The following is a 121,403-nucleotide window of genomic DNA, read 5'->3' on the forward strand; positions in this document are numbered from 1 at the left end:
TCTTATATGTTTGTTAGGGTTTTAATTGTACAGCCGTCATTCACTTTCTTTTCTTCTCCCCTCTCTCTCCTTCACTCATAGAGAGTTAGAGACCCACCTCTTCTCTCTCTCCTTCATACACCCACCTTCTCTCTTTCTCTGTAAGCCTTCATCAACGCATTGAAATGAACCACGCAAGAGGTATTTGGTCCAAAGAACGAACCACGCAGAGGTCGGGTATTCGGTCCAAAGAAGAAACACTCGCCACAAAAACGCAACTCCACGCCGAAGATAAGTTTAACGCCGCCGGAAGCCGCCGCAGGCTGTGTTCAGATTTGAATTTAAAACATGTGCTGTTCATTTGTAATGTAAAATTGATAATGGTGTTTTGTCTAATTTTTTTTCAACTTTAATGCTTTGTATACATCGTATTATACTATTATTTGGGGTTGCTATTTGTTGCAACTTGCAAGTTTGCAACCGATTATTCTCATTTTCTTTTAATACCTTGGTTCAATTTTAATTATCTTCAATTTGTATTTGAGAAGTATTTTTTTTTTATGCTTTTAGATACAAGAATTAAACTTTATTTATTTACATTTTTTTCCCGGGTACCCTCTGACCCGACCCGGGAATTTCGGGTACCCGATAACCGGGTACCCGGATTTCGCGGGTCGGGTCACGGGCCGAGTAACTGACTACCCGAAATCCCGGGTACCCGCATTTCCGGGTACCCGAAATCCCGGGTACCCGGATCTGAACACCCCTAACGAGAGAGGCATCAAAAACATGACCAGACTGACTCAATTCGAAACCAACTCAAAATTCAATAATTTATCTTGACTCAAGTTTGAAATAGACATGATCTAACCCGACCTCACAGTTGCCAGCCCGAACACCCTAATGAACACCTCTAAATACGAGTACCTAACAAGTAACAACACTTTTGACTTTTCCTAGCCCCAAACTATATCACCTTACTTAAAACGATACTGACATTGTTTTGACATTTGGATCAATGCCTACAAAGGCTACAGCACATAGCCCGGCCCAAAGCGCTTATACCAGTACCAAAGTGCAATTTGCTCTGCAAAAGGACTTTTGCATAATTTTATTAACAAAATTGATAATTACATGATCCCATAGATCTTAATATATGATCAATCCACTATACTAGTGTCCTTTGCATTTTTGGTTCTTGACACTATTTCAAACTGTAATTTATACAAGTTATTATTTTGAGTACAATAATATCTTACTTCTAGAAAGAACAAGTGCAAGCTAATGAGAATTGTGCCTTTCACCATGACTACCACTCGGTTAGCCCAAGGCTTGAGAACACATTATGTAATTTTGCAAGAAAATTCTATGGTCATTACTCATTACCATGTCAACAAATTACCTACATACATAAGTCTTCGAGACTACACAATACTGCTTCTAAAATGGTAATGGATGGTAATGAAAATTTACGAAAAAAAATAAAGTATTTGAGAACAAAGAATTAGCATTACTATAAACATTGACATAAAATCTTCTCTACAATGTTACTTACGAGTATAAATTTTTTACCATTACATCCGTTTATTAAATACCAACGTCCATATCTCATTTGACCTTTCATTTATTAGTTATCACAATTACCAGCACCTAGTCCAAGATAACCGAAAACAGAATTTCAAATCAATTTTTTAACACACAAAAAATGAAAAAGTCACTAACAATATCCACCTTCAAACCTAACCTTCCTCCACCACCACAACCACCTTCACTGACTCCAGCAATCTCAACCGCCGTCATCTCCTCACCTCACTTTCTCTCTCTATCACCCCTTCTTTCTCTCTCCTCACCTCCCAATTTCCCATTTTACCCCCGCCCGCCGATGCCTGAGGACTCTTCCAAATGCCCCCATTCCGCCTTAACAACAGGTAAATTACCAGATACCATTAATCTTGTTGACAAATTAATAAAGAAGAGTGAATAGAATAGAATGGCTTGATTATTATTCATCAATAGGTAGAGTATTTATACAAAACCTAAGAACATAAGATAGGAAACAATCTTCCTGAAAGATATACTTAAATAATATCTTAATATATAATAAACCTAAATATATTATTCTCCTAATAAGATCAATACGGAAAATATATCACACATATATTTTCCGATATTATCTCTAACACCCTCCCGCAATCGTAACGGCAGTAACACGTACGTTGCGATTGGAAATTCTTCAAGTTGTTGAAGCCGAGATGCACACTCTTGTGATGTCGCCTTCAAATTTTGTTTTTTTTTCCTTCAATGATGAGAACGTTCATCTTTTCGAACTCATCTGTCATCAATGAAACAGGAACGTCATTCTTTTCGAACCTGCAAATATAACAATTTTTGGTTTTTCCAGAGCAAAACCGAGCTCCAATCAAATATTGGTTTTTCAGAGTAAACCACACTCAAATTTCTTATTGGTCTTTCAGAGTAAACCACACTCAAATTTCTTATTGGTCTTTCAGAGTGAACCACACTCAAATTTCTTATTGGTCTTTCAGAGTGAACCACACTCAAATCTTTTATTGGTTTTTCAGAGTAAATCAAACTCATATCCAAAGGAGCAAAATCATGCTCGAATCAACTCACAAAAAAGAAAAAAAAATTGCACACGGAATTTTTAGGTAAAATTTATGAATCCCGCCGGTGAGTTTAATTTTCTAACCCACCGGCAGGGGGAAATTTTTGTGAAGTATCCCAAGATCTAACCTTGATACCATGACAAATTAATAAACAAGAGTGAATAGAATAGAATGGCTTGATTATTATTCATCAATAGGTAGAGTATTTATACAAAACCTAAGAACATAAGATAGGAAACAATCTTCCTGAAAGATATACTTAAATAATATCTTAATATATAATAAACCTAAATATATTATTCTCCTAATAAGATCAATACGGAAAATATATCACACATATATTTTCCGATATTATCTCTAACACTTGTTTCAATCCTACGTACATTTCTAGTAATTTTAGTTGAATTTGATTGAAATTTTAAGTTCTTTAAAAATTTGAATTTTGGGGTTTGTGGAATTGATGAAGGTATTTTCTGGTGAGGGCAGGGGAGTCACAATATGAATGCTTGGGGGTGATTAATACAAACCTGGTTGCGAAAACATCAGTCGATAATGGGTTGTCGGAAAATGGGAAGAGACAGACAGTGAGGGCTGCTTTGGAATTAAAGAAAATGGGAGCATGTGATGGGAGTTGCTGGATTTGGCCTTCTATTACCCAAAGAGCTTATCAGGCTGCTGAGGTCATTGCTTCTGTTAATAAAATTGATCGTAGGTAATAGTCTATCTAAAAGTTAAATTCTAATGGGGTTTTCTATACAGTGCCCCTAAGATATTGACTTTTCCAAGCTGTGCCCACCCATTTTCAAAATTCTACGCTGTATCCCTAAGGTGCCTTTAGTGTTTACGCTGTAACCCTACCCTAATCCCTCCGTTAACTTAAGTTAACTTTTCGTTAACTTCAAAATAAAATAATTTTTTTTAAAAAAAAAAAACAAAAATTCCCAAAAACACCCAAACACCACTCTCTCCTCCATCACAAGTACCCACCACCGCATCTCCCCGCACCACCGCCGCACCTCCAGCTGCACCGCCGCACCATAGTGGCTCGCCCCTCTCTCCTCGACCCACCACCGCATCATCCTCCTCCCTCCTTCCTTCTCTTTCCAGATTTTCGTCCATTTTTCAAAAAAATTTGGGCGAAATTCGAACAATCTTGACCAATTAAACTATATTCTTGCAAATTTTCATTGGAAAAATCAATTACAACAAGTTTTGTGTATTTAATCTCGATCAAATTGAACCAAAATTGATGATTTAACAATTAAAATCAAATTGGGGGAAAAATTAGGGTTTGGTGTCGTTTGATTGTTGCGGTGGTGCGGGACTGCTGCGGTGGTGCGGGAGGGGATTGGGGTCGCTGGTATTTTGAGGTGAGAGGAGAAGCTGGTCGGTGGCGTTTGCTGGTTCATGCGGCTGGTCAGTTTGGTGCGGTGGAGTGCAGGGAGCAGTTGGGAGTAGGGTTGTGGGTTTTCCGGTGCGGGAGGGGTTTGGGGTGGCTGGTATTCCAGTAGGCAGTGGGCGGTCGAGGAGAGAGGGGCGAGCCACTGGTGCGGCGGTGCGGTTGGATTATTGAAAGTGCGGCGGTGCGGCTGGAGGTGTAGTGATGGCTGGTGGGTAGTTGTGACTGGTGAGAGAGGAGAGAAAGGTGGTTGGTGTTTTTTTTTTGTTTTTTTTTTAATTATTTATTTTGAAGTTAACGGAAAGTTAACTTAAGATAACGGAGGGATTAGGGTAGGGTTACATCTTAGACACTAAAGGTACCTTAGGGGTACAGCGTAGAATTTTGAAAATGGGTGGGTACAACTTAGAAAAGTCAATACCTCAAGGGCACCGTATAGAAAAACCCAATTCTAATTCTATTTGACAAAGTTGATTGGTGTATTTAATTGAGCAAATTTGTTATTATAAATGTGTGATCAAAGATGAATTTAGCATAGTTTCACTATTCAGTTCATGAAATTAAGACTTGTGTAGAATTATTGACGACTTTGACAGTTGAATTCTATCAAAGTAGCAAAATTTATGGAATAATAGTCTGATTGATTTGCTTATTTGTCGAATATGTAAATATACTAGGGAAATATTGCTTCATTATAACTTGGTCGATAAATAAATTTCTAGTCAACCATTTTAGATGAAATGACATGAATAATCTTTTTTTGCTTCTGGTGTAGCCACATTGTGCCTGAGTATAGCTTTCTGGATGCTCGCGGGCTAGGGGCTTACAGGAGATGTTACTTACACAGTTACACTTCTTGAGTTGAAGACTTCAAGCCATAACAAAGGTTGGATTGGGGGACCATAAGTCCATTAAAACAAGCATAATTATTTGTTTGAGAGTAAAATCTCCAAACTTTTGGAAGGAAACGTATGAATTCATGCAATAGTTTTTATCATATAGGTATATTTGGGAAACTTCATAGTCCGAGTAATCTTTTTTTTTTTTTTTTTTTTTTTTTTTTTGTGTGTGTGTGTGTGTCTTTTCCACCCAATCCACCTTTTGGGCTAATTCGAATTCGAGGATCAGTTTTGGGTAGTTAGGTTTCAGTTCCATCTCGAACATGCGGTCCTCTATACCAAGTGTAACCCCAATCACCATTACACCATTAAGGCATCAATCAATTGGTATAGTCCAAGTCATCTATGCAGGAGCTTGACTAATGATAATTGTGAGAAGTAGGAAAGTAATTTAGGGACATGGGAAATACATACTCATTTTTATAGAGTTTGTTTTGTATACGTGGGTGTACGGTACACTCGAATGTATATAACAAATTCTATATACTATAAGGAAAGGGCTTAAAAAAATAAATAAAAAAAAATAAAAAAAAATGAAAGCTTAAATATAAAAAAGAAATGGAGGGAGCGAGTAGCCACATATTTTTCAATGATAGTGTCGTAGACCTCATCGTCAATGTCCGATCAATTATGTGACACCATAGTTTGAAATTCATGTCAAATGTCACACTGCTTGTTCCTACTTCAACGATTGAAGAGACGCCCCGTAATTAAGTTGAGTTTTTCGCATTATTTTGAATTTCATGTCAAATGTCACATTGTGTTACTGCTTCGGGCCTGTTCACATCTACTTAATTTCAGTTCAGTTAAGCTCCAATCATTTTAGTTCAGTTCAGTTTATCCTTTTAATTTTTGTTCCAAGATTAGCTCAATAAGTTTGATGAGAGTGCATATGCATATACTCAACAGTCAACACCTTAATGAGTGCATAGTATTATACTCGCTCAAAATTCTTATTGAGCTAACGCTTGAACAAAATCCCTACCGCATAAAAAGTAGAAGATTGCGCTTATGAATAGTGCACGGACATATATGCCCTTCAAAATGTTTGTCTACGTTCTTACCCCCATATGTAATTTCTTACATTTATGTCCTTTCACATGTACAAATATGATAATTAGTGTTGAGCTTTCTATCTACTTATATTTATGCACTTTTATATTATTTATTTGTATTATATGTAAATTTAAAGTTCACCTCTCATGATTGAAATTAAAAAGATGATTCTGTAAGATGGATGAGTTTGAAAGATCTTTCTACTTAATTAATTAAAATAAAAGGAAAATGAAATTATAAATTTTATATGTTGATATTTAATGGAGGTTATAATTTAATTGCATGATAATTTTATCAACCGGACAAGCAAAAGGTTGTTTCTTCTTTGTGAAGGTCAACATCTTCTTTGTGAAGGTTAACATTAACGTCTTACCCATAATTGTGTATAAATGACATTGAGAACGATGAAATGAATCTGATTATTTTGCCGAATAAGGAAGTCAAGGGAATTATCAAGGGTTTAAAGGCTACAATTGGGGCTGCATAAAACTTTTTCTACTGCATAATCAAACACGTTTTTGAAGAAAGTTGCAAATGAAAGTTGATACTGTATTTTCTCTGATTGCCTGAATGTTAATGTTTTTGCGAGTTGGGTGTAATTGTTTCTCTTTTTTAGTTTCATTAAGTTAAACGTATATAATTTATTTCGAGTAATACTTAGGTTGGGTGAGAGTATATACTAGCAAATAGTAAATGCTCCGAAAAACTTTACCATTATTATATGCATATGCAATGTTAAATTACTTCTGTTTGTATAAAATATGTGCTCTATGATTTTTTAATTATATTTAATCTATTCCTAAATAAGTTTGTTGATGTTTTTGCATTATTGAACCGTTGAATAATTGCATAAATATGTTTCTAAGGAAAAGTTGTAAACAAGTGGAAAAGTTGTGCTGGAAAAATGAAAAGTTTAAACACAGTCCAATATACACATTCCATTAATTTATCAAATTATTTTCTCTAAAAACCCAATGTCGTGGAGAGAATAAACACAACCTAATATTAACATTAAGAAAGGACAAGCCACTCCGCGCGTATCGCGCGCGTCAGCTGCCCTAGTAAAAATTAAAAATATATATATATAATGAGCAAAGTTTTGAACAAAAATTCACATTCATATCTACAATGCTTTATTTAATTTTAGAAAAGCAACACAACGGATTGATTAATTTGACTATGTTTTTCAGCAAATTTGATTAATTTTCTCTCTCTCTCTCTCTCTCTCTCTCTCTCTCTTTTTTTTTTTTTTTTTTTTCATTTTCCAATTTTTGGCTTGTGAAGAGTGGCATGCAAACAATTTTCACAATGGTGAAAACTTGCATTCTTAATGATGGAGAGTATTTTCCTTTACAAAACAAGAAAGTGTTTGTAGTAACGGTGCATATATAACGTGTCTATATTTAGAAGCCAATTGAAACCCCAAAAAATAAAATAAAAAAAAAATTCAAAAACTGAGTTCGTTGCAGTTTAGTGTTAGCCTGTTAGCTATTATTCACTCTTACAAGTATTTCAATAATTTAGCAGTAAATGAAAGAGTTCTTTCAAAGGGAGGTTTATGAGGTATGAGTAAATTAAATAATAATGAGAGGCATAAGACGCTCTTCAATGGTGAAAGTCAAGTGAGTATTTTTAGGAGAGAGAGAGTATTTTTTGTAATGTATACCAATAAGTTGGTACTTAAACTTAACAAGTCCAAAAAAAAAGTTACTAAATTTGGATACTCAACTTTGAGTTTCATTTGACAAAAAATGTGGGGCCCTTGTTAACATACTACTACTTCCGGTCCAAGTTAGTTGCAACTTTGGGGTATTATTTGTGAGATATAAAATATTCCAAAGTTGCAACTAACTTGGACCGGAGGTAGTAATATATTTTGTAATTTATTTACGGAGTAATTTTTACCTTTTTAATTTTATTATTTTTTAATCTTATAATATTTAATATTAAAAAATAAATGGATTTGGTGGGCCATAAATTGAAAGTGACATTTGTATACTTTTATAGAGTCTCACCATTGGGAAATTAGATTTCACATGAGTTGCTAAATTGAGAAGTGAGTATGATATCACTATTAGAGGTAAAAAACAACTCATTTTGTATTTCAATACTCAAACTTGAGTCTCACCATTGAAGATGGTCTAAGGGTCATTCCACGTATATGATATTCTGAATTTATAGTAGTACCGTTGGATAATCCATAGTATTACTGGATGATCGATCAAATAGTATCATCGTTGAACATTCAACGGTACCATATATGTTTGTAGTGTACTAAATACATGTACAAATAGTATCACTATATAATCAATGATATTATATAATCTTTCAGTGGCACATTTAAAAGTGATCTCAATCACTCATCTCTCTCCTCCTTTCTCTCACTCCCATGTGTTTTTCGATATTTTAGTATTTGCAAATACATAACAAACCTACATTACTACTTCCTTATAAATGAAACGTGATGAAAATATTACAATCATTATTTTATCAATAATTCCAGCTTTGCAAAGTATCTATAGCGTTACACGTCAAATCAACAACCTAGATAAGGTTACAATGCATGGTCCACGTTGAGAAATTATGATAATGATCGACCATTAATTTGTTGTTATTTGTCTGTCATTATTACTCCCCCATGTTCCAATTTTTTGCTACACATGGTTTTTAAGACGGTCTTAAAATGTCTATATCTTTATTTTCTTTTATGTAAAAATTATAAAAATATGATTATTAAAGAATATAATAAGATGAATCTAACAAGACTACTTATAACTAGATTTTCTTTTATAAAATGACGGTAATTATGGTCAAAGTTTTTAAAATTTGACTCAAAAAATGACAATGGGGTAAAAATAAAAGGATCGAGGGAGTACTATTTTAATACTGACTTGTGAAATGATAAAAAAAGTAATAAGAATTCAAAATAAATAATGTCTTAAAATAAAATGAATCAAACAAGGTTTTACTACAACCTCCACTTTACTTTTTTTTTTTTTTTTTTTTTTCCCCTTTAGGTTAGGTTTCAAATTATATCAAGTACAAATACAAATATGTATGGACAAATAAATAAAGTAAGTACTAAGAAAAAATGGTACAATAATTCAAGTCCAGTAGGAACAAATAAATATGGACAAATCAAAGTGAAAACGAAATGAAATAACAAAAAATCAAGTGGAGCTAATACAACCGTATACTATGCTACTGAAGTGATAGTGATACACCACAAGCTAAAGCTAAGGTTGTGTACTTGTGTAGTATACTAGATCGATCATGCACAATAATAATGTACGTACTTCATTCGAAATTAAGCCTGTTTAATTACCGTTCAAATTGTGTAATTTTTTCTTTCTAATTATTTGCTTATTATTCTTGGTATTGTATTTCCTATTTGTCAACCATATTAGGAAATATTTTCCTTGAGTTTCTGAGTCCATGAAGAGTAGTCTTGCTAGCAAAATTCTAATTAAATCAGAATACTAGCTTTGAGTAAAAGTGTGAATCCATGCATTATATACTTCTTCCGTTTCATTACATTTGCAATACTTCCCTAATATGGTAATATCACAATAATTGCAACATACTATAAAAGAAAGGTTTTTATAGTGAAATTTGTACTATTATCTTCATTTAAAACTCAAAGTCCATTTGATTATACTCTTAACTGCAATCTCTTAATCCCATTTAAAGTGTATTATATCATATAAGGTACATTTTTATAAACATTGTTATAGGAAACGGAGAAACTATATACTACGTAAATTTTGAAAAAAGGCCGAAAATGAGTTACGTACACAGAAAATCAAGAAAATATCTCTAATCAATGATCTGTTTTTCTAAATTGAAGACAACAACGAACTAACCTAACAGCCATGAAAACTAACCTTACAACCATGAAAACTAACCAATAATCCATATATAGTTTACCCGAGCACGATGAACTTTTTTTTTAAAAAAAAAAAAAAAAAAAAAAAAAAAAAAAAAAAAAAAAAACCGGACATTCATCAAACTAGTAACTAATTAAACCGACTTAAAATAGCAAAGAGAATTGGAATCAAATTAAAGACACTTACAGTCAAACTTGGAATCGAACTTCATTCGACCTTAACATGTATGAAGCAATTGAAATTCTTGAATTCGGCTACTCTACATCCAAATGCAGAAACCCTATTAATCATCGAGTTAGTCGAATTCTAAAAAGTAAGTACATTGTTGAAGTTGCTCAATTTTTTTTTTTATTTTTTTTTGAGGACCCTACTTCATTAATTAGCAATAGATTAAGTTTCCAAATTAGTTTGGGGTCGGTTTTGAGTTTTTTGAGCCTAAGATAATTGTAATTATAGAAGAAAAAAATGAAATAACTTAGGGCCTGTTCATATTTACTGAATTGAGCTGAACTGAACTGAACTGAACTGATTGGAACTGAACTGAACTGAACTGAACTGAATTGAGCTGAAATGAATATTTTATGTGAGAGGGAAATTAAGAGCTGAACTGAATTGAACTGAACTGAACTGATTGGAACTGAACTGAACTGAACTGATTGGAGCTGAACTGAACTGAACTGAACTGAAATTAAGTAAATGTGAACAAGCCCTTAATTCAATATTAAAATTAAATTAAAATGTCTTACGCATATTTAGTGGATATCTTTTATATTTGTTGTCAATTATGGAAAAGAGACATAAGTATAATTTATATAACTTCATTTACACCGATTTATGTTACTTAATCGATTACAAACACCGAGTACTAGTGGGTTTTCAAAAAAAAAAAAAAAAAAACCGAGTACTAGTAATAACACAAAAATCAACTGTAATAAAACTAGTTGTACACTTGTACTTTAACTGCAAGATACATCTGGACGTTTCTTATTTAGTTGCCAACAATAGATTTGTTTCAATCAATTCCATTCAAGTAGGAACAGACATATGAAATCTGGCATGGATTCAGTCCCAAAATAATTAATGTGATAGAAACTCTCATTATAATGAAAAACACAAATGTGGATACAATTCACTTCATACCAACCTCAGGTTGATTTTCCCAGATACTCCAATTAATTAAATACTCCCTCCATTTGAAATGGAACAAGTATTTAAAAACGTAGGGAGTACGTCTTACTTCACAATAAGACTCATCTACGAGTATCAAATTTAATTGTACTCGTATATATATAGAGTTTAAATCAACATAGTATATAATCATGAAACACTTTAACTGGTTGCGGTTTGTCCAAGTCAAATCACAACTTAAATATTTTTTTTTGAATATTTGGTAATGTAATAGTGGCCTGGTGGAGGTAGTGCACTGTTTAGTTATGGAGGTACAAGTTGAATAAACATTTATGATCGAGTGAGTAGTGAAATACACAGTATTACCTCCGTTTTTATTTAGTTCACAATATTTTATTATCACACTTGTCAACACACTATTTTATCGATTATTATCTCTAATTCTCGACATTGTAAAATTATGAAAAAGTAGATATTAATAAAATATACATTGAGATGATCCAAACAAGATCCCACTTGACTATATTTTATTGTAGTTATAAATCACAAATGCTAGTCAAAGTGTAGTTTATGAATACTGTAAAAGTCAAATGGTATCAACTAAAACAAATGGAGGAAGTACGGAGTATAAACTTTAGGATTTGAAAATTTATGGATGACTTTTTAATGGCCACACCACATAAAATATGTAGCCATTGTAACTATTTTTAATCTTAACCGTTAAAATATTAAAGATTAATCTTGTGTCCATTCTTACATTTTACTTTGAAAGTATAATTAAAAATAATTTCAAAAACTATTTGCCAAAAAAAAAAAAAAAAAAAAAAAAAAAAAAACTGCTTTAACGCTGTCATAGGTATTCTACTTTCAACCTTCAACTTAAATCTCCATTAAATATGTATGGAGAAAAAATTAACATAGATTAATCGACAAAATTTAATCATCATCCCTCCAAATGAAAAACAATTATTTACCAATCTAATATTTTTCTTCACTCAAACCATAATTTAATCGACAAAATTGGATTTCAATTATATTGAATTCTTTAAGAAAAATAGAATGTTAAGAACTGTCAATAATTGAAGGACATTGATGAATAGGAGGAAGAAAACTTAAAACTAATTGTAATTCTTTTTTTTTAAAAAAATATTTATCTAGTCAACCAAACAAATGGCTTGATTTACCTAATCTTAAATATTAACATTGCACATTCAAAAATTACCGTGGCTACAAAATTATTATGGCTATTCTGAAACAATCCAAAAATTTATAGCTATGTGATTGAAAAAAAAATAATACAAAAAAAATTGTTTAAAAATAAAGATAAATAATGACAACATAGCCTTATTTTTTTATGAGAAAAAACAAGGATTTTCTATCTAGATTTTCTTTTAAAATGTCAAGTTGGTGAGTAACTATCTTTTTTTAAAAAAAAAAAAAGAAAAAAAAAAGTTGTGAAAAATTACCCAAAAATACAAAATGTTTGGGTAGGACCACCTTTTAACAAAATCAACCATTTGTGAAGCTCACCTTTTCATTTCACCTTGAACTGCCCTTTTATTCTGGAATACCATATTCAATCATTATCCCGATAATATTTACAATTTCTCCCTCATTGCTTATGCTACTCGTCTTTTTCTTACACTTAGGGTCTGTTCTCTTACGTTGAAATTTAGTTCAGTTCAGTTCAGCTGAGTTCAGTTCAATTCAGTTCAGTTCAGTTCAGCTCAGCTCCTAATTTCCTTCTCTTATAAAATATTCATTTCAGTTCAGCTAAGTTCTATTCTGTTCAGTTCAGCTGAGTTCAGTCAATGAGAATAGGCCCTTAATTGGAATTTTATTAATTCTCCGATTTCTCCCTATAGTTTACTTTAACCATTTTTTTTCCTTAGATCCACTCAATCACTCTTTTTCACTCTCTTCTTTCACTTTGCCTTAATTCAATCTTGTGCAGACAATAAAAGTTAAGAGCATCTATAAATATAACTAAAGTAATAACCGTTGATATCAGTACTGTCCAAGTGTCAACACTTCTCATACAAAAATTTCTCGACATCCTTTTTTTTTTTTACAAGATAATTAAAGGATTGAAATTGGTAGATTAATTGCGTATTTTCTAAAACATTTATGATTGAATTGATTAACTATACGTTTTTGTGGATTAAAAGTAATATAAAAATTGGTGGCTGGACTATTTCATTTTTTAGAAGCTTTGTATCTCCTCTATAGCTACTTTATACATCTATATATAGCAATTGTATGTTTTTGGAATTTAATAGTTCCTTTATATTTTTTTAATGAAAGATAAACCAGTAAAATAATGCTAATAACATCTTAGGGTTCGTTTGGCATCGTTGTGGTTTTCTGTTTTTTGGTTTTTTGTTTTTTAAAAGTATATTATATATGCCACATAATGAATCAAAAAATATTTAGATTTATTAAAATTATGATAATTTTGAAAACTGACAATAGAAAAGTGGAAACACCTTTTTCTTGTTTCCTGTTTTTGGTTTTTAGTTTTCAAAAAAACAGAAAACTAAAAACCTAAAATGATGCCAAACGAGCCCTTAGAAATAAGTTTAAATTTTATTTCAACTATGAAGTACATAGTATAATATATGATTATAATACTCCGTATTTAAGATAACATATTTTGTTGTAGCTTGATTATCTAATAAGATCATACAATTTATAATATCGTTCTTAATTACGTATCACATACAAATAAGCCAAAAATAAATAAATTATTATTTAATCGTGCATCGCACGAGACTAACCTAGTTTTAAAACGAATGTATTACCTTCACAACTTAATTCCAATCTTACAAGAAATTTAATTAAGTTCAAAGACAATAAGGTCACTCTTGTCAGTACACCCATGCTGGGACACAAAATAACAAGGTCGGCTAATTGAGAAGATCGATATGATATTTCTTAAATTTTCATCTGCCGTTTTTTATTTCACAGCACCTTTATATGGGTCAATTTCTATGACAACCATTACAAATTAAAACTAATTCTCAAACACATAAATACGAATCTAGGAAAATCAGTAGTAATCCAATGACAAATTGACAATCAAAAAGCTAAATAAATTTCACATCGATGATTGAGATTGGCACATCAAAACTCTTTTTCCAGAGACATAATTGAGATTAATTACAGTAGTATAGTATGAAATAATAATGAATTTATAATTTCCACATTTAAACAAGAAATATTTTCATTTATCATTATTTACTGTTAATTCATTGAAATGCTTGTAATATACACAGTGCCACGTTCTAACTCTAAATTCCACCTCATTTTGACATTTTAATTAATTAATTAATTTTTCAAGTGGCCTATAAATATAGATACGCTATAGCCCGTTACTACAATAATTTGCCCTCACTTTTCTTTTTCTAGGGTTCTATATATTATATCTCTACATATAGAAAAACTATTATTTTCTTAAAAGTTTTCTTCTAGGGCAAAAAATGAAGGGTGAAGCAATGAAGTTTCATCTTTTGATCTTCATGGTATTCTTAGTTAATCTTGCTTCTGCCTCTTCATCCCCTTCGGTCATTATTGTTGGAGCTGGAATGTCCGGTGAGACACGTGTTTTTCATTTCTTTTAACAGAACGAACTAACCTTTTTAAAAATATTACACCTCACATTATGCATAGTTGTTAATGCATATTTGATTTATATCAATATCTATCCCATCTTTATTACATGTTGTATGGAGAATTATAAATTGTTTAATTTATGTAAAGAAACATATTGATATCTTTGTCGATCCACATATATATAAGAAAATAATTATGTACTTGTATATCTTAGCTGATCTGAATCCGTACCTAAATATTACAATAATCAATAGTCTAATTATAATCTAAAATTAAAATTGATTCCAGATGAACATAAAAGGGACTCAATCTTAGTAGTTAGTTAGTACTATCCCTAAGACTATAACCAATAACTAACCTAGCTCTATGTTACTTTATTTATTTGGATGTCGATTAGGGTTGTGCACTTGTGCTTACATACTTGCAATTATTTGCCTTTATTGATCTTGTTCCTTTTCTTTTATATATCCTATTTTAAGCTTTGCTCTCCTCATTATATATTTGCTGAACTTTACTTACTTTATTTAAATTTTTTTATCTAATTATTATTACTTCATGTGTTTTTTATATGTTACCATATATATATCAGCATTATTCATACAAGTTTATGGGTGCACAAATGCACAATAGTTATGATTTTAAAGTAAAATTTGAGCTTTAAAAAAATTCTCAGTAAGGGCTTATTTCGATTTACTGAAAACAACTAACTGAACTGAACTGAGCTGAAATGAATTGTTTATGAGAGAAGAAATTTAGAAACAGGGCTGAATTGAACTGATTGGAGCCGAGCGGAATTGAAATTAAGCTGAACAGAACATGCCCTAAATTTGGAGTAATAATTATAGTGTAAAATTATAATTTTTTTTCTATAAATCAATACAGTTCAATGATTAAAAATATCTAGCTAGAGAAATAAAACCTATGCATTTAAATACGTATATATATTAGGGAAGTAAAACCTATACATGCTCTATTATACTCTGTTTAATATAATAACTAGTGTGTATCCCGGGCAATGCCCCGGGTTGCTAATTTGTGTACTTTTTGCTTTAATTTTATAATTATGTTGGACTATTTGTATAGTTAGTGTGTGTAGTGGTTCGGCCATTGCCTTGGATGTCACTTTTTTTTTTTTTTTTTTTACTTCATATGTATTTATATTTTAATCTTGTGAAAAATAAATGACTTATATTACCTCTAATTTACTTTATAAATGAATGGAATATTATAATATTATGTGAAACTTGAAACATTAATAATAGTTGGTTGAGATGGTAAAAGTATTACCTATATATATTGGAGGTTATGGGTTCAAATCTTGTTAAAAGCATATTTTATTTTGTTAAATGAAGTGGCTAGCTTACGTCGGATGATGACATGACATTGTGATATAGGCACACATGCTTTGAAGAGTGTCACGTGGCACCGTTCCTTTAAAAGGAACGCCTTTTAATATATAGTATAGATAGTAGTATAGTACAATTATTAAACATGATAGCACCACTTGAGGAGTTGAGGTGAAGTTAGTTAAGTTTTAAATAATTTTATTAATTATATTTCATCTTTTAATTGAGCCACTAATTACAAAGTGAAAATCCTTACACAAATTCATGAATAAAGTAGAGTTTCATTAACTTATATCGGAAGCTAGACGGGTTAAAGTTACCCGAAAAGTACTTAATAATGTTTATTACGTATTATTCCTTATATCTATTATATAAGTTAAAATTGTTTATTGTAAACTTTACTCTTAAAATAACTCATAATGTATTAGGCTAATCATATTAGCCTTTATAAGATGTTTCATTAGAAAATAAACATTAAAAACAATCAAACTCATTACAAAGTAAAAGTTAGCATTAAATGGGTTAAAGCTATTATAAAAATTATTGTTAAAGTTATCGTCAGATTAACCGCCTTCCAAAAATAAATTTAACAAAAGTCCAATTTATACAAGACTTAAATTAATTTTACTAAACAAAAATTAATATTAACTAACTTAAATTGTATTATTAAACAATCTATTATGTATATTTTTTTTTTTGTAAAAAAAAAAAAAAAAACATACGAGTTTCAAATTTATTAATGCGCCTTATTTTGTACTACAAATCTCAGGAATTTCAGAAGCTAAGAAACTACATGATGAAGGGATCAAGGACTTTATCATTTTGGAAGCAACAACTTGGATTGGTGGTAGGATTCACAAGACTGAATTTGGAGGGCATGTTGTTGAGAAAGGAGCCAATTGGCTTCACGGCGCCGAAGGTCCTCTTAAGAATCCCATGTATGAGATCGCCAAGCAAATCAAGCTCAAGTCCTTTTACTCGGACTTCAGCAATGTCTCATATAACACCTACAAGCAAGAGTAAGTAGATCAAGTCGTCGTAAATAAATTTCTATACCAGTTGTTATTATATACTCGTCATTTTGAGACTAAGGCTTTGTTGTTGTTGTTGTTGTTGTTGTTACTATAGTCATCATTTTTATTAGGTAGTTTCTCATTTAACGTTAGATTGATTGGAAAATATATACGAAGTATGTACTAACTTCATTGTTTTATACTGTTATATTATTGTTGTCTTAAAGTGGTGGACTGTATTCGAAAGAAGAAGTGGATGCGGCATTAGACATGGCGGAGAGTAATGAAGATTATGCAGAAAAGATATCAGAAAAGTTTAATGCTGAGAAAGGGAAAGATGACGATATGTCCCTTTTGGCTGCTGAACGTCTTAATAAAAGGTAAATGAATAAAATTATGAAAATTACATAATAAAAAAAATATATATACACATTAATATAAATCTAATAAGACGTTATTTTATATGTTTTTTTTATATATATAATTATTAATATTGGACGTACAGGGAGCCGAAAACACCCCTAGAGAAGATGATTGACTTCTACTCTTTCGACGGCGAGCAAGCTGAGGCACCAAGGGTAACAAGTCTTAAGCATATTATTCCAAGGCCAGAGTTTAGTCTTTTTGGTGAGGGTGAGTACTTCGTAGCTGACTCTAGAGGATTCGAGAGCATTGTTCACGAAATTGCCAAAACTTACCTCACCTACACCAATGATACTCTCAATGACCCTAGGGTCATTTTTAATCAGGTATATATACCTAGATATTAATTAAATTACTACGTACTTCTATGTTTTTGAAGAATCTTAGCATCTTAGGGTATGTTTTGATTTACTGAACTGAGCTAAACTAAACTGAACTGTACTGAAATGAATTAATTATAAGAGAAGAAGGAAATTAGGAACTGAATTGAACTGATTGGAGCTAAACTGAACTGAATTTAAGCTGAAGAGAATAGACCCTTAATTACTCCATTCGTCTTCAAATAAAACTTTCGTTAATATGTCGTGAATTCAATTTAACAGGTTGTGACAGAGGTTGATTACTCAAAGAGAGGAGAAGTGACAATTAAAACAGAAGACGGCAAAGTATACACAGGCCAAGCTGTCATTTTATCTCCAAGTATCGGTGTTCTTCAAAGTGATCTCATTACTTTTAAACCACAGTTACCCGTAAGTAGTTCATACCTTAGCTAAGTAAAACTACGTGTGTGTTTTCGGTTATACTAAATCAACTTGAATGAAATGCAGTTTTGGAAAAGGCGCGCCATTAGTGAATTTAGCATAGGTGTATACACAAAGATCTTCCTCAAGTTCCCTAAGAAATTCTGGCCTACTGGCAAAGGAACCGAGTTTTTCTTTTATGTCCATGAAAGGCGTGGATATTATGCAATTTGGCAGGTACATACATTTTGTGAAATATTAATACCTAATGTACTATTACCTCCGTTACAGGTTATGTGCAACGATTTGACATAAAGAAGAGAGGGAAAATGTGTAATCGTTACATAACCTGTAACGGAGGTAGTATAATTATTTGAACTTTCAGTTCAACTGCCTGAAAAATAAATAATATATGTATGATTTCGTATAATTTCAGCAACTAGAAATGGAGCATCCAGGAGCCAACATTATGTTCGTTACAGTAACAGACGACGAGTCAAAAAGGATAGAGGCACAGCCAGATGAGAAAACAAAAGCCGAAGCAATGGAAGTTCTGCGTAAAATATTTGGAGATGACATTCCTGATGCTACCGATATAATGATCCCTAGATGGTATTCTGATAGGTTATACAGGGGCACTTTCACTAATTGGCCTGTTGGATACTCAATTGAAAAGCATAACAACCTTAAGGTAACTTTTGTGTACATATACCTCGCTTTAAAGGGTTTTGGCCGTTTTGCTATATGTAGTCTTGAAATAATCAGTGTTGTTTTCCGAAATAAATATTGAAAAACTATATGTACTGTACTTAAGTGATCTTGTACGTACACATGTATTAGGCTCCGGTTGAAAATGTCTTCTTCACCGGAGAGCATACACATGCGGAACTTTTTGGATATGCAGATGGTGCCTATTATGCAGGTATATTATTTCTTCCCCCTTTTTTCTTTTTTTTTGTTTGTTTGTTTTGTGTGTGTGTGTTCCTCAATAATTAATTTGGTCGTATTTGATTAAAGGCATTTCTCAATTTTTGATTTATTTTTTATTTGGTAAGTAAGCAAAATTTTATTTACATCAAAACGAAAAATAAAAATACAACACTATAAGCACAAACAAGCCATCAAGGATGGCTCCTATCAACATCAAGTTTTGAAAATGTCCAATAGAACAAATCAACTCAATCAAAATATAAATGAAGCTCAACAACTAAGCAAAAACAAAAATATAGGACAATTATAAACTTCTGTACCAATCTATATCACTAGTATGATGATTTCTATAAGTCATTAAACTTTCTATTTTTTTGTATTTTTACAAGTATTATCTGAATATTTTTTACCGCTGTATCTAAGATACATGCATGGAACCTTCAAGCCTTAATAAAATGATAAGCCTCATTCTTATGCAAGTATTTCTTCCCCTTCTTTTACGTCTTTGAATAATTAATTAGCTCATTTTATAAGATGTCATTTTTAAAACAAATAAGGATCACATAATTAATACGATGGACTACAAGATTATTATGATATGCATACATTTCTTCACTATTTAAAACATTTTATATCTTCTACGAACATAATGAATCTAACTTTGTTGCGTAAATCATGGTAGGTGTGAGCACAGCAAATGAGGTCAACAAGTTGCTCAAGAAGAAGATGTCACCAAGTCTAAGATCCTTATATTGGTGGATGTGATTAATTGTACCGAGTTTTATGCTTCAATAATAAAGTTGTGTTGCAATTGCGGCTTACATATGAAAATCCAAGTTTAAATTATGTTCTTTTGAAATTTTATTTCAAAGAACAAGAGAAAAAATCATTAGGATTTTCATTAGGAGTTGCAAATTTGGTTTTTTTTTTTTTATTTTTTATTTTTTATTTTTTTTTAATTAGGTTTCAGTTTTCTTGTTGCTTTTAGAAGTTTCTGTATGTAATGCATTTCATGCATGAGTGTTGGAGAATAAATATTGAGGTGTTTGTGGACCAACATGTTTATTTTAGATCATTTTGAATCTCGTGCGAATTGAATAAATAGTTCATGTCTTCAATTATTGAGTGACCTAAACTTGAGCTTGTCTTTTTTTTTGGTGGAGAAGTGGGGTTAAACCCCAAACTTGTCTTTTACTAGTTGTTGGCCCGCGCGCTACGCGCGCGGTCCCCCAATGTGATTTCACCTCGGTGATTAGTGTATAATTAGTCGTAGTTTATGTGTTAATGTAATTGGTTGCGTTTTGTTTGTCGATTTTCTTTTGCTCTGATTGGCTAGCCTTAAATTTAATTTGGCTAATGATCACTTTAGTTATAGTAAATAATGATGCAGACATAGAGGCCAGAGTGGGCAGTTTTAGAAAACCTTTAAACATCGCTAATGTTTTATTTGTAATGAGGTTAAGTAATAGTTGTTAGCGTTGATCAAAGTTGAAATCTGATGGAATAGATTATGTTGCGAAGGAAGTAGTAGTGTAATATACGTGTGTTGATTGAATTGAATTTATTGCTACATTTTAATCTAGGTGATCTTAATTTGTTATTATTTTGTAAGTTGTTTGATTAGATGTTGATTTATCACCTGTAAATAGTGTTAGTTATTATTTGATTGTTTATTCCCTTTATATGTGATTAGTAGGGTAGCTTCAACAAATTACTCACGGTATATGTTAGTAATTTTTAGTAGCTAGTGCTCCTTCAATTTCATGAAATTAGACGGGAAATAAAAATTTTATGATTTGTGATTGTTGCATCGGTATTTAATGAATACATATGATGAATGGGGCTTGGCGTGATCAGGACGATTAAAGGATTGGAAAATTGGGTGGTGCAATCAAGGCGATTGAAGGATTGAAAAACTGGGTGATGCGATCAAGGCGATTGGAAGATTCAGTGGAGGATTGGCATACTGGGTGGTACGATTAAGGTGATTGGGGGATTAACAAAATGGATGGTGCGATCAAGGCGATTGGAGGACTGAGTGGAGGATTGACACACTGGGTGGTGCGATCAAATCGATTGGAAGATTAACAAACTGGGTGGCGCGATCAGGGCGATTGGAGGATTGGTAAAAGGAAATACCAACCCTTACTCAAATTAAAATGAACATAGACAAGTAGGTGTTAGAATCCTAATTTTAGGATAAGTATCTTGTATATAGTACAATACTTATTGAGATTAGTGTATAGCATAAAATTTTAAAGTTAAAAGCAACCCTCTCTCTCTCTCTCTCATTCATGTTGACTACAAGATAATCAATAAGTTTATCATATTTATAAGTTTAAGTTGTTAAACAGTTATCTAAAAGGTTTTTCACATATTATAACATAGATATCTTGTTATTGTGTCGTTTTACGAAATAGGTCTTAGGGCTTTAACCAGTGAGGTAAAAATCTTCTATTTATCTTATTTATTTACTTATACCCTAATTATCTTCTTTATCTTTTATTTAGTAATCTCTTTTTATGTGGTCTCTTTCTCTTTTTATTTTTTTTTTAACAAATTGCAGATAGAGTTTATAGTTAAGTTCTACTTGCATATGTACCTTATTCATTTGGATTCATGTTTATAAGAAATTTATCTATCTCAATTTTATTACAGGTTGTACTCTCTCTTTCTCATAAAAACATTAATGTACAAACCTAGCATGATCCTACTATAGATTCTTATTAGTGTTGTCGTCTTTTGACCTCACCTTACCTCATTTTCACTTGTTTCATTACTTTTCTTCTCCTTTACCTTCTCCTCCATTTTCTTAATGTTTTACAAATTTCAAAAACTATTTTTCAATTTGATTTTTCCCTTCCCTCATTAAGTACTTTTTGTACTTATATTTTACAATTTTGCATATTGTAACACCGCTAAATACTTAGCTTGTAATTATTTACTTAACAACTATTACTTAACCTCATTAAGTTGATGACAATGCTAAGTAAACAATGATCTTTAAGGCTCCTTGTTAATTATAACATGAGTAATTTGTTGAAACTTAAAACTGATTGATTGTCTATATATGTTTTTTTTTTTTTTTTTTCAAACTTTCCTCATTTTATAAACAAAAATATCTTCTAATATTAAGAATTTTATTTAAATGTTTAACAAATGAGAAAAAGGGTTAATTTTTAACAACTTACATAATAATTTTTGTAAAAAAATAAGAATGTATTAAATTGAACAGCCAAGGAAAAATCGAAAAATTATAAAAGTTGTTTACATTATGGCACATGTTATTTACAATTTTTCCTCAAATTTTCAAATTGAAATCTACAAAATTTCTACTACTCAATACAATCAGACCAGACCCAATCAATCTCCAAATAAATAACCAACTTTCTGCCATTGACACCTCGTGGTTGCTCAATTAAATCGACAGAAGAATGCAAGTAGAAAAACCTGAAATATTGCAAAGAGGCAATTTTATGTAGCCACAATATAAATTAGAAAACTCCAACTATTCACCTTAAGAATGGCTTAAGATATACTTCAATAACCACTAAGTTGTCACTGAACAATTAAGATATGAGCCTTCCCAAAAAAAAAAAAAAAAAAAAAAAAAAAAACACAATTAAGATATGTTGTTAGCTTTTACTACAGCTAGATATCCAGATTGATGGTCCTTATTCATTTCCATAAGGAAGTAAAATATTGTGTTCAAAACTCCCAAACGAAAGCAAGTTTCGGAAAGAAGCATCCACGCACATAAACATATTAGCTGAAGTAAGAAAAAGCTCTAGAATCTAAAACTTGTGAACCAGTTAATAATTATAAGAACATTAAGGTTAGTAAGGTATTACCTTTTTCTCTCTATTTTATTATACCCCAAAGCCTGGTTATATATCATCACCACAAACAAAAGTTAGTCTTTTGACTCTTCCAGACACTTGGATCCACCTATACACATTTTCAATCACACAAGCACTTGATCTTGAGAACAACAACCTGTATATTTGTCTATCTTACGACATTGTGTGTTCTGTTAGAGCAACAATACACTTGTTCCTGATTCCAATTTTCGAATCTCTTTCGTTGCTTCATAGCTAACCCATCTGTCATCTGTAGTCACAAAATAGTATATTGTAGGAAATAAGGAACTTATTAACTACTCTGAATACATTGGATAATCAGTATAATTCAATGAAGTGTATTACATGACAGTGCATCAGAATAAAGTCAAATGGAAGGAAGTTCCGGCTTAGAGTTGGAGTTATACTTGCTGCTCCTTCTAGTAGGCTAGGGAGATGTTGTGCAGCATCCTTCGGCATTTAGAGAGGATTTGAGAGTGTTTACTGCATGTAATCCATATCCGACAGCCATCAGTTCAGCTCCTACTTTGTCCAGCATTATTGTAGCCACTCTCTATCCGATTGTATACAAAACAACTGTAATTGAACAAAATATTTACAATTTTAAAGAGGAAATATACAAAGTGCACAGATGAGTGATTATCATGAGAATATTTGATTTCAACTGATCAAATAGTAGCCAAACCTGAAAATATACGAAATAAAATCATTTTCACTTATTTGGGATAATCTAAAAACCACGTTCAATGGTAGAAGATAAAGGAATTTGCAGTATCACACTATCACATGCTCATATTCTTAAGGCTTAATAGTCACTTAGATGAGAACTCTAATAATATTAATTGACCACCAGAGATAAAACAGACAATCAGAACCTATATTTAGAACAATGCACCTAAGGTTCCAATGTAGCTAAATATAAAAAACTAACATCTCATTCAAATCAAGAGATCAATCAAGTAATAGCAAAGGCAAAAGAGGATTCGTCCAGCTTGAGTATATTATTAAATAATTACCAAGATAGAGAAGTCATGCCTTGACAGAGCTCGCCAAGGGGAGAATGGCTAACATTGCTCTTGAAAAAGGTCAGATCTTCCTGTGTGCATCCAATGACTGATGCTAGGTGATCCTCACACTCAGACCAGATTCGTGTTCATGCTAGGTGACCCTCACTGCATATATCTGTTAAGTGGTTTAGTCATTCAGATTGATCCTCCTCCATGAATTTCTACTTCAGACGAAGCAGCTTGTCTGTCAGGTTAATAACCTTAAATCAACGACACCAAAGAATACAACTCATAGTGGTAAATGCTAATTATCATGCAACTATTGTCGAGATCAATTGGGATAGCCATATATGCAATGGTTCTGTTTTGGGATATTCTGACTCAAAGTGATAGCCGTCTCAACAAATCATATCCAATAATCCATCATCCAAGTTCAATGCAGCATGCATGTCACTGGCCATATGAGAATCTAATTGATTAGTTTGCTATAACAGTGAAGAACAATAGAATATAACAGGTTAGAAATAGAAAAATAGAGAATGAAACATGCAAGAAGAAAAATATCAAATATCAACCTTGACGGATATTCCCTTTGCTCTCCCTCTGCAATGGCGAACTCGAGTTCGCATTGTAATAGAACTGTGCTCTGCCTTGATCTTCCTTAATAAAAATAACCCTCCAATTTCCAATGGGAACTTAAAAGCTCACTAAGGTCCTTCTTAATGCCATTGTAATGAATGAATGTATATATTTACCAATCATTTTCCTTTATTACAACTATATTGTTATTAGAAGATAGACAATTTTAATTAAAGTTCAATTTTCTATCATAAAAGATAATTAAATTAGTGCATCAAAGAGATTCCTATTTAAGACAAATCAACATAGATTTTTGAAGATACAAACGATGTTCACTCACAATCCACAGTGATTTGAAGTTCTAGCACAAACAAGATAATAGGATAACATAGGAGTAGTGGTGCATAAACAAATATGAACCTGATATTAATCTTTCAATGCTGCATATTAGCATAAAACTAAAAAAACATCTTTCACCTAATAAGGCACCACAAGGATTAAGTATAAACTATTCCTAAGTAGTCAAATTCTAGAGACTTCAATAAAACCCAAATTGATATTTAGTTTGTAACAGATAAATACGTGATAATTACACTATTTTGGTTTATACAAAAGCAAAGAGTCCTAATGCAGTGAAGAAATAAACAATATAGGCAAGCTGATTCTTGTCACAAAGAATACCAACAACTTAAAATACCATGAGAATATAAGATATTGTAAAAAAAAATAAAAAGAGTATACCTTCAGCATTATCATGAACTACTGCCATCTTGATACATCTGGGCAAAGCATTGTCAAAAGAAGATAATACAGCTCATCAGCAAGGGAAATACCAATATGTCCAAAACAAGCATAATTGGTTAACATCCAACTCAAAAGTATATTTCTTGCCATCACAGGATAAAAGGGCAATACAATAATATCAAATATTATTAAAATGAAGAACAAAAATCAAAACTTTAACAAATGAATAATTAAAAAAGCCTCGGAATTGCAGATTTTTTCAACAAAGCCTTTGGGCTAATCAGTCCTGAAAGATAGTGTTTTTAACTGATTTCATCATTGGCTATTTAATTTTAAAAAATTAAAATATGAAATCATATTCAACAATGCCAAACAGCCCATAAAGATAGCAGTCCACAAACACTAATCATGTTCAAAGGATTAAGGATGCCTATTGCATTTAATTGAAATGCATCTGTTGGCTATAAAGTTTTGTTCAAAAATCTCGTTCAAGTCTATCAAAGTTCAGGTGGATACGGACATAATGTTAGCTGTCTGACTCTATCGTTTATACACATAAGATCCAAGATCCTACCCATTCAATCATCATATCTCCAGCAATACAAATTTAAAGCCGAAAACCGGCTCATAAACCAAGCACATCAACAAGAAGCATTCAACATTTTCCCCAAACACCCATAATTCTATCATTTTATGCAACCATTGCAATTGGCAAAATCATGTATTTTCAGCACAAAGCAATGTTCATTGAAAGAAATCAACATTCAATTAGCAATTTCAATTACTAACAACTGAAAATAAAGCCAAAAAAAAAATAAAAGAAATAAAAAAACCCAACAAACCTTAATCCTAAACTTGATTTTTGGAGCATCTGTAATTTCATGTCCGACTTCAAAGTAATAATCTGCAGGTTGCTCGGGATCCCTCCATGTCAACATCAATCAAATAAATTTGATCTTCAACACCCAAAATCCAGAAAGTTATTATCCTGTACACCCAATATCAAAAATTCTGCTGAAACAAAATTTTAATGGACGCAACAACACCCTCAGCTTGGAATCCCCAACAATCAGAAGCAAAAAAAACTTCAAATCTGACAAAAGGGTTCACAAAATTAGGGGAACCCAGAATCCCAGATCAAGAGTTAGGTTATAGCAAAATACCGAAAATAATAGCAATCAATAAAGAACGAAAAAATTGTTCTGTGCTCCGATCCATTAACAAACTATAATTGAAAAAAAAAAAATCAATCTTCATATACAATCAATTAAAGTCGAAAAATATTTTGAAAAATCCTACATTGTGAAATTGATATCCGATTATTACACAAAGAAAACATCCTTAACTCAGAAAGTTGTTTCAATGGATTATAGATAGAAATTAGAAGCCGCTTCAATGGAGATGAAGGGAAAGTGTTGTTGCATGACAAACCAAATTAATTGATTTCAAGTTTCTCGCTAAAAAACAAAAAAATTACAAAAAGTAGCAATTAACCTCATTGTCTAAGATTTCCAGAATTGTTTGTGCACAAATGTTTGGTAATTTTCCAATTTGTAACAGTTTTGTCACATTTCTCATGAAAATATGTATCTAGCAAGTTGAACTTTAGGGTTTCTGAAAACACTCAATTATGAGTTATCCAAAAGCAAATTGATAAATATGAGCAAACAATCAAGAGGAAGAGGAGAACCTGGACAGCGGCATCATCATCAGCGGTGGACATGTTGACGGCGGCGTGAGACGAACTGATGATGATGCCGCTTTCCAGGTTCTCCTTCTCTTGCACCACCGAATGGAGTTTTTGATTTTCTTCAGGAGTCCCTAGATTGTGAAATTGATATTCGATGATCACAAGAGAAAACATCTTCTGCACATAAGCTGTTAAAAAGGAAGAGAAATATATCAAAACTCGCTTCAATCGAGAACTCAACATTTTATTCAAACAATTTTGGGGAGAATTTCAAAAAAGAGAAAAGAGAAAAGCAATTACCAATTGCAGCAAAACTAAACCCTAAAGTTGCTGCCAAGTCAATTGAAAAATCAATTACCCCAATTCTCAAAAATCTCACATGAATTTGATTACTTTAAACGATTCTAATTCATCACAAAGGAGAAGGAGAGAGAGCTAAGAAGACGCTTCAATGGAGTATTCAGGGTACGCACGTAAAAGCAACTCAAAGGTGAAGAAAATGAAAGGAAGACAGTAAAATCAGGGAAAGGAAGGAAAAAGAAAGGGAAAGGGGGCAGAAGAGTCTTCATACAAAATGACAATCCTACCCCTGAAATTTTGGTGATTCAGGAAAGGAGGCAAAGGGTAGGGGCGGTATTTCCCTGTTCCTAATGAACAGTAAATTTGGGAGTTCATCTTGTGCTACAGTGAATGTGCTATGGACTTTTATAAGAAATTATAGATTTAACATAACCAACATTAACCAAAAACAAATACATTAGGTTCCAAAATAATCAAAGCTACCTCTGCATGTTAAATACAAACAATTAAGCCCTAAGAAAGTAAGGATCCACAAGCTGATATTTCACATTTTGAAGATCAAGTATGGGCTCCCTTGCGTGAACCTGCTTTTTTAAATCAACAATACCACATCAATGAGGGCTCAAATACAATTCTAATTGAATGTAATTCTTCCCCAAACTAACAAAAAATGTGGGCTTTTTTCACATTGAGCTATAATCCAACAAAATCTAGATTCAATAGAGCTATAAACAATTCATATAAAGAGATAATCAAGAATTTAGCTGCTATTTTCCAAAAATTTAAGATATTAATGTCAATATAACAACAATAATTATGAAATCAAATTATACCAAATTCCAATTAATTAAACAAAAATAAAACAAAATAATCAATTTAATTGCAAAAAATACAGAAAATCTCACCCATATCCATACCCATATGCCATGATCGCAAGATTTGATAAAGAAACAATACTTTTAAATCAGGTATTAACACTCAACCAATTATTTAACAATGATAACAAAAATTTATCTGATATGCACTTTAAAAGTGAACAGTCAAAATCAAACAGCTAAATAGGGGAAAACCACATAAAGATTACTTTTTATTTAAGAACTCACCTCTCAATATATGTTGGCAATTGCACATCATTGTTTTTCTCAGCAACTTGAAAATAGAGAGTTAGTTGTCAGCAAGAACTATTGGTAATTTCACCCCTCAACCCTGTTTCACACATTATTTAACAGGCTTGAGTTTATATTACCCAATGACATTCTTTTCATAATCAGAACCAGTGAAGCGAAACCAAAAAAAAAAAAAAGAAAAAAAATCAAAATCGATGACTAAATTACTTCAAAGATCTCAGTTTGATTGTAAATTTCCAGTCCAAATTCTAGGGCATTGATTGAAAACCTAATTAACATCAACCCGTTCTAAAATTCTGTGAAAATAAACCAAAAATTACTCCTTCCTTATTCAACCGAGGACCAAGTGACCAACACAACTTTCTCCATTGAAAAGGCAAAAATTGTAAACTTAATCGACAACATTAAGTGAAATCTCAGTTTAATTAAGTAATTACACTTTGCTTGGTTCAACTCTATGCACAACCTTTTAACAACATGCTTTTAATCATTTTAGTAGTTACCATTACACCATTCATAAGCAAGGCATAAGCACATATGAATCTTACTCATAGACCATAAAAATTCAATCGGTCACAATTAACAGTAGAAACAGAGTGTGTAAAACACACATATTCATGGAAATATTCATACCACGTCATGAGGAGCGCACCATAAGAAATAAAACCAAAACCAATTCATAAAACCCACTATTCATTCAACATCATTATTCTAAATTAGGAAAGAAAAGGAGATGAGAGTTGAATCAAATTACCTCATCAAGCCGTTAGAGGAAACTGAAACTTGAGAGGTTGTGGCAGTACACAATAGAGGTGTCGGCAACAATGGGAGCAATTTTGCCAATCAAATCAGAAAAAATGGAAGCCAAAGTGAGAAGAAAAAAGGGGGAAACAAACGGAGGTTTGTGGGTCTTCAATTACAGTAAAAGAAGACCCTAAATTGACTCAATAATCAAATTAGGTTCCAAAATTCATATAAATTCTCTTCACTTTACAAAACCAATAAGATTATTAGTATGACCTTTTATACTTTCACCAAATATATAACTGTTTGTTCAATACTCCACCTTTACAAAATGAAAATTGTCTACACTAACAAATATACATGAACGATAAATAGTATTTTGGCAAATGACGTCCATACCCAAAATAGCTCGTTGAATACACTCGTGCTGCACTGAGGAGATACCAAAATATCGGTGCAAGGGGACCCGTAGTGAGTAAAATATGACCTGCTGGTCCTTGAAATTGAAATGATCACCAGACCATTATTCATCTCCAAGCTGAGTGAGTAAGGCAATAACCTGGAAAAGAATAACATCAATTTTAGTATCATCCTCAAAATGAGCTATAAGTTAAATTATTGTTCTCACTAACAGTAAGGAGTTTAACAATATGCAGTAAGGTGTCTAAGTCCAAAATTCAAAGTGAAGCTTGACAAAATATGTGATTATCCTTCATGCCTTTGATTGCAAGAGGAAATGAAAACAAAGAATATATCGTAATAGAAAAAAAAAAACTCTTTCTGAATTTTTACCCTACTATTTTGGTTATTAGAAGCTGAAGCCTCTTTCTGTACCCTGGATGGCTTCTTGGCTAGGTCAAGCCTTCATCAGCACTTGGCTTGACATACGCCTGTAATTTGGAAGCAGAAGCACGAACTGCTTCAGGTGATGGTGAGTAGCCCCTTCGTCTCAAGTATTCTTGTATGACAGTTTTGCCTGCTTCCTCACCAACGATGTTCTGAAGTCATCACAAAATGAAAAACATTAAGTGAGAAGCTTAAGCATTTGCTGCTACCAATCTATTTCTTTCAACATTAGAAATACCCAGCAATCAACAAATTAAGAATAATAATTCATTCTCTATTTTATCAGAAAATTCAGAGCTCTCTACACAATTGCTTCCATGAGCTTTCCCGACATCTAATAGCTTAGATATTTGGAAAAAACAACAATGCAGGTACAACGTATATCAGTATATGTCCAATGTTTCTAAAAGGATTGCATTCCCAGCAATCTATTTTTGGTAACCATTCAACTTCATGAGTTAAGACGAGGGATTTGAGAGTCGAATTTAGTTCATATGTGCCAATGCATTCTAGACAAAACTGACAATCTAAACCCCCAAATTCTGATAATTTTACCATTACAGGCCATTAATGGGTCCTCACCAATGCTCAAAGAAATTCAAACCTAAATGAACAAGTAATACAAACACACAATCTGGAATTCACTTCATATGTTCCAATGCATTCTTTTCCTCAATCACATTGGCTTCAGTCCCAAAGGAAGCTAAGGATCAATCTGATATTACAATCTTTAAAGAAAGAACAAATCTTATATTTCCTCAAAACACAAAAGGAATCTTTCACCAAACACTTGCTATTTCTTCTACTTCCCTAAACTAACTCTCATAATGCTGCACTCAAAATCTCGAAAATATCAATCAAATTCAAACACCATTCATCACTAATTTTCCCATTATTAACAACACAAGGTCCAGTAAGTATGATTGCAAATAAAAGCTCAAAAAGCCAAAAGTACTACCGCCTCATTCCCCTTATAAAAGCTCAAGCTAAACCAACCCACATTCAAAAAGTAAAAAAATCCATCAAATCACCCAACTAAAACAATAAACAACCACATTTCACAAAAACAACAAGCACCCAAAAACAAAAATCACACAAAATAACAAATTAGTACAAAACAATTAATTAATACAAAGTACTTTTTTATAATTTAATAAAAATTAAGAACAGAAATTACCTGAAAAAACGCAATTGCAGAAATAGCCGCAACAACATAAGCAAGGGTAGCATAAACAACAACAACAAAAGGTGGGAAGCAAGTGTAATCTCTCAATTCCAACATTCTTACTCCCCCTTTTTCTCCCGCAATATAAATTCGAACCAAAAATTTTTTCTTTTTTTTTTTAAAAAAAAAATCCTCTACTTTTTCTGGGAATTTGAGATGAAAAGAAGGGTGAAATTGAAACAACAAAAAAAAGGGGAAAAAATTACGACTTAATTGAGCAAACATTTCAATGGCTGAGGGAAAGCTCGGAAACTGCTTCAATGAACTAAAAAACCCTAGCGTCAGCCATGGAAAGAGGGAAAGGGGATGGCAATGGGGGTAGATTAAATTAAATAAATTATGAGCATACCTCAAAAGCTGCTTCAAAGGAAGAAAGAGAGCTAAGAAGGAGCTCCAATGGAGGATTCAGAATGTGCGCTTCAATCGAGGGGAGAGATGGAAGATGGAAATATGGAATAAAGCAGGATAGGAAAGTCCAATGGCACCATTACAAAGAACAGCTGGGATGCGAAAACAAAAAGACCAAACTACCCTGGCAATCTGGGCAATCAGTGAAGGGGGCTAAGGGCAAGGGCGTAATTTTGGTGCTAAGGTAAGGGAAGGGCAGTAGCGTCAATTTCCTGTTCATAAGGAACAGTAAATTGGGAATAGTAAGGGTGGTTGGGGCTTTTATAAGGGTTATAGATTGATCAAATCAAATGGTAGAAATAATAGGTATTTCGAATTGGTTTTTCAAAGATAATATCGTGATATTAGAAAAACCAACGTAAAGGATTGATTAGTTTAACTTGGCTGTACTTTTCAGCAAATTTGATTAATTTTCTCCCTTTTTTCCATTTTCCTTTATTTGGTTTGTGAAGTGGCAAACAAGTTTCGCAATGGTGAAAACTTGCATCCTTAATGATGGAGAATATTTTTCTTTACAATACAAGGTTGGAAGCCACATTTTCCTTCCTTCTCCTTACCTTCTTTTATTTTATTTATTTATTTTTTTAATTACTTCACATTGCCTGCTATATTTAATTTTTAAAAATTATTCTCTTGTAATAAGGATCCAAACTAAGATAAACTGATTTGTAATTTTGGATCTCTTTGAAGTTATCTTTTCCATGAAAACTGGTTTTTCATTAAAAATTATAGTATTTTATATCAAACATAACTAAACGAACCAGGGGAGAAAAATTAATCATTGTAGCTCCTTATCTTAAATTTATGTTGCTGAATTACTAACATGCATCACTTTATTCTGTTCTATCATAGGAAGTAATACTCCCTTAATTTTTTTATGCATAACTTGCTTTAGCTTATTTGCTTGTTGTTTTTAAATGCAACACTTCTATATTTGATAGCTCTATACTATATTTTATTATTTTTTTCTTTTCTTTAATTAAAACCCAATTCAAAATAATTTATCATTTCTCTATTTTGCATGGTCCCTATTTATATAAAAAAAAAAAACATTCTCTCTTACATACGATCTCTTTTATGGTTCACATGTATTTTTTTATCAATATAAATTAATCACCCATTGCTCCCACTTGCACAATATACTACGGAGTATTAAAGCAAATAACTCTCCTACTCCGCATAATTGCAGTGATGTATTTAAAAAAGGAAAAAAGGAGTACAATTTAATACTCCCTCTAGCTTTTTTTTTAAGTGTCTCATTTGAGATTTTGGCACTATTCATTAGACATACATTGACCAATGTTTTTGAGTTATATATATATATATATAGTCTTATGGGTATTTGTTGAAATCGTCTCACTGTATGACTAGATTATTAATATTCAATTGTAATAATTTATAGTTAATGATAATTAAAGGTATTATTGACCAAATTTTTACATCGACATGTGTGTTATGTCACAATGGAACACTTTAAAATAAATATATAAATAAAGAGGAAGTATGAGTACTAATGAGTAACAACACATTTTCTAGCCCCAAACGCGTTCGGCGCTAGCTTTTTAGTAGCTTTTAGTGGTTTGACTTGGTTAAAGCACTACTTAACAAAAAATGTGAGTGGTTGACAATTAAAGTAGTTGACAATTAAAATGTGAGTGGTTGACAATTAAAATGGGAGTGGTTAGGGTAGCTTATAGTGATGGAGGTAGATTTTATGAAAAAGTTAGAAATATTAGCCTTTGAAGTTAGAGATAGTTTTTGAGGTAGCTGTTGAAAATTTAATCTATAATGTTAAATATAAAATATTGATTTTTATATGTAACAACTAGTCAACTGCTACTTTACCGAACACTCATACCTAAATTATTTATCTTCACAGCTATAACTTATTGACAGTTAGTTAAAAGCTACTTACACAACTAATCGCTACCTTCACAGCTAACAACTACCTTCATAGCTATTTTTTGCCGAACATGCCCTAATCACCTTACTTAAAAAAAAAATACTGACATCGTTTTGACAATTGGACCAATGACTACAAAGCCCGGCCCAAAGCGCTTATACCAAAACCAAACTGCAACCAAACTTTAATTTGCTCTGTAAAAGCAAAAGAACTTTTGCAATAACCAAATTGATAATTATATTGGATCAATCCACTATCACCATCACTACCACTCGGTGTTAGCCCAAGGCTTGAGAACACATTATCTAATTTTGCAACAAATTAAAAATTCTATATTCATTACTCATTACCATGTCAACAATTTACCTACATACATGTGTTAATGTGTTATTGTTCACAAATTTTCGAGACTTACACAATACCACTTCTAAAATGATAATGGATGATAATTAAAAATTACTTAGAAAATAATGTATTTGAGAAAAAAAGAATCAGCATTACCATAAACATTGACATAAAATCTTCTCTACAATGTTACTTACGAGTATAAAATTTTTACCATTACATCCGTTTATCACCGACCTCCATATCTCATTTGACCCTTCACTTATTAGTTATCACAATTACCTGCACTAGCACAAGATAACCGAAAACAGAATTTCAAATCATTTTTTTAAAACACAAAAAATGAAGAAGTCACTAACAATTTCCACCCACAAACCCAACCTTCCTCTACCACCACAACCACCAATCCCTTCTCACTGCTCAACTGATTCCAGCAATCTTAACCGCCGTCATCTCCTCACCTCACTTTCTCTCTCTATCACCCCTTCTTTCTCTCTCCTCACCTCCCAATTTCCCATTTTACCCCCGCCCGCCGATGCCCGAGGACTCTTCCAAATGCCCCCATATCGTCTTAACAACAGGTATATATAACTACGTACCAATAATCTTGTTTCAATAATCCTTACATTTTGAGTAATTCGTGTTGAATTTGATTGATTTTTTTTTAATTAAAAAAAAAATGATTTTTGGGGTTTGTGGAATTGATGAAGGTATTTTCTGGTGAGGGCAGGGGAGTCACAATATGAATGCTTGGGGGTGATTAATACAAACCCGGTTGCGAAAACATCGGTCGATAACGGGTTGTCGGAGAATGGGAAGAGACAGACAGTGAGGGCTGCTTTGGAATTAAAGAAAATGGGAGCTTGTGATGGCAGTTGCTGGATTTGGCCTTCTATTACCCAAAGAGCTTATCAGGCTGCTGAGGTCATTGCTTCTGTTAATAAAATTGATCGTAGGTAATTATCTATCTAAAAGTTAAATTCTAATTTTATTTGACAAAGTTAATTGCTGTATCTAAATTGACTAACGTTATTAAAATGTGTGATCAACGATGAATCGAGCATAATTTCACTATTCAGTTCATGAAATTAAGATTTGTGTAGAATTATTGACGACTTTGACAGTTAACGTTGCAAAATTTATGGAATAATAGTCTGATTGATTTGCTTATTTGTCGAATATGTAAATATACTAGGGAAATATTGCTTCACTATAACTTGATGGTCGATAAATAAATTTCTAGTCAACCTTTTTAGATGAAATGACATGGATAATTTTTTTTGCTTCTGGTGTAGCCACATTGTGCCTGAGTATAGCTTTCTGGATGCTCGCGGGCTAGGGGCTTACGAAGGCAAGGCACTAGAATCTGTTTCAGAGGTGTGGTTTTGATTCAATTGAACTAGTTTCGTACTGAATGAGTAGGCAATAAAGCACATGAAATGCATTCAACTAAGCGCTTGTTCGTTATCATTGCTCTTTTTGAGTTTTCTAGAGCTAGAGAATATAATTTCTACCTGTTTTGGTGTCGGTTTTCTAGTCTAAACTATCTAACATGATTAGTTATAAGTTCCTAACTATATACCTAGCTTTAAGTTTATTATGCAGTTGAATAAATGTAGGTATCATACCACTTTCAATGTATTGCTAGTTTTAAGTCTCAAAAATGATAGTGATATGATGATTCAGAATGGCTAGTTTGTGCATGTATTGCTCTTCTGTTTACTGCTGAAGTGCTTAAGCAGGTTTATGCATCAGATGGTCTATCTCCCAACATAAAGCCGCCTCCAGTTGATGATGGAACCCCTAACGAGAGTGTGGAAGACGTGTTTGTACGTGTAACACAGCTCATGTCGATTCTTGAAACTCAGTACTCCGGAGACACTGTGATCATCGTGTCCCCAGATTCTGACAATTTAACAGTATTACAAGCTGGCTTAGTTGGACTCGATCTTCGTAGGTATACTTTACTACTTTAGTATGTAAAACTTCTATAGCAAGAATTATTTAGCCTAATATATCATCAAGATTAACTTCTTGTTGCTATTACCTCGATTTTCAGGCATAGGGATCTTTCCTTCAGCCCAGGAGAGGTGAGATATGTTGATGAAAAGAGTATACCTGAATACAAGAAACCGGCATCAAATGTATATAAGTGCTATAATCCACCTAACTGTAGGTAGACTAGTTTTCTTCATACAACTTTTGCACATCTATTGTACATACTTGGTAAATGCTAATCGAGGCTGTATGACAAATCTTGTTTCTGGTGTATGAGAAACATTTACAAAGTCATACGTATAAACGCAATAGCCCTAACAAGCACAGGTTGCAGTGACTATGAATAAATTAATAAATTTCTGAAGTTTGGTCAATTGCTCAGCTCATCTTTAGAATCAAATACAGTGCTAGTGCTTGTGCATAGAAAACATTTTAAGTAACCTAAGCAAACATATTGTCCATCTATCCACTAGCCAAGGGCCGTGCCAATGTCGTGGATTGTTGCTAATCTTGCTAGCTAGTTGCTATAGTCCAGGCCATTTGAAATTTTCCTGCAGTAAGCACCATGTTTGTGACATCAGTTTGTAGAGTGTTATGAGGTACGTGCGCTTTGAAGAGGCGCAATGCGACCATGCGACCCTGCTTGACCACTTTAGCTTGTAGTGCAGAGGTTTCATAGGAGAATAATCTCGCATCAGTTTATAAGTAAGAAGACGACTTAAGTACTTTTGAGGAATCTCCTCTTATTATCCATAAGGTTTTAGGATGAGGTCTCACTTAACTTCTGTAATTGTTGGTTGCCTTTACTCTTGACTTTCACTACAACAATGCTATTGGCCTATTGCACATGCAAGTCTTCTATGACAATGCTAAGCTAGATGATAGATAGACCAAATGTCCAATTTGAAAGCCGCCGTATATCAAATAGTATATTGTTTTGGTTGTTTGATCACATGAGAAAGTTAAAAGATAATTACACAAATCTCATTGCAATTAGAGTTATTTTGTTCCTAGACTATTCCTAACTTAAATTGATTGTGATATAGAACTAGAGTATACACTCTTATTTGCATACTCAAAGTGACCATTCAAAATTAATAGAGTATAAATTACAAAAAAAGTGTTGTTATTTTAATTGATTGTGATATAGAACTATAAGTCCCTACTCCCTACATGTGAATCATAAACTTACATTAACTTTCTAGGGATAACAAATAATAGAATCACAGAATTCATACCCAAGATAGCTCTTATACAAGTTAGCAAAAACGAATAAACATTTTATATACCTAAATCCGAGCGACCGAGCCAACCTTCAGATGAAAAAATAATCTTGTATCTCCAAATTAAACTCCATACAAGTCAAGTTTCAACAAATATGAATTCCTTCATCAAAATTAATTTAATTTACAATCCACAAGATTTCATTTTGGAGAATAACTCTTGGATCACCCATAATTAAAGTGCTTTACAATTTTGATTTAGGACCTTTCATATTGCTAGCAAAATTTCCCTAATCTAGAATTTCTTTATTTAGTAAAGAAAGATGATCCATTTTCATTTTCTTTTAATCTTCAACAATCTTCTTCAGTAGTCAGTTGTCACAAACCATTTTCTCTCTCCTAAATTTTCTCTGTCTTCCTCTCAATCACTGTTTCTGCACTTTTGCGTGAACGTTTCATTTTACTGCACTCCTTTCCTTTTTTTCGATTCGATCAACATTCAATACCTTTTTCGTTGAATCGAATTTTGGTATTATATAATGCAATTCAATTCACTTTAGAAATCCCCAATTTAGGGTTTTTGATTCCTCTTTAATGGCTATCAGAGGCGTCGATTTCAAATGGTAGACTCTATTCTCGAAATTTCTACTTCAATTTTGTTATTTATTTTGTTAATTCTAGTTTAATTTTGATGAATTTTGGTTTTCCATTTTTTTTTTAGGTATGATGGATTCTTCCTGTCGATGCTCGCCACTAGTGTGTATCCTTTTGCATGATTATATTGTTCATTTTTTTATTCTGATTTTGGACGAATTTAGGTGTAATTGAGTTTTTTATTGCTAAATTGAGCGATGATTTTGGTGTCAATTTGAGTTTTTCTTCGTTGATTAACAATAAAAATAATTGTAATAAACTATCCAATTGTATTGCAATTTTTTATTATTCAAGAAGTGTGCTCTTTGACAAAATTGATCTCAGAATTATAGTGGCTATTAACTGGAAACGATATCATCTTTGTACACACCCTTTGCACATATGGATTGTGGTGCGTTTTGATTTTATTTTAATTTTCGCTTGTTAGTATATGGTAATATCAATCCAGAATCCTCGACTATTTTGGTTGAGCTAGGTTGCATATGGTTTGATGAAGTGTGTTACAACTTATGATGGGCAGGTTGATTACACTACTATTTTCGTGTTTCGGCTTTTGATGTTTGTGGATAATGGACTCTCGGCTGGAATGGGACCGTAAGCATTCCTTCTATTTATTTTGTAGACTCTTTTCGAGTGCTTGCAGTGTTTTTACCTGTAAAGAAACTGGTTTTTTTGTGCCTTTGATTTATAGTGTTGATAGAATCTGTTTGGTTGAGAGTTGAAATGCTGCAATTGACATGGAAAAAGCTGTTTCTCAGTTTCCCTTATTTAAGACTGTTAGGAACTATACAGTAGCTTGATTTTTCGTCATCAAAATGCTTGTCTGTGGATTCTTTTATTTGCCCCATCTCCCTTTAATTGCTAAATTCTGTTACCATTGTGTGAAGCTCGCTTATTGATTTATGAGTCAACTGTCTACTAGTATGCATAATTTCGTAGTGAACGACTTTTGTTTGCTCATCAACTTGAAAGTTTAATGCTTGGTAAAATAATTTAGGGACTTTGGCTGGCAGCAGAGGTATGCTCGCTTTTGTGGTAGAGTAGCAGTTCTCTCAGTCCTCTCTCTGTTACTCTACCCCTTTCTTTGGGGATGGACTGTCATCGGCACCTTGTGGTTCACCAGAGCCAAAGATTGTGTAGGTTACCTTATCGAATGTCTTCTGTTTCTCCTGCAATCCATGAACCAGTCTAAGTTGTCTTCTTATTTGTGCAGTTGCCGGAAGAAGGTCAAAAATGGGGTTTCTTGATATGGTTGATGTTTAGCTATTCAGGACTATTTTGCATTGCTTTCTTTTGTGTTGGAAAGGTATAGATACAAACTCTATAATTTCATCTTTGAAACATTGCTGTTCTGGATAAAATTAAAATACCGCTTAATTTTCAAATGTAACTTTTCTTTTTAGTTCTCATAATCATTCTGCTTCCCTGTGAACAGTGGCTTTCACGAAGGCAAGCTCACATGCTCCGAGCTCATCAGGGAGGAATTCCTGTTTCGGAGTATAGGGTAATTAGTTTTGCCTGTTTAATATCGTCTCTGAATTAGTGTGTTATTTGTTTTTTTTCCTGTAAAAACAATGGTAAATGGTTTGTTAGTAAATATAAATTTATTATATTCTGCTATTTTCACTTGCCGTGTCGTTGCTGAAGTAACTCTGTTTATAGAGAAAAGACATCTTTTGCAAGATCTCCAGGATTTATTTATCATGTTTGATATGACCTAGCTCCACCAATTAATTCCCTGGTTCACTAAAATGAATATAGAGATTATAGACTACTTTGCATGAAGTATATCCAGCCATTTAACTTTAATTTTTGTATAATATTGGCTAATCAAAGGTTTGTGTTTCCTTTTTGGCGTAGTTCTCAAGTTTTTTACCATGTTTTTTTTTGCACTACTCTAGTTCCAGGCCAGGTTCTTTTCAATTGATTTCTACTGAACTTTTACTTTTTTATTAAAACTTCTTTTTGCTAATAAAACCAACTTTTGTTGATCTATAATACTTTTACCAATTATAACTGTTTTTTTTAATGATTTAAACATATATCTGCCAATCAGTTGTAATTTTCATTGCTGAAATTTGATTTCTAGTACTTACTGTGACTGATTTTTGCTTGTATCTTACGTCAATTATTATAAAGATTCTTTTACTCTTTACAAATTAATAATGTATTATATATATTGTTGATTAATAGAGAAAATAATATCAGTGATTTTGTTGTACTGATTTTTACTGTTAAACACGGATTTTCATTCGTCAAAACTTATTTTTACTACTCAGAATTGTGTTTGTGTGTTTGTGTTTGTGTGTGTGTGTGTTTTTTTTTCCTGATTGATGTTCATATATAAAGAAGCTGTATTAGAAAAGTTGAAGAGAACTTTGCCTTTGTAATAGTTGATCACTCTGGGTATGTGTGTGAGTGTGACTGTTGAGTTGTTGACACGTCTACCAAGTCTTCGGTTGTCACTTGTAGGTGGTGTTTGGTGTAGAATATTCTTGAAGATGGCATGGAAAATGGCATTTATTATGGCAATTTGGCATACTCTATGGGCTGGATGTCATGTTGGGCTGTATGATCTGTATGATGCCCGTTTGGCAAAAGTAATTGTTTTACTAGCCTACTAGGCAAGCACATGAATAATGGCTCAATGAGCTGTTAAAGTAGTTGTTTAACATAAATGTTTGACAACTGTTAAAGTAGTCCAATACCTAAATTAATGACTTCTCTAGTTTCTAAAGTCTAAATTTGGTAGCTAGTGCAAGAATTTTACACTGAAAGGAAACTGACTTAGTTTTTTTGCAAAATATTATCGTATCTCTAATAATAGTGTTCAACGATACCACTATTATGTCGAACACTTATACGTAGTATATGAAATAGTGTTGTTTTGATTTGTCAACAAACTCAAAGTTGCTACAAAAGCTTTTGCCAAATTAGTCCTTTATCTTAAACAATAAATAAATTTGCTTAATTTATTGATATAATGAACAAGATGTTGAAAGGTATTATTTTCCTGCTGAAAAGTGTTTCCAAGATGAGGGCTTGGCCTGAAGATGGTGTAGAAATTAATGATAAGACCCTGTTTCTTAGCTAACACTATATGGATTGTGCAATTGTTACTAATGATCTTTGTGTTAAAGACGGACAATTCTGCTTTTGTGAAATCTCTAATATTGCTTTTTAAAATATAAGCATGCTTGATTGGTTTCCATTTAGTCTCAAATTACGTTGTTTACTTCCTTCATAATCCCTGGTAGAAAAACTTATGAATATCATATATGTTAGGTGTTGATTGACATGATACGAATACCTGATTGGGCATTTGAAGTTGTTGGGCAAGAGATGAGAGGCATGGGCCAAGATGCTGCTACATACCATCCCGGGCTTTACTTGACTGCAGCTCAGGTACCATTCATTTTCCAAATCCTATAGATCCTGAAAAATATCCCTAGTTGAAATTTCTATGACCTATAGGTTTCATAAAGACATCTGTTTTCCAAAATAAGAGATGGTTATCTTTTAAACATGGTTATTATACATCATTTAATATCTAAAGAGCTTCAAATATTTTATTCTACCTGCTGTAGTTATTGTGTTTGGTCTTTATTTACTTTCTGAGATGATGAATAATGAATCATTTTTTAGAATTGGGTTAGATTGCCAAGTACAAGTCCAATGCATAATTGAAATTCAGGAATATGGACTCATTAGGCCTGTGCTATGAGGTAATAGACAAAAATCAATGAGTTCGAATATACCTCAAGGTCTAAAACAACCTAAATATGGACTCATTAGGTCTGTAATTTGAGGTAATAGTAGATAAAAATCTATGAGTTCGAAAATACCCTAAGGCTTAACACAACCTAAATAGCCAAAATTGGTATGTGCTAATGTCTGAAATTGAACTTAAAATTGTCCTTTGAAAGAGCCAACCAATGCATGTCCATGACTTGTGCGTGGACATGCCATGCAGCTAGTGTTGTTCCATGACAGCTTTTCGCTAGTGAGTGCATCTTTGGAAGCTTTTTCATGGGGAACTCTGTGTGTGCCTATCATCCAATAGCAATTAGCCTTTGTGAAGCAGTGAAACTCTATGATCGATAGAAGCCCTCAGCTATCTGCATAGCCCCTGGAGTCCTGGACCTATATCAGGCTATATGCTTGCAATCGTGAGTTTTCTTGCTTGACCTGGCTGTTTACACTACACAACAATTCCTGCACTCTGCCATTTTACCTGGTCAAGGGAGAATATGGAAAGAGAGGGAGGGAGGGAAGGAAAGGAAAAGGAGGGAGAGAGGGAGAGAGAGAGAGAGAGAGATGATGCAGAAATTAAAAGTTTTGCAGATCTAGAACCAGATCTAGAGAGATGATCCAGATCTTTATTAATGGTAAAATCCACCATATTCATAACAACTTTTCAGGTCTAGACCTCCTGGTTCTCTTTGAATTTTGGCTCCCCAATTTTATTTTATTTTTGCCTATTTCTGTCTTTAGTTTCATCTCATAATGGTTGTACTATTTTTCATGCATGCAGTGGCGTATCCAGGAATTCCGAACTGTGGGTTCGGAATTTTAAAAAAAATGATGATCATATATTAACTAAATATTCAATACATAAGTTCATTTTTTTTTTAATTACAAATGGATGGATTTTACAAAAAAAAAAAAAAAAATAAAAAAAAAAAAAAAAAAAAAAAAAAAAAAAAAAAACACCTACAAAAGCATTTTTCGAGTTTTCATAGTTTGAAAGCGTGCTAATACATTACTACTTCTATAAATCTATATTTCTATTGCAAAAAATCAATATTACACATAAAAATAAAAATAAAAAATCTCAAGCCCCCAATAAACACAAATTTAACAATGTAAACTTCTTCTAATTATCAATTAAAAGACCAAGTAAAAATTTTAAATTCTAAGTTTCTACAATTCAATTTGTCAACAATTCAAGTATTCAACAATATATCAAAACCAATTAAAAAAAATCAGTATGTAATTAACTAATTATCACTAATTTTAATAAAAATCAACCATTAAATAAAGATTTAAGAATTAAGAGGAGTAGAGGAATAAGAGGTCTCACAAACTCACGAAGAACGGAAGAACTCGAAAAAAAATTACAAAAAAAAAATAAATACATAAAATGATATTAACCATTAAATAAAGATTTAAGAATTAAGAGGAGTAGAGAAATAAGAGGTCTCACAAACTCACAAAGAACGGAAGAACTCGGAAAAAAATATCAAAAAAAAATAATAATAACATAAAATGAGGGCAGCAGGAATCGAACCCTAGACCTAAAAAAATCAGTATGTAATTAACTAATTATCACTAATTTTAATAAAATCAACCATTAATATATAGATTTAAGAATTAAGAGGAGTAGAGGAATAAGAGGTCTCACAAACTCACGAAGAACGGTAGAACTCGAAAAAAAATTACAAAAAAAAAAATAAAAACATAAAATGAGATTAACCATTAAATAAAGATTTAAGAATTAAGAGGAGTAGAGGAATAAGAGGTCTCACAAACTCACGAAGAACGGAAGAACTCGAAAAAAAATTACAAAAAAAAAAAATAAAAACATAAAATGAGATTAACCATTAAATAAAGATTTAAGAATTAAGAGGAGTAGAGGAATAAGAGGTCTCACAAACTCACAAAGAACGGAAGAACTCGGAAAAAAATATCAAAAAAAAAAAAAATGAATACATAAAATGAGGGCAGCAGGAATCGAACCCTAGACCTAAGGAGGAGGTTCAATGCTCTAACAATCACTCCCTTACCATTGTGCCAGGTTTTAACATTTGATTATTTATCTCACATAAATTAGTTTTAACCCTTTTTTTCTTTTTTTTTTTTAAAAAAAAAAAAATTAAAACTTATAATTTTTTTCCGAAAAATCTGTGGGTTCAATGAACCCCCCTTAGATCCGCCCCTGCATGCATGTTTATGTCTTGGCTACCACAGTCTCTCTAATGACCAAAAGAGTGGGTATTTTATTAGCTCTTATTAGACATTTGTTCCCCCACCCCCTTCCCCCCTCCCCCCTCTTTTAGTTTCTTTCCTGTGCTTACTGTTGGAAGAGGATGATGGTGGTGGATAATTTGTTATATATGATTTCTGAATGATGTATAATATCCTTGTTGCATGTAGAGAGAAGCAGTGGAAGCTCTCATTCAAGAACTGCCAAAGTTCATGTTGAAAGCTGTTCCAATTGACTGCAGTGAATGTCCTATCTGCTTGGAGGAGTTCAGCGTTGGAAATGAGGTAAACATATTTCTGTATAGCCGGTTGCAAATTATTGTTTTACTACGTTGTCGCTATCATACTATGATTTACAGTGGTTTATTAGGCAGTATCATACATATTCTAAATAGTCTGATATTCAACTCAATGTATTGTTCCTACCTTTTACGAGTTATTACTCATGATCATATTATGTACTCGATACTTCGTATATTCTGATCTACAATTTTGGTCAGGTTCGTGGCTTGCCTTGTGCTCACAACTTCCATGTTGAGTGCATAGATCAATGGCTCCGGCTGAATGTGAAATGTCCTAGATGTCGCTGCTCCGTATTTCCAAACCTTGATCTTAGTGCAATATCCAATCTTCGTGCTGACTCAGAACAGGAACGACCCTCATCTACTGTTGTGACAGCAACTCAATATGCTAGAGCCCAAACTCCTAGCCAAAGTCATCGCTTGAGGTTACATGGTTTGCTGCGTCCTGTAAGGACTATAAACGCTGGACCTGGTGAATCAGAAAATGCCTTGGAAATTGCTGAAAATGGAGGGTTGCATCTGAATCCAGGCCTTGCTCGTGTGAACCCCTCACCCTATGCTGCTGAGCATGATGCTGCTGCACCGTCTTCAGCCCCTCCTCACTAAGGCATTCCAGATACCTTAAATTTTTTGGCAGTTTACTTAGGGGCAAATGCTTGGACCTATAGTAGAGATGAAAATGAAAGTTCAGCAGCCTCATCGGATAAAGTCGGGATTCAGGAATGCTATGTGAAGGAACTCACTTTTGGTCTCAGGGATTTGCCAAGTATGAAATCGGCACTAATATTTGCCATGAGTTTAATTGAATGAAATGTACATAATGTTAACCAGGCTTCATTTACCTGGATAACTGAAAGGAAAGTTATTCAGGTCAATGCATGCACCTTCTACGCAAAAAGAGGAAACCATGACAGTGCATTTGCCTTGTGAATAGCTTATCTCATGAGAATGACTGAATGTCTTGCCTTTATGATATTTTGTTGTCAATACCGCAATATCAGTAGGTGAGTTTGATTGTTTGCATGTTTCACTTGTATCAGCATATCACTTATCATGTTGACTTCTAGAAAGTTTTATTTATTTTAGACCCACCAAGATTGCAATAACCATGTTATTCTTATTAAATGAAGCACAACTTATTAAACCAACCTAATTAACTCTCATTAGTAGGTATTTCATGAAGAGGGTTATATTTGTCATTTTACACTCGCTCTAATGGGAAAGTTTCAATTATTTCCGAGATTAAAGAAATTCCTCTTACATACTTTGGAAAGGACTAGTTTGATTATTCACCTCGGTCGTTTTGACCTATATGAGGTTTTCACTTGATAAAAAACTTAGATAATCCTGTTTTAGGGTAACTATGGAACCTCTAAAAATAAATAAATAAAATAAAAATAAACATACTCCTTATACTTGTACTATGGGCCTATTCACATTTACTTAATTTCAGATCAGTTTAGCTCGGCTCCAATCAATTCAATTCAGTTCAGCTCATAATTTCCTTCTCTCATAAAATATTCATTCCAGCTTAGTTAAGTTCAATTCCAATCAGTTCAGTTCAACTCCAATCAATTCAATTTAGTTCAGTTCAGCTCAGTTCAGTAAATGTGAACAGATCCTACATCTATGAGTGAATATGAGATAAAAACAAAAAAAGTTTAAAAGATGGGTTCAGCAAAGAAAGGATGAATGAAGTGTGAGAAAATATAGAAATGAGCAAAGAGAGTAGAATTTAAAGAAACGGCCAAGGAAAAAAAATGAAAGAAGTATTGTGTACAGAGTACCAATTAATCGACCAAAAACAGAGTTGTGTGATATTATTACTACGGTTAAGTAGATGTGTCAATTCGGATGTCTGGATTAGATTCAATTAGGTAGGGTCGGGCTTATTTCTAAACTTGGATCACGCTACATTATTATGTCCACTCGAGTTAAAAACAAATCGGATTTTTTTTGTATCGGATCGGGTGTGATTTTGACACCTCTACGGTAACATACATTCTTGGGGTGGCAACTTGGGATTAGCCAACAATTAAATCCTACACAGGGTCTATCCACACATACGTAGAAACAAGAGGTCTATAGCCCACAACATTCACTCTCCCTTTCTCTCTCTCTCTCTCTTTCTCCAAGAACAATCCATCGATCCTACAGAGTTGATTCTGCAGTCTGCAAAATCAGGAAGAGAGAGAAGAAAACATGGCGATGACGAGCCCATGGGGGATGGGCCGCACAATCCCTCTTCCCCAAACTACCGGCTCTTTATCATCTCCTCCATCTTCATCTTCAGCTTCTTCTTCGTACAATTTCATCTTGAAGAAATTGCAGCAACATCATATTAACAGCAGCAGTAACAGTGTTTCTCTCAGAAAATTTGTGGGTCATCCCAGATTTTTCAGTTTGTCAAATTTGTGCTGCCGTTGTAATATCAGCAATAATGAGAATTATACCAGTATTAGTAATTCCATTAATAGTAGCAATGATTGGGATTGGAATCGATGGAATCGTCACTTTTCTGAAATTGAACAAGCTGAGAGCTTTTCCTCTGTTCTTAAGGTACTTTTCTATTACCCTTTTATTCTTTTGTTTCTTTTTATAGTTTCAATTTGAATTTCTAGATTTTAGTGGAATTTTATCATTTGGGTGGTTTCGATTTCTTGTTGTTTTTTCTGGGTTTTTTTTTACTATTTGGGAATCTTGTATCCTAGTTTGTGTAATCATTAGAATTACTTGAATTTTGTGGGTTTTTCCTTAAATTTTGTTGAATTGTTATGTAAGATATTTTATTGTGCTAATATAGATATTTTGTGGGTGAAGATCAATGTTGCCCTGTTGCTAATTTAGAAATTTTTTTGTAAGTGTATTAATTGATTTATTTTTTGTTTGTTTGTTTAATAGTTTATTAGCTGCAATGAATCTTATCTTGGATTAGAATAGGAAAAAAGAATGTTGGTTCATTGTGCTGTTGATTGACTCAATGGCAAATTCAGCCAGTTGGATTAGGGTGGTGATTGCAAGTAGGTTTGTATCACTTCAAAATTCTATACATTGAAGGCCTGAAGCTGTCTGCTAGGCAGCAGAAGTTGTGAGAGGGGACTTTTCGATAGGGTCTAGTGATTGTAAATGCTGTCTAAAATTTTCTTTTCGCGATTACTAGAGTACTAGGTAATCCGTATTGCATACTCTCATGGGACTGAATTTTGGCTTACAAGAATAAGAAATACAGTGTAAGCCAATGATCCTGTCATCATAAAGAATAATATCCTTATCTAGCTTTGTCCATCTTTTGAACAAGGAAAACAAGAATTAAAAGTCTAGAATCGTAGGGTTTGTTTTGCAATTAGAAGCTACCATTAGGAAATAGTAGACCACGGTGGCAAATTTGATTATTAGACGGCAGAATATTAGACCTTTCTAAATTAGCAGTTACACTGTTAAATAGCAAATTAGTACTCTTTTAGGTGGTGTTTTTATTTGGCTTTTGCAACGCATTTCTTCAAATGTTCTAATATGCTCCTCTTATTAGGTTTTTTTAAACAATATATATTAGGGGGCGTTTGGTTCACGAAATATAGGTATGAGGTATGGGTTTAGAATGACTAAAACCCATACCATATGTTTGGTTGACAAAAATATGAATTTCAAACCCATACCTCAAACCCATGAGGTATGGGGTTTAGAAACCTTGGGGGGGAGGTGGGTTTGGCTCATTCCATTCCCTTAGGTATCAAATAAAAGGAGAGAATAGTGAGATATTCCATTCCAGAATTAAACCAAACACATGGTATTAAGTATCAAGTTCCAACCCGATACCACCTTAACCCCATTCCTGATTCCAACCCCATACCACTTTGTGAACCAAACGCCCCCTTAATCTTTTCTACTATGGAGTATATACTAAACGCCAAACGGTAAATTAAGTAGTCCAATCTATTTGTATCCTACAATTCAATATATGCCGAAAATTTTCTAGTATTGTGAAACTGATCTCTAATTTTGCAGCAATTTATTCTTAATAGTGTGGATTGGCTTTCAAGAAATGCATGTATTTACACATTTTTTATTTTCCTTTTGCAGTTCCAGCTTGAGGAAGCTGTTGAAAAGGAAGATTTTGAAGAAGCTGCAAAATTGAAAGCTGCTCTTGTGGAAGCTACTTCAAAAGACACTGTGGCTGAGATAATGTCTGAATTGAAGGTACATTATTGCTTAGTTTTGTAATCCTTGAAGTTGAAACACATGCTGAAAATCGTTCATTTGACCAAGATCTTTGTTCTTTGTCTGCAGAATGCAATTGCTGAAGAGCGTTACCATGATGCCTCGATGCTGTCAAAAAGCACAGGAAGTGGTTTGGTAATATTTTTGGTTTCCTGACCTGTCTTGAGTCCCAATTAGCTGCTAGCTATGCATCCATGAATTCTATATGCATGATATATACAATTATTCACCTTTTGTCTTTTATTCATTTGAACTGGAATCTTATATTGAAGGCAACATTAATTTGCTACTCCGTATTTTTTTCCTACCTTTTTTTTTTGGAATTTGATTTGGCAAGCGGGTGTCTTCTTGTGGACTTTTACCATGATATTGCTAGACTAAGCCTATTAGGAATCGTCATGGGTAGAATTTAATCTGCGGACAGATTTTGGATTTAGAAGCTTGGTGGTTTGCTGCCAAGGCTTTTGGGTTACATTGGGTCACTTAGTGCTGAAAGTGAAACGGCTGGAGCTCATTACATATCGTATGCTTTTCTGTTCTGCAGTAATTTTAGTTTACAGTTGTTTGTACATTATATTTCTTGCCATTTGTGATTTCTGTTCTGTGCTATATTTCTTCTTCTCTAGTGGACTTTCTTTTAGTGACCTTTGTTTGTCAGGTTGCATTAATTAAACATGTATTGATGGAATGATGATAGGTCGGTAATCACATCTGGACGACTGGACTCCAGGAGTATTACTTAACTTTTTAGTTGGCTAGATTGGACTGCTACTCAACTTGGCTTAAGTACAATATAAATTTTGGGCATGCAACTTTCTACTAACTTATATAGCAAAAAACTTATTTAACCAAGAGCCAATAAGCTCAATTGAAGCTCATTTCTAACCTGGATTATTACCTTGCTACTTTTTCTTGAATTATCTGGAAATTAACTGTTTAATACAAGATTAATTTGCTTTTGTGAAGCCAAGTAGCTTGATCAAGGCTCACATCTAACCTTTTGACTCTCGCTCAACTGCTTATTTGCTTAACAGGTCATATGCCTTAAAGCTTAAATTTTTGTTGCATTAAAAGAACTACAAAATCAATACCAGGCTTGACTCTTGGTTTAACATTAAACAAATTAACCCATTTCTATCAACTAGATATTTTCGTACTGCTATTGTACTGTGTTTTTGAAATTTTGGGCTCCGTGATTGGGGATTCTGGTGATTTGATATTTTTTGTTCAGTGTATAAACGGTGGCATTTAGTGTCTTATGTGGCTGCAGGCTTGGCATACATGAAACTATGAAAGAGATGGTTATGGCCGTATGGGGCACTAGAACAGGACAAATCTGTGAAATTTTACCAAAGGAATATGTATCTTGTTCTCAAACATATTAGCTCATGATTCAAGAAATATTGAGGGAGACTGTTATGGTGTGTATGTGGCAGTTGCTTAGGCTATATCCTTTAGAAGTTGGCAATATGTCATGCTTTCTTGAGTCACCACTGTTTTAATTATCTTGTTGGTTGTTTGAGAATCCTAGGTTGTAGAACATACAATTGAGTGTTATTCATTATTATTTGAGACAGTCTGCTTCCCTTTATTGCCTCCTCTGTTTTGTTTTTTGTTTAGGGTAGGGGTGGAAGAGAAGGAAGGCTGGAAAGATTAGTAACTGACTTTAACAAGTGTGCATTGTGGTAGCATTTAACCTTGGCATCATCGAGTCAAAGGGATTTTGGGGGGAGTGCATTTGGCTGTTCTGATTATTGGAAGACAATCTTGAATTTAATAAAATAATATGCGAGGTGATGAATGGTGATGATAGTGGTCTTGATAGCTTGAAGTTTTCTCTTACCATGAGCATTGTTGAAGACCTTACAATACAGCCTGCCATTCTGGATCGTCCATAAGTTAGCATTTCCGACTTGGTGACTGTTTAATTAGTTTATTGGGCCTTGAATTGTAACAGAAAGTGACGGAGGCATGCTTTGGTTTCATTGCAGATGGAATTGAGAGTGACTAACTTGCTTCTGTCAATTTGAACCCTTGGCGTACTTAAGTGTTTCAAGACTTCCAGTGTAAAGTATATAGGTCAAATTTATACTAAAACTATGCTATTGAATACTGAAATTGGCTAATTTTTAAAATTCAAACTAGAGTGTGCTATTAAAACTTGAAAATAGGCCATTATAGAATGTATACTTAAGGCATAAGGGTTAGACCTCAACTCACTGTTTGGTGGTCTTATGAGGAATGTTATATGTCAGCCATTAGTGATCTTATATTTGTGAGTTTTTTTTTTTTTTTTTTTTTCTAATTTTCTTTGACATATAACTGCAGGTGGGGTGGTGGATAGGCAATGCAAAGGATTCAGATGACCCATTTGGCCGGCTTGTACGTATTACTCCTGGTGTTGGCAAGTTCATTGGCCGTACTTACACGCCAAGGTGAGAAGATATTCTGCTAGTAATCTATGAAGACATACTAAAGGTTTCAATCGTGACTAATAGTTACTGGTTTTTTACTTGATGACAGACAGCTTGTAACTGCCTCTCCTGGAACCACATTATTTGAAATATATGTTGTCAAAGACACTGATGGTACATATGCAATGCAAGTGAGTTGTAAGACTTATTTTATCTCCTTATTGTTTAGGAAATATATAAATAATATCTTATCACTTGTGTCACATCTTTCTAAAAAAAGAAAAATGAGGGACTAGGAACTCCAGCACCTCTTTGAAAATCACTATTTCCCTGTTGTCTCATCCCATCCATCTAGTTATGCCTGCATGAGACCTCTATCATTTTACCAATTTTCTTTTTTCTTTTTATATTTGTCGTTACATTTCTCTTGTTGTTGTTTTACTACCAATAATCGCAGTGACGGAAATTTATTTAAAAAAGATCAGATTGAAGGAATATAGGAGGCTTTTTGATTGTGAGAAAGGAAAATCTTACAAACAGTGGCTTGAGTTCTCCAATCTCCACAAGGTGACTTTAGGTCACTACTCTCACAATTCATTCACTACACAAAAGCTACCTATGCCTTACCCTTATTCCCCTTTTTATATGCACACACTCTCACTGCAAAAGCTGTCAAAATGATCCTATATACCTCTGCCAGCTTTTGTTTTCTTCCTTCTGAAATTGCTGCTCCGCTACCTCTCCTTCCCACGGTTTCTCTTGATCCTGCTCTTATATGTAAGCATCTTGGCTCGTTGCAGTGTCAGAATGTGTGTGTGTGTGTGTTTTGGTGGGGGGGGGGGGGGGGGGTTGTGCAATACTAGCTTAATTGATTGATAAATGAAGCCAGTACTTATTGTGAGGAATTAAGTTGCCAATGTAATTGAGCCCTTCAACCTATTGCATATGACTGAGAATATGCGTCTGTGGCAGGTTGTGTACATACAGAGATCCAAAGGTAATCAAACAAGCTCTGCTAGTTTGCAGCCAAAACCGACCAGAGAATCACCAAATAGTGAGGCTGAAAATTCGTCTGCAGTGGATGATCAGGCTAACAAAGATAAGGCAGAGAAACAAGAAGAGAAAATTTTGAACATTGAAGGGGCCACTGAGGAAGGAATAAAGAGTGTGATTAATTTTCTAAAAGATAAAATTCCAGGACTGAATGTTAAGGTCTTGAACATTAGTATCGGAGACCAAGTCTTGGATAGTGATGCTGTGAAGCAATTGACACAGGAAGATTCCGAGGAAGATGATGAAAGTTCTGATGATGAGGTTGATAAATTGGATGAGGTTGAGGGTGAGAGTGATGGGATTAGGATGGAAGGAGATAGTGATTCTAGTGAAGATGAGAAAGATCTAGATATGAAGGTTTTTGTTGGTGGGATTGTCCATAATGAGGATGATGTCTTATCTAAGGAGGAGTATATCCGCTCACCAGCTGAAATCAGTGACACAGAAAAAGATTCTTTCACTTTACATATTCCTGGTATACGTAAAAATGAAGAAAGTATGGCGTCTAAAGTCAAAGTAGCTGCTTTGGCAACTCAAGGTGTTTCTGATCTCATGCCCTCTGATGTGGCCAAGGCATTTTTGGGCAGTGAGAAAATATCACCAAAGGTAAGCTAAAGACTACATTAACAATTTTCCGTTACACCTGTAAGAAGATCTTATATTGTATCTCAGAGTGTAACTCTTTAATTTTTTTCTTTCCTGTTTCCACTCCTACCAAGCAAAGACTTGAAATCTCTGTTATCAACTTTCTCCTTAAGAGTTGAAAACTAACTATACACTGCTGAATGCCTTAGGTATCCAAGAATGTGCGTGAAATTGTTAAACTTGCAGTAAGTCAGGCACAAAAGAAGAGCAAACTTACTGAATACACAAAATTTAATAGAATACAGATTCCCAGAGGCAATTTAGATCCTTTTGATGGTAAAGATTGCTATTTCTCACCCTTTGCAACATAGCATATTCAAGTTGGAATAGTGTTTTCAGATACAGTTTAATCATGGCATGCAGGACTATATGTTGGTTCTTTTGGACCTTATGGAACTGAGATAGTTCAATTAAGGCGCAAATTTGGTCACTGGAACATTGGGAATGAACTAGAGGACTCCTCGGGTATGGAGTTTTTCGAATATGTTGAGGCTGTTAAGCTTACTGGAGACCTTAATGTTCCTGCTGGTCAGGTTTGTATATTTCCCACTACCATAGATGTTTTTGTCATTTCCTCTGACTACTTGTCTATTGTTTCTTGCATTAGCTGTTTGAATCTTCCCGGCTTATATGTTTTGTGCTATTAGGTGACTTTCCGTGCTAAAATTGGGAGAGGGAGTCGTCTTTCCAATCGGAGCATGTATCCAGATGAACTCGGAGTGGTAATATTTTCTTAAGATGTGCAAGAAATTTGTGCTCACACAGGCTGGTCATCTATTATAGAGATGATAATCTATAAATCTGCTTTTGCAGGTAACAAGCTATAAAGGGCAAGGAAGGATTGCAGAATTTGGATTCAAGAACCCCAAGTGGGTTGAGGGTGAACTTCTCCAACTGAATGGCAAGGTAATTATTATAGGTTTTATACCACGAATATTGTTTGCTAGAGAACCATAAGTACTGTCCATTCATCCTATTTCCTCTTGAACGATTTTGTTTCTTATGAGGTTGCTTACGCAGGGTGTGGGACCTTATTTCCGAGGAGCAGATCTTGGTTTTCTCTATGTTGTCCCAGAGCAAAGCTTCCTCGTTCTATTTAACAGATTAAATCTGCCTGGGTGAGCTATTGGTTTTCCATCTTATTATCTTACATTACACCCTTAGCTTAGAAAAAGATATAGAAAGAGACATGAGAACATGAAGGCTGGTATGATACTGCCCTTGCTTCTGCGCCTTGGTGCACATCATGAACAATTTTGCCACTCACTTCACCCCTTGCTGCCACTACTGCTCCTACCCTCTCATCTGCGGACATCTTCAGCTCTTCAACACGATGTATCAGGATACTTTACAGCACATTAGTCTTTATTTATCATGTATGTGCATAAAGTCATTAACTATTACACTATATTGCTTCTATAATAAGGTGTGATACTTTAACCTCATATAAAGTACATACTTTAGATGACTTATCCTCTTCTATTCTTTTCCTCTTTGGTAGATTTCAGCCTTTCAGAGATGTGATAAAAGTTTCGGTTATATTGGACATGTTATATACTAGTATCATACAAAAGCTTCTTATGATTAGGGCTTTTCTTTTTACTGTTTTTAAAAAAAAAATTACATATTATTATTATTATTTTCCATTGAGATAACTTTTACCAATTTATCTGTTATGTGCTGATATTATCCACTTTGGCTTCCAAATTAGAAAGTCACACGTAATTGGGCTTAATTTCACTCCTTTATGTTACTTTTATCAACAGATCATGTTTTAGGCCCTTTTCTTGTAAAAGGAAGCTACTGTCAACATTCTTTGTGTGCTACAAATTTTAAGATCTAGGGATCAATAGAGGTTCTCAGGTTCATGATTAGAACACTTTTCTGATTTTTGTAACACTCTTAGAAGTCCAGAATTTTATTTTTTTTTTTTTAAAAAAAAAAAAGGAGTGATCAATAATGACTAAGAATAACTGAGGAGACAAGTAGACATCCATTGACGCGAACTTTGGTTCAATTATAAGTTTTGTAACAATTGACACGAATTTGACACTATAGTTAAAAATCAATAAAAACTTGACAACTTCCTACGGCCAACTGACACAAATGTCATTGAAGCTCTCAAAATGTGTTAGAATAGTAATGCGATAAACATTTTTATTGCCTTCGAGTTTTTTTTTTTTTTTTTTTTTTTTTTTTTTTTTTTTTTGGCCAATATTGCCTTCGAGTTATTTAAAGCAAACATAAGTTTAGAAAATTTAGATTCCAATGTAGGATGATAAAATTAATGGTATATATCGATTTAAATAAAATTATTTTGGTTTGAATTCGAATGTACGCTAAGTTCAAACACAATATTCTCATTAATAATGCCCAACCTTTCGAATGAGTGAGTGGAGATATTTGTGGTCTTGTGGTTGGTAGATTAAAGAAATGTAAAGCACAAAAAAAAATGATCAAATAATTGAATGTGTAATCATATATATAGACACAGCAAAAGAAGTTGGTAATAACTTTGTTAAAAGCACATTGTAATTTGTGAATCTATAGTTCAAGATGAAAGAAAGTGGGAAACCATGCAAAAATAGTCACAACTTCTTAAGTGGAAAGAACAAGAGAAAAGCAAAACAATATGATTTTTGGATTCTTTTTGTAATTTAAGACATCAAAAGCAATTTTTCTTACTCTTTGTTTATGTTTGTACTTTTTAGTGGTTAATTAAAGGGGAAAACAAGAGGATTTTAGTGCTAAAAAGTAAAGAAGATGATGCTTTTCTTTGGTGTGCCTTTTGGTATATACAAATACAATGTAGCTTATTAAAAATGTAGCATATGGTCTAAGATGAAGGTAAGGTACCATATACCATTTGTGTTTTACTTAACCGCGTTGCATTGTGTTGGTGAAAAGAGTTGCAAATCACATATTCATCTACTTATAGAGTTATAGTACCATGATGTACTTAAATTCTTATTTATAGGGATGTTAAATAGACTACTTGGTAGGTAATTTGTATAGGTGTTCTCCTCATAGTCGATTAATTAGATGATTGACTAACATGCAAAATATATATATATATATATATATATATATATATATATATATATATATATATATATATGGATGGAAAATTAAAGGAATACCGAAGACAAATAACTTATTCGTATTTTCAATTGTTCTATATAGTTCTTGACACTTTTTATATTTGCTAAACTAAAATATTTTTGATGAATTATAAATTATTTATAGGGGTTTTCATAAGGAGCAATGGGGTTAATAAAGATGGATTAGATACCCTTATGATTTCATAAATGCGTCAGGTAGCCATAACGTAAACCCTTTAAGCTAGAGATCAGATAAAATGAACGGAAATGTTAGTTAGAGCATTAAATAATGATGAAAAATAAATTATGTGTAGGTAATTAGAAAAAGAGAGGATAATGTGTTCTATTCACCTCATTTTTACTTATCTAAATTTATTAATCGTAGAACTTATTATAGATGTAATTTGACCATTATCAGAATTTATTTTCCCTGGATTGAACCTATTAATTAAACCTGAAATAAGAGAAACTAAGGTGATAGAATATTATCTCTCTTAAAAAAAAAGGTGATAGAATGTTAGATGCGTAGCATATTTGGTTTATGGAGTTGAAATCCTACTTATGTTGATCAAATTTTATTTTATATGGTATTTTATTATGTTTATTTTTTAAAATTACTTATTATATTGAAATTATTTTATTTTTGCTAAATTGAAATTATTTTATAAAAAAAAAATAAAATATTAATACAATTAAATATTAAAAATTTTAAGAAAATGTAGAGAATATTAATATTAAAAATTTTAATATTAGGGGAAAATTTTAATATCAAATGTAGGGAATATTAGGGGGGAAATGAAAAGAAATAGCCTAAGAGCCTATTCTCTTTAGCTTAATTTTAGTTTAGTTCAGTTCAATTCATTTCATTTCCTAATTTTCTTCTCTCATAAACAATTCATTTCAATTCAGCTTCGATCAATTTAGTCAGTAAAGTAAATTAAAACAGGTCTTAAGACGACTCCAATTTTAAGTCAAAGTGTCAAACAAGTTAAAAGAAAAACAAGGGACCCAGCAAAAACCTCCATCATCAACTCCTTTTGAAAAGCTCCAAAGTTTAAACATACATTACTCTCTTCTTCTTCCCACCCTTTATCTTCTCCCCTCTCCCTCTCTCTCTTTCTCTCTATACCCCATCTCACACTCTTTCATTCATTTTCTCTCTCTAAAAAATGCAGAACAACACCCATCATAAACCACCTCGCCCACCACCATTATCAGTCTCTCAACCTTCCAAACCACCCTCACCACCACCACCAGCCCAACCCCAATTCCAAGCCCAACTCAAGCCCAACAACACTCAGCCCAAGCCCAACTCAAACGAGTCACTCAAATCCCCACTCCGATCCGACTCACCCCACCGATCCGACGACACTGACCTCGACTTACCCAAAAATGGCAGCCCAATCTTAGCACTCGAGAAGTACTACTCTCCATTAACTTCCCCTGCACCTGCTCCTCCCAAAGACGCCGATCATTTCTCATCACCACCGCATCATCTCGTCAACGTCAACCTTCATCGAAGGGAAGAAGAGCCGACGCAAACCGGCGTCGTTTTGGGGGAGGGTGGAGGAGGAGGAGGGAGAAAGGGGAGAATTGGAGGACAGAGGAAAGTTAGGTTTCCGGGTGTTGAGAATATTATTGGGAGGAAATCGAAGAAAGAGGAAGTTGTTGAGAAAGTGAATTTAGGGGTTAGGGTTCTTGAGATTGTGTTTTGTTTGATTTCTTTCTCGGTTATGGCTGCTGATCGAACTCAGGGTTGGAGTGGTGATTCCTTTGATCGTTATAAAGAATACAGGTTTTTTTTTTTCTTTTTCTCTCTAAATTTCTGCTCTGTTGCTGTTGCATAAAATATTGACTTATTTTATTTTATTTTTTTTTTGAATTATTTGGCATTTTTGGTGTATTGGTTTTAATTTCAATTTCTTTAATTTTGCTGGGATTAGTTTATAATTTAATTTGGTGGTGTCGAGGGAGACAAGGGCAATGATGTAGGCGGGATTTAATTGAGGCGGTGATATTGGTGTCACTGCTAATGCATGCTTAAACAATATACTAAGTTCGTTGACTATTACTACTATTTTAATTTTGATGGATAAAAAATTATATGAAGGGTAAATTCTGTGGTGTTCGGGTAATGATATGGTTGGATTTTGTATATGTGCTCATGATTGGTGATAATAATGTAAATTTTTCAAATATTCTGGGATTTATATATTCTTAATTTTGTTTTTCCCCTATTTTTAGTCATATTGCATAGTTTTGCTCTGATTCTGCTGTGATTGAGATTGCTACATTTTTCTCATTATTTTGTATATGCATATGTCCTCTCAAAGTTTGAATCTTGTGCTTTTCGTTGAAGGTAGCTAGAATTAGTAAATGTTTTTCTTAACAAAATCATAGGATATAAATTTGCCTCTTATATCTCCGAAATTCTAGAAAAGGTTATCAAGCATCCTTCATATCAAATTTTGTTACTCTTAATTGATAGTTTTGCCAATGCATGATTGCATACCTATTTCTGCTGTGTAGCTTGAATTAAACATGGTTAGTTGGGTACGAAATTGTCTTCCTATCGGCACATTTGGTAGATGGTTATGAATCGTGGGAATGATAATGAATTTATGTGTAATTTGTGAAAAAAGTTGCATGTCATTGCCAATGGTAATGTGTGCATTGTGCCTCATCTATGTACCCTCATTTTCTTCATAATTTTTTTATTACCATCCATTACCATTTGCAAGGTGGTAATGGATACTCAAATAAAATTACATGTATGGGGATGGAGTTCTATTACCATGGTAGTGAAAATGGGATCTTTTGATAGAATTACCCATAAACTTGTTATCATTCCCATGATTTATGACCACTAACCAAACAGACCATATGTTCTTTGAAGTCATTTACTTGCACAGGTTTTGAGTACTTTAAATTTCTTCTCTTTACGAGGGGGCATTGTCATTATAAGCATAGCAATAGGTCAACCATAGTTTGCCATTTGTCTAGCTTGCTAAATCGAAGCTTTACAACAGTCTGTAATGCGATCTATAATTGAGGTAGCATGTTAGGCTATTGAAGCAATTGCTACTTGCTTGTTAAGGTTCTTGCCCGCTATCTATGTTCATGGTATTGTATGTGAGCTTTACATCTCGTTTGCGCGAGGGGGGTCAATCTGATATCATTTTTTCTTCTTTTATTATAAGTTGTTCATGTTATATAGAACTTACAATGGCGGTCTATTGTGGTTTGATTGGCTATTTGTGCTATTGTGAGTAGCCTCAACTATGACTGTTCAGTTCTCACCTTTCGGTTCACACGATTAAGAGTGTTATAAACAATTATTCTCCTGTTTAGCAACTTTCTATCATCAATCCTCCCTTTAATAAAGCACGCCCATTTCTTTGTCATTTCTTACCCTCCTCTGGTCCTCTCTGTCAATCTTAATCCACCTCTGTACCTCATAACTCTCTTCTTTAAATAAGTCTTTGAGAAGCTTTTGGACTATAAATGAATTAAATTGGGATATTTTGGGCTTTTGTTTCAAAGATAGGTCAATTGTTGCTTGAAATTATGAATATGATGGTTGAAGGTTTATTAATTTTGGAGTTTTAGGGAATATAGATAGGTGGCGCACTGGTTGAATATCAAGGACAAATGCTATCAGAATTCAAAATACATCAACAAATCCAAAGCCTTACTCCTAAAAGATTGGAATTGTTTTTTAGGGTTTAAATTCTGGGTCTAATCTATGAGCCACCACCAAGTTGTATAAAGGTCTTAATGGCCACTTAAGAGTAGAGTAAAGAATCTTAGTTCAAGTCATTGGCTTGTTTCAAACAAGTCTAAAGAACTTAAATAGAGAAATGTTTTGCAAGAGAATCTGTTTTTCATTCAACACTCAAAACTTGAGCGTAATTGGGCACCCGCATGGTTTATGGCATTGCCACTCATCCTTCTCTGCTTATAACTTTACAATCCCCTGTATCTTGTCCTGCTTTTGTTCCCTATTACTACTGTTTAGCCCCTTTTTTTCATTAAAACCATGTAATTGATGCAGGGCAGACTAGTCTGATTCTGCACGACCTGCAATACATACACTGTCTAAGCTGCTTATCACTTTTGTGGATTGATTCTACAGCAGTTTCTAAGTATATGGCTAAAGTCATGCATATATCGGGTTGTCTGTGATTGTTTGTAATTTTACTTCCCTTAGTCCCCTACTCCCCTTCCAACTTCCAGATCATTAAAATTTAATTAGTCCCGTTAGTGATCATTCCTTCTAATAAATATAGTAATTAGCCAAACTTATCAGCCACACACCTCTTTCTTTTTTGAAGAAAAGTGACATTGTAGTTTTTCATTGCAGGTTTTGTTTATCTGTGAACATTCTTGGATTTTTATATTCAGCATTTCAGGCATATGATGTCACCAGCCATATGGTCACTGGAAAACATGTGATCACCCATCATCTCCGCTATCAATTTGATTTTGTTATGGATCAGGCAAGTAGTTTCTTGTAAACTTTTATAACTCATTATATGTTTGTTATGACGTTAAAGGCTCTGTCAAGTTCTTAAATTCATAAATGTGAGTATATGCTTTATCACAATATGAAGATTCAAGTTGTGATAGTTGTTTATGGAGTATACTAGATTAGCTATAGTTGTCAGTTTGATGAATTTAGGCTTCAGAGGTCACTGTTTGGTTGCATTAATTCTGTATGGATTGGATTTGGCAGATTGTGAGGAGTTGCCATTAGCAACGTTGTTTAGGTTGTAGCAGGAAAAAGTTTCATTTGTCTACATTCTAATGGGAGACAGTACTTTTGACTCTAATTTTCACCAACGAGATGAACCTATTTGCATATTGTAGTGGGAGATAATGATTAGTGGCAGATAAATTATGAACCTGCCTGCCTAAGCTGCTACTTCGAACTACTTGCAGCAGCTCTGATAGTGAAGAGAAACCTAAAGATTTGAGATGGGCAGGTAATATACTGAATGAACACCATGCAATGGTTCACGAGAAGAAGAAATAGTTATGTAAACAAGTGACTATTATGAGAACATATGGACTGAACTTCGTCATCATCTTATAGGAAATTTATTCCATTTTTGTGTGGTTTAGAGGATCAAATTATAAGGGTTAGTATGTCAGTCTTCACACTCTATGATAGCTCTGTAATTTGAGGACTTGTCTTGAGCATGTTGGTTTTTGTTGAGCCCAAATCTTGAGAAGGAAACGTCAACTCCATCTACAAATGTAAATGTAGATTTCAGTCTTCAAATATCTTTAGTTTCTCAAACTTTCTTATTTTATGTAGCAATATATTTTGGCATCTGGTTACTAAGAACACTTCTTTGAACTTTGCAGATACTTGCATACCTTCTAATATCAGCTTCATCAGCAGCAGCCTCGAGGGTGGATGACTGGCAAGCTAATTGGGGGAAAGATGAGTTCACAGAGAAGACTAGTGCATCAATTAGTATGGCCTTCTTGGCATTCCTGGGGTTTGCCATGAGCTCTCTAATTTCAGGCTACAACCTCTGCAACCGTGATTTACCGTGAATTGCCAAAGACAGTTCTGGCATTTCTGTATCAACAAGCAAAAATTTTTTTACCTAGCTATAGAATTTGTACAGGAAATATATGGAATAGAGAGGTGAATTTTAATCTGTGAATAAGTCTACACGGCAATAATAATGGCAATGAGATCTAGAGTTAATGTTCCAAATAATTTTGGTTAGTTTTTCTTATGCTGTCAAAGTGACATCGATGATGATTTTGGCTACCATTATAAAATGCTTGCTAAATCTTGTTGGGTTCTTTTTCTTTTCTCCTTCCAATAATTGGGATTTTTTATTTACTAATCATTCTTTAATACGCGCTTAGCACTCTTTGTAGTAATTAAAGGTAAGTGTTGAAAAGGTCCTTGTCTAATTGACTACTGCTGAGTATACTTGCACGTTAAGATACCTGGCCATTAGATTACACAAATTATTTATGGTTTGTTTATATAATTTGAGATACTTAAGTTCATGTAATTTGAGATTGGTGAGGTTCCACATTTTATGTACCTTAACAAAGGTATTAAGCTAGGCTAACCGGCTAGGTAAGATTAATAGACTCTCGTAGGCTTTTTTTTACATATTTGTGACTTTGGAGTACATGAACACAGCTGCACACACTTAAACGCACAAATACTCCAACACAATTACATAGAACTACGGAGTATTAAAAATTGCGGGACCGAGGAACAATCCGAAGTGATACGAATCAAAATTCGATCCACTAATGATTTGTATGACATTAAATCAAAATGACCCAACTTAACTAGACTTGATCTACACATTTAATTTGACGACTCTATGTTTACATGGTTAAATTTACACAAATAGTTGTACAATAAGCTACACCCATGCACAATTAAAAGTGCAAATCTTCCGCTATTGATAACTATGAAGATAAGAGTGCACAATGCTGAAATTAAACCCAAAAATGTGCACAATTCCCAAACACACCAATCTAGAACAACAATAACATGGCAAGCACAATACATCACTATCTTAATCTTGGTCTCATGGATATAGTGACTTAGATCATAAGTGTTTGGGCATTTTAAATTCTAGAAATGATTAAGTAGTGGCTTGGATCATACAAATGTGTCAAACTCTATTTGAATAGGCAGTTGTTATATTGTTAGATTTAAACGGGACATTGAAAGTTACTTCAAAAATTATTGTCGAACACGCCCTAATAAAAATCCGAATAATTAACCACTCCTTGTTTAATCAAACAATCATCGATATTCCAAACAAAAACACAACCACAGAAAATTTATGGTTACCTTCAACCAACAACTAGTGATCAATTTGGTTCACAAAGTGATTATTAAATTGGTTTGATCAATTAATTATTGACATAACGAACTCTCAACGTACTTCAAAACATGAGTCGGACCCATGTTTATATTGCCAGCACTAATAAGATTGAACTGCAGGCTTAGATAAGAAGCCTTTGGGCCCATGATGTCCTAGAATTGCTTCAGTTTAGTGTTTGGTTTGGGCCCATCAAAAAGCTTATAGACAAAGCCTGACAACTTAGCTTGCTAATTCATGTTCCTTTGAAGATAAATGAAGTATGTACACTTTTTTTTTTTTTTCTTTTCTTTTTCTTTTTTTTTTTTTTTTTTTAAGAAATGTAAACTTATTTAACCTAAGGGGAGAAATTGCAAATCAACACCGTTAAATTATAATTCAAAATTACATGGAAATATAATGGAAATAGATGTGGACATGAAATTGAATACATAATTAAATCATATAGGATGAAATTGTACTCAGTGAGCTCTTATAGTTAGGCCGTAAAAATGTAAAGAGATACGTGATATGGCCTGAGTGGATCACATATAAGTTGGAGTTGTATCAATTTTACCACTTAGACCATAAAGAATAGTCTTTTTACTATACCCGTTGTAACTTGCCAATAGCATGGATGCACGGTCAAGTAAATACACAAGAGTATTATAGGTTGTCATACACATTTGTTTGATACTTAGAGATGTGCTGATGTGTTTATCTTAAAAGTGCAAAATCTTGATATTGTGATGACAAAATGAGTAAACCCTAATTTGTCTTCTCAATAAACGAGATATGCAAATTAAGGGTTAAACTTGTAATATTTTGAGTAAACCTACTAATGATGTTAGTCGTTTAACCTGTGAGCAATGTTGCATTGAGCGATTTATTTACAAGCTTGCATTTCAAGTTTATCTAGTCACAAAAATCTAACATAAAAATACCAACCTTAGTTAATTTCAAGAAACTAAAAATAACAAAACATGAAGACAAAGATGATAGACTTTTGTTCGAAAACAAGAATGCGTTGATATGAATGGTAAATGGTAGATCCAACATCTCTTTCATTCACTAAAATCGCCAAGGCAACGTCATGTGAGCCTTGAATCATATTGCTTAAAATTGTTGGCTAATTTAGAGCAATCAAAAACCAAAATTGCAATTTTTTAAGGCGGCTCTTTCTTATTTCCCCAACCACATACATCAAAATTTTAACCATATATTATATCTATCTTTAATATTTATTATTTTCTTTTTATTTTGGATTAATTTTCATATATTTGAAAATCAATACTCTCTTTATTCCAGATTAATTGACACGTTAGAATTTTTTCACTAATCATATATCAACTTTGACTATAATTTTTTATTAATACAATAAAAACATATTTTATGATTCTATCATAAAATATGTTGTTAGATAGGTATTAACATAAAATTTTATTATATAACTTTTTTACAATTTTCATTAATATTAAATTTTATAAAAATAAGACCGAATTAGTACTTTGATATGCGTGTTTTGGGACAAAGAAAGTACTTCATAATTTATAACATGCACGCTGTTTCTTTATCTTTCATGTTGCTTGAATGTCAAATTGGAAGAAGAAGCCAAATATTTATGGGATATATTAGGAATCAGACATTACTCGACGTCCATATCCGTTGCTTTTTCAAAGTTAACAAAAAATGGGCCAATTAGCTTGTTTGTATTTTGGCGTTAGTGGTGCATTTGTGTATGTTCATTACCTACCAATATCTATGAAATTAATTAATTATTTACCATTAACTAATCAACTATAATTCCCTAGATATCTCTCACCGACGCACAAGGGATTTTCTAAGGTTTAATGGAGGATGACTTCATATAATTACTACACGATGAGTCTCGATTCAATGTGTAATCACTTATTGTGACATATATAATAATTTTAAATTGTGTGTTTATCTAGTCTAAATCAAATATTAATTTCGAAATGACTAAAACATTATACCTAAGAAAATGAATAAGAATGAAGCCACAACATCAATCAACTATATTTGAAGTTCATACGCAATCTATGTAATTAGTGCACCTCATCTACTTGGCAAAAAACACATTTGATTAAGCTTTGATGTACTCTAGAACGAAATAAATCAATGTATCCTCAACCAACATCACTATTTGTCAACGAAGTCATGGTTCATGCCATTAAAATTAAAATTAAAAAACCCAATTAAGTTCATTAAGGATTAAGCCATTAACAAAAATAATACAAGAACCCTAAATTAAACTAGATACCCCAAATAATAAAGAGTATGTTGAAGTTTTAAAAATTCATAAAAAGATAATATTAAAGAATAAATAGGACTGATCGAGTATATATATAAACGAATCATAAATTTCAATCATTAGTTTAACCATTTGATTGTGTTAGTTTAGTTTCTCCTCTAATATGCTCCATCTATATATCGTACGGATAGTATTTATGATAGTATGTGTTAAAATGAGGTAAGGACATAAAGTAAGCGAGTGAAGATGGATAGCTGGCTTCATAGGAAGGAAGACAGTCCATAATAAATTAGTACTCGTACGTCCGATCCGTGCTGAGGCTGTACTGCAATTGACTGTGTTTGTGTTCATTTTCAGGGCCACACTACATTACACTGCAGTCCACCGATCTGTGCTCGATACCGTCTTGGCCCCGCATCTTTGCCGCTTGCATTGCCTTGGCCCTTCTCTTTCACACCTTCTTTTTGGGCCTACTGTTTTTATTTCATACTGTATCCTCTCCCTATTCTGTTGGCTTTTTTTTTACTGTATTTCTTACTTCCTCGGTTTCTTTATAGTTGCAACACATACTTTATCACGATATTTAAGAAATGTGGACCTCACATGTCATAATACACTTAAAATAGGGTTAAAAGTTTGATAGGAGTATAATTAAGTGGCCCATGTGCAATTTTCACCATAAAAACCTTCATTATACGGTGTGTTGCTACTATTGTGACAATTCCATTTTAGGGAAGTGTTACAACTATATAGAAAAAGGCAGAAGTATATTTTACCACCTTCGTTCTTTAAAAATATTCTCATTTATTATTCATGTGGTCAAAATTTTTTATTTTTGCTAATTAGACAAGATTATAAGTATGTGTATGATAATATGGACTGTCAAATGAAATTTTATAAGATTAGTTCAATGTAATTTTACATAATATCAATTTCTAGATGAGTATTTTTGAGATGCAAATGAAATCATTTTTATAAGGTTTGAATAAAGAATTAATTTTTTTTTAAGTAGCGAGTAAAAATTTTGATAATATGCAATTACATGAGTTTTAGCCTTTTAGCCTATCTTTAAGCATGTGATTGTGTTGGAAAACCCAAAGCTGGCATGTTCTACTACGGAGTACAAAGTAATACATGTCTTTGAGTATAGAAAAGATAAGAGTGCTAAAATAAAAGGTTAATATATATGAAAATATTCCGTATTTTTTTTAAAAAGAAATAATAATTACTTTCGCGTCTTATTAAAATGTGGTATATCTATACTAATCTATTAAAAGGCGTTCTTAAGAAAGTTTATGTGCCACGTAGCCCCCTTCATTACGCCACATAATCAACTCAACTTCTTATTACGCCATGTCACCCATTCAAGTATTCAACGCCACGTGGCTCTACCTTCTACATATTTTTCATTGCATGTCATGCAATTATATTTTAAAAAAAAAATGTTCTCCGCAAGATTTGAACATGCAATCTCTAATTCTAAAGTTGAGCATCTTACCACCAAACTATAGAATATTTCATGTTACCTTTTGAGACAAATATTAATATATATAACATATTATTTACAAGAAAAAATTTAATGACCCAGGGTATCACCCGGGTCCAAATTCTAGTTTTAAAACTTAAAAGCTTGAATATAATTTTCATTGCCATAAAATTTATTCCATTATATCTCGATGAGATTTGAGAAGTAATTAATTAATGTAATATGGATTATATAATATGAAATTAAATTTCACAAATGGTCACAAATGTACGTAAGCCAATACAAACAAAGTTTTATTTCAAAACCAATTATCATCTTTAATTTGTACATGCATGCATATCATCAGCTCATCGATTTGAATCAACAAATACTGAATTTTGACAGCTATAATTGATGTTTAAGAGATTCATTAGCACCAACTTTTGATACACACGTACTAGTATTACCAAAACAAATTATGTACTCCGTATTATAAAACTAAATTAAATTTGAAATACAACATCAATATAAATAATTACCCACCATATCCAAAATCACATCTACAAGATACCTGTATAAGAATCATAAGTGAGTTCACATGCTCCACATAATTAACAAAGATTAATGATTAATCGAGATTAATTAACCACTGCGCATGCCAGGTAGCATGCACAACTTTATGACCGTACAACTTTGGTGTGTATTAGGACAACCAAGATAATCCAAATCTTAGAAGATTAATTACATTTTACAAGATTAATTAAAAGATATTCTCGTGATAATTAAAGGTTGAATTATAAGGAAAGAAGGGTACTCTTTTGTATTCATACTTTTGGCTGTATTACTATGAACAAATAACAATAGTACTTTATTTAGTTTGTTTTAATTTATTTAGGTATTAAAGTCGAGGTACACGTACTTTACTAGTACGGAAGTGTTATTTCTACGTTATTAATTTCCCAACTCTCAATTGTACTCCCAAGACAAAAATACAAAATTAAAGTTGAATTTCCTAAGACTTTGTTCCCAATCTTACGCTCTTCCAATGTGCATGCATATCAATCAATATTTGTTCTCAAGAATTTCAACCCCTTTTATAATTAACAATTGAGATATTTCGAGATATAGGTTGCCGGAGTATATTTTTAAATCGGTAAAAAAGACTGATCAGATTTCTACCATCATAATTTTTTAATACACTATTTAGGTTAGATATTTGGAAGTAAAGAGGAAGGTAAGGAAATTCTTACCTCCAAGTACATACTTTCACCTGCAAGGATTCCAATGCTATATCTCTATGATATGAGTTAAGAACTTGTGACTCAACACTTTGTTGATACAAATTGTAGTTTAATACTTCATCCGTTTCTTTTTAGTTGACACGTTTCTTTAGTCACGTTTGCCAATGCACTTATTCAATCATTAATATCTTTAATTATCGATAAACAAAAATTATGAAAAGTTGATACTTTGAAAATATATAACGTGACGAATCTAACAAGGTTCCACATGACTATATTTTTTATTACGTATAGAGCACAAAATACGGTCAAAAGGAGGTGGATGAATAGTGCTAAAGAAAAAAACGGAGGTATACAGAGTAAAGGTTACATGTTTAGAAAGTTGTACGGCATACTCCATAGTGCTAAACTGGTAAATAATCGTGAGGTGTTGACAAGAGAATGACGGGTAAGGGGCGTGAGAGCACGCGTTGACATGGTGAATTGGAGTTGACAAGTGGTCAAAAGCACTATGACTTTACAGCCATCTTTAAGAAATTTTTTTGCTTTTCTCTACTTTCAGTATAAAAACAGAATTAATTTATTTTAAACAAAATAAAGAGTGAGCCCAAGACCGTATACGGAAATACCATACGGCTCTGTCCGACAACTTCACGGATACCTCTTTTGTTGTTGCTTTCAATTTATGGCCCCACTTTTTTAACCCTTTCATCTAAACTTTTATTAGTCGTATGAATTATGATATCTCCTTATTACCCATTTACCCCTTAATTTGGCATTGTAAGATTTCTCCCAAATTGTCATCTCATATGCAATAAGAGTAAGATCCTATTCTTTAAAGTTATTCTGTTCTGCTTTGTTTAAATCTAGTCTGTTAATCCAATTTATTCTGCTATGATGATACCTACTCTATTTTGCTGAAATCTGTTCTATTTTATCCATAAAATTCAATAAAACAGGGCCTAATATCGTAATAGTCAACAGTTTTAAACTCTTAAAATTTTAAAAGAATAGGAGGTCAAAATTCAACTAATTCAATAAATTGGTAAATAAATGCATAATTAACTATTTGTCTTCTTGTAATATGAGGTCAAAATTAAAACAAGTTATAGGCTATCAACCCTAGTTTATTTGTAATATGGATTCTCCATATTTTGTACTCCCGTAGAACTTATTGACAATTTATTTATGAAGTACTTTGTGCTTCTTTAATGGGAGAGAAGATAGTAGGTATTAGTGTATTACTCTGCACGTAACGCTAATTAAGTGACTGTTAAAATAGTTCGATGAACGTGTTTAGCTAGATTTATCCAAATGTAGGTGATGAACATATTTTATCTTTTATAGAGCTTAGTTCTTCATTCGCACAAAATTTATAAAAAATAAAGGTTTGTTCATATTTACTGAACTGAGCTGAACTGAACTGATTGGAGCTGAACTGAACTGAACTGAACTAATTGGAATTGAATTGAACTGAACTGAACTGAATTGAGCTGAAATGAATATTTTATGTGAGAGGGAAATTAAGAGCTGAACTGAACTGAACTGAACTGAAATTAAGTAAATGTGAACAGGCCCTAAATATATCCTCAAATTAAAAGTGATTTAGTCTTCTAACACGTCACAACATTGTAACTTGTATTATTGTGTATAAAACACGGTAGAACATTCCGGGTATAAAAAATGCAATTCATCTTGTACATCCATTAATTGATCCTTTTTTTTTTTTAATGGCCCATATGACCATATGATCCATATACCATTACCAGATGGATATGGTCATATGGATATTAAGTCATGTAACATGTGGAAGAGTAACAAAACCCTAGCTATTCAATATTTACAAGTTAGACACTTAAAAAGCAAAAGTAAGATAAGATAAGATAAGCCCATATCCTCATAAAAGTCCTGTCTATTTGAACTATTATGGTATGCTCTACTCTGCTCAAATCTGGTATTAGTATTTTGCTATATTCTACTTTTACTCTACTAAAATCTGTCCTGCTTAGAGCTCAAAAGAATAGGGTTATAATCTCATTACAAAGTATACGAGATTCAAAGGTCAAACTTCTAGAATTTGAGGTAAGAAACGTACACCGGTAAAGTCTATAAAGGTATCTTTTAGAAAAGGGCAATTAAGGTAAAAAAAAAAAAGGAGAGAGAAAGTCGGAGGAGGAAGAGAAGGCCAGTTTGTCCCCTCATGCCAGGATCTTCGCACGTTATCATTCCCAGTCATCTCCCTCACTCCCTCTCTTAACTCCACCTTCCATTTTCCATTTTCCATTTTTAATATTCTCTCACTTCATACCGCCATTACTCCCCCTCTTTCTCTCTCCTCAAAACCCTAACTTTAAACCTCTTTTTTCTTCTCTCCCTTCTTCCTCCATAACCAATTCCAATTACCTTTCTTACGACGTCGTATTTACAATTACAATACCCCCCTTTTTTTTTCTCCTTTTTTTGTAAAGTAAAATATTTCTCTTTTTAGAAACTTTTTATCCTTCTTTTCTGGAGGAAGTAATATCAGATATTCCACCATAATCCACACTTTCTCTAAAAAAAACACTTTGAAATGTAGGATCCCATTTTTCCCAAACAAATTTTGTTTTGTTTTATTTTTTTTTTTATTTTTTTACTATTGATTGATTTTTCTCAAATTCATACTCAATGAAGAATATGAGGTGGTTGAAACAAATGTCGTCAAGGGGTAATAACGAGGAAAACGAGAACGGAGACGGGTACGGACACGGATACGGATACGGAAACGAAACCCCGTCGTCAACAGACGGGAAAAGGAAGAAGAACAAGCTGAAAAGGAAGATATCATTTGGGGAGTACAGAAGAGCAGTATCATGGTCAAAGTATTTGGTATCATCAGGAGCAGAAATAAAAGGAGGGGGTGAAGAAAAATGGAGTGCAGATATGTCACAATTATATATAGGAAATAAATTTGCATCTGGAAGACATAGTAGGATTTATAGAGGTATTTATAAACAAAAAGATGTTGCTATTAAACTTATTAGTCAACCTGAAGAAGACCCTGATTTGGCTACTAAGATTGAACAAGAATTTGCTTCTGAAGTTTCTCTTTTGTTTGGCTTGAATCATCCCAATATTATCACTGTAAGTTTTTTCTTGTTTTTATTTTTTTTTTTTGGAATTTTTTGGTGTTGTTAATCTCGTTAGTACAATTTGTTTTTATGTGGGGGTGTTGATTACTTGCCGGGGTTAGTTTAGTTGGTTAAAGTTTTCGAGTGAAATGAATTATATGGTGTGGTGTCTGAGAATTTGGATCGAATCCTGTCTACATTATAACCATTTTTTTACTAGATGGAGTTAGTTTAGTTGGTTAAAATTTTTGAGTGAAATGAATTATATGGTGTGATTTTTGAGAATATGGATCGAATATTGTCTACATTAGGACCGTTTATTGTTATTATATGTTATATTTGTGTGAAAATGATGATAGGTGTATTTTCTCGGACGTAAAATGATTGTTTATTTTAAAAAAGGTGATGATCAGACATAAAGCGAGATAGAGGATCTGGATTGAGTACGATTGGGAGTACCTTGTTTATTTTGTGACAACTTGCTTTCCATTATTTGGGTTTTTTTTTTTTTTTTTTTTTTTTTTTTTTCCTTTTTTTTTTTGCTTTTTTGGGCAATAATTTTAGTATGTGGTTAAATGGTGTGGAATAATATTGTTAGGATTGGATTTTAGTTATCACGTTATTAGCTCATATCACACTATCTCTATGATGCTTATATCTAGTTGGACGAAGTGATAACTAAGTACAAGTTTCCGTATAATAGGTACATTCATGTGTGTGTGAAAGAAATCGTTATATTGTTGGTAAAGTAGGTTGTACTCAAGGTTCGGGTCTATAATAGTGAAATACTCGTATATAGGAACCTGTAGCCATTTATTATCCTTATAACCAGCAACGGATCTAGGAATTTTAGAATGTGAATGCAAATTAACATCAAGTTAGACAAACTTGCTGCTTAAACATTTTAAGTTGACATTCTATTATTGATTTTAGGATAGCAAATGGAAATCACAGGACTTATAGTTCTATAAGGTGTGTGTTGAGGAAATTTTGGATGGAACTATCAATTTCACATAATTCCTAGTACCTTTTGAAGTTTTCTTGTTCTGGAGTACTACGTGCAAGAGTGCAAAAAGTGCAAAAAGTGAATGGAACTTGACATCTCTCTTGATTGATTGCGAAACATGGTTGATTTTGGGAAGGATTCATCGTATCAGTTAGCCCACATCTAACATAAAAATTGCGGTGTATTTTCATCTGTTGTTCTTTTAGATTCTAATTTTGTATTAGGATAGCAAAGAAATTTGCCACTGACCCACTTAGTTGGTAAAGGCTTTCATGGTATAAATGGCTTAATAACTAGAATTTGGAGTTGAAATGTCGCTATTATGAAGATTATGGTTGATTTTGTGGTTCTGGGAGTAGTAATATAGTGTTAAGGTTAGTAAATTTGGATCTTTCTACGCACAAACTTAGCATTCTATGATTAGGAAGTAGGGACAAAAATCATTTTCTTTAGTCATCCTGTTGAAAAGTGAATTATGGATGGAAAATTTAGATTCTAAGCAGTGCTTTCTATTTGTCTTGCTCTTGCAATGCCAAAGGGACGCGCATAATGGGGGATCCTGTTTTCAAATGAATCAATGTAGACCCAAAAATAGTTTGTTTCAGGAAAATTATTCAATTAATAAATTTGAGTATGCAAGATTCTAATGCTACATTCATCCAAATCGACTTTTTCTCCCTTCTAATTATCTCGAGGTTCCCTACCAGTGATGGATGGTGCATGGTTGCTGGTTCCTCTAGAATCAGGGACAAGAAAATGTATAAGATGCATTCACTATTAAATTCGCGATTGTGTCCTTATGATTCTTCCTTTGTCAGTGTAGCTTCAGTTTTAAGTGAATAATTGCCACACACTTGTCCAATTGAGTTTTAATGTACCGGTACCACTTTGCTTGGTTGCTAATTGAGGTGGATGCTTCTCTTTGTCTATCTGATGCAATTGTAACGTGCTGTATTTCTCTCTTCTTTTATTAGGCATTTATGGGTTTTGCTTATTGGCCTGTTTGTGAACAAACCCTTTTTTTGCTACAAGCAAGGTTGAACTTTGAACCCTCAAATTATGAATTAATTTGTTCACACTAGTTTAAGTTGCTCTTAAGCTTCTTTCGTCAAATTGAACAATGTTTTATCTTTCTGACTTTCAAGTTTAACTGTTTTTGAACATAGTTCTGTTTCTACTTTTGCTAACATCCTAAAAAGATTTTTACCCGATGAATTGTATTTTAAAACTATATTCAAGAATATATACATACTAGGCATTAGGCAATGAAATGCTTAATTACTCATTTGGTCCATTCAATGTAAAGTGTTCTCTATCTAAAGTGTATGGGATTTTATTGTTGTTTTGCATGAAGAAATTTGCTGAACAAATAATAGGAAACCTTCCAAAACAGCAACAAATACATCTGAGGAAGTCAGCTATCAGAACTGTTGTTTTAAATTTGTAAGGCCAAATTTTAGGAAGGAAAGCATGTTCTCATCTATTTTAGATGCTATTCTACATCAGAAATCAGAACAATTTGTTCAAATATGCAAGTTTTTGATCAATGTTTGTATTCTACTTCCTGCAGTTTTTTGCTGCATGTAAGAAACCTCCTGTATTCTGTATCATCACGGAGTATATGGCTGGGGGATCACTGAGAAAATATCTTCATCAGCAGCAGCCATATTCTGTCCCTCTTGATCTAGTTCTGAAGTTGGCTCTTGACATTGCTCGGGGAATGCAATTTCTTCATTCTCAGGGAATACTTCACCGTGATTTGAAATCAGAAAATCTTCTTCTCGGAAATGATATGTGTGTGAAAGTAGCTGATTTTGGTATCTCTTGCTTAGAGACTCAAACTGGCAGTGCAAAAGGGTTCACTGGTACCTATCGCTGGATGGCTCCGGAGATGATAAGAGAAAAGCACCATACAAAGAAAGTTGATGTGTACAGTTTTGGCATCGTCTTGTGGGAGATCTTGACTGCATTGACGCCCTTTGATGATATGACTCCAGAACAGGCTGCTTTTGCTGTTTGCCAGAAGGTATTTACTACATTTTTCAACTATAATTACTTCAATATTTCACTCTTTCTTTGCGATTATCTAGCTGTTTCTCTGATCTGGATATGTGTCTCTTGAAGCCTTGAATTGTTTTGAGAGTTGCAAAAGTTATGACTTAGACAACTGACCAAAATCTACTATGCAAATTTGGGTTTTGGAACACTGTATTATGATCCATCCATAACTAAAACCAACCGTAACCCACGTTATGACCCGAATCTAAATGACTTGGCAGAAAGCTGACCTGAGGTCCCGTTCAACAGGTCTAGCTGGTCTGTGAGTTGGGTAATGTCTTTCTTTAAGAGTCTAAAGTCTATGTTGCTGAAGTTGTGACCTGTGCTGCCACATGATTCTGCTGTTCTTGGATGCCTTGATGTTTAATTGTTTTCACCTAGCTCAGAATGCACCTTCCACAGTAATGGAATCTGAGACAGTGATCTTGTGTAATAAATGGGCAGATCTTTGTGGGGTTAGATTACCATTATATTTCACATTGTTGAATAGCTTTGTTCCTTTTCACATAGAGTGTAATTGGTGGGGTAAAGATTCAGAAAGTAATTTCTTGTGTAAACAACATCAACTACTGGTTCTTGGTCCTAAATAATGTCTGCAAAATAATCGATTACTGGGTTATGGTCCCATAATAACATCGTCGAGTGAAGGGTAGTAGGGGCCTTTTATTAATCATGCAGGACTTAATAATTCATATGTCTAACTAGGTGCAACTCTCAGTCATTTACTCGGATTCGCATAGTCATGCCAGGCAAACCTCCCTTTTTGGCTGTTTTACATATATTTCACAATATTTTGTATCAAATGAAGTTCCAAGTGTCTATATCCATGTCGGGGTGTCAAATTTGTTATTAGCTGAGAAATTGGAGGATGCCTTTTCCCTACGCAAGGGAGTATACATTTTGTTGTTTGGATTATCTTTTCTTAGGATTAGCATCTTAAGTAATACTAATCACCAATGACTTCAATCGAAAGAGAAGGAAAGCCATTTTGTTTTTGAAATACGTAATATAATACTTTAAGACGAGAAATATCAAGTTAATAAGTCTGATAGACCTCTATAAACCATGTTGGCTGTAGGGCAAGTAAAAGCAAGTGTTACATATGTTACGAACACACCTCTCAGAATAGAGATTTTACCAAGGGTCGAACCTGCAGCTCAGCAGCTTCCGCCTTGATAGGTGGTGCTCTGATATTGAACAACAATCATGTTAAAATAAATGTTGGATTTCAAATGCTGTGTGTTTAACTTGTGCGTTGCCACTGAAGATAGCATGTTAGATTTCAACAGAAAATTTTTGATTTGGCGCTAGAAATCTAGGTTCATTAAAGGCAGTAGGGTAAGACATATGCTTTTGGCAGAAATCTGCTTTTGTTATTTGTATGTGAGCAAATGCTGTCGATTTTTGCTTCTGCATGAATGCTAAATTAAAGAGAAACTTGTCCAAACTTCACATGTGTTTACAATTATTGAAGGATTTTCCATCTCTTAGTTTCAGCCATTCCTTTTGTGGGACCCCATTTGTTGTGCCATTTGTGGGATATACTTAATCCGCATTATCATTTTTTGTTCTCTTAGTTTATATAAGTAGCCATTTAATACTAATATAGAAACCTTTGATCTTGTCCGTTGGAAGTCTGTAACTATGCTGTTACGCTTCATGAATGCGATTTAATGAAGATATTTCTGCATTCCTGTGTATGGGTTGATAAACTTATGGGTGTGGATGTGCCTTTAAGGTTTGAACAACTATTTTGACTATGCTATAGACAGCCAAATATTGTGTCCTTATGCTCTTTTGAGCGTGTAAACCTAGAACCCTACATGATAAGACAGTGAAACACTTCAAACCCGAAATTTAGAATGACTAACCCGAATTTTGACTGATCTATATGTTTAATCTTGACGTCTTTTCTTGTTTGGAAAAGTCCAATTGTATTATCTTTTGCTTGAAGTGATGTACTACAGTTATCAAAATTAGCTCTTCATGTTTGAAAGAGTGGGAACGTAACTCAAAAGGTGTAACACGGAATTGGTTTGAAGGGTAGGAGAGTTTATACTACTTGAGTTATAATTAGGTAATGGAGGCTAAATCGACTTCCCGTTTTCATGTATGAAAGTAATTTTCCCCTGATATTTCCTAATTTGTACTAGTAATTTTTAGTTTAGGAAGAGTCATGAATATTTATTGACCTCTGCAACAGACTGCATCATCTTTTGACTGAAAATTTATGTGACATATATACTTGGTTGAATCTTGCAGAAAGCAAGGCCTCCAATACCTGCAGAGTGCCCAACAGCATTGAGTCGCCTTATGAAGCGATGCTGGTCAAGCAAACCTTATAAACGGCCACAGTTTGATGAGATTGTCGCGATTTTGGAGAGGTTTTTGAAGTCCTTTAATCGCGATCCTGGATTCTTTTTATCATGTAAACCCAATAATGGGAAATTATTGCGCTGCTTACCTACATGTATTAATTCTCGTAAGCCTGTTTCGCTAAGTGATTAAGGGTATAATCTCTTTTGAAACCGTGAATATAGTTACATATATATATGGATAGAGTTGTATAATATTCTAGTAGATCATCCCAGATGATTCATGTTTGTCACTGAATATGTGCTGTACTGTATGCTGTATCTAATTTATCTATTAAGGGCCAAAATGGCTCTGTCCCAAAATTTTACCTAATCACCTCTCAAAATCTACCCCCTTAATCCCATCATTTTATACTTAAGTTTTTATTAAGTTTATTGACATATTTTTACGGCAATCCATCATATATATACGAGTGAAAAGTTAGCTTTTTAGTGATTCATTACATACAGGTTTTAAAAAAAAAGGTTTTAAGTTGAGAATATAGGTGAAATTTTAATACTCCGTATTTGCTCTTCGTATATCAATGAAAAAATCATAATTTACGAGATATGTTATATATAAAATAAAATTAATCCACACGATATCTGGCCAAACGTTACGAATATCTTAATTGATATGTTCCAGTTAATCACGTTTCCCAACTAATGAAAGTTATGCTTACCATGAAACCATATTCTAAACTCTTAATCAATTAATCATATACAAGTATTTGTTGAAAGAACCATATATGTAGTACGAGTATTTGATTGTATTTTCACCTTTTGGATAACTTAGTTAAGATATACTTCCTCCGTTTTCTTTTACTTGCAACACACCTTTTAAACACACAGTTTTAGGAGATGATTAGTGAGGGTAAACTAGCGATTTTATCAATATAATTTTTACCCGAAAATTAAAATAGGGTTAAGTATCATTTGTAAAAATTATAGTGAAAAATTTGTCCATTTACATTACATAAACCCGACCTCAAAACACGTGCCACAAGGTTGTGTTGCAAGTAAAAGAAAACGGAGGAAGTATATTGTAATTTATAGCCAATTTGTCATCAATAAGACGGTTTGGCCGAGTGGTCTAAGGCGCCAGATTTAGGCTCTGGTCCGAAAGGGCGTGGGTTCAAATCCCACAGCCGTCAATTTTTTTATTTTTCTAAGCATTTTATATTGGGCCTGCTGAAAGGACTTGTATGTTGGCCCAAACTTTCTCACCTAACTTCCATCTTCAAAGCCCAAAATTTCTCAACTAGACCAAAACAATTAGCAGCCCTTTTTGTGCAAAATAATGAGACTTTGTGTGTGTGTTTGTTTAGAGAGACTGAAGGACGAGTAATGAGAACGATCCCAAGATTGATCGGAATCGAAAGGAAAACTATAACCACTTAAGTTATTCCTCATTATTATGACCTTGTATTATTATTGAACTCTGAATTAAACCATTAGTTCTCAATTTTTATGTGCACAACTTGACTTGGTGAATAGTAACGCCACTCCCTATCTCAAATTCAATGGTATAAAAAATAAATCTCATGGGCCAATAGGAGCTACACACAAGTACGGAGAATAGGTTTTATTTGTTGTGTTGAAATACTACGAGTAGTATTTTTTTAACTAATAGGTTATCTGTAACTTAAATTATTTAGAAATTATTTGTCCTGTTAACATAAATTATGAATCATATTTTAACAACAAAACTCGTTTACAAAAAAATTTAAGAATGTAATTATAAAATTGGTAACCTTTGGCTAATAACCCTAAAGTTACATAAACTTTATCAAGTACTTGAAAGAACAATGATGATGACTCCTTGATCAGTAGCAAATTATAGCACTATTAGTCTTTTACTACCTAATACAAGTATTCTTCTATGAGAAACTTGGATTTGACCAAATGATTAGCCTGAATTTTGGAGTCCTAATTTCTTAACTAGTCAAGCAAATGATGAACGAATTGACTGCCTACTTCTGTAACTTATCACAGCAAATATAGAGTTTGGTATTGATTAGATTTTTGTCTGCTTAACCCACGACAAATTAAGGAATCATTACGCTAATTTACAATCTTTGAGTAGTTGACATCTTTCTACGTGTGCCGTATCTTCATTTGTAGCTTGGAATATATTATTGTTGCTCATCTAATTTTCCTTCAGCTACATTAATGTATATTTGTCGGTTCGTTGCCACCTCTAACAAGCAGGTTCAGGATTTTAAAAACAGAGTGTCGATATTAAGGCCATAAACTTTATCAATAGATGTTAAAAATTATAGCGCTAATAAGACACTATGCTTCATCAATCAATTCCATATTTACTCTTATCTACATTTAAATAATAAAAAAAAAAAGTTATCACGTTACTAGTTGAAATTACATAATAATAAGTAACACGACGATCTAATTGGAGTTGTTCTATACTTGTATGTTGGCCTATTTCAAGTATAAGTACTGTTATGCTCCTTTAATTTGCTTGTAATTCACCCTAACCGACACATAGATTTGATAAATTGACCACCTTTCTACAAAATCAATAACTCATACAGTACTCCGATCCATATTATCATTAATTAATATCCGGTCTATTTATCAATCATATCATAAAGGATGATTTTATCTTTTCTTTTCTTTATTGCCATAAGAGTATAAGAGTGTCTTCAAAGCTGTATGTACCTGTATATGCATTTATACTGAAATTCCTAGAAGAGTGTCACCTTTGCAATTAAAACAAAATCCAAAATTTTGTGGATTATTAGTTAAGATATATAAATATATTAATGTTAGTATTTTGAAATTATTATATCAAATGTAGTAAAAATACTACGTATGTTTTATTTTATAACTTGAATGCATGGATGACATGGAATAAAACAACCAGAGATGAAGAGTGACAATTGACTCACTACATGTTGCAAGACTTGCAACACCTGATTAAATTTGTTTAGGAACAATCGATACCTCAATAAAACCAAAAAAAAAAAAAAAAAAAAAAAAAAAAAAAAAACTATCCGTAATGGATATATAATAAGAAGTTGGTGAACATAGTAATCGATCATCACATAGGATCCCAAAAACTCCCATATGCTTATGAGTAAATTTATACATATATTAGCTGGCTTACATATGTTAATTGTCATTTGAAGGTACAAATCTTACCTTTTTAAAAAAAATATATACTTCACATATATCATGAATATACTTCTTCGTACATATATATAATTGAGCTTTATTTTATTATCATCCTTAACTAATTAAGATATCATACAATGATACAATAAATTAATTAAAGGTAGTTGAATAATGACAGCTTAAGCTACGGCGCAAAAGGACAGTCCACCTTAAGCACAATATAAATCTCTAATCCTCTTGAATTAATCATTCAAATCCAATTTTATACCGAACAGGCCAACAATAGCTATTTATATTATTTCCAGGTAATTGACAAATTGACAGTGCATATATTCTGTTATTACCGTAGATAGTACGAGACTGCGAGCATATACAAATAGAATAATAAAAAATAAATAAATGAAATGACTTATAATAAAGTCAATAATAAATTTGTCCTCAAAAAAAAAAAAAAAAAAAAAAAAGTCAATAATAAATTAATAATTAAGCATATTAACTAATTATGTGGTCCAAAGTGTACTGTCCCATGCATACTTAATACAGAGTACAACTACTATTAGTAGTGTATTAGTGTGAGACCCATAAAATTTATTCTCACAATATAATTTTAATTTTGCTCCCATAATAATATAATTTTTGTATTCCTTTGTCAAATAATTTTGAGTTAGTTTTCATGGCTTATGCTGCATTAAATTCATAACAAAGGTAGTTTATTAGCTTTGAAAAATAGGATTAGCGTAATTATTATACTGAATAACCGAATTGAAAGATTATTGCAAGATCGCAAATTAATGTATATATGTTATATACTACTATATGTGTCCAGTAACTTGTAAGAAAATTTAAACTAAAAACTTATACTAGTATAAAATGTACATAAACTCATATGAAATGTCTAATAACTTATATATGTCTTAGTGTCTCACCATGATTTTGGATCCAAACTATATCTTCTCTAATTGAACGATTAATAATTTGGTAAGAAACAACTACATACGAATTGAAGTAGCTATCAATGGACCATTTATTTAATTAGAAACAACTATGAATTGAAGTAGCTATCTATCAATAATGGACCATTTATTTAATTATTTTGTCATACTCTTATACAAGTAATATACGAGTATGTTCGTAGGATACCAAATTCGTTCAATGTCATAGTACTCGTGGTAGTATACGGTCAATTGAGGCCAATGCAAATTCTTAAACATCACGAGTTAATTAATTAAATAATTTTACATGTTGATTAAATATATATATCATTGCATGTAGGAAACAGTATAAAACATGCACTCCTCATTATTTCCTTAATTAATGAAGTCATCAAACAAGCTACAAGCTAGCATATTTAGGAGTTAAAGGAGCTAACATATGTAACGTGTGATGTGTGCATACAACTAATTGCTTCATGTGCAAAAATAACGTTTCAACTTTCAATGAATGCATGCATCCCATATTCATGACATTACCAAACGTATGTAATACAATCGTGAAAAAATTACGTATGCATTTATTTTATTCTAGCTAGAAGGATAATTCAAATGTAGTATTATGAAAAAATATGAAACATGTAATTAACTCCGAGAATAGATCGATCGCAAGACGTTTGTGAATTCCTAGTAATGCACAAACATAATTTTTTTAAGCATCATATGTATATATATAGCCTATTTGGCTATACTTTAATTTAGTAATAGTACTGTGGTTTATTTCCTTTATATAGATGGAAGTTTCAAATTAAGTTGAAATGTAATATGAAGGTTGCGATTTAATTTAATTAAGTTGAACTTGCTTGACTGATTAAATGGCTTTTCTCCCAAATTGTTTCCTATAGGTTTATTGCACTTGCTTCTGGGAAAGCCGGAAAGGTGAGGAGATGTAGACTAAAATTGGGAAAGGCGGGAGGTGTAGACTAAAAGTGAGTGAGTCGTCTTATTTAAAATTGATTGAAGTTTGGAGGGCAAAGGGATCGGAGGACATATTTTTTTTTTAAAAAAAAAAAGGTGTATGAACATGAAAATATAGTATTATGAACCACGGATACGGAGTACTAATGTAGTAATGTATAGAGGTTGTGTGACTACTAATGACAATAGAAGTTGGCTAGTTTTTGGAATTATTATATTAATGAAAACTCACCTCTCCTCTTATGTATAGTGAGTTTGACTTACCCAATACTTTTACTTAAATCATAGACAATGGTTATTTTTGTTTGATGGAGAAAATAATGGATAGATATGCATGGCCCCTCGTATTTATCATTTCATAGGTTTGATTTTGGTAGTATGGTAAAACTTATGATCTCTATGAGTTTTGACACCAACGGCTTAGAATTCAAGATTAAGGATGATGAAAGTGAGCTTTCTTCGAGTGCGACCCTTAGTGTGAACTCAAATAAAGTTATAATAAGATCGATCCATAACATTCACTCAAAATCATTTTATTCACCAAAAATAGAAATAAACTGATGAATTAATTATCTCCTTTAGGTAAACCATTATTATCAAGAGGTACTAAAGTGGAGCACTAAAAGGGTTGATTAATTATTAACTAATGATGATTAGATACATACGTAGTACTATCTATATATGTTGTATTATATGTATCATAATGACTCATTCTTTCTGTATATCCATCTTAAGCAATCTAATGAAACATTATTGTAACACATAAGCACACGTATATTATATGAATTGAAGTAGAATAGAGTAAAAGAGATACAATTTAGAGATCTATTATCAAGTATGTAGTAGATTATTAGTCATATTACATGTGTTGAACTTATATTATTGCGTTGATACAGATATTATAAAACTGAATTTTTGGCAGTATAATAGTGCATATCCGCTCCAAATTATGTTCACCTAACACTGATCAACTTCAAACAATATCTACTACTTTGCCGGTTGCAACTCTTGCCACCTCGATCGGTCTTTATGACTATTGTACAATTACAGATTGACTGAAAGAGTCTTGGAGTAGTTGGTCAAGTCTTCCCTAGTAATTCCAGGCAATGGAGTGGGCTTCTATTTACCACCCCAATTATTTAATTAACGCGTCTTCTTGTCCTGAGAAATGTTTCCTAATATTTTATTTTTCTTACAATGTTACTTCGTATTTGATTTATTATACTCTAATTAGGTGTTAAATTCATCTTACCATAATATAATACTCGTAATTACAATATGATAATTTTTTACCATAATTCTATAAAGTGTGTTTTGAGGTTGTATTTTTTTTATTTTTAAATTAAACTAATAACATGTTTTGTAGATCTAAAATCTAATCATGCACCTAGGGTATGTAAGACTAAACAAAAATATTAAAATACGAAGTACTAGTTTTGGTAGTATACACTAATAAGAGCTTTCTAAGTTTGATAAACATTTATAATAAATTTATATTAGTAAAAATCAAGTGATTAAAACGATTTGACATTCAAGATATACTACAAATAAATCCTCACATAGTCAAGTGTACATTCAAGGAAAAAGATCTTGACCTACATTCAAACCTTACTTGTTTCTGGGTTTAATATCTAGAATCCACATATTCGCTTGAAAGTAGGAGGAGAGGTAATGGGCCAGATACCTCCTTTTCACTTATGCAGTTACTCTGTATTTGATAAAATATAAACTTTTACTCCATAATCTTTAAGATTTAGGATCTATTCACATTTATTGAGTTAAGCTAAAAAGAACTAAATTGATTAGAGTTAAATCAGACTGAACTAATTAGAGCTGAACTAAACTAAACTGAACTAAACACCCGAAAAATCGGCATTATAAAGAAAAAAATGCAGATAAAAACAGCATACGTAGCGGCGGTTGCAAAGACAGGGAGAGGTGATAAGCGATTAATCGACGAGTGAGTGGGGTTAGGGGAGAAGTCCACTTCTCTCTCCTCTGACATTCCACCTTCTCTTCTTCCTTTTTTCCCATTTTACCCTTCCTATATCCTCTCACTCTGTCTTCTTCCGTTATTTCTATAAAAATTACAGTTTTTTTTCTTCTTCTGTATTTCCCATTTTCTTCTTTTTCTCTCTGTTTCTCTCTGTTTCTCTCTCCTCCCTACTATATAATTGTCTCATTTCTCTAACTTTTCTTTAAACTATTCTTCCCAAAAAAACGCTTCATTTTCCACGCATTTTCACATTCACATTCTCCCAATGGTCGATTTATAAGGTATGTTATACCTATTTTTTTTATTGTATGTTTGCTTAATTATACTTGATTTTGACTGTTAGACCATCTAATACAAGAATTTGCGTTTCTGGGTCAATTATAGATCTGGGTATGTCTTGTTTTAGAAGGTGATAGTACGATTTTACTTGTTAGTAACTTAGCATGTAAGGTGTTTGTGTTAATGTCTGAACCACATTTTTTTCTTGGATCTGTTTGTGAATGTGTAGTTATATTTTTGGCATGAAATTGATTGTTACTGGAAGTAGTTCATGTGTTTTTTGTTGGGTAATTTTTGATTTTTATGGAAATTGCAGATTGAATAACTTTCCAATTTAAGAAAGTTTGCAGTTAAAAATTTAAGTTTTGAGGGTGTAAAGATGCCTGGGGTTGTTGTGGAGGGATTAAATGAAGATGGGTTAGAAGTAAATGTGACACCCAGTAAGGAAACTTCTGTTCAGAACATGAGGTCTCCAAAGAGTACATTGAGCCCTCATAGTCCTAGGAGTGTTGAGGAGGAAGAAGGTCAAATGGAGGGAGGTGTTGACACCTCAATTGAGCAACTTTATGATAATGTGTGTGATATGCAGAGTTCAGATCAGTCGCCTTCGAGGCGTAGTTTTATGACCGAGGATGATAACGAGTCTCGAATTGATTCGGAGTTGAGACATCTTGTGGGTGGAGGAATGAGGGAAGTGGAGATCATGGAAGAGGAAGTAGCGGAGGAAGAAATTCATGGTGAGTCTGATAAGGGAGAGGATGGTTCTGGTGGTGAGTATTCGGGTTTGGTGGAAAAGACTCGATCGTCTAGTGCAAAATCTGCATCTTCAGGGAATTCTAAGAAGGCTTCTATTGTGCAGCTGGAACCTGAGGAATGTATAAAACCTAGTCCAGAGAAGAAAACTGAGAAACAGAATGGGAAAATAGTGAAGAAAAAGGCAACCCCTCCTAAGAAGCAGAGGAATTTCCCACTTGCAGGATCTGATTCTGCCTTGGATAACCCAGATCTTGGACCCTTTTTGCTAAAGCAAGCCAGGGATTTGATCTCTTCGGGGGATAATCTCCACAAGGCTCTTGATTTCGCACTTCGAGCCTCAAAATCATTTGAAATATGTGCTGATGGGAAACCAAGTTTAGACCTGGTCATGTCTTTACATGTTGTAGCAGCAGTAAATTGTAGCCTTGGCCATTATGATGAAGCAGTTCCAGTTCTTCAGCAATCCATTGAGATACCCTCTATTGAGGATGGTGACAATCATGCACTTGCTAAATTTGCGGGGAATATGCAACTTGGGGACACTTATGCAATGCTTGGACAACTTGAGAATTCAATATCATGCTATACTAAAGGGCTGGAAATTCAAAGACAAGTCCTTGGTGAAAATGACCCTCGAGTTGGTGAAACATGCAGGTATTTGGCCGAAGCCCATGTTCAAGCAATGCAATTTGATGAGGCTGAGAAGCTTTGTCAGATGGCACTTGATATTCATAGAGAGAGTGGTTCACCGGCTTCCCTTGAAGAGGCGGCAGATAGAAGGCTTATGGGTTTAATCTGCGAAACAAAAGGTGACCATGAAAAAGCTTTGGAGCACTTAGTATTAGCTAGTATGGCAATGGTAGCCAACGGTCAAGAAAAAGAGGTGGCGTCTGTTGATTGCAGCATTGGAGATACATACTTGTCTCTCTCTCGATATGATGAAGCAATTTTTGCCTACGAGAAAGCCTTAACAAGTTTCAAGGCAACTAAAGGAGAGAACCATCCTTCAATCGCTTCAGTATTTGTTCGCCTGGCTGATTTGTATAATAAGACTGGTAAGCTTAGAGAGTCCAAGTCATATTGTGAAAATGCTTTACGCATCTATAGCAAACCTATTCCTGGAATCCCTCAGGAGGAAATTGCAAGTGGGTTCACTGACGTTTCTGCCATTTATGAGTCAATGAATGAGCTTGATCAAGCTATTAAGCTGCTCCAAAAGGCTCTGAAAATATATGGTGATTCCCCTGGACAACAAAGCACTGTTGCAGGGATTGAAGCACAAATGGGAGTCATGTACTACATGCTTGGGAAATATACTGAATCTTACAATTCTTTCAAGAGTGCTGTTACTAAGCTCCGTGCTAGTGGAGAAAAGAAGTCTGCCTTTTTCGGAATAGCTCTTAATCAAATGGGGCTCACTTGTGTCCAACGGTATGCCATTAATGAGGCAGCAGAATTATTCGAAGAAGCCAGGAGTATTCTGGAGCAAGAATATGGTCCATACCATCCTGATACTCTTGGTGTATACAGTAATCTTGCAGGGACTTATGATGCAATTGGCAGGTATGATATGCTTTCCACCCATGTTTCTTATTTTTCCTAACCCTTATAATTCAAACTTTATGTCTATTTTGCAAAGCTTTTGCCTTATGAATTCTGTGCCCTTGTGATGTGCACATTGCCTCTGAAATTTACTCCAAATTTTTGTTCAGCAGATAGTGTTAGTAATAGGTGTATTTAAGTTATAGATATAATTTTAATATTTATTTCTGGCGGCTTTGCCACTAGAATTAAAGAAACAATCGGTAATATATGATTTAATCATTGGACTAGAGGAGATTTTAAATCTTAGGTACGATGGTTGTGGAAAGATTCTTTTCCTACGTATAATATTTTATAGTTACATTTCCGTCAATAAAGTATTTGATCTTAATTGATTTATTGTTGTTGTATGCTCATGGGCACCCCATAGAAAATCCCATAGTTGATTGCCAAATTTCTTCTTTGATGTGTTACAGGTTGGATGAGGCCATAGAAATATTAGAATATGTAGTTGGAATGAGAGAGGAGAAGTTGGGAACAGCAAATCCTGATGTGGATGATGAAAAGAGGAGGTTGGCTGAACTGCTAAAAGAAGCTGGCAAAGTTCGCAACCGAAAAGCTAGATCTCTGGAAAATCTTCTTGATGCAAACCCTCAACAAATTAATGATAATGGTATTAAGGTATGAAGTATAGGATTTATTTATAAGAAAGTAAAAGAGTAAAGAAAAAGGTGGTATTGAAATGATTAGATTCTTATTTTGGAGGGTTTTAAAAATAAAATGCTTAGTAGATCTTGTTGTGATATTGATTCTTAAATCATTCTTATTTGTCTAAAGCTGTTGATCTTCTCTATTAGATGCTGATATCATACTTTGTATAAATGGCAGTCCTTTTGTACCTTTGAATCTTTTCTTGCTTAAAGAAGTGATACACAAGCAATTTGTATGTATATGTTCTTGAAATCTTCATGTCATACTGTAACGATTCGAATTAATGTGAATACTTTTATGCTCTATGAGCGTACTTCTAGAACTGCAGCCATGTTACTGTTGTAGGAGCTGGTTTTTGGTGGCGGGCTTATCTTACTACTAGCTGTCTTGCTAGTTGAGTTTTGTTCTATTTGAATAGGGATTTTTATATATTTTGTTTTATAGAGAAAAGAAACAGAACAATTCTGATATTTGGTATGAGGAGTGAATACAGCTGCATTTATGATGGTGGTTGTGAGATAGAATTGATAGGTATGTCTGGGGTCATAATGATTCTAGATTGCTCGTGACTCACAAGCAACTCGAGTTCAACTTAGTCAAGCTCGGCTCGAGTGTGTCTGACTTGAGTTTGAGCTCGTCTCAAGACTTGCATGGGCCAAGCCGAGTCAGCTTTAGTAGTTTGTGAGCAAGCTAGGTTTATGTTGATCACATAATATCATCCTATCTTGAAAGAATTTATTTTCGTTTGGATTTGTAACTCAGGCTCGACCTACTCGAGGTTCTTGTAATTCCTAAGACAAACAAGTACCCTCTCTTGCATGAGATGGTAGTAAGAGTTTCATTGTCATTAGGGCCTACTGCTGGCTGGTCTGTTAACCATTATATTGGCAGTTGGACAAACTTGTGCTGTCAGACAGTTGCCTTCACTTAATGCATAATCTTTTATTTTGTCCAAACATCATATTCTTAAAATTCTGCAAGCCTTGTTGCACGCCAAAGCAATTGTTATTGTTATTTATTTATTTTTTTGTACATTTGATTTTGAAATGATGCCTAATTTTTACTGTGGAAATGGGGTATCCAATTACAGATGATAAATCAGTAGTTCCCCACCATTTTATGCCCATATACTGATATATACCATATACCCTTTTTTGAGCAAATTTCCCTCCATTTTTGAAATTTACTGGCTCTTGAGAGCCGAATTATGCGGAGTAACATACTCTTTTGACAGTCTGTTCTTAGTTTCATGATTGGGAGCATGTTCTCCTTGGACCTTGGGTACACTGTTACAGTCTGAGAAGATACTGATACTGATAGACCTGCTAGTCAAATTTTGAATGCATTTTTGTACTGTTACGAAACAAAAATTCATTCTACAACGTGTGTCTTGAATTAATAGTCGCATACATTTTCTGTGTTTTTAACTTGCTGTTTTTTTATAAGGAACTAAAAAAATCGAATGATAGTTCTAGAGTTGAGATGATCCTTGATATTGAGGGGATGTATCAATGTAATAAATTAGTTTTGAACAAAGTGAGTATTTTCACTTGTGTTTGAGTGTTTGATGAGTTTGATTCGTTGGCAACATAATTGTATATTTATTGTAAAGAAAAAGTCAACAAATGATGCAAATAATCATATTAAGCTCCAAACTTAAGACCAATTATTACATTTTACATATCAACAAAGTGGCCATGAAACCTCATTTGAATAAAAAAAACAAAGTGGCCATGCAAAAGGGTTCAATAGCCCCCCTCCTCCTCTGCTATTGCAACATTTTATCTTGATTCCTTTTCATAATACATCGTTTTTACAATTGAAGATATGTTCTTTTTACCTTATTTTTGTTGAATTGAATATTTTTTTGTTAAATTGAAATGATTTTTGTTGAACTTAAATTATTTTTATAAAATTGAAATTAATCTTACTACCTCCGGTCCAATTTACTCACAACAAAGGAATATTTTATGTCTCACAAATAATACCCCTTTGTTGCGAGTAAATTGGACCGAAGGTAGTATTAAACTTAGATAATTTTCTTACAACAGTTTATAATAGTAAACAAATCAAGATTATGAAGATGACAAAAGAATTAACATAGTACGTTACTCCGTTAGGTCCAATACGAACTCATTGTTAGCTTGACATAGTAAATCAATACAAAAGGTATGTCAATGGGTTGTGGATGTTAATGAACACCATTTTTCACAACTAAACACAAATCTTATATGTGGTTCGCGACTTTGTTTGCAAGCTTATCCATATATATGAAATACTTCATAACTAGTCAAGTATTTAAGAACGTATTGATATGAACACTTGGATTAAGGTTTGCATGATCAACCTCCTTCAAGAAAGTCCAATACGAGCCCAACATGCTTTTTTTCTTGTTCCACTCCACACATAGACTCGAATTATAGGCGGCCCGATCCCTGCCCAACTCTACTTAGAAGCCAAACAATCTTTAACTAGGCAATTTGGCGCCTACTCTCACTCTCATAAACCTTTAGGCGACTCACTCATTGGCAGCCTCACCTTCACTTTCGCCACTCTCCCTCCTTCTCTCAGACCAAAACTTTTCCCGCGCCAAAAATCGAAGTTGCAGGTCCATTGCAAATTTGATAACGAAGAACACTGAAAAATGGAAGAGAAAACATCTACTACTCCCAAATCCTTCATCAATCAAACTGTTGTAAGTTTGTTCCTTTCTCTTTACTTTCGTCCACTTTTCAATTGAATTTTGATTTTAATTTCTATCCTCTTTGATTCCCTTTTCAGGTTCCTGGTGATGTAGTCTTGGATCTCTCGAAAATGGCGGAACTTACCATTAAACTCGGGAGTGGGCTTCGTCAGGTCAATTTCTTCTTCTAGGGTTTTTTGGGTTTATGTTTGTACATTTTTAATTCTAGGGTTTCATTTTTTGATTCTGTTTGAGGAGTGAAATTTGGGTGATTGGGTAAATACCCAATTCAATTTGGTTAATTGGGTGTTAATGTGATCTCTTTAGTGCTTGATTACTGATAATTTGGACTTAGAAGATATTTATAGTATTTGTAATTTGATTTTATATGATGGAATTTTCAGGCATTATTGTCGAATTTGGGTTTAAAGAAGAGAATTTGAATTGTTAACTTTGTAGTTGATTAGAGTAAGACATATATTGCTGTAATATCTTGGAGCTTCTGGTCTTTATTATGCATAAGCTCTCCTTACACATTGCAAATTAGTGGCATTGCCTATTACTAAGAAAGTTTGCTGCTTGTTGATTTTAGTTATGTTGTTTGATTGTTTATCAGGATGGTGATGTAATATCTGTCACGAAAGCTGGCAAATTGAGATTCACAAAGCCTAATAAATATTGGGTTGAAGGCTCACATAAAAGGGTAAGAGCAAGGCTTTCTTTTTTCTTTACATACTATGGACTGTGATTGAAATCCGAACTAAGTACCTTTCAAAGATAGGAGATAAAGACACTAGTAGTTCGGACTATGATGAGTAATAATATTTCTTACTTCTTCAAGTGAATCCAATTGCAATGAACAATGAAGAATTATTAAATTGTTTTCAATTTTAAGCTTCTAATACGATATGTGACTGATGTTGTGCATACGTATGTTAATTTATGGTTCCGTATCGCTGATCATAGCTTTTACATGGATGGTTATACACTTGTTTGGTCAGCTTTGATTAATTACACAGCATTGTGCAATACTGCGCAAAAATGCATTACTTGATCATAAAGTTCTTGTTTATCACTTTTGTGCAGTATGTACCTTGTGTGGAGGATCATGTTCTTGGCATAGTGGTGGAGTGCAGAGCTGATGTAAGCATTTATATCTGTTTGCTTCATCCCATTCTTTTGTTACTAGCTATCAGTTTATATGATGTCCTTGTGCTGTAGACTTTGGCATTGTTGAATTTTAAACTTTTTCTAAATTCTTCAATGAAAATTGTTACTCCTTGTGCCCTTAATATTGACAGTATAAAATGAACGAGCAATCTGACAACTAAATCCAGATAGAATCTGATTGTTGATGAGGATCATATGCTGAATTTGCAATATTCTTTATTTAAAAATGGAGACTTGACCATAATACATCTCATGTTTCTACTTTATATATCTAATAAAAAATGAAGTTGTTTTATATTAAACTAAAAGGCACTATATTTTTCATCAATGTTTTAATTTCTACCAGAGGAGAATATTATGTTTTTTCCCTTGGGTGTCATTGTTAACATTGATTTGCTATTTATTCAACAACTTTGTTGAAAAAGACAAAATGAACATGGTAAACTGGTGGTATTAATTTTTTTTTTTTTATAAGCAGTTGATTTTTTTTTAAAGCAGTTGCCGAAAATGCTTCTTAAGGTAGTTTTATCATTATATTTTATGCATCATTCCCTTATTTGGCTGATATACCTCTTCTGAGAATTTTTTTTTATTCTAAGTTTTATTTTCGAGAACATCAACATTGCTCTTCCCTTAAACCTTATATGGACTTAAATGTGTTGTCTCTTGTTCCTGTTATGTGCAGAACTTTCTTGTGGACATCAAGGGACCCACATTGGCAGTTTTGCCTGTGATGGCTTTTGAAGGAGTAATTAGGCGTAATATTCCAAGGTTTGAGGTATGAAGGCTGAATACCTTTTGGAGTTGTAGAAATTGATTTCTAAGAACTTCTCAAATAATCTCTTATTCATCAAAGTACCTCAGTGTGCTTAGAACTGGTCTAGACCAATGTGGACCAACAGAAACCCGGTCTCTAATTCTATATACATATATATATTTTGATATCTTTGTATTTACTCATTCCGTGCTGCTACTGTGAATAAATCTTTAATATATCTGGAGGTAGGTGGTGTATGACCTGTATGTTAGTTCAGCACTAAATTTTTAGAATAAGGAGAAAATCAGGCAGATAAAGATGATGATGGTGGATTACAGTAGAAAAATTACAACTCAGTCCTATGAATTGTTGGACACTCTCAAAACAAAAGCTAATTTATACAAAATGGAATTGCTCTCTTTATTATCTGTCTACTTCATCCCTCTCTAATCAGCAATCACCTCTATACATTCTGATTTCTTTTCCGTCTGACAAACACTATGTCCCCCTTTTCCAAAGCTAACCCTAAATGAATAATTGCATCACCACAAGCAACCCTTCCCTTTAGGCTAAGCTAGTCTATCACACTATCTGTGCCTTCGCTTTGCGCCTTGGTGTCCTCTTGGCTTCAAAATTAAAAGTGGTTTGGGACAGTGTGACTTAAATGGACGTAAATATATTTTATCTGGTGTATCAATTGAGGATAATTTCTCGACTTCTCCAAGTTTAACAAATGTTATCTTTGACTTGTCGGGAGATTGTTTTTGCCTTGGAGTTTGTGTTTCTTCTCCTCATTGAGAAGTGGAATGATGGGGAACAAAAAAGAACAACCAAATTATGTGATAACATAGTCTAGTAGATGCGAGTATGCTGTTAGATTGTGAAGCTTCCTTCTGATATGGATATTAAAAAATACTTTACATTCTTCCCTTGCTTTCCCTTGTGTTTGATCAGTCTCTGTTTTCTTTTTCAGATTGGAACCTTGCTTTATGCTCGTGTTGTTAAGACAAATGCTGGCATGAACCCAGAGCTATCGTGCACAGATGGTGGGTTCTGGTCATTTCAAGTTTGCATGCATTCAGCTGAATCAATATGATGAAACTTACCTATTTCTGTTATTTTGTGTCTATATATAGCAAACGGTAAAGCAGCAGAATTTGGCCCACTTAAGGAAGGTTACATGTTTGAAACATCAACTGGGCTTTCACGAATGTAAGAGCTTTCTCCTCCCCAGTCAATTATGTTTCATCATTTGGTATTATGTCCTTTCTATTGCATTTTAAAAATTTCCTTAGCAATAAGTATGTAGAAAATGTAATTTGCCATTCTTATTGAAGATTTGGTGAATTTGGCTGAAAAGTCAAAATAATAGTGGAATATCACAACGTTGCTATATGAAAGTATATAATGCTCTCCAAAATTTGCTGGCAATCGAAAACTTGAAATTTACGTAGTATTGCTTGTAATGAAATAAAAGAATTTCTTTCTATTATTAGATAGGCATATGACATGTTATTATCTGAATATTATTCGAGTAAAGATAAAATATTATCTTAAACTAGCTTAAAGTTTGAAATTATTTTACTCAGCTTTATTAATTATTTATGCTCTTTACTGTATATGTAGGCTTCTGAGTACTCCCACATGTCCAATTCTTGAGGGTCTTGGAAAGAAGCTGTCTTTCGAGATTGCTGTTGGTTTAAATGGCCGAGTTTGGGTATTATTCTTGGAATCCTCTTTCTTAGCAGCATGCTCCATTTGGCTTTCTGGCTACTGCCTTTTGTAGTATTGGATTTTTATGATCTTAATATTAAGCTATCTTGCTGCATAAATCTTATCGTCTTTGTTGGATTCAGAACCTTTTGTTTCTCATTTCATGGTAGTTGTTGATGTTACCCTGTGGTGTAATATATCATTTCCATTTCAGGTGAATGCTGAATCTCCATCAACAGTGATTTTGGTTAGTAATGCAATCATGAAATCAGAGTCTCTAAGTGCCGCACAACAAAAGATTACTGTAGATAAACTGCTTCAGAGAGTACAATGATCTGCAGTATTGATAAAGATTAGGACTACTTGTCATGTCATCCTTACTTTTGTTTACAAAATTGTGTTAGGTTTGATTCTCCTCTGTTTTTGAAAGATAACAGGTTCTTGCTTCATCTGTAAAGCTTAGTCTCGGGTTTTGCTTCTGGTAAAGAGGGAGAGGTGTCATTATTTGTGATCTTTGTAGAATGAATATTCGGTTTCAATTGGCTGTGTTCATCTTTCATTGTGTTTCATAGGAATTAAAATTATATAGTGAAATTTTCTTCCAAGTTGCCTCATGGACATCTGATAGGTTATTGTCGTAAGAGATGGCAACTGAGGCAGAGCAACTAAATTAAAAGTTAGCTGGCAGCCGTTGCAGTTGCTTGCAGATTTGCTTAAGCTAGTAGCTTGAATGAAAGTTTCTTACCAAACTTGTATTCAAGCGAACTCGATTTGTATTGTAACTGAGGCTGATGAAGGCTTCTTATATCTTACTACTACTGTGAACTCTGGAGAAATTGTTGTATCTTGGATAGCTGCTTTGTGTGAGTAAGGGCCTGTTCACATTTACTTAATTTCAGTTCTGTTCAGTTCAGCTCCAATCAGTTCAGTGCAGTTCAGTTCCAATCAGTTCAGTTCAGTTCAGCTCTTAATTTCCCTCTCACATAAAATATTCATTTCAGCTCAATTCAGTTCAGTTCAGTTCCAATCAGTTCAGTTCAGTTCAGCTCCAATCAGTTCAGTTCAGTTCAGCTCAATTCAGTAAATATGAACAGGCCCTAACTCGGTCATTACATTGTTTACTCATGCGACAGAGCTATGATTTGTGGAAAAGGTACTTTTGGGCTTTGGCAAAGCCACTTTGCCTTCGAAGAAAGGTCTTTAGCTTACAAACGTGTGAAAATCTAGCTCATTGCTTTGAAAAAAAACGTCCATTTGATTAGCCTAACTAAACCCAACATAATACTATTACATACTATTACTAGTTAACAAAGTTGGTACTTCATTAGACATCATGTGGTAGCAGCAGGTTCATAATTTGTAGGTAAGTTTTCACAGGCTTTATCTTGCAGGTATCCGCTCAAATGTTTGGAGTAGCAATGCTCTACTTCGAATTTGTAGTATAGCCAAAGCTTGTAATAAGGTTTTAGTATGTGTGTCTTGTATTTTAGTTTTGTATTGGTACTTAGTGGGTGTTTTCTTGTATTAGTTTGTCTTTAGGTTGTAATTTTGTTTTTCGTAAATAGAATCTTTTGTTAAAAAAAAAAAGAAAAAAAGGTTGGTGGAGATGTAGGGGAACTATTTTTTGTGACAACTCCTTATCATTTACTTGTGCTTGGAATGGGAGGTTCCAGGCATTGACTTATACAATACACAAGCTCTTGAAAGAGACAATTTGAAATTTGAATGTAAATTGATTAAAAAGCTTATGGATTAATGGAAAACATACTCAATTTTCAATAATTGATGGAAGACTTGCACAATTACACGTCATAAATTTAAGTGCATGCGAAATTCACATAAACACGAGGAATTTAACATACTAATGTTTGATTTGTAACCAGAAGGACCTATAAACCGTTAACTCAATATTTTTTGTCAAACGTAAATGGCCTCATCTTTAACCATGCGTTTGATATAATGCTGGTGTAAAAGCACCATTCTTGATATTCTCGAGCCACGAAAACACATCAATTGACCATCAATTGACCTTTGCTCCCCATCTCACAAAAAAAAAAAAAAAGGGGATAAATATTAAAGTACATGTAAGAGGGATTGAATTTTGGCGTCTACTGATTGAATACTGAAATTTCACACCTCATTACACTCGAATACCACCTTCATTTCCTCAACTCTTTCCATTTCATTTCATCGTATTCTTTCTTTTTAAACTTTCTCCCAGTAAGCTCTCTCTTTCAAAAAATTTCATGATTCAAGATTTTTGTGTTTAATTCTAAATTTGCACTGGAATTTTGTTACAGTTTGATTTCATGATTTGAGGGTTGGTGTGCAATGGCGAGCGAATCACCCCCATCAAATCCCTCCGACAATAATCCCCCTAATCCAGGTCTTTCTCTAACATTCTTACTTGTTCTTGATTATTTGTTTGTCAATTTGAAATTTACCCTCTTAGATTTTAATTTGATTGAGTAGAATCATTGTCCGAATCGTTTGCAAACTACTTGTTCTGCTCATTTGCAATCAGATTAAGTGCTCATTATTCAAGATTGCATGCTCTAATTTCTGGGTTTTTGGGGAAGTTTTATTGTTGAATTTGGAGGATTGAAAGTTGTTGATATAAATAGCTGAAATTAATCTTTTATAGTAATTGTAATCCTGAACAATTCATTTTGTGGGTGGTAATTAATTGATGGGGTTAATAAATGATGGTATTGTAATTGGTTTGTTTATTGTATTTGATGTATTCTGTAGTTACTATGCCAACAATGAACATTTGACATTCAAAAGTATCAAATTATATCAAGATTGTGTCTAGTAAAAGTGAAGCATGGTAGAACAGATGTATGATATCGACGAGGTAATCGGAAACTGTAATCATCATTTAGTAGGGCCTGAAAAGGAGATTCATGCTTGTTAAATTGTCAGTTTCAGCAGAAAATTAGCATTCCTTTTTAATTTTCGCAGTTAGATATCAGATTTCTGGATGATGCATGGCATAACCTGTAGTTCCGCTGTTAAATTCAACGCGAATGAAAAACAATTTCTTAATTTGTTCCAAAGAAAAGAAGGTAAATGTGCATGCCTTTTGCATTAGCTGTTTGGGGATGTGCATCTTTGTGACTTTGTGTAATCATGGGCTAAACTACTGTCTGAATTAACACTGTACTTTTATGATCTTGTGCACTTCAAAAGCTAAAAGAAATTTTATTTGGAATTACATGTTATTCACCTGAATATCAGTGTTTTGACATCTGATCAATTATCCTGCCCAATGGAACAGGCATAGCATCATAGGGACCTCTTCAGTTTTTCTGACCGATTTTCAGGGATTTTATTCAGTTTGTTGTTTGGATGTTGTACATATACTTCAGTTGCATATTATTCATATTTCTTTTGTTCACATATACAGCTCCAGAACCTGCACAAGCAGTAGAGAATAAACCCCCAGCAACATCAGAACTTCCTGCAGAAAATTCATCAAAATCTGTATTTGTTAATTCTCAACCTATACGAGAGGATCAGGTACAAAATGCTATCAATTTCCTCTCTCATCCAAGAGTTAAAGGATCTCCCGTGATTCACAGAAGAAATTTTCTCGAGAAGAAAGGTCTCACAAAAGAGGAAATTGATGAAGCATTCCGCCGTGTACCTGTAAGTAACTCACTTTGTAGTTTGTACTGAAATCTTATAGGGAAAGGGTAAAAGGAAAGTTCAAGATGCGTTAGAAAACTTATAGTCCTTGTGTCTGTGTGCACAACTTGTCTTGTTTGTCTTTCTTCGTGGCCCTTTATTGCTTGTCATGCAGCTTGACATTCTGTAAAAAATACAGGACCCATCTCCTGCTGTTGCCAGTGGTCAAAGTAGCACAAATCAAGGTAATATACATTGGTATATATGAGTTTAGCAACCTTGAACAGCTATAATATGTACTCAAATCTAAGAAGTTGTTTGGACATGTCCTACCTTGTTGATTACATGTTTTTTCTATCATTACAGTTGCACCGCCAACTCCTGCAACGAATATTCAAGCTCAAGTCCCTATGCAAGCTGTGCAACCTGTGGCTCCAGTTCAATCTGGTGTCATGTCGACAATGGCTAGAAGATTCCACTGGTCGCATGCGGTGCTTGCTATAGGATTTCTGGCCATATCTGGTGCTGGAACAGCTATAGTATTTAAAGTATGATTCCTGTAGCAGTTCTTAAAAGTGTCTTAATTCTCTATCTGCTACATTTCCCATTTCCTTTTTCTCCTTTGTGATAGTTAATTTGGTTGTAGAATTTTATTTATTTACGAAATTGTTATTTTTTTTTTCCTTCTTCTTGATTAGCCTTTCAATATGTTGTTTATAATGTGAGATGTGTCTCATCTACAGAATTCTGTCATTCCTAAGCTGAAGTCTTGGATTCGTGGGGTTGTTATGGATGAAGATTCCCATGAAGAGGAAACAGATAAAAAACCTAGTTTGGCTGAAGAAACTGCAGCAGCTGCAAAAGCAGCTGCTGCTGCAGCGGCTGATGTTGCAAAGGCCAGTCAAGAAATGGTGATCTCAAAGAATGAAGGTTTGTAACTTAAAGCTTTATCTCACGTATAATTTTCCGTTCTTTTGATTTTACCTCTTCCAATTGTATATCTTTTATGAATTTCAGAAAATAAACGCTTTGCGGATTTCATGACCTTGTTGGAGGTGCAAGTTCAGGAACTCAGGTCAATGAGAAATGACATGACAAGATTAGAAGGTGACCTATGGATCTGCTAGTGTTTTTATATGTGTTCATGTTTGGTTGTGAATTGCTTCTTCTATGTACATGCAAACACCTTGTTTTAAATTGCTAGCATGAGAATACTTATCATGTGTTCAATGGGAATCGCAAAGACATTTTCTTTTTATCATGAGTTAAAAGGTAGAATGAGTAGATGATAAGTAAAATATAATTTATGTTAAGGTTCTAACTCCACAAAATTGCTCTGTAAATGTTTAGCCAGACAGGCGTGTAGGAGCATTTTTTGTTTTTTAAATTTGAGCACTCTTTTTGTTGGATGGCTTCTGTCATTAGTCTCATTACTCATTAGAAGCTTATAGAACCACTCAATGTCTATATAGTTTTCTCTTATCTTTCTCAGGTTGATTTCATTTGTCAATTGGAGTGTACTAAGATTTTAAACATAGTGCACTACACATTTTGATCGACAATTTGGCATACCAATTGCTTTTGTGTTAGCAACTTATTTCTGTACTTTATTGATCTCCCATTTGCCGCTCTTGATTCAAGATTATTATGATATTATCATCTCTAGTTTCGAATAGTGTTGCTTACTTCTGAACAAATGACAAGGATTATAGTGATCATTGATTCATTGATCACATTCTGATTTTAATGGTGGAACAAAATGTCTCCATGCATAAATTTGTGTCAACAAGTTGAAATCATTACATTCACTTCCTCAATCCTAAAAAATCTTTAACCTACTTCAGCCATCTATGTTCTTTTGTCGAGTTGTTTCTGTTGTCGTTGACATCCTCCCAAAAAATTTGGAGATTTTGTGATAATTTTTTTTATTGAATAGCTGATCATTTAATAGAAAGAGTGTATGCTTTTGCTTGGTGCCAAATATCCTTTAAAGCTGATTAATTTTTTATTACAACCTTCACTATGTTGCATCGACTCATATTAAATTTGGATTTAATGTTGCATTGACTCATTTCAATCCTACATAAATTTGAATATCTATCTGTTGATGTTTAAGGATTATGATGCAGTCTTCTATTGCCATATCATCTCATATTGCTGTTCATATTCATTTGCCTTTGGCCTGTCTATATTCAGGGCAATCACACAGTGGTGGGAGAAGCAATGTCAGGGAAGAATACCTTGAGGGCTCTAAAGCGCGTTCAGTGGTGAGTTGACACTTGTCCTAGAATTTTGATGTTAGGGTTGGATGAGTTTGCAGTTTTCATATTAACCTTTGTTTTCTTCTTTACATATTCAGCAACCAATGGACAGGAATTCTGAACTTGACATGCGATCAGGTGAGGACATTTTTATGCTTCACTTGTTGATTGCTGAACTCTTTCAATGTGCATTTCAGTTAATATGTGTATTTTCTTTCTTACAGTGAGGTCGGTTTCACCACCTGCATCAGCTGAGCCTCCTCATCCAAAATCCTATGGGGAGGTTTGTTTTTTTTCTTTTCTTCTTCTTATGCATAAATTGGCTCAGCATAGTGTGTTGTACTCCATGCAGAATTATTATTTTTCTCCATTTACCAACTTCTGGTTATTAATTCTTGATTATTGTTGCAGATCATGGCTATGGTGCAGAGAGGGGAAAGACCACCTAATGTCAGAGTAAGTGAATATCATATCACTACAATTTAAACAACTAAATTGGATTTTAGTCTTATTTATTGGCTTAATCGTCAGGAAATTGATGATCGACCCCCGAATCCTAATCAACCCATATCAAACCCAAATCTGGCTCCTAGAGCGAAGGTATTAAAATTTGATACTCCGTATTATTCACTTTGCTTCTTGACAATCTCTAAGTAGTTATGCTAATAATCTCATTAACATATATTATCACATTCTTTAAATGTTTTCTTCTTTGACGGTTGATGCATAAATTGCTTCTGTATGTTTCTTATGTGAGGAATTTCAGGAATATGAACAAGGGTGAATAAATGTCAATGCATTTGAGTTTTAGTAGTTGGATTAATTGAAATCTAACTGTTAATTGTTTTCTCCCTCTTTTTATCACCTCGGTGCTATGTAATTAGCCTTGGGAAGGTGGTCTGCCTCCTAACTACGACAATCCTACGCCTGGGTATGATACCTGGTGGAAGCAAAAAGATAGAATGGCTGAATTCAGAAAGATGGAGGACAGTAATCCTGTAAATGTTGGTCCAGCTCAACGCAGGTGGGTCCCACCTCAACCTCCATCTGTATCAATGCCAGAAGCAGCGGCAGCCATTCGACAGGCTAAATCAATTCCAAAGGACTTTAATCTGAGGGGTGACGAAGCACCGCAGCCTGTGGAGGGGCTTGATGAGTTGCAGAGAGTTACACAGTTGTCTGAAACTGTTGGTAAATTAGATTTGAATCTAGGAGGGGGAAGCTCAGGAATATACTCTAGTGAGATTCAAGAAGAGCAAGAAGAAGAGCAAGTTACTGAGATGTGAATAGAGAAGCAAACAGATGGATTCTAAATCTACCTTATTCATGTCTCAAGTGCTTAATATGTAATGTTGAGCACGGAGTATATCAAGAATAACAAATTGGTGACTACCAAGTAATTAGTATACTGATGTATACGCAGTATCGGGTTATGCATTCTTTAATATAGCTCAATCAAAGATTTCCAGTGGATCATCTTCGTTGCAGTCACTCTGCGATACTAAATAAAGAGATAATATGCACTAGGATTGATTCCTCTTGGTTTTAGATGGATGACCAAATCTGAGTCGATTTTATGATGAGCAAATCATCCGGTTTTCATGTTGTTAGGACAATTCCATTGTACCAATGTATGTCAGGACTATAACTCGGCTCCTAGAATTGTCTCTTCATTGCCTTTACTTCATTTGATTGTGGCTTGTCTAGGATCTAAATTCTTAGGAGGACACGGGCTCAAGTAAATTGTTAATATTGAACAGATGCTTGAATAAATTCATCAAAAAGCTTCATAGAACCGTAGTCTATTATTTGTCAAATTCTACTTGTACATATGATCAAATTATAATTTACCAAGTAAACATATATGAGGTTGAATTCGTCCAAGACATTGACAGGATTATAAGGCGTTTTGTTGGGTTGCTGTTTTTGCATCCTTGCACGGTTGCACCTTATGAAGTGACTCATGCAACGATAAGTTGAGAGCTTGACATTCATCGAAAGCCATCTCACAAACATATGATTTTATTGGAGAGGATCTTACAAACATATTGTCACTCATATGAGAGTGCTAGAGTTGACATACCTACAAGTCTAACACGGTTAATATGGCTTGAAGACCATGAGGTGGGTTTTGAGTTCACCTGATGAAGGATCGAAGTAGATGATCAATAAGACGATTTCAAAGGGGGAGGCAGCAAAGACCGTGGCTTGTCTATGGCCAACTAGCACAAATTAGTTTTTGGCAGTGCCGGTTTAAGCAGATCTGCAGATGAAATTTTATCTTTATATATTTATCTTTTGAATTCTAGATTCAAGATAATGTTTATACGCAATAATACATAAGAAATGAAAAACAAGTAAGACTATACTCTATATAGAAAAGTGTCATTAGTCTTCACCTTTGTATATACGATTAGAGTTTTTTGAGAGGGTCATGATTTTCCTTTGTGACAAATTTCTATGTAAACCACCGCTTACCATTATCTTTTATTTGTCGCATCTTTAATGTGCTTATATAATTTTGAGTATTGTTTGTGTTTATTCTTTTGCTTTTTTATTCCCAACTTTAGTATAAGTGAAATTTAGGGTGTCAGAGTAGTAATATGTTTATGAGCAATAGATTCAATTACGAATACCTCTAAAAATAGTTCAATAAAAAATTTAGGGTGCTCACAAACATATACTCCCTCCGTCCCAAAAGAACGACCTATTTGGCCAAAACTTTGTCCCAAAAAGAATGACCCATTTGCATTAAACCACCCACCAATTTGCAACAATATTTGTGCAAAATTAGCTTCCCCATATAAAAATTTGATTTTCACTTCCTTAATGCCCGCGTAATCAACCCAAATAGATCATTCTTTTTGGGACAAAGGGAGTACTAATCTGACACCCTAAATGTCACGTATACTAAAAGTTGGGAATCGATCGGAAATTATTTTATGCACTTGAGAACATGATCGGTACAATAAATATAAATTAACTTCAACTTCCAGTGATACTCGTAACTGACAATGCCCTTTTCTCTCCAGTCTCCATCACTCTCCCTCCCTCATTCCAGAAACTTCCATTATTTGTTCCTCTTCAATGGTTAACACTATTGCGATTGATCCTGTGCTTGAGGTGATTTTCTCTCTCCTTTCTACATTTTCTTTCTTTTTCTTAATGTATACCTGTTGAATTCATTTTAATTTAATTTGTAATGCTTTGAAATTCTATCGATCGTAGAATGTCGCTTTTGGTTTAATTTAGGGGAAATTTAGGGTGATAGGGTCCTTGGACCTTTATGATGATGAAAATTTCCTAATTTTTTTAGTTCAACGTTAAATTCCGTAAATCACATGTTCAAGTTTAATTCTTTGTTACATGTCGTTTAAAATATTAATGCACTATTACTTGTCGGTTATTTGATCGTGTATCATATAATTGTTATTATGCTAATTATTAGTAAAGCATGATTAATGTATTACGAATGTATGATTTTCCGGAATTTTTATGGTGATCTTATAGTGTTACACTCTATTTTTGCAGAATAGTGTTGTATGAAAAGGCTTTGTTCTGGCACATGGAATTTTGCCAATTTTATAACAAAGCTGTGGGCTGAGGATTTTATAACTTGATACTTAAATTTAGAGAGATGGCTCCAGCTAGCAAGGCTGATACGAAAGCTGCAGCTGACGCGGCTGCTTGGATGTTCAATGTTGTCACTTCGGTGGGTGTTATTATCGTTAACAAGGCGTTGATGGCTACCTATGGCTTTAGTTTTGGTTAGTAGTTCCTTTATATATACTCTTATGGTGAAATGATGTTGCTGTCTTGCAATGAAAGAATGTCATTTTTAATATTGATAAGTAAATTAGCTTCATGAATTTATGAAGTTTGCTTTAGCAATATCATGTCTTGTGTTTATGCGACTGCAAATTGTATTATATTGGTGTTGGAACATGCTCATATTACAATCGAGTAATGGGATTTAAGGCAATGAAGTAAAAGTCCTGCTGCTTTATGATATCATATTTTTAACAACCAACTGTTTAGATATGAACAAAATTCTAGTATGAGATTATTTGCTGTTCTCAATATTGAATTGTTTGGCAGATGTTCTATTTGTGACTTCTCAATTTCTCATACACATGTATTCTCATAAATGAACACTCTTGTACATGCATATCAATGAGCAGATAAATATTTTTGATAGAAAGACGAAGTGTTTAGTAGGGTGGGAAAATTGGGTTTGAAGTTCATTGGCATAAATATGGATGTGTTCAAACTTCAGAGACTTGTCATGGTTGAACTATCAGTTATGGTAGAACTACAAAATATGAAAAGTAGCATTGCCTGTATGAATGTGGTTTCATGAAGATATTTTTTAATGATGATTAATCTCAGTAATGTTTGAGAAGGCACTGTTGGAGCTTATAGAAAGATTTGTTTGTGGAGTGTCTTACCCAAGCGTTTCATTGCATCTCCTTTTTTCAAACCCATTTCACTTTTCTGTAATAGATCATTGATTTATTGTCATTTTAAATGCTCTTCCATGCTTACTAGATGCTGTAGTTGAGTGAGAGAATTTGCAGCTTCTGGTGCTTGTTCTCCTTTTCCTCTCAACCTCTTAAGTTCTGATAGATTCAATGGTTCAAGGTTCATGTTAGCTGCCTATATATTCATGATTTCGCATATATGTTATATGCTGTTTCACATTCATCATTTTCCTTACATTTTAATGACTTTATTAACAACATTTTGCAGCAACGACCTTAACTGGGTTGCATTTTGTTGCCACTACTTTGATGACGATCGTTCTTCGCTGGCTTGGATTTATACAACCTTCTCATTTACCTGTGTTGGAGCTGTTGAAATTTGTCTTATTTGCTAATTTTTCAATTGTTGGCATGAATGTTAGTCTTATGTGGAACTCAGTAGGTTTCTATCAGGTGAGGGATCAGTTTGGTTATATCTTCTGTTCAGTACTCATATTATTCCTGCAGTAAACTTAAGCTTTTAATTCTCAGATAGCAAAGTTGAGCATGATTCCTGTACTGTGCCTTTTTGAGATCGTGTTTGATAGCATGCGATATTCCAGAGACACCAAGCTCAGCATTGGGCTTGTGTTGATAGGTGTTGGTGTTTGTACTGTTACTGACGTGAGTGTAAATATGAAAGGTTTTGTAGCAGCATCAATTGCAGTGTGGAGTACTGCTCTGCAGCAATATGTAAGTTCAAAATCACTTTCATTGCCATGTAGTCTCCATCAACAGTTTAAGACAATACATAGTTGTGGTTTGATGCTTATATATGGCCTTATGAATGATTCTTGCACACAAGAAACTAAAGATTTTGTTCTTTATATTTCTGGCATTGTAAAGACTTGATGATTGCAGAGTTTTCACTGGCTGTGACCTATTCAGTATTCATGTTGATGGTTTAAAATTTTTGATAAGGTTTTTGATTGTTTTTTTTTTTTTTTTTTTTTTTTTTTTTTATATAAGGTTTTTGATTGTATTTACTGGATATAGATATTCTCTTTTTTTTTGGCAATTGAGGGCCTTTGAGGCACAAGGACCAGGTGACATGTTCTGCTCATAACATCTCTCTTAGAGTCTTGTGTTTTGTTTGGATATGGTACTAAATACTTAAGATAGCGCTGGATGTTGTATACATCAGAAAGAGGATTATAGACTTGAGCCATGTTTAATACTCTGTGTGTGGTAAATTGATGCAATGGAAAAGCCTGGATATGGATAACTTGGTTGGAGGGAGTAATTCTGCTTCCTCCTTTTTCCTTTGTCAATGTTGGCAATTTGTTACAATGCAATAAGGTTCTGGTTCTTTTAGATGTATGGTTCCTTTTCAGTGATTGGACTCTAATTGATTTGTCACACATTGAAGCTTGGGAAATGATTTGATATATGTAAGTGAAATTGTTTGCTTTGGTGATTTTAAACAAAAGATTGGGGTGATTGTTATTGGTTTTAGTTGAAGCTGATTGGGAATTTATCAGAGCTGTTGTGCAGCTATTAAGCTGGAATTGGTGATGAAGTGAACTTCTATTATTGAGGCATTAGTTTATATGACTTCTATTATTGAGGCATTAGTTTATATATTCATATTCATGGCACTGTATATCGGTAATTATGTTGTGAACTGGCTTAAGGGGAGTATTATAGATTTATAGGTACTTTAACACTCCAATATTATTCTGTTAGTAATATCTTCTCTATCTTGAGGAGGAAGGTAGTTAGAGGTGAAGGAGAATCGAAATTGCTATAAATAAGGGAGAGTAAAGAAAGAAGAGGGCATTTAGAATATTGCATTGATAGCTTGGTAGCCTTGGTTTGTTTAGCTTTTTGGAGTGATAAGGCCACTCAAAAACTTAATATTTTGTAATTCCAGGATTTTCAATCTAAATCTCATTCTTCTACCTTTGATTTTTGTTATAAATATGTCAGTTTATAATATATAACAAGGCTTCAGAAGGCTTGTTTTTACTGGCCAGATGCTTTTTGGTATTAAATTTTTTAAAAGATGGCTTTGCAGATATCATAGCTTTTGTGAGGAAATTCTTTTCTCTCCAAGGCATGGTTTATTGGGGCTTGTCAAGATGTAGATCGAGTATTATTTGTGCTTGTTCCTATTCTTGATCTTTATGTTTAATCATTAGATTTTGTTTGCCGAAGTAAGTCATATGTTGGATTTATAGGAAGTTTTCCACTATCACGCTGACTCATCTGTTTGCAGACAATGGACAATTGAGGCTTCTTGTCAATTACTTTTACTTGACGTTACTCGTAGAAGATAGTTTTCTTTTTTATTGAAGTATTGGAGCAGGCTTTCATGAAATCTGCTTGTCAGTCAAGAATGGTTTCTTTCCATCTTTTGTATTCCATTTTAGCATTCTCTCCTGTTAATACTAGGGAAGCTTTGATAGAATGTAGCCTTTCTAGCTTGTCATACCTTCTTTATTCAATCAATCAATCAATCAATCAATCAAAGCCTTAATCCCAAAAGTGGGGTCGGCTAACATGAACCAAAGCCTTAATCATACCTTCTTTATTGCTCCTATTATAAAACGCTATTGTCTTCTGTATGCAGTATGTGCATTTTCTCCAAAAGAAGTATTCACTCAGTTCATTCAACCTCTTGGGCCACACTGCACCAGCGCAGGCTGGAACCCTGCTTTTACTGGGTCCGTTCCTAGATTACTGGCTGACAGATAAGAGAATTTATGCATTCAACTATACTACACCATCTGTGGTAAGTAGACTTTTAATCCGTAATCAGAACATCTGTTTTTTTATTTGAATTTGGAGAGGGGTCTATTTCAGTTTCATTTTTGGTGGCTGCTGATGGCCCGCTAACCTTGTTACCCTTCTTTAAGGGCTGCTTAAGGAAGCATGCATGGTGTAGAACCTGGCAAGAGTTTCCTTGTAGTTTCATGTGCTCGACTCTATTTGACTAGGATGCCTGTAGCTAATTCCACTGTAAAGTTATGATTGAAAATTTAGTTGGAATAGTCTTATACTAGCTGAAGCTGGACTATTATAACTTGTGTTATGTGCAGTATGTCATATATGTGGCTCTAGGTATCTGAAAACTTGCTGGAGTATTAATCTCCGCCATTTTTTGCATTCCTTTTTAGTGTATATCTGTGCTTACCTTACCCCCGGAATAGTGAGGTACTGAGGTGCAGGTGTGAGACTGAGTTTCAGTCTGATACATTTGCCGCTTGCCCGCTTCTGCTTATCCTGCTGCGCCTATACTGCAAAACTTTAATGCTCCAAATGCACACTGATGGAAAACTGAGGTCTCAGATTAATGTTTACTGGCTCTTTGTACAAGCCTGAAACATTATTTCAATGTTGTTGTGAATTAACGCAGATGTAATATATCTATATTGGAGTAGAAACTTTTTGTGATGTATATCAATTTGTTGCTGTCTGCTGATATCAGCTTATTTATTTTCTTATATTCACCTATATATCCATTTCTTGGTTCCTGCAGGTGTTAATTATTCTTTCATGCATAATTGCGATTGGAACAAACCTGAGCCAGTTTATCTGCATCGGTAGATTCACAGCTGTGTCCTTCCAAGTACTTGGCCATATGAAGACAATCCTTGTTCTAATTCTAGGTTTTGTCTTTTTCGGGAAAGAAGGTCTGAACATACAGGTGGTAGTAGGCATGATGATAGCTGTATTAGGGATGATCTGGTATGGAAATGCCTCATCAAAGCCTGGTGGAAAAGAGCGTCGGAGCCATACAACGCCCAAACAAAGACATGGACAAGATTCCACAGATGATGAAAAAGTCTAGTAATAAGTTCTATGTATACAAAGCCTCGGCCATCATCAAGTACATAGGATGAGTCTGAGATTTACGGTCACTTTAGATTTTCTGAGGAAATTTATTTGTCAATTATTCATTTTTATTCTTTGAGTAGGCTCATTTATTTTTACTTCATTTGAAGGAAGTCTTTCTTCTCATATCAGGTTTGATTTCTTATACGAAGTACCGTATTTTAGGTTTGATATGATCAGTGGCATTTTGCAGTCAGCTTCTCTGTTATTTTCAACTCCATAGTTTCTGGGGATTCCATATAATCATTATGCAATTCAATAGTTGGTTTACTAATCGGTTGAACAAGTACCCCTAGACTAATAAAAATGAGGAAAACAACGCGTCTCATTATCCTACACCAGTGCAATTATGTTAATGTATGAGATATCCTAATAACAATATAATGATTATCTTGGCCATATAAGTTATAAGGGAATTATTTTAACTTGGTGATAACTTGTTTTATTTTAAGTATTGTTATATTAGAGTTTGAGCAAAATCAATAGAAAATACTTGTAGGTAGATATTAAGAAATTACTCTCCTTTTTACTTATTTCCTAGTCTACTGTGTGTTAGCAACTGCAAAAGAGTTTTTTTTTTTAAACCTTGTGGTCGGAGTTACTTATTCAAGGGTAATCCCTAACTGACTGAGTAACCCATGACCAAGTAGCCCCTAATCGACCAAGTAACCCTGACCGACCGAGTATCCCCGACCTCACATTATGGCCAGCTACATAGCTTTTTTTTTTTTTTTTTTTGAGGGAGGCCAGCTACATAGCTTTATTATTAAAGAATTGAATCAAGAGGCCTCCAACACCTCATTGCTCAACCTACATTATATATTTCTGTATATGTCACTAAATTATTTAAGTTACTAAATTTTGTTCATCTAAATCCACCAAAAAAAAAAAGGAAATATATCAACAATTATTATTGTATATCATTTGCAATCACTAAAAAAGGAAACAAAATCAAGAAAATAAATTTATGAATAATTAAGATAACTCAGTACTTGGGGTATAATTTCTCAACCTACAATGACACTAAGGTCCCGTTCTCTTCACCTTAATTTTGCTGAACTGAAATTATTTTTACTGAACTGAAATTATTTTTGCTGAACTGAAATTATTTTTACTGATTCTATAATAATTCTTCTTTAATAAAACTGAATTTTACTAAACTGAAATTATTTTTACTTAATATTATTTTTTTAAGGTGAAGAGAACAGGGCCTAAGATATATTTTTGTTATTCCCTCGGTTTTACTTTATTAGCTCTATATACTATTTTGAGCGTTTCAAAATGATATAATGTTATAGCATGTTCACTTCAGCTTAATTTCAGTTAAGTTTAGTTTAGCTCCTAATTTCCTTCTCTCATAAGATATTCATTTCAGATCTATTCAATTCAATCCAGTTCAGTTCAGCTCCAATCAGTTCAGTTCAGTAAATTTGAACAGGCCCATAATCTGTGATTAATAATCTAATAGGGTGTTTAAGAGTCAAATAAATATGATTGGTTAATATTATGTGCTAGTAGATTGCTGACATGGCAAATTGTTTCTAATCAAGAGTTATTATAGGCGATTTGATTACAATCAATTTCAAATGAGACTAACAAAGTGAAACGGAGGGTGTACCAAATATATTTCAACTAAATCCATCAAAAAAGGAAAGATATCAACAAGTATCATTTTATATCATTCACAAAATCACAATCATAAAACATTGTGTAAGATTAGTCCAAACATGATATTTGGATCATTATGAACTATTGAATAGTAAATATATATAGGCTCAATAGTGCATAAAATAAAATAAAATAGAGAAGAAGAAGAAGAAGAAGAAAGGTAAGCGCTAATTCTATTCAGACTCGGGGATATTTGTTAGCTAATTCTATCAGTTTCATTTTGTTTTTTTAGCATAAGTATTTTCGAATTGGCCTGGTTAAAATAACGACTATTTTGTCTAGGTATGATCATAATTTTTGGGCGATCATTAGGTATATTTTCCAAAAAATATTAGTATGAAAGTTTATGATCACAAATTATTTTTTTTTATTATATTTGATGTTACTTTATATTTAATTATATATTTTGTTTTATTTACACTTGTTTTCATAATCCTTACAAGCTCATAAGTAAGATCAATATGCTCCATTCACAATATTACAAGTATAAGTACTCCACAAAAAATGTATGGTGTAAGTTTAATTGAATTAATTCCAACAATTAGATTGTGATGGTAGAGATGCTTACTTAGGTCATCGATATTCGATAAGGTGCGGGTTGGGTCATTTCAGATATGAATTAGGCTATTCATTGTGTCTGTACAAATAAAATTCTTAAACATGTCACTTCGAGTTAAATGGGGTCTAATTTTTTAACATCTTAAATTGTAACCTAATTTTATATTTCTTCATTATTTTATATGGAGTATAATTTTTAAACAGAAATGAGTAGTTATCATTAATTATGCATTAAAAGAGTGCAACCACATACTAGTAGTACTTGTAAGTTATTCTCTTAGCTACTCCTATAGCTCCATTCTTATAAGATTGTCCCAAGATTCGTTCCTCCAATTTATCACCTTAATAAACAAAACACTTTTGTAAATCAAGTGGTAAAATTATAAATAAGTCAACAATAATTTCTAATAAGCACAACATTGTTGTAACAAAATCAACAAGTGTGAATCTATACCTACCAAAAACTTATTGATTTTTAATCTTGTTTAGTGGGGTAAGGGATTCGAATCATGTTGTTTTACCAATAAAGGGATTAAAATCAACTTGATTCGAATCCCCTACCAATAATTTAACAATAATGGGGAGGATAAGAAAATCTCTAGCCTCTAGTACTCTCATTTGATAGGATTCAAATCTCAAACCTCTAGAATTTAACTAATTTGAGATATGAAACTTATCAAGTGAGTCAACACTTTCTTAGTAAATTATAAAAATATTACGAGTGTGACAATCTTAATTTTTTTTTTTTTTTTTTTTCCCATGAAGACCACTAGGCACAAATCCCAAATTTTGTTTGTTTGTAAATTATTTTCCCCGATTTTTGGGTTTAATCTTGGGTTTTTGCTAGGCCACAATTGTACTCTTATCCAAGACCAATCCTTGTTATTTTTCTTATTTAAAAACACCGCCCCAGTAACGTTATTCTCTCAAATTTCTTCCCTTTTTTTTTTTGTAAATTTCACCAATATAAATTCAATTAAAAGGGGCATTATTGCATTACCCCATTACAAAAAAGATTGTAAAATTGTAAAAATAATAAATTTGTCCAATAATTGTTTTTTCTTTCTGGGTGTACAGTTTGAAGCAGAGCTCCAATGGCTCTAAATTTCCTGTCAACAGCAGAGATAAGAGCTATCTCCTTTTTAGATTCCTCTAATTCTTCAACTCAGCATCTTAAACTTAAAGGTTTAAACTTTATCTTTGTTCCTCTAATTACCAATTAATGTTCTAGTAATTGTGGAATTTTAGCTTTCATTTTCTCTGTTTAAATGGGATTTTAATTGATTCTGCTACTGTTTTGGTGATCTGGGTGTTAAGAATTTCTGACTATTTTAGTTGCTGTTGACTGTTGATCAGCAATTTCTTGTTTATATATCTGGGGTTGGTGTAAATTGTTGGTAGTAAATGTTGTTTACTTGTATTGTTTATAACGCTTATCATGTTGAGAATATTTTATTGCATGTCTTTTAGTATCAATAAGCTGGGGTTTAATTGGAATTTTTTTATTTGACTATGCTTTTGTGCTCTTGAAGCCTAAATTATGCTGAACTGTTGGTCACAAATCCTATCTTGGAGGGTCAACATTTTTTTTTTATTTGTTTAGTGTACTTTTTATGGAACCTTGTCTAGGTTTCTAACTCATCTCGGGCTTGCTACGCAATTTCTGTTATACACTAGGGTGTACTATACAAAGACGGATTAAGTTTCGCATTTGGGAGAGACATGACAAATGAGCAATTATTGAGTGTGGGTGTAACGTGAGTCCGTGTCACGTGTCATGGTACACCCGAGTGTATTACGAACACCCTGGGAGTGCTAATAGAGGCTTAGTTAGCATGCTTGAGTTCAACTTTGATATTGTACCCATCCATAAGATTATGGTAGGATTGACCACTCTAAAAAAAATGATTGAAGTGCATCTACAAAATTTAGGTTGCTGTTTAAACCTTTAATATTTCCATGATTCTAGGTACTTGTTTGTAAAAGCTATTAGATCATGAGTTTGAGCTGATAGGTTTGATAGAGTTTTTCTGAAGTTGGATTGCTTGGAACTTTGTTGCTAATTCATTCTGTGTAATGTACTATTTGCTTAGCAAAGAATATCAAATTGCTTCTGTGGACTTGCAGATGCCTTTTAAGATGGATTTGGGGGGACTGAAAACATCTTTTAGTTTTGCTATCTTTTTTATTAAACGTATAGCATATTATTAGTATAGTGTACAAGTACTTATGATATCAAGCACTTGCATTTCCTATTTTTTTCTTGTATGACTTGCAAGCAAAAAAAGTATTCTAAACATATCCATTTCCAAGTCTTAAGTTACTGATGCCTTCTTATAGTTACCCTATATCAGTGCTATATTTTTATAATGTCCTGCTCCTTCATTACTCAACATATACCCTCGTCTGGTTACCTATTCCTTCAGTTTCAGTTCTTCCTGTACTTGATACAGTCAAGTTAGGGTATTTTAACTTACATTTATTCAAGATGGGATTTTAACAATCATCGAAGATCCTTTTACTCCCTTCTTTATCTAGTTCCTTGGGCTCTAGCGAGATTCCTAAACACACTTCAAATTTCAAACAGGTATATGCTATACTTCCATAAAGGCCTCAATAAGTAGTGCACATAGTTTAATTAGTTGACTTGGCAAACCAACATAACACATACTGACATTTTAAATTTTGGGTAGTCAACGGAAATCTAGGACTATTTCAGCTTTCAAGTGTCAACACAGATTTTTTTATATAGAAGTTCTTTATTTTCTACTCTTTTAGCTATGCGACTCTTAAACATTCATCTAACCTCCATCCACTCCCACCCCTCAAATACAAATGGGGAAAAAAGGGGGTGGGGGTGGGGGGAGTAAATTGAGAATTTCAGACCAAACATATAAGTTCAATATCGCTTTCCGTACTATAGAATTTATTTTAATTCCAAGTACTTTTAGGTAATCTCTCTTGCAAAAGGAAGGACATTCAAACGTTTAGCAAAAAGATCTGTTGTTCAGCTCAGACACCACCTCCAGCCTGGCCGGGAAGAGCAGTAGCGGAGCCTGATCGTAAGGTTTGGGATGGCCCAAAACCTATTTCAATTATTGGATCTACTGGTTCTATTGGTACTCAGGTAATCACATTATTGCTAAAGAACTTTGTGCAACATTTTTGGCACCTGAAACTTCATTCATGTATTATATATTTTTGAAAGTGTGCACAATGCTAAGTTTTTGACTTTACAATATGCATGTTTTAGGAAATATGGTGTACATTCAGGAGAGATTGATATGTTATTTTTGGCTTATGTTTTGCTGGTGATTATATGTTCTAATTAAGACTCGTTCTTTGCAGACATTAAGCATTGTTGCAGAACACCAAGATAAGTTTCAAGTTGTAGCTCTCGCTGCTGGCTCAAATGTGACTCTTCTAGCTGATCAGGTGATCAGTCTATCAATAATGCGAACCATCGTTACCTGCTACCTTTCATCTTATCTGTTGATACTCTATGAATGAAAGTATGATTGCAACTGTTTTAATAGGAATATTATGCCACCGTTGAGATGTTTCTTTATCCAATCACAATTTAGGGGTGCCTAAAAAAACCCTCAATGGATAATTTAATACTAAGTGCGATATTAAGGCCCTGTTTAGCAGAGAGAGGTTAACTATTTTTGTTAGTTGTTTGCATAAGTTGGTTTGAGTAGTTGCCTGTAGTAGCTATTTGTGTTTTCTATAAAAGTGTTTGGTAATTAGTTGTTTGTAAAATGAGAAATAAAAGGATATGCATAATTTATAATTAATTTAGGCAAACTTGATAAAGGGTTGTAAATTTGTTCAACTTTAGGATAGAAGAGTCATTTCCTCCTACTATGGCCTTGTTCTCTTCACTAGATTTTAACTAAACTAAAATTATTTTGCTGAACTGAACAAAATAGATTTGCTGAAATTGAATTATTTATTGATTAAAACTTATTTTTACAGAGAAGTTACTGGTTTTCACTCCATTGATTATTTGATTAATACTACTAATTTTTACAGCGAACGTTGTTGATGTGAATTTTTTCCCTCCACACCGCCCTTTCCAACACCATACTTTCCTCAATTCCCAAAGCACTCATATCACTCACAATCACTCTCTTCCCCTACCCCTCACAATCCCAACACTTGGTCTCCTTACCGCCTTACCGGAGCCTCACTTGGTCTCCTTCTTACTTGTACCCAAAAACATAATAAACTATTTGTATTCTTATGTCTCATAGAATGTAATTTCATGAAAACGTTTCCATGAATTAAGAACTAAAGCCACTTTCTCAAGTACAAGCATGTTGGTAACAAAAAAGTGGCTGAGGGGTAATTAACCCCCTATGGTTGTTGGATGCCCGTTTAATTCAAGTCCTCTGTCTTACTTATCACATATATTTATGATTTCAGATCAGGAGATTTAAACCCAAATTAGTTTCCCTTAGAAATGAGGCCTTAATTGATGAACTCCGAGAAGCTATAGCTGATGTTGAGCACAAGCCAGAAATTATTCCAGGCGAGGAGGGTACAATTGAGGTAATAATATTTTTTTAATTACTCTGGCTGTTGCATCAGTGTTGATATATTTTTTTTAACAAGTTTTTGTCTTCTACTATAACAGGTTGCACGACATCCAGATGCTGCTACAGTAGTTACAGGGATAGTTGGCTGTGCAGGGCTGAAGGTATTAGATTTCTCATATATTAATCTTTGAACAAGTTAAATAGTCTTGCAACTCTGAGGTTTTACCGGTTCTCTTTTCTCTAGCCTACAGTGGCAGCTATTGAAGCAGGCAAAGACATTGCCCTAGCTAATAAAGAGACCCTCATTGCTGGTGGTCCTTTTGTGCTTCCTCTTGCACGCAAGCATAATGTGAAGATTCTCCCAGCTGATTCTGAACATTCTGCCATATTTCAGGTGAGTTTCTATTTGTTGCATCTTGCATGTAAATATGACTTAATATAAAGATACTTGGATCATCATCGATGTTTGGGTGTGTTATTTGGTGGCTGCTTCTAATTTTCTCGCATTTCGTAGATTTTGGATTTCTATCTGTAATTGTGAATTTGTTAAGAAGTCCAACTTACAAAAAGTTTTTTTGTATTCAGTGTATCCAAGGATTGACAGAGGGATCTCTTAGACGCATTATTTTGACTGCATCTGGTGGATCATTTAGGTATGTGAACAATTTAGCTTTGTAGATCTCAATGACCTAGGTATGATGAATGTGGGTGTGAGATATATTGTCGTTCCCTGCTGTGCATGCAATGACAACTTACCTCATTTTGTTTTATTGAACGTTGGGGGTGGGGGAAGGACAGGGTTAGATTTATTTATTTAGTTTCAGTTTTATCATATCTTGGACAGGGGGGGAAAGAATTCAGAGACTGATTGTCAGCAACAAATAATCCCAGCAGTTTTGTAGTTACTTACCTTTTGTCCCCTTTTGTTTTTTCTGTTTTGAAGAGATTGGCCTGTTGAAAAACTAAAAGAGGTTACGGTAGCAGGTGCTTTGAATCATCCAATCTGGAATAATATGGGGAAGAAGGTTACAATAGATTCCGCTACCTTGTTCAATAAGGTCTGTTCTTGTTGCATTGTATGGAGCACAGTGTACTTTAAAAAAAATGATTCCTGCTTTGATTTATTTTTCCTGATATTAAAAAATTGACAGGGGCTAGAAGTTATTGAAGCCCATTACTTGTTCGGGGCTGAATATGATGACATTGACATCGTGATTCATCCACAGTCAATCATCCATTCAATGATTGAAACACAGGTTTGTCTCATGTTAAATTTCAATTATGTTTTAGCTTAGCTGAGATCAGGGCTGCTTAGTCCCATGCAGACTGCGGTCATAACTTTGTCTACATTTTGAGGCAGATCAGTATCATGCAGTCAAAAGATTTTTCTTACATGATGTGGCACATCTCTCCTGTATTAGATGTCCGTGATGTACTTTCATATCAATTTGAGTCTGATAGTTGACAATTTCATGCACATGGAGTGCCAAAATATGACCAATAATTGCATGTATCTGTTACACCCTAATTGCAAAAGGTTGTAATCAGCATCTTGGACTGTCAATATCCCAAGGTGAAATCAGGAATTAGGACTGTCAAGGTGAAAGTGAGGGAGTCAGAATTAATAATTAATTTGATTTTTGTGGAAATAATATAGGAAGCACTAAATGCCTTATCAACTGCCTTAAATGTTCCCGATTTTTCGTTAACCTCTGCCATGACAGGATTCATCAGTTATTGCACAACTGGGTTGGCCTGATATGCGGTTACCTATATTGTACACACTGTCTTGGCCAGATAGAGTATACTGCTCAGAACAATCTTGGCCACGCCTTGATTTCGTCAAGTAAGTACGCTCTCCCATTTATATAAGCTTGAGCAGTCAGCAAATATATATAAAGTAATGGGAATGCATATAGGTATAAATTGTAAAATTTAATGTACTTGCAAGGATCAAGTATGAATGAGGTGAGCTGCAGCATTTTAAAAGACTTGAAAAGCGCTTTAGCTTAAAAAAAAATAAAAAATAAAAAATAAAAAATAAAAGCTTTTGTTACACAAATGCATGTATGGAGTGTGTCCTCATCAGAACTTTCATAATTCTAGTTCTTTCTAGAAAGAGCGTTATATATTATTCTATAATCTATACAAACTAAATCAGAGATTATATGTGAATAGATAGCTTAGTATGATTTTTATTGACAAACACTTGTTCACTTGCTCTCCATTGGTTATTTTGAAAGTCATGTGTTGAATGCTATATTGCAGGTGTGGTCCCTTGACATTTAAAGCTCCGGACAATGAAAAGTACCCGTCTATGAATCTGGCCTATTCTGCAGGACGTGCTGGAGGCACTATGACTGGGGTTCTTAGCGCTGCTAATGAGAAAGCCGTAGAGATGTTCATCGCCGAGAAGTATGTTAATTTCACCTGTAGCTATAATTATCTCTAATTTCTGAATATTTTCAGTGAAATCCTTTTTCTTTAATTATTATAATAGTTTACACTTTAAAATCTAGTAGGGAATTCAATAGCAAGCTTTCTGAAGTGGAAACTTTGTTGCCTGCAACAACAAAGAAGTGAAATTACATTCTTTTTATCATTTAGGATTAAGATTGCCCTTTTTTATGTCGCTCCTGCATTTTCTGAAATAAAAAATATGAAAGAATTTAGATTGACATGATAGGAAATTGGTTGTGTGCATTCCTATGCTGGGTGGTTTCCTTTCTAATTCATAGTTATTATTTCAGAAAATTGATTGTGTACTAGTTAGCCGTAATTGCTTGTTAAATGTTAACTGCTTCTCAAGTTCTTATGGTGTCTTCTCGACTTGCTGAACATTCCTTTTGTGAAGCTAACAATTAAATATGCATCGTGGGTTTGCAGGATTGCCTACTTGGATATCTTTAAAGTTGTGGAGCTAACTTGTGCAAAACATCGGGATGAGTTGGTGAATTCACCTTCATTGGAAGAAATCGTGCATTATGACCTCTGGGCACGGGATTATGCTGCCAGTTTGGTGTCCACCAAAGGCTTGAGCCCAGTCCTAGTCTAAAACTACCAACAACTTCATGAAATACGGAGTTCTTCGAGTCCAGTCTCAGAATTGTGCATAGTTGTTTTTGTTTTTTTTCAAAGTTGTAGAGAATAAAACCTGCTTAGAAAAGCCAATTGATGAATTGAACAGGCTGAAATGTGCAATGCTCTCCGAGTTAGGGGATAGCGGAGATTTTAACATTGCATAGCCTGCATTCTGTTGAAACTTGCGGTTAACATTTATGTTTGATAATCTATAATCCAGATTGAAGGATCACATTCTCTATGGTAAGCCTTTTCCATTTATTTTTTTTTATTTTTTTTTTCCAAAAAAGAAAGTCAAACAATTGCAGTTAAATTTAGCTTAATTACGCATGCAGTGACTTAAAACACATTTAGATGTGAATTTAGGACGTAATGATGTTAATGTAGATGGAATAAAGTCAACGGGTTATGTTTTAATATATAATTGTAACTGTAAAAGTCTTACATGATATATGGGGTGGATGTAGATTGTTAAGATTAGATTAGTTAAACATATGCTAATAATGTTATTTTAAACATATGAAATTGAAACTAATTTCTTTTCAAATTCTTGTTAGTTTTCTAAAAATGAAAAGGCTAAAATGAAAGCTTAAGTTGTTGATGTGAAAAAAATGCATATGTTACAATTTACAATTATGACATGGCTACGAAAGTAAGAAAATTCATACTCACTTACCTACGAAGGTAGGAGTGCCTTGGATCGGTTAGGCTTAGCATACTATAATTCAGCCCAAAGGCTATGTGTTATGCCATAATTTTTAAACGTGGTCTAGGCACGGTCCATTATATGGTGCTACATATAATTCTGAAATAGCTATGTAATGTGTATGGAGACATGGAGTAATTGAATACGAGTATAACTCATTCTCGAAACTCTATTGATATAACCTATTAGTAGACTTCGGAAATTGATTTTGGCACACCCTTAATTGATTTTGGCACACCCCTATGTGAGAATTGCATAGAAAACTGTGCTCTCACATAGGTGTGCCAAAATCATTTTCCATAGACTTCTTTTAGTTTCAAACTAACTTTGACATAGTACTCGTATAACCTTAGGGTACACCACTACATAGCCGCTTTCAATTCGATTTTGGAAAATAAATTAAACAAGCATCTAAGGCCAACTCATATTAGTGTCATCTTTACCCTAGCAGTGCGACCATTGTATACTTGTATCCTTACATAAAAGAAATATTTTATTGGACGAAATGTGAGACAAATAATATTAAGTTCAAGTGAGATCTTGTTAAAATCTATGGCAAATATTTAGAGCAACACCGCGATGCCTACATGGATTCTATGATAAGTCATCAGGAGATGAACTTTCGTAGCAATACATGGTTAACTTGGTAAGTACCATAACTCGAAAAGGATTAAATAAGCAATATGCATCACTTTTTCTTAATAGAATATGCCAAATAATATGGATTGTTTTGGTTCATCCTTATATGATAAAAGAAATAGTCATTGTACGTTAAGGATTTCGCCGTTTTTGCGTAAACACGAGTGTTAATACGTAATCAAATGTAAGTGGTTTAGCTTGGCCCAAAAAGAAGAAAAGAAATTTTAGTGGCTTAACTCTTAATTCAACTCAGGGAAGTAATTTCCAACAACCATATTTAAGCTTTAACTCTTTTTTAAAATTATTTCTAAGGTGTCTCTTGTTCACACATTCATTCTATAATCTATTGGTACCATCTCACACTAATATATACTCCGTAGCATTCATTAAAAATGTATCGAAAGATTAATTCTTAAATAAGTCATTCTGACCTATATTTATGATAAATTATTGCATATTATGTACCGTCTCGATTACTTCTTTACATACCCTAAAAGACGTGAATCTATAACGCAAAAAACAAAGGGTTGGGTAGGTTTAATGAGAATGATATTTATACCCTAAATTGTTTTTTAATTAGAAACACGGTACTACAAAATCAATTAATATCTTCTTATTCGATTTTTCAATGAATATTTTTTTTTTTGGGTGCAATTTTACAACGAATATTAGCTAAAGAAACCATCAGTAACATTTTAAACATGACTATCTCAATAATTCATACAGTAAATAAAGTACTTCCACCTTTAGTCCTCCACTCCTGTCGAAATCTTACATGCATATTCCATAGAAAATGTCCCCAAAGTCCATAACGCTTACAATAACATGTATTGTGGAAATTTATGTTATTCCGTAAGTTAATCATGAAGGCAATTGCTACTAGCTAGATGACCTAAGAGGCTAAGAAGACTCCACTCGTACTTGTCAAAGAACGATCCCAATTATTTCTCATGTGTGAATTATCTTACATCGGAGATATATGAGAGAAATTACTATCTTATTGTAAGCTAGAGGAGTTACTTAGTCCTACTATCGCCAATTGATTTTAGTATTGAACGTCTTTTGTGTTTGTAAGTTGACTGAATCCTCCTCTTTCTTATAAGTTGCTCATGCCCGTTCATATTTTCTCAAACTAACATATATGCTCGTTGAAAATTTTCAAATTCAGTATGTAAACATGTAGATTCTTGCAAGATTTGTGGTGAACTTTTACATCTATACTATAGGGCCTTGCACCAAAGAGGATACCCTGTAATTGTTGTTCGTATAATGTATCTCATCATCACCATTGTTTGTAAGGAATAATATCTCGGTCATATATAGTAAGAGTACATAACTTTACCTTGAGAAGTCAATGTTATTAGGTACAATACTTTATATATTTAAGGTCTTTATGACCAATTGGCCGTTAATGACGTACGTAAAGTGGTCTCACCTCATTTGTGTCACAATATTCCACCACTACTTTAGTCTTTAAGGGGCCTCAATCTCATCATTGTAATTCTAACTTTGTAGCTTAATTACTGTCCTTGGAAACATATTACATGTGAATCTTAATAATTTTCTCATAGGCTTTAAGAGTTGGAGAAAAACTCCATCTTGTGACAATTTTTTCTAATTATTATGCTGCCATTAGAATTTAATATGTATTCATTATTAGGTATGACTATTTACTGTTTTATAGGGCACAATCAAATATAAATTGAGTATTATAAGATCATTAGAAATTTTATTATATATATATATATATATATATATATATATATATATATATATATATATATATATATATATATATATATGTTTCTAAACATTGTTTGCAAAGAGTTTCATGGTGCCATATTGTTTATATAGTTACATGTTTAAAATCAACTATGAAGTGTTGTGTATTTGTTCACCCAATATTGATTTTTGATTCGGTCACACCATACATGTGTGCTTATTTGTTAATCATTTTTAATTTGTTGAAACATAGTTTTGTGCACTTTTACTCCTCACCAAGTCACCATACCCGAACACAAAGAACTCGTCACTTAAGCCCAAATGCTATCTCACATCAACATATTCTTGCTCTCTTCTTGTCTTAAAGACTCTCAAGTCTCAACCTTTGAGCATATAGTTCATCACAATAAAGATCATTTAGAATCGGATATATGTGTATGTATGTATATATATATATATATATATATATATATATATATATATATATATATATATATATATATATATATATGACAAAACCAATATGCATGCACTATAAGCTAGCTATCCACCAAACAACTAACTTTCTAGAAGCATGTTGTTTAACATATAATAATACGTAGTAAGTACTAATAACAATAGCATATTAAAATTTATGGGTTTTATTCAAAGATTAGTAGCTCATATCATACTTAGTTTCGTACTTATATTATTATAATGTATATAGTTCATGATATTATAGCTCAATTATGCTACTAGCTTCCAAAGATTGTGATTAATATGACAGTTTGTTTTGATAACCAAATAATTTAAGTAAAAAGTTGAAGCAGTTTGACATGTGCTAAAGATTATAATGAGACTTGAATTCCAATTATTCCCAAATGATTGAAGATTATCAAATCCAAAAGATTAAGAAATGGCGGGTATAAAATAAAACTTTTGCTAACAAGACAAAAAGCAGAAATGATTTATTATGAATTAAATATTTGTACATACTAATTAACGTGACAGCCATTATCTTCACAGCAAAGGAAAAGTTGTTACATTAATTATGAAATTATGGTTTATAGTTTGCATAGTTTCTCCACAACAGGTTCAATTAAACCATGGTCCCATGCTCCTTTCTTTATTTTTTTGGTTAAGTTGTAGATCTATGTGGTTGAAGATGGAATAAGCTTTAATTTCAATTTATTTCCAATTTGTGGCATTAATAGACCTTATTATTTATTTATTATGTACCCTTTTGTCAGGAAAATAAAGTTTAGATCGATAAGTTTTGCTAATATTCGCACACAAGACGCACGTTTACTTCGTTATAAGTGACTCCCACGGTGTGGCCATCCATCATAACTTCATAAGGGGTAATTCGTTAGTGTTATAAATGTTCTTTTTACCAAAATCATATGAGATTTCACTAAAGTCTAACAAGGTTTAATAAGATAAGATAAGATGAATTCTAAATAAGTTGAGATAAAAATTTATAAGTTTGGTAATGAAATCTCATATGATTTTGGTAAAAAGAACACTATCTTAATATGCATCCCCTCTACATTCATTCACTTATATGATCATATCATAACTAAGGTCCTGTTTGATTCACCTTAATTTTGCTGAACTGAAATTATTTTTACTGAACTGAACTTATTTTTACTGAACTGAACTTAATTTTACTGAACTGAAATTATTTTTACTGAAATTAAATTATTTTTACTGAACTGAAATTATTTTTACTGATTTTCTATTATAATTCTTCTCTAAGAAAACTGAATTTTATTGAACTGAACTTATTTTTACTGAACTGAAATTATTTTTACTGAACTGAAATTAATTTTACTGAACTGA

The 121,403-nt window shown here is 33.3% G+C and overlaps 11 protein-coding genes, 2 non-coding genes and 1 pseudogene across 14 annotated transcripts; 13 read left to right on the forward strand and 1 right to left on the reverse strand.

Moving 5' to 3' along the window:
- The first annotated feature begins 1,284 nt into the window (after positions 1 to 1,284).
- LOC145597172 (uncharacterized) lies at positions 1,285 to 4,865 on the forward strand (annotated as a pseudogene).
- Positions 4,866 to 14,380: 9,515 nt separating this feature from the next.
- On the forward strand, positions 14,381 to 20,111 carry LOC145598798 (polyamine oxidase 1-like). The gene is made up of 9 exons (XM_081655186.1): positions 14,381 to 14,566; positions 16,703 to 16,952; positions 17,174 to 17,326; positions 17,452 to 17,695; positions 17,972 to 18,118; positions 18,197 to 18,346; positions 18,546 to 18,800; positions 18,950 to 19,031; positions 19,722 to 20,111. Exons 1-9 carry the CDS (start codon positions 14,455 to 14,457, stop codon positions 19,802 to 19,804), a joined length of 1,476 nt encoding a protein of 491 aa, XP_081511312.1. The 5' UTR covers positions 14,381 to 14,454; the 3' UTR covers positions 19,805 to 20,111.
- A 5,354-nt stretch (positions 20,112 to 25,465) lies between these two features.
- On the reverse strand, positions 25,466 to 25,554 carry LOC145599843 (small nucleolar RNA SNORD96 family). The gene has a single exon (XR_014104100.1). It is a non-coding gene; the product is annotated as a small nucleolar RNA SNORD96 family (small nucleolar RNA).
- Positions 25,555 to 34,135: 8,581 nt separating this feature from the next.
- Positions 34,136 to 36,189, forward strand: LOC145598762 (uncharacterized). Its single transcript, XM_081655153.1, has 5 exons — positions 34,136 to 34,398; positions 34,528 to 34,773; positions 35,113 to 35,194; positions 35,560 to 35,774; positions 35,877 to 36,189. Exons 1-5 carry the CDS (start codon positions 34,160 to 34,162, stop codon positions 35,995 to 35,997), a joined length of 903 nt encoding a protein of 300 aa, XP_081511279.1. The 5' UTR covers positions 34,136 to 34,159; the 3' UTR covers positions 35,998 to 36,189.
- A 1,202-nt stretch (positions 36,190 to 37,391) lies between these two features.
- On the forward strand, positions 37,392 to 45,057 carry LOC145597478 (E3 ubiquitin-protein ligase SIS3-like). Its single transcript, XM_081653659.1, has 10 exons — positions 37,392 to 37,661; positions 37,760 to 37,798; positions 38,017 to 38,083; positions 38,213 to 38,286; positions 38,690 to 38,828; positions 38,906 to 38,998; positions 39,128 to 39,196; positions 40,978 to 41,097; positions 43,849 to 43,962; positions 44,178 to 45,057. The coding sequence occupies exons 1-10, from the start codon at positions 37,633 to 37,635 to the stop codon at positions 44,583 to 44,585; spliced, it is 1,152 nt and encodes a 383-aa protein (XP_081509785.1). The 5' UTR covers positions 37,392 to 37,632; the 3' UTR covers positions 44,586 to 45,057.
- Positions 45,058 to 46,045: 988 nt separating this feature from the next.
- Positions 46,046 to 53,855, forward strand: LOC145597475 (protein EXECUTER 2, chloroplastic-like). The gene is made up of 11 exons (XM_081653655.1): positions 46,046 to 46,538; positions 48,060 to 48,176; positions 48,267 to 48,332; positions 50,526 to 50,632; positions 50,721 to 50,802; positions 51,584 to 52,270; positions 52,459 to 52,585; positions 52,673 to 52,842; positions 52,957 to 53,031; positions 53,123 to 53,215; positions 53,330 to 53,855. The coding sequence occupies exons 1-11, from the start codon at positions 46,182 to 46,184 to the stop codon at positions 53,429 to 53,431; spliced, it is 1,983 nt and encodes a 660-aa protein (XP_081509781.1). The 5' UTR covers positions 46,046 to 46,181; the 3' UTR covers positions 53,432 to 53,855.
- A 2,605-nt stretch (positions 53,856 to 56,460) lies between these two features.
- Positions 56,461 to 61,234, forward strand: LOC145597479 (CASP-like protein 4A3). Its single transcript, XM_081653660.1, has 3 exons — positions 56,461 to 57,205; positions 59,774 to 59,909; positions 60,781 to 61,234. Exons 1-3 carry the CDS (start codon positions 56,580 to 56,582, stop codon positions 60,973 to 60,975), a joined length of 957 nt encoding a protein of 318 aa, XP_081509786.1. The 5' UTR covers positions 56,461 to 56,579; the 3' UTR covers positions 60,976 to 61,234.
- Positions 61,235 to 69,505: 8,271 nt separating this feature from the next.
- LOC145597477 (serine/threonine/tyrosine-protein kinase HT1-like) lies at positions 69,506 to 76,075 on the forward strand. Its single transcript, XM_081653658.1, has 3 exons — positions 69,506 to 70,365; positions 72,929 to 73,384; positions 75,679 to 76,075. Exons 1-3 carry the CDS (start codon positions 69,910 to 69,912, stop codon positions 75,922 to 75,924), a joined length of 1,158 nt encoding a protein of 385 aa, XP_081509784.1. The 5' UTR covers positions 69,506 to 69,909; the 3' UTR covers positions 75,925 to 76,075.
- A 769-nt stretch (positions 76,076 to 76,844) lies between these two features.
- Positions 76,845 to 76,924, forward strand: TRNAL-UAG (transfer RNA leucine (anticodon UAG)). The gene has a single exon. It is a non-coding gene; the product is annotated as a tRNA-Leu (tRNA).
- Positions 76,925 to 82,928: 6,004 nt separating this feature from the next.
- LOC145597474 (protein KINESIN LIGHT CHAIN-RELATED 3-like) lies at positions 82,929 to 86,325 on the forward strand. Its single transcript, XM_081653654.1, has 3 exons — positions 82,929 to 83,089; positions 83,404 to 85,406; positions 85,862 to 86,325. Exons 2-3 carry the CDS (start codon positions 83,467 to 83,469, stop codon positions 86,070 to 86,072), a joined length of 2,151 nt encoding a protein of 716 aa, XP_081509780.1. The 5' UTR covers positions 82,929 to 83,089; positions 83,404 to 83,466; the 3' UTR covers positions 86,073 to 86,325.
- A 2,283-nt stretch (positions 86,326 to 88,608) lies between these two features.
- Positions 88,609 to 93,225, forward strand: LOC145597480 (uncharacterized). The gene is made up of 9 exons (XM_081653661.1): positions 88,609 to 88,791; positions 88,878 to 88,952; positions 89,396 to 89,482; positions 89,866 to 89,922; positions 90,635 to 90,727; positions 91,680 to 91,752; positions 91,843 to 91,918; positions 92,333 to 92,423; positions 92,634 to 93,225. The coding sequence occupies exons 1-9, from the start codon at positions 88,741 to 88,743 to the stop codon at positions 92,751 to 92,753; spliced, it is 723 nt and encodes a 240-aa protein (XP_081509787.1). The 5' UTR covers positions 88,609 to 88,740; the 3' UTR covers positions 92,754 to 93,225.
- Positions 93,226 to 94,488: 1,263 nt separating this feature from the next.
- On the forward strand, positions 94,489 to 100,105 carry LOC145597476 (peroxisomal membrane protein PEX14-like). Of its 2 annotated transcripts, XM_081653657.1 has the most exons (13): positions 94,489 to 94,639; positions 94,720 to 94,805; positions 95,829 to 96,070; positions 96,249 to 96,294; positions 96,416 to 96,597; positions 96,793 to 96,979; positions 97,067 to 97,156; positions 98,246 to 98,316; positions 98,409 to 98,448; positions 98,535 to 98,593; positions 98,722 to 98,766; positions 98,842 to 98,910; positions 99,195 to 100,105. In XM_081653657.1, exons 2-13 carry the CDS (start codon positions 94,751 to 94,753, stop codon positions 99,594 to 99,596), a joined length of 1,488 nt encoding a protein of 495 aa, XP_081509783.1. In that variant the 5' UTR covers positions 94,489 to 94,639; positions 94,720 to 94,750; the 3' UTR covers positions 99,597 to 100,105. The 2 variants fall into 2 exon arrangements, with proteins under 2 accessions (XP_081509783.1, XP_081509782.1); XM_081653656.1 differs by having other exon boundaries at positions 94,528 to 94,805.
- A 1,755-nt stretch (positions 100,106 to 101,860) lies between these two features.
- LOC145598556 (UDP-rhamnose/UDP-galactose transporter 6-like) lies at positions 101,861 to 106,738 on the forward strand. Its single transcript, XM_081654930.1, has 5 exons — positions 101,861 to 102,077; positions 103,060 to 103,244; positions 103,323 to 103,523; positions 105,403 to 105,564; positions 106,312 to 106,738. Exons 1-5 carry the CDS (start codon positions 101,948 to 101,950, stop codon positions 106,621 to 106,623), a joined length of 990 nt encoding a protein of 329 aa, XP_081511056.1. The 5' UTR covers positions 101,861 to 101,947; the 3' UTR covers positions 106,624 to 106,738.
- Positions 106,739 to 109,794: 3,056 nt separating this feature from the next.
- On the forward strand, positions 109,795 to 116,756 carry LOC145597481 (1-deoxy-D-xylulose 5-phosphate reductoisomerase, chloroplastic-like). Its single transcript, XM_081653662.1, has 12 exons — positions 109,795 to 110,078; positions 111,845 to 112,020; positions 112,242 to 112,328; positions 113,322 to 113,447; positions 113,533 to 113,595; positions 113,679 to 113,828; positions 114,020 to 114,087; positions 114,378 to 114,492; positions 114,586 to 114,690; positions 115,159 to 115,280; positions 115,703 to 115,849; positions 116,321 to 116,756. The coding sequence occupies exons 1-12, from the start codon at positions 109,988 to 109,990 to the stop codon at positions 116,487 to 116,489; spliced, it is 1,419 nt and encodes a 472-aa protein (XP_081509788.1). The 5' UTR covers positions 109,795 to 109,987; the 3' UTR covers positions 116,490 to 116,756.
- Positions 116,757 to 121,403: the final 4,647 nt, after the last annotated feature.

This window comes from Chenopodium album, chromosome 20 (genome assembly GCF_948465745.1).
Source record: "Chenopodium album chromosome 20, dcCheAlbu1.1, whole genome shotgun sequence".
In the NCBI taxonomy this organism is placed as follows: domain Eukaryota; kingdom Viridiplantae; phylum Streptophyta; class Magnoliopsida; order Caryophyllales; family Amaranthaceae; genus Chenopodium; species Chenopodium album.

Coding starts and splice junctions, on each gene's coding strand:
- LOC145597481 (XM_081653662.1), top strand. CDS start 109,988: ATGGCTCTAAATTTCCTGTCAACAGCAGAGATAAGAGCTATCTCCTTT. Junction 114,493..114,585: donor CCGCTACCTTGTTCAATAAG/GTCTGTTCTTGT, acceptor AAAAATTGACAG/GGGCTAGAAGTTATTGAAGC. Junction 115,281..115,702: donor CCACGCCTTGATTTCGTCAA/GTAAGTACGCTC, acceptor GCTATATTGCAG/GTGTGGTCCCTTGACATTTA.
- LOC145598762 (XM_081655153.1), top strand. CDS start 34,160: ATGAAGAAGTCACTAACAATTTCCACCCACAAACCCAACCTTCCTCTA. Junction 34,399..34,527: donor CCATATCGTCTTAACAACAG/GTATATATAACT, acceptor GAATTGATGAAG/GTATTTTCTGGTGAGGGCAG. Junction 35,195..35,559: donor CACTAGAATCTGTTTCAGAG/GTGTGGTTTTGA, acceptor GTGCTTAAGCAG/GTTTATGCATCAGATGGTCT.
- LOC145597474 (XM_081653654.1), top strand. CDS start 83,467: ATGCCTGGGGTTGTTGTGGAGGGATTAAATGAAGATGGGTTAGAAGTA. Junction 85,407..85,861: donor ACTTATGATGCAATTGGCAG/GTATGATATGCT, acceptor GATGTGTTACAG/GTTGGATGAGGCCATAGAAA.
- LOC145597479 (XM_081653660.1), top strand. CDS start 56,580: ATGCAGAACAACACCCATCATAAACCACCTCGCCCACCACCATTATCA. Junction 57,206..59,773: donor GATCGTTATAAAGAATACAG/GTTTTTTTTTTT, acceptor TTTTCATTGCAG/GTTTTGTTTATCTGTGAACA. Junction 59,910..60,780: donor TTGATTTTGTTATGGATCAG/GCAAGTAGTTTC, acceptor TGAACTTTGCAG/ATACTTGCATACCTTCTAAT.
- LOC145597477 (XM_081653658.1), top strand. CDS start 69,910: ATGAAGAATATGAGGTGGTTGAAACAAATGTCGTCAAGGGGTAATAAC. Junction 70,366..72,928: donor ATCATCCCAATATTATCACT/GTAAGTTTTTTC, acceptor TACTTCCTGCAG/TTTTTTGCTGCATGTAAGAA. Junction 73,385..75,678: donor CTTTTGCTGTTTGCCAGAAG/GTATTTACTACA, acceptor TGAATCTTGCAG/AAAGCAAGGCCTCCAATACC.
- LOC145597480 (XM_081653661.1), top strand. CDS start 88,741: ATGGAAGAGAAAACATCTACTACTCCCAAATCCTTCATCAATCAAACT. Junction 89,483..89,865: donor TTGAAGGCTCACATAAAAGG/GTAAGAGCAAGG, acceptor ACTTTTGTGCAG/TATGTACCTTGTGTGGAGGA. Junction 91,919..92,332: donor TCAACTGGGCTTTCACGAAT/GTAAGAGCTTTC, acceptor CTGTATATGTAG/GCTTCTGAGTACTCCCACAT.
- LOC145598556 (XM_081654930.1), top strand. CDS start 101,948: ATGGCTCCAGCTAGCAAGGCTGATACGAAAGCTGCAGCTGACGCGGCT. Junction 102,078..103,059: donor TACCTATGGCTTTAGTTTTG/GTTAGTAGTTCC, acceptor AACATTTTGCAG/CAACGACCTTAACTGGGTTG. Junction 103,524..105,402: donor GTACTGCTCTGCAGCAATAT/GTAAGTTCAAAA, acceptor TTCTGTATGCAG/TATGTGCATTTTCTCCAAAA.
- LOC145598798 (XM_081655186.1), top strand. CDS start 14,455: ATGAAGGGTGAAGCAATGAAGTTTCATCTTTTGATCTTCATGGTATTC. Junction 17,327..17,451: donor GCTGAACGTCTTAATAAAAG/GTAAATGAATAA, acceptor TTGGACGTACAG/GGAGCCGAAAACACCCCTAG. Junction 17,696..17,971: donor CTAGGGTCATTTTTAATCAG/GTATATATACCT, acceptor TCAATTTAACAG/GTTGTGACAGAGGTTGATTA.
- LOC145597476 (XM_081653657.1), top strand. CDS start 94,751: ATGGCGAGCGAATCACCCCCATCAAATCCCTCCGACAATAATCCCCCT. Junction 96,980..97,066: donor GGTGATCTCAAAGAATGAAG/GTTTGTAACTTA, acceptor TATGAATTTCAG/AAAATAAACGCTTTGCGGAT. Junction 98,594..98,721: donor ATCCAAAATCCTATGGGGAG/GTTTGTTTTTTT, acceptor TTATTGTTGCAG/ATCATGGCTATGGTGCAGAG.
- LOC145597475 (XM_081653655.1), top strand. CDS start 46,182: ATGGCGATGACGAGCCCATGGGGGATGGGCCGCACAATCCCTCTTCCC. Junction 48,333..50,525: donor AAAGCACAGGAAGTGGTTTG/GTAATATTTTTG, acceptor ATATAACTGCAG/GTGGGGTGGTGGATAGGCAA. Junction 53,032..53,122: donor ATCCAGATGAACTCGGAGTG/GTAATATTTTCT, acceptor CTGCTTTTGCAG/GTAACAAGCTATAAAGGGCA.
- LOC145597478 (XM_081653659.1), top strand. CDS start 37,633: ATGGCTATCAGAGGCGTCGATTTCAAATG. Junction 41,098..43,848: donor TTTACTTGACTGCAGCTCAG/GTACCATTCATT, acceptor TGTTGCATGTAG/AGAGAAGCAGTGGAAGCTCT. Junction 43,963..44,177: donor AGTTCAGCGTTGGAAATGAG/GTAAACATATTT, acceptor AATTTTGGTCAG/GTTCGTGGCTTGCCTTGTGC.